General features: G+C 37.6%; 4 protein-coding genes across 4 annotated transcripts; all 4 read left to right on the forward strand.

Moving 5' to 3' along the window:
* Positions 1-39,807: 39,807 nt before the first annotated feature.
* On the forward strand, positions 39,808-41,136 carry LOC139145992 (uncharacterized). Its single transcript, XM_070717440.1, has one exon. It carries the CDS (start codon positions 39,808-39,810, stop codon positions 41,134-41,136), a length of 1,329 nt encoding a protein of 442 aa, XP_070573541.1.
* Positions 41,137-52,758: 11,622 nt separating this feature from the next.
* LOC139145993 (uncharacterized) lies at positions 52,759-76,475 on the forward strand. Its single transcript, XM_070717441.1, has 17 exons — positions 52,759-53,727; positions 54,032-54,187; positions 56,865-57,095; positions 57,670-57,847; positions 58,121-58,340; positions 58,836-58,959; positions 59,712-59,877; positions 60,657-60,834; positions 61,431-61,608; positions 62,306-62,467; positions 62,995-63,110; positions 67,767-68,019; positions 68,751-69,048; positions 70,052-70,282; positions 73,062-73,245; positions 75,426-75,576; positions 76,349-76,475. The coding sequence occupies exons 3-17, from the start codon at positions 56,913-56,915 to the stop codon at positions 76,361-76,363; spliced, it is 2,637 nt and encodes an 878-aa protein (XP_070573542.1). The 5' UTR covers positions 52,759-53,727; positions 54,032-54,187; positions 56,865-56,912; the 3' UTR covers positions 76,364-76,475.
* Positions 76,425-86,390, forward strand: LOC139144699 (uncharacterized). Its single transcript, XM_070715424.1, has 9 exons — positions 76,425-76,581; positions 77,124-77,269; positions 77,879-78,059; positions 78,885-79,046; positions 79,596-79,759; positions 80,654-80,893; positions 81,552-81,704; positions 82,074-82,274; positions 83,410-86,390. The coding sequence occupies exons 2-9, from the start codon at positions 77,207-77,209 to the stop codon at positions 83,446-83,448; spliced, it is 1,203 nt and encodes a 400-aa protein (XP_070571525.1). The 5' UTR covers positions 76,425-76,581; positions 77,124-77,206; the 3' UTR covers positions 83,449-86,390.
* Positions 86,391-112,085: 25,695 nt separating this feature from the next.
* LOC139145994 (CD209 antigen-like protein D) lies at positions 112,086-115,267 on the forward strand. Its single transcript, XM_070717442.1, has 2 exons — positions 112,086-112,506; positions 114,975-115,267. The coding sequence occupies exons 1-2, from the start codon at positions 112,086-112,088 to the stop codon at positions 115,265-115,267; spliced, it is 714 nt and encodes a 237-aa protein (XP_070573543.1).
* Positions 115,268-144,179: the final 28,912 nt, after the last annotated feature.

The following is a 144,179-nucleotide window of genomic DNA, read 5'->3' on the forward strand; positions in this document are numbered from 1 at the left end:
ACTGTCCTGCGTCTTCTAAGGTTGTGTTTGTGATCATCAAGGACACATCAATAGAATGTGATAAACTGCTTTCTACGTCTATGACGTTGTAACGACCGGAAGGTATCGACCCTTTGCAAGAGCAAGAAAAATGATGAAATTCCATTATGATAACGTCCACTATTCCTGCACATGTACACACTGAGCCTCCAGTCGACTCTGACCATCTCATATCTATGTATGTGAGCGCACCCGATTCCCGTAAACCATCGTACTCAATCATACAGGGAAGTACGGCTTTTTCACCTTCCAACACTGTCACAGCCCGCGTAACATCTGAAACAATCAATATATGTGTGGTGTTCACTAACAGTACAAGGAGACACCTAAAATGCTGTGCCATGACGAGGAAGTAGAAATCCCTGAGGATGTATTGAGTACCAATGAGTCTGCATACAGTGCTTTGGCCTATAAGCTACTTGTCAGCGGTGCTCCTGAGCGTTCTCCTGAGCTATGTACCTCGGGCATGCGCATATCCGCGCCTGTCCACTACGCAAAGGAAAAGGAAAGTGAGAAAAAACTTCTGCTGGTGGATGTAGACTATCAATGTCTCGGTTCAAATTTTGAGGTGTAATATAATACTATGAAAACTTTTTGCGCATAAATATCATTCACTACATCATTATTATTATAATTATGTAGCCAATATGAGAAACGGAAAAAACTAGTATCGTTATAATCCTCGGTATCATACAATTTTTAACAATCTCGACAAGAACCATCCAAGACTGAAACCATCCAATTGCATCTCCCGTGCAAAAGGTTTGACAGCGGAACTAAACTGGAATAACACGGTGTTATGGGTAGAGGTAGGAGAGGATTTTCTGCCATTTAATATGAAAAAACTGCTCACATTGGCAGGTTTTGCATTTTCAATATAAGTTTATTGCAAGAAATGTCACACAGCATCAACTCCATTAATAAGTTGCCAGCATTTCACCATATAGCGACATTGTCTCGCGAGATCGGCCTGATGTTGTCAGAGAGATATCGCGTCGTTTCTCTCTTATTACTATGCGGTGTCTCCCTTCTTTGTTTTTTCTGCTGCCTCGTTCGTTATATCTGTCCTGACGTTTCGTTTTCCCGTGACGCGATTCAAGTGTTTTCCACCGTTTCCCAGCCCGCATCAGATACTTGACAACAATGACTGACAAACAGAAGAAAGTCCAGAATACACCTCCAAAAGACGCACCTGCAACAGCGCCACCACACTGCAGGATCCAGAAGCCTGGGCTGGCAATGGCAGAGGCAATGGGGTCAAGTAAGCTGACATTTCTGGACTTTGATCAAGACTTCACTTGGACCACTATCATTTGTGGTGGCTCCTCATCTAATCCCCAAATTCCTGTCACTGGTCGCCATGGATGATTGGTCCATCGTGAGAATATTGACGTGTGAGACATGTAGACAGCTCCGAAAATTCCTGAATCGGAACTTTTTATGTTAGTTTCGTTAATGTACCGAGCAAATTGAGTTTCATGGGTTTGTTCGTTACTGTAACAAATAAATAAGAGGGTGCCAGACTTTTTGAGTTCCATGGATGTGTGCTCGATCAATATCGTTGTCGGTCCTGAACGGAATACAGCGGTCTCAATGCCGCCCTTGAATCACGTGACAAGTGAACACTTTACCTGCGTCTTCGAGTTTGACATGAACTCGATTTTTTTCGTTTTCAAGTCCATTTCTCAAAGTGACATCCGCACGGAGTCGGAGACTAGTTTCAACGTCACAGAATGGCGCCCTCCCTCACTTTTGCAGTGAACTGCAGTCTTCATACTGTTTTCAGTCATGTCGATGGACTGGACTGACCCACTCAGAGTTGACCAAACAGACGGGGTAGCCAACATCCGGGGAATCACGTCTATTAGTTGGCTCGAAATTGTTGTCGTTGAATTTACAACATCGTTGTCATTAACTTTGATGTTCCATTCATACTGTCTTTCGTTCCTGGTGGTTGTATTCGTAATATGCAAGTCGAAATCCACGAGCTCAAATATGACGTTTCTGTAAATACCATATTGACCAACTGTACGTATCATTGCCTTGACAATTGATGTATCCGATCTCGATATACGAAGGATAGTAAAACTGCAGGTGACCCGAATATCATTCAAATATTGTTGACATCGGTAAGTATCGCCAAATACTAACGCCAATAATAAATAATAAAATTTCCCGATGATAGTATTACGCAAGTAACGTTAACGCCACACGGAAGTGTAGCGTTTTCACCTTCTAACACTGTCACAGTATCACCTGTTGTGAAGCTGACACCCATGGTCAACATTACCAGGAAAGTCGTCACTGACAGGCATGTCAGGTACAAAAGCATGAACATGGCGGAGGACGCTAACTTTTATGGTGTGAACCTGATGTTGGAAACACGATCGTTCGTTACCAGTTCAGTATAGCTGAACAAAGAACTTGCAAACGTCGATGACTACTGTACGATAGCTTTCATTTTCTTGATCCGGAGACTTCGTCCTGTCACCCATGAGGTCAAACTTTGCTGGCCTACAATTCAAACACAAAGCCAGCACACAATAGCTCCATATACCTCTTACACGTCGAACAATAACATGCAGATATTCTGGTGGCCCCGTTTCACATATTCGACATATAAAGCTCACAAAAGAGGACAAAACTATTGTTTTAAAATTTGGAACAAAAACTGATGAAATTTTTCTTTGCACTTTCCACCAAATATATTTTTATCTCATAGGCCTTCAGGTGTAAATACAAAATAAAACAAACAAACAAAAAACAAAAAAAAACCGTTGAAGTTTTAAAAATGGAATCATGCTTCTAATATTTTGACGTACTGAATTTTATCGTTTTCAACATGCACTAACAAAAGACTAAGTTCCTTTGAGGATGACCTCGACAGAGGCAAGCTTGATTCGCCAAAGCTAATAAATCGTGTGTGCTTCACTCGATTCACCTTTATTGAGTGACGCACAACAATATCTAATGCTCAGGTAAATATCGCTATAATTACTCAACACCAAAATCCCGGGAAACTAGCTGACCGTGGCAAGGAAAGTGTTCATTCAATAGTTTTAACAAGTCCAGTTTTTCCACTTTCCGTCTGATAAGAATTCTGTTTCCCTTCGACATCATTGTTTGTTCCGGGTGCCAAATACAGTTTTTATTAGAAATTAAAATAAAAATAAAAATTCTTGCGCATCAGCCACATCTTATTACGTTTGTCTCTTGTTATTGCCATATTGCAAAAAAAATCTCGGTTACATTATTTGCATTATGAATTCCCTTGTCAAAACAGGAATTGGTAAAGTAGATTACAGTGACGTGAATATACCTTGCATGAAATGCGAGAGATGCCCCCATAGAGATTCAGTTTTATACTAATAGGTTTATACTATAAAATCCACTCTTTTGTGTATGATCCAAAGTCAGAAGCAAGTCCACAGTCCATATCAACTTGCAAAACACTGCAATATTAACAACTGTCACATGTGGCGTAAGTGAGTCTGAGACTCAGTCTGCACCCAATAGGAGAGTCACATGACATGCGCTGTCATTGTTACAGAGGTCCAGGAAAGTTGTTCAAAAATAGTGCTTGCATAAGTGCCTGCTTGAGTAATGTGGATGGAATACAGAGATGACGCTAATTCATATGTAACCTAACGATTCGTCTCTTTTCGTAATCCCGAGACATGTACAAACTCTGTCTCCTCGAGTTTCAGAGGCCGAGAAAACACATAGCGGTGAATTCTGACATTACAACTCTACAGTTAGTTTTTTGCGCTTCAGTACGTCAGTCTGCTTTCTTTTATTAATCTCTGCTCTTCTGAAACAGAGAAAACACTGTTTTGATTTGTTTACAATCAGTGACATGTTGTACACCTGTTAAATGATGAATTAGGAAAGTGACAATCGTTGTACCTTCACGGTCTATTGAGTCCCATAATACCGATCGACACATTTTATGAGTTCCTAATGATGCTTACTAAATCACATGCAGGGAAATACAAACTAGATTGACGTTCACAGTGATGATGGAACTCGTTGAATTGAAAAAGTACATGGGTGTACAGAGTGTCGACTTCATTGAAACATTCAGGTTCTCATGTACATTCTATATAGGTTGGGCTTTCGGACACGATAAAGAGACCTTTCACCAATAAACCTTTTGTCAAAGCTACTCCACCCATAACTCCATTCAGTGTTGTAATGACTTCCACTTCTGATCAAATAATTATCATAGGAACACTTCCTTGTTCCGGGTTCATCGGCCTAAGGCTATATTTATAATGTACATAGTTTTAACGGCTTCTTCAGAGGTTGGCCCAGCCACTCATGTCTCTCTTTGATGGAGCTGTGACCCAAGCTTGACGATGTGTCACATAAAATTCGACGATTTATGCCCTGGGGATTTATGCAAACGCAAACAGTGGTGGGTTCCTAGACTGTCGATGGTCCAATAGGCAATCATTCATATCATATTATATCACAAAGGCCCATCGTCTAACTAGAGTCACATACACACGTGAAGGGCCACATTATTATTATTATACTTTATTGTCCTAAAAAGGATAATCACCTTACAGCTCAGAGGATAGAAAAAACAAACAGATGTTGCCATCGACAATTATCTTCCTCGGGGATCGCCATGCGAGAGGATATCGGGATACAGAAACAGCGTAGAGACTCCAAGTCTTCAAAGATAACACCGTTTATTTCTTATAAATGGATGCTACATATTGCCAGATAGTTCCTTCTCTCAAGATGTTGTCCCTTCGTCTGAGCTGGTGTTCGTAAAGACACCGTGTATATACAATTCAATGCATACAATCCTTATCTACATACAAATAAAATGCAATCTTTCCCTGACGTATTTGGTGCCAAGGTACCTACATGTATCAATCGCCAAGACCATAAACACGAGAACAGTATGTACTTGTTAGATTTCTCACCTAAGGTATAATCATCGCACATAATTAACAAAGTCTGAACCTGTCTGAACCTGATAATTAACCTTTATGCAGAATTGACGTCAGAGTCAATGAACTCTGTAACACAGACAGACATAAAAACACAGACTATGTGAGCAAACACACGAAAAAATAAACTTCAGAGACTGAGTCTCTTGATGGCTATTGGAACAAAGCTCTTGCTGTACCTTAATTTGTAACACTTCAAGCAGCGAAATCTCCTTCCTGAAGGCAATAATTCAAAAGAGGAATACAAAAGATGCTTTGCGTCAGCAGTGATTGCTCGTGCTTTGCGCAGTATTGCATTATCAGTGAGCACTGAAAGGGACGGAGTGGGTCTACCAATTATCTTAGCAGCTGTTTGCGAGATTTTCAACAACTTATTGCGATTTACGGTAGAGAGCAACGAAAAGTAGAAGACATTGCAGTAAGTCATAAGTGGTTCAATAATACACCAATGTAGTAAGAGTAACACTGGTAACAGATGTGAATCCACATCAAAGGAACACAGCCTTCTAAGCACGTGCAACCTCTGCTGACATTTCTTTTGAAGGGCTGTTGTGTGATGACGAAATGAAAGTTTATCGTCGAGAATTACGCCAAGATACTTGAATAAGGTCACCTGTTCAACGGGTTCTCCATCAATACAAATTGGGTCATTTTGATCAGGAACCTGACGAAAATCGATCGTAAACTCTTTCGTCTTTGATACATTTAGCTCTAGAAAACTCGAGCTACACCAATCAGAAAAATATTTAACCGAATTTATGTAATCAATTTTCGAGTTTAAGTCACTAAGGAGAGCAAGTACAGCTGCATCATCTGAAAACTTGAAAAATGGGCTAGTTGGAGAACTACTTTGGCAATCATTTGTATACAAAATAAACAAGAACGGACTTAAAACACATCCTTGTGGGGCACCAGTGTTTGTGGAAATCATCGTGGATTTGGACTGTCCAACCCTTACACATTGTGGTCTGTCAGTTAGGAAATTATAAACCAAGTGAATGATTGAAGATGGAACATTGAACTTCATTAATTTATCTATCATAATATGTCGCTGGATAGTGTTAAAAGCAGAACTGAAATCAATGAATAAAATCTTGGCATAGTTACCAGCTTTATCAAGATGTTCTAACAATTTATGGAGAAGGCAAGCGACTGCGTCATCTGTACCTCTTTTGCGTTGATATGCAAACTGATTTGGGTCCAGTTTTGATTGAACGTGGGGGAGGAGATTTGACAGGATCAACCTTTCAAAACATTTTATAATGAGAGATGTGAGGGCTACTGGTCTATTGTGATTTAATTCAGAAGGTGATGAAATTTTGGGAACGGGTACAATTGTCGACGTTTTCCAAATTTTAGGGATAGTGCCAGTTTCAATGGAACGCTGAAATAAATTCTGAAACACAGGACCAAGTTCAGCGGCGCTCGCCCTCAGCACACGACTAGTAACACCATCATGTAAATGTAAATGGCGATGCACTAAAATCTAACGGACTGTAACATAATTTTGTTGTTTTTGCAAACCAAATTACTTCAAACATATTGCATCTAAACACAGATAAAATGAGAAATTTATACTGACAAATATTAAAGTCTGTCAGTAATTTTTAACAGTAGAAGACTGAATATTCGCTAAATAAAATAATCTATCAATACTCTTCTCGATAACGGGACACCAATTAACAATTGTCCTAGGTAAAGGGCCAAGCTAACAAGGTTTCCAGAGTAATAAAACACATAGAAATCTGCATACAATTCATTGAATCCTGAATCGTATAATTCATTTTCTATATTTTTGTCTTGATCTTTCTCTATTTCAAACTGATGAAAGCTAAAAACTCTACTGTACGTGCATACCCAGTACAATTTTAGCTAAGACCAATTTGTGGTATTTCATCCCTTTACAGTCATGACTGTGTTTATTTATTTCACTTATTTATTTCACTTTAAAGGATTACCCATTTACATGCTCAAATCGAGTTAAAATTACCCAATAAGGCTGTAATCTCCCATGGGGTCCTAATTAAACACACAGAATTAAAATCCAATAAGTGTTAAAAAAAACAATGAAGTCAAATAGCAGACAAAATAAAAATATAAATAGAATATTTAAAAAATCAACAAAGCAAAGAGAATTAAAAACAAAAGTTCTATTTATCAATATTATCCCTAATAAAACATTTCAGCCAAGCTTTAAAAATTTCAACATGACTGCACCGAATATCATCAGGAAGTGAGTTCCAGAAACTTGAGGCACCCATAGAGAACGTCCTCTGGTCTGTTTGTGTACGGAATTGAGGGAGAAGCAATTTATGAGTTGCAGCAGAACGTGTCTGGTAACCATGAACATCATTTAAAGGCAACAATTTCTCAGAGAGATACGTTGGTGCAGTATTCAGAAGACAATTATAGGTTAAAACACATGTAAAATAAAAGATGCGTTGTTTAACGGAAAAAAACATTGGCTGCTTCAAAGAGTGAATCGGTTGAGGTATTATAATCAACATTAAGAAGAACTCTCAGTGCTCTTTTCTGTAACTTATACACTTTCTCGATATTTTCAAAGTTGTATTTCCCCAAACTACACAACAGTAATCAATAACTGACTGAATTAAACCATAATACAGAACTTTTCTAAGATGACATGGAATGAATTTGAATAATCTTCAAAGTAAACCGATTCTCTTACTCAGAGCATGGAGATAGCTACCTCCATGCTCAGAGTGAGACATAAATCGTCAATATGTTTGTCCCAAGTAAGAACATTGTCCAATGTAACACCTAAAATCTTCTCAAATGAAACACAAGAGATATTACACACATTAATGGTAATATAAAGTCTATCACCCATTGTATCTGCAACATTTTATTTTTTGGCGAGATCCAACCAACATGGCTTTCGATTTTGCCTTCATTAATGACCATGCCATTGTTAATTTCCCAATCGTTCACTGAAATGGCGTCGTTTTGAAGCGACTGATTAACATCGGCAACTGAAATGCCAGATGTAATGAGAGTCTGGTCGTCGGCATACATGTCTAGGTTAGAATTACACAAAGTCAGTGGCAAATCATTAATGAAAATGGTAAAAAGCAGTGGACCTAATATTGATCCCTGAGGCACACCAACAGTAACTTTTTCAACGTCAGATATCTTACTCATGTGACAAACAACTTGAGAACGATCTGAGAGGAAAGAATCAAACCATTTTAACACATTTCCATGCAATCCATAAAGAGACAATTTCTTAAGTAGTACATCGTGGTTAACAAGATCGAATGCTTTAGAGAGGTCCAAAAACAAAACACCTGAAAGCCGACCACCATCAATGTTTTCAAGTAACTCATCACAAATACGTATCAATGCAGTTTGACAAGAGTGGTTCTTTCGAAAACCAGACTGAGTATCGTGAAGGACACCTTTATCAGATAAAAATTTATACAAAATACTGTGAACATGACTTTCAATTACTTTAGAAATAGCTGGTAAAATAGAAATAGGTCTGTAATTGGACATTTCTGTTAAACTACCATTGCCTTTGTAAATAGGAACAACGCGTGCATTTTTTAAATAAGTCTGGAAAAACTGCGTTGTCGATACCAATATTAAGTACTTTCGTAAGAGACTCAGAGATTACAGATGCACCAGCACGCAGCAACTTTGCATGGACATCATCAGTCCCTGTCGACTTCGAACTAAGTAAAGCTTTTTTGACAAAATCAACAGAGAGATGTGGAATCTTAATGTTTACATCATAGTGTGTTGTAAACTCTTGTGGCACGGGTTTTTCTTCACAATTATATTTCATGTTAAAATCTCATGTTTTGCATTCGACGAGCAGGAATGATGACAAGATCTTAGTTGTACCACACGAAATACATGTCAATAGCCAATAGTGTTTTGTGAATCTTGCGAACTTGGTCAGAGAGATGTTCATAGCAATCGAACAAACACTAAGTAAAAAAAATTGTATATCAGACAGTTTCATACAGGTCTTCTGACGAGTCTTAGTTTCCTTGACGTAAGCTTTCGTAGGAGGATTTCGATTCTTCCTTCGTCAAATCTGTATAAGCTTAAGATGGATTTCCTCTATCGCAATTACCATCACATTTCCGTACTTCCTCATTGGCGGCTGTATCCTTTCTACTTAATAAATTGAAAAAAAAACTTCAGCTTTCCAATCCTCACATGTTGTATAGTGACGATTGCTGTAAGACAGAGCAATGCAGAAAACACTCCTCCTATAAAGGCTCCTGTAATAGCGGCATCGTTTGGTGTTGCTTCCAGATCCTCAAACTGCGACTTCAATGCTTCTCCTGTACGAAGAGATCCTGTGATCTCTGTTGGCTCGAACGTTGTCGTGAATGCCTCACTTCTGTTCACTGTGACCTGCGCTGTTAATGTTGCTATGGTATTTTCCTCGGTGACTTCGCACACAACAATCAAGTCGTTGTGACAGATAACCATGGAAACTAAATGAATCATCAAGGTATGGACATACGGCAGAATATCGGACAAGTCACGAAATAAATTGTCTATTTTGTTGTCATTGATATACCATGTTACATGTCCGATTGTTGGTGTTTTGTATGGCTAAGACAAATGCATAGGATGTTATCTAACGTTTTAAGTTCTTCAAATGCGTACAAGGTCATACTGCTACCAGACCCGTCCTGCACGATGCGGTCTCGTTTTCACCTTGAACAGCGTGACATGTGAATGTTGTACCTGCCTCTGCTATCCCGGAGGTAAACCCGTATGTCACCACAGTTGTTTCATTTGTATTTCCGCTTTCGGTTTTTACAACCTTACCTGAATTCGAGAGTATAGTCTCAGTGTCACAGACGGGTAGCCTCCGACGCTTCAACAGCCAACAAAGGTCATGGTCAAGTCACTGGCAGTAGACTGGCAAATTGAGCTGACCAAACCATCGATATCAATCATCGGAGGAACCACAACAACCAAATGTCAGTCAAACGTTAACGTCGTATTTTCTCGTGAAGTGACGAAGCACATGTAATGTCCTGCATCTTCTAAAGATGTGTGCAGAGGCAATCAAGGAAATATCGATTTACCGTAAAATGCTGCTGTCTATATCTCAGATAGGGTACCGACTGGGAGATGTTGACCCGATGCATAAGGAAGAAAAATGGCAGGAATAAGACAAACTGACCTTATGACAAACAGCGAAATACACTGCCTGTGTCTGATTCTGACGTCGACCGGACCATTGAATACAACAAATTAGTGAGCCTTCATTATGATGGGGTGGGCCGGAGAAATCGGGATGGGGGTGGGGGTCACATTTTACAAACTTAGGGACCGTTCAGTTTTTACGGCCGGGGGGGGGGGTTTGGCAAAATCCAAGGGGGGGGTCATCATAATTTTGGAATCCGCAAAGGGGGGTCATCACTTTTCACTGGTAGGAAAGGGGGGGGTCACCACATTTTCAAAAACATAATACCTACAATAAAGTTCACTTTATGCCATGGCCATGATCGACCCTCTTTACCGGCGGGCCGCCTTCGGCGGCCCACTACAATAAATATACTTTATGTATTACCCATGACCCTCTTAACGGGCAGACGCCTTTGCGGCCCACTCCAATTTAGGGTTACTTCATGCCATGGCCATGATCGACCCTCTTTACCGGTGGGCCGCCTTCGGCGGCCCACTACAATAAATATACTTTATGTATTACCCATGACCCTCTTAACGGGCAGACGCCTTTTGCGGCCCACTCCAATTAGGTTTACTTCATGCCATGGCCATGATCGACCCTCTTTACCGGCGGGCCGCCGTCGGCGGCCCACTACAATAAATATACTTTATGTATTACCCATGACCCTCTTAACGGGCAGACGCCTTTTGCGGCCCACTCCAATTAGGGTTACTTCATGCAATGGCCATGATCGACCCTCTTTACCGGCGGGCCGCCTGCGGCGGCCCACTACAATAAATTTAATTTATTGTAATACCCCATGACCATCTTAACGGCCGGACGCCTTCAGCGGCCCTGTTCAGTAAAGTTTACTTCGTGCAATGGCCATGATCGACCCTCTTTTTACCAGCGGGCCACCTTTGGTTGCCCACTAGAATAAAGTTGACTTTACGTAATGGCCCATGACCCTCTTAACCGGAGGGCTGCCTTTGGCGAACCACTCCAATAAAGTTTTCTTATACAATGTCCATGGACATAAGTTGTCTATGGAAATGAAGTTCAAAATTGCCTTACAGTCGTCCTAATTAACAGACGTTTGCATGGATGTGGCTGAGAAGTTTGTGCACTGGCATCTCTGCTACACGAATAAAGTGCGCCGCATACCGGAGTTCAAATCCAAACCGTGCGGGTAAATTTGACATATGGTTTTGGTTATTTTTCAGTGGGGGGGGGGGGGGGGTCATCAAAATTTTTCGTCTGACAAAGGGCGGGGGTCATCATTTTTTTCGCGAAAAATGCAGGGGGGTCTATATTTTTTTGAACACCGGCGACAAGATTTAGCCGCCCCCCCCCCAGGCCGTAAAAACTGAACGGTCCCTTAGCTTGGGGAGGGTCACATTTTACATCGCTACGTTTATGATGGATGCAAAGTTTGAATGAGTTGTGTAAAGAAACTTCCGAACAATACTGCCATGTATACTTGATCAACTTGAACATTATCGATGAAATCCAATCTTTAGGCAAATATTAGAAGCAAAATCTGGCTCGATCAAATAGTGCTACGTCCATACCTGATCGGTTTTGGAAAAGTGACCCTTTTAAAATGCTCGCTGGTCATTCAGCCGAACAGCGTAGATGGTTAAATCGATAAGTAGCGCTGGAAAAAATTATACTGAAAGAGAGTAGTTGAGTTTTAGAAGCAAACTAATTTTCTTGCACAGTGTTGACAAACATTTCTCAAAGAAACATCATAAATCTGCGTGTATAACACCTTGTAAAAATCCAAATGATTATACAGGATTTCCCCTGACACAATTTCGGAGTAAGTAATTTGGAGTAAGAAAATTATTAATATATAGAGCTTGCCATTTTGAGATAAATCATACACAAAGACAATGGATGCCACTATCAATTCTGTAAAAATAAACGATTATAATAATGATATCCTGATAACTAAGCTGTGTTATATCGGAATTAAACTCGTAGAGCCTAAATATGTTGATTTAGCCAATACAATATGCCAAGATGTTTTTATTTTATCAGTTTCCAAATGTTTTGCTTTCCGTTTAATACTTATATAATATACAATATTGTCACTGGCAAATTTTCAGTATTGAAGACTGCTGACTATAAACTCTGGCAGGTGACGTGTTTTTACCGACGTAGTCCTGAATATCATCGCCAAGCTGTGTAACTTTGATATGTTCCAAATACATTATGATTTCATTCAATTTTCTGTATTGTTAATCTTGTATACATGCATTGTGATAGAAATTTACTTCCACTTTCAAGCTTTCAACTTCACATCTACTATAGATATATTTATTTATTTGTCATCTTCACACCCTCTTCTTTGTCTTGATTGGCTATTAATGGTGACGGCTCAAGTTTCTATTTTTCAGCAAAGTAGACAGTCTCGAAACACCTTCGTTATTTTTTGCTTTCTTCATCTCTGACCTAATTCTTATCTCCTAATTCCTATCTAAGTCCCTTAAAAGATACTTTATCAGTTGGATTAATACAGTTTTCTTCCTCTTTGAGAGATTGCAATGTTCTTGGTGACGGCTCAATTTTCCATTTTTAGCAAATCAGACAGTCTCGTAAACGTCTTCGCTATTCTTAGAGCTATCTGCGATTCCGTGATGTAATTTTTCATAAACAGATACCGGCGCTTGTTGTGTTAGATCTGTGTAATGCTCGGAAGCGTCAGTTTTTTTAACAATCGCATCCATGGCAACGTTTTCATAGGCTTCTGCGTCTGTGTCAACTTGGGTAAGCGTTTTTCCTTTCTCAAAGTAATCGTTTTCTCGTCTCTGCCTTTTGGTGATTTCATTAACGTTTTCGTTGTTATTTTCTGCATTTCTGCACCATACTAATCGGAAAATCTTCCTCAATTTGCCGGTACGCCAGTGATATACGATAACAATGACAGTCAGACATAATACAGCAGACAGGACTCCTCCAATAAACGCTCCTGCAATTGAGACACCATTAGACTGGTTCCTGATAGACTGCGACTGCTGATGTTGCAGAGAACTTGGACTTGTAATGTCCATGAGAAATTTCGACTCGGTTGTCTCTCTGGACAAGGTCGTTACAGTTTCGTCAGTTCTGTTCAATGTGAGTTGTGCTGATGCTGTGCCGTTTTCATTGGTCGCTTCGCACACAACAATTAAGTGGTTGTTGTTGATAACTGCAGACACTGTGTGGACTATCAGAATATAGCTGTTTGTGGGAATTTCAAATAAGCCAGGGGTGTCATTTATTCTGACGTCATTGATGTACCAAGTAAAAAGGGTCATCGATGCTTTGTTGTGACCAGCGCAAGTAAATAACAACGCGTCTGACAGTTTCGGTTCCTCAAATGCATACACCTCAAGTATTGTTGTCGGTAGTGTGCTACATGAAGCTGTCACAATATTACCTTGAATCACGTGACACGTATATATTTTACCTGCATCTTCTTTACTTGAAATAAACTCATACATAGCTACAATTGTTTCATTTCCAAATCCACTCTCCATCCCGACAACTGGACCAGTCTCGGAGACTAGTTTCAATGTCACAAAAGGATTCCCTCCCTTACTTTCGCAGCGTACCAATGTCTCCATGGTGTTTTCAGTCAGGTCGATGGACTGACTCATAGATTTGACCGAACACATTGGGAACCCGTCATTTGGTGGAATTACAACATCCAGCGTCAAAGAATATGTGAACTCACGATGGTAGTAATACATGTCGACAGAACAAGTATATTGTCCTGCGTCTGCAATTGTTATGTTTGTGATTAGAAGGGGGATGTCCGCAAACTGAGGGTAAGTACCAGTGCACATGTTTCGTGCCTTGGATGTGCTGTAACGACTGTCAGATGATGAACTGGGACAACTGCAACGAAGATCTTGATCTGATCTAAAAAACCAATAACATGAACATTCTAGTACGCCTCCAAGTGGTCCAGACCAATGAATATACATATCTATATCAGGATAAGGTCGGTATTCAAAGTAACGGAGAAAATCCCCCAAACCAATTGTGCAAGACAGTACAGCATCTTTACCTTCAGACACCGTTACGCTTTCTCCATCCACATTGATAATATGTGTTACTACCATCAGGAGCGGCGTGATTTTCAAAATTCTAAGAAGACGCATCGCATTGCTTACTTTTTTGACCATAGCTCGTCCGAATAGCTTTTACTTTTGTACCGTTGAGTCGAACACTGTTGACTCGGAACATTTCCTCGTTCCGAGTGCTGCGGCCTTTGGTTATTGTATTTATTCAAATATCGACCAAACCACCCTCTCTTTGTCGGGACGGTGACCAAGGCTTGAAGGTGTGCCGATTACTAATAGCTATCACATTTTATGCTAGACTGGAAGATCCGTCGCTCGAGGGCGCTCTCTAAGAGGAGGAGAGCGTAGGGAGCGTCCTCGAGCGTCGGATCTTTCAGTCTAATTTTATGCTAACACAGAAAGTAGGAGGTTCCAGGACTGCCCATTTTCAATTAAGGATATCATGCATATCGTGTGTTCATAAGCTGTGCAACGACCAGTAACTTACGTAAGTAAACTGGTAAACATAGGGTCACACATTTAAGAGGGTCTTCGGAACTATGCTGCAAGGCAGTATGGGACCCTTACAACCGACGTAAACACTGTTTAAAAAGGTACACTCAGCGATTTGGTGAAAGTTAAAACATGTTTGTCATAAAACGTAAATTTAAATGTTGAAGCTATATATGTCGACGTGATTCATCGAGATACCGCACACAAAATACATTGTTTGTAAACAAGAAAGTCTTACAGGCGTAGGTCCGACGTTCTCTGCTTTTGAGCAGACAAGTAGTGTGAAAATTATGACAGATATGAGTAACTTGAAAGTTTGTTCGAAATAATGAGGAGATAATGCCACGTCATCTTTTAGCATAAGGTGAAGAGCTGTGAGTGGCTAAAATTACCTGTTGGAGAGAACATTTTTCAGGTGTATGAGCAGGATTCCATGTTCTGAGGCATTTGAACTTGGGAAAATCATCGTGAAATTATGGCTCCAATATACTGAGTTGTGTCAATAGTTTGGCATTGCGTTGGATGGCAATGGTTTGGTATTGCATCGGATTACTTCTTGGTAAGTATAGTCTACTGTATCTGCCATAGCATAATAGTCATGATACCAGCTATTTAGACCTGCTCCAAGTCTGTGGGGATATAAATATCAAAAATGAATAAATTGAAGGAATGAACTTCAGCACACTGAAAGGCTATGTGCAAGGCTGGTGCTCAGATCGTGGAGTGAACACCTTGGCCGGACAGTAACTGCTCTGAGGAGACAAGCCAAGCGACTGGGGGCCAGTTTACTAACTATTGTACATTACTAATTGCAATGCCAGGCTCATTTGGCTACCAGAATGAAAATAAAATAAAATAAAATAAAATAAAATAAAATAAAATGAAATGAAAAAGTCTCCATAAAAGTGAGTAGCATGCTATTTACATCAGATATCATGTATATCGTTATGGAATGCACAAAAACTACTCAGGCTACCGCTTTTTGATCCAAGTGTAGTGTATTTTGTTCACCCTAAACCATCAATATAATTGTATCCCACAGCGTGTTTGATAGTTAGTTAATGAAGAAGCGTGATTTTGAAAAAAACTACCAAAACTGAAATAAAGTTGTATTCATACGGATGGGTCTCTCTTTCTCTCTCTCTCTCTCTCTCTCTCTCTCTCTCTCTCTCTCTCTCTCTCTCTCTCTCCTCTCTCTCTGTAATTCGGTTGGAACAAACGGTCATTTCTGTAAGGTAGCTCGATTTTGCCTGGATATATTCAAAAGAAATGGTTCGTCATCTCCGGTCACACGGAGGGTATTCACCATGGTGCTTGTTTTAGGTTTTGCGTATACAATAAAGATTACTTCGTCCCTTGGGAAATCGCATTTTCACCGTTGTAACATAAATAAGTATGCTAGCATTCACCACATGTTTGTAACCCTGAATACAAAGTTCGCTTTGAAACTGTAAAACTGGCATGTCCACGCCTTTCATATTTTGTTCATACAGCAGGTTTTCTATTTCAACTGCGGCGATTGAATTATAAGCTTTGACCGAACTGCTGAGTGATCAAAACATATTTGCGATCCTTGTACAGCTCAAAGCACATTGATGGGTCTTGAGTGAACGCACAGAATACTGGATGGGTCTTCTGGTATACAATATTGCTCATGAAAAGATACGATGCGTGTCTGAAAGCACGCTGCATATTCAAGTCATACTGAGAAAGAAATAGAACTTTTTCCTGGAGACAGAAGTAGTCTTTTTTGTACTGTTGTGCAATGAGATCCTTTCCAAAACTGTACAATTTTCATTTGTACACAACCACAGGGCCAATATGTCCTTCAGCAAAAGCTTTTTATTTTAGTACATCAATGCTCGGACTATTATGAATGTCTTTGAATTTTGAAGATACTGCCCATGCACATGTTCAGAATCGACCCCGACCACGTTCTTGTATATCAGCAGAGTCGGTCGTACTTTCTACCTAAATTGCCGACAGTTTGTCAAAGTTAGCAAAGAGGGCTCATGATAACAATAACAAATAGTTCTTAAAATAAAAAAGCAAACAAATAAGAAAAGTGCTGAAATAATTACAATATCGAGAAAATCACTAAATTACTACATGGCAAAAGTGAAACCTGTTACTGATTGATCAAATGTTGTCTGAAAGTTTGTTTAAAGTTATGTGAATAGTTTGTGGACTTTATATGAACAGTTATGTCATTCCAAACTCTTGCTCCAGAAAAAGAAACAGCAAAATGGCTTGAATTTGTCATTGCATGGTATGTATGTATGTATGTATGTATGTATGTATGTATGTAGGTTATGAAGTTGACAATTTCTTGTATTATAGTCATGACAATTATTAACTGACAGTGAAGTAATCTGATAATGTATGTGGTGAATGCCTGTGAATCAAGCTGTAAACGAAGGTACCTAGGAGGAATTTATGGAGTTTACAAACATCAAGAATATTAAGTTGAGTGAAACAAGGAGGTGAGTGGTCTGTGGTTGATTTGAACATCATCGTGCGAACAATCATTTTCTGGGCTGCTAAGATACAGTTTAAGCGTGTAGAGTACGTACTTCCCCAGACTTCTAGGCCGTAGCTGATGTGGGGAAGTATAAATGCATTGTACAAAAGTAACAAAATGTGTAAAGGTAAAATGGATCTGAGTCTGTACGAAATTCCACATTTCTTCCGAATAATCTTATTTATCTTATCAATATATTCAGACCAAGCGCTTATCCAACAAAAATACCAACAAAAGGGGCAACATCAGCTTCTCTGATTTGCTCGTCACGGATGCAAACTGAACGTGAGACATTCAATTTCTGACGACGGTCTCCAAATATACATGTAATAAATTTGTCTTACTCCTATTTATTGTCAGTTTGTTGGAATCACACCACAATTGTATATCGATTAAGTAAGATTAATACAATCTGAACTAGAGTAAGTATCGAAAAGATTAGAATCATCAGCGAATAAACAGAAATCAAAAAAGGACAAGAATTTTGGAGATCATTAATATATATTAAAAATAAAGTCGGACCCAACACTGATCCTTGGGGAACACCGTAATGAATGCTAGATTTCTCTGACCAATTGACTGAACAAATTGAGAACAGTCTGATAACTAAATAACTTGGTATCCAGTGCAGGCAGGGGCCCCTGAACCCATAATGCTCAAGTTTTGACGACAAAATCTCATGGTTTATAGTGTCGAAAGCTTTACTAAAGTCGATAAATACCCCTAAAGTAGAATTTCCTCTGTCAAATTCATGTAGCAGATAATTTACTAAGTTAATAAAAGATAACTTTGCGCTGTGCTTCTTTCTCAGACCATACTGATGTTTGTACAGTATGTTAAACACATTATAACACATAGTTATTTGACTTTTTGTTACTTTTAGCTCGGAGAGGATTATTGTTTTGTTCTTTTTCCATAAGGAAAGAGGTATCAGCCACGATCTGATTTCCGAAAAGAAGGTAATCCATCTCCCCAAGGCCGAAGAAACTGATCTATACCTTTCGATGTGATGTTGCCAATATACAACAGTTTAAAAAAATTAAACGACGAGCTCAGAGCCACAATGTCCGAATTCTAGCATGCCGCAGTCCTCCTTCGCGTGTATGAATGTGATTTCATTTTATATATACTATTGAGAACTCTGAAGAGATGTTCCGATTTCAAAGTAACAAGTTTAATGATTTCGTACTTTCTACTTGGAGACGATTCTGCTTCCTACAATATGCAACAGCGTGGAGTAGCCCAGTGCCGCAGCACAGACAGGGACGAAAACAGTCTGGTACAGTGTTTGGAATTGTATTGTTTGTGGCTGCAGGTAGCTCCCACACTGGCCAACGTTCGCGATAGTTACTGCAGTCGTTTTGATTTACAGACCAGCCTTTACGAGCACATTTTTACTGAAATTCGATGCCAGATTTACTGTAGTGACACCAGAGACGCTCCAAGCGTTCCTCAGCGAACTATAGCCATCACTGGGTTGTCAGCAGACCTAACTTTATACTGATCCGAAACTGGACGGAATCACAAACTGTATGATAATTGCGTAAATTTATGATATTGTACCTCGCTTTGTATGATTACATAACACGTAAATAGCGATTTGCTCGTATGCTTATGTTCATTGCAGTGAAACTGAAATAAAAAAGTAAGTGACAGGCAGCAGGCAACATGAGAAAACTATTAGACTTTATGATGTTGGCATAGGGATAGTTAAACAGTTTTAAATCGCAAACACGAAGTTCGCCCTCTGCAACTATTATTGGGCAAATGAAACCGATCACCTGGCGTCAAGTAGAGAACATTCTTTTTTATTATTATTAATCATCCGACAAGCGAACACAATCACAGATGTGATACCCATATTCCAATGGAGCATTGAGGAGTAAAGTACCTTACTCAGGGGCACAACACCGTGCGAGAGCCTCGAACTCACATCCTCTGACAGCGAGTCCGTTACTCTGGACCATTCTCTCCATTCCACATTCTTTCTTGAACTTATTATTTCCGTTAAGATCTTCGTACGACATTAATACGGTCAGTGTCGGGAGTTTCATATAAGCCATAAGGGACGAAGTGAAAAACTAAGGACCCAGAAAAGTAACATGACTTTAATCAATAACACAATTCAAATGGGAAAGGCGCACGTCATACAGATTGTGTTGTCGAGCAATGGACGAATGCGACGATTTATCATTTACATTACTAGTACTACACAGATAGGGCCAGACACTATGAATATTCATACAATCTCTATTGTTAATGGAAACGTTAATTGATATATCAATTAACGTTTGGTGTAAGAAAACTTTTCACCTATTTAGTTTTTCGAAATTCAAGAATTTCATTTTTTTCTCCATAGAGTTAACACAGGGATGACAGCCTTTTTCAATTTCTAATATCGGTAAATCTTTGGCTGTTTGTTTCCCTAGTACCAAAATTTGCAAGGTGACCCCCGATTTTTATTCTTGATTTTGAAAGAGAATGGTTTAAAGATTCTTCAAGGAAAGTGTTTACTTTCGGGGCGCGAACTACCTTAAGTGCAAATGCAATGATAAAAGTATTGTCGTTTACACGTAGGAAGGCAACGAAAAATATTTGTTCATAGTACGGAGCACGGTGTTGTACAGTATGCTCTCGGTTGTGGGTCAATTACGGTATATTTCCAGATATTTTAGTGTCGGAAGTAGTTTTCTTCTTTAAGTGATAAAAAAGAATTTACAATACTTTCATCATTTGAAATTTATTCGTCTCTGATTAAGGACACATTGCACAACTATGCTTGAATAAAAACCTTTTCAAAGTAGTTTGCCTTTGAAGTTAATTCTTTATCATTGCAAAGTTAGCAAAGTTATCATCAGTAAGTTTCATTCTGCTTCGCAAGTCTTGTGTAGACTCTTTAATTCTTGACAAAAGCATTTCTTTTATTCTAACAGGTATTCTTATATTCATCCCCAGTGGGACACTCATCTTTAAGCAGGCTTGCACTAGTTTTCAAAACCCATTTTCCTTCTCAGTTGTTGTAAACTGAGCTAAATCGAGATGTCGTTGTGATCTGATTTGACAGCAGGTTTCCTATCAATTGATTGGATATGTGACAACAATGAGAAGAAAGAATTCAATCTTTGTGGCATTTCCTCTACAGACAGATTCCCAGGTGTAGTATTGACGTTTTAAATGCAACTCTCTCCTTTATCGATGCAAAACCTATTTTATATTCTTCTGAATGAACTTTTAAAGTTCCTTCTAACATGTCCAAAACATGATCTATAGTGCAATGAAATTCTCTCCATATAACAACATTTCTCTCATTTCTCTCATTCACCGTGTATTTTTCAACCAAGTATAGTTTTACAGGTGGTAAGAAAACATGTTCCTCGTAAACGCTTTCGATATATGTGAAGAAACTTCGAGATTCACCTCCAATATCTAAAGTGAGATAATATTCTACTATTCAAGTTTTCTACCGTTCTTATCACGTGACTAGGCCTACTAATTGTGTTATCTCCCAGGCTATATGAGATTATCTAGAGAATTCCATCATGGACTTGGAATATTATATTATCCCGGGCTGAATCCATGAGCGATGGTACTTCCCATTATTATGAAAAAATACAGGATTTGTATTATGCACTATATAAATCTGCCATGATCTTAGAAAGGTATAAATCTGAGTTGAACAGTGATCATTTGATTCCTTCTATAGTTATTGTGTTTTATCGCAGACAAAGTTAGAACTTAAGAAAAAAACATTCATAAGAACATTCCAATTTTATATATTTATAAAAGTAGTTTATTGCATTCCAAGGCGTACGGCCCGTGAGTGATATTTGCGAAGGAGCTACACGTCAAAAATGTTACATAATTATTATAAGAAAGAAAATACAGAAATGTTGGCATTTAATACAAAGACAATTTCTTTTCGAATATGGCAAGCAAGCCTTGAAAAGAAAGGTACCCAAATCATGTACAGTATTTTCTTCAGAACGGAAAACTGCTGAACTTTACAAAGATTAGATGATATATATATATATATATATATATATATATATATATATATATATATATATATATATATATATATATATATATATATATATATATATACAGGGATACTACAGTGCTCCATGCAAAAATTACAATTATTATTACTCTGAAGTAATATATTTGAAGTCTCACTAAACTAGACGGCCTCGTAAACTTCTTCACCGTCTTTTGATTTACCCATGATCCCTTGCTGTAATTTTTCATAAGAGGATTCTCCCTTGTCTTTTGTTAAATCAGTGTAATATCCTGATGCGTCAGTCTCCTGAACAACCGTATCCATGACAATATTTTCGTAAGGTTTTGAGTTTGTTTCAGGATTTGTACGCATGTTCCTTTTTCACAGAAATTATCTTCTTCTCTTTCCGTTTTGGTGAAGTCAATGTTTTCATTACCATTTCCCACATTCCTGCAACATGGGAATGGGGATATCTCCCCCTGTTTACCGGTACGCAGGCGATGTATAATGACAATGACTGTGAGACACAATGAGCAGACATGACTCCTCCGATAAACGCACCTGCAATGATGCCATTAGACTGCGATGTCGATTCCATTTGCAGATGTGGACGAGAACTTGGGCTTGTACTCCCTGTGTGAAATCTGTGACGTAACTGTCTCAGTGGGAATAGTCGATGTAGATTCATTGGTTCTTATCACTGTAACTTGTGCAGATGCTGTGCCATTTCCATTGGTCGCTTCGCACATGACACTGAAGTTATTGACGTTAATTGACGTCGACACTGTGTGGACCAGAAGATAGTAGCTGTGTGTTGGGATTTCGAAAGAGCCGGGTATGTCACTTGTTCTGACGTCATTGATGTACCAAGTGAAGTGGGTCCCTTTGGCTTTGTTATGACCAGCAGCAATGAATAACAAGGTATCTGACAGTTTCGGTTTCTTTAAGTGCATAGATGTCCAGTATTGCTGTCGCTTCTGTGTCACATGAAGCGGTAACAATATTACCTTGAATCACGTGACACGTAAATATTTTACCCGCATCTTCTGTACTTGAAATAAACTCATACGTAACTACAATTGTTTCATTTCCAAACCCACTCTTCTTGCCGACAACGAATCCAGTTTCGGAGACTAATCTTACCGTTACAGAAGGATAACCACCTCTGTTTTCACAACGTACAGTCGTCTTCGTCTTAGTTTCAGTCATGTCGATGGACACTCCAACTGACTTTACTGAACACACTGGGTATCCAGAATCCGGTAGAATCATGACATCCAGTGTCACATTATGAGTGAATTCGTGAGTGAATTCATTGTGGTCGATACGAGCATTACAAGTATACTGCGCGGCATCTGCAAAGACTGTATCTCTAATTGTCAAGGGAAAGTCTAATAATCCTGAGATGCTGTCTGTTTCTGTCGACATGCTGTAACGACCACATGAATCACAGTCAATTTTACTGAAGTACCCTCTAAAGAGTCCAGAGCACGAACACACTCCACGTCCTAATGATACAGGCCATTGCACATCTATGGAAACACGTGGTCGATATCTATAATCACTTAAGAAATCGAGATCAACCGTACACGGCAATACAGCGTCTTCACCTCTTCGCACAGTGACGTTCTCGCCATCCACAGCGACGAGAATTTCGACTTCGACAAAGATCAATGTAAACAGCAAGAATCCACAGGAACGTACGAAATTGTGAGAATGCGTACCCATGACGTAAACTATCAGCCGTCTCGTAATCTCCGTTTACCTGTGTGTAACGATGAATTTTTCGATGTTAACTAATGTCACTTCAAGTTGAAATTACAGCCTTTCTACTCTGTGTAAGAACGTTTCCTAATTCTTGTTGGTACCTCCGCTTTCTATTATTGTATTTCTTCTAAAAGCGTCAATAAAAGATGACCAAGCCCTCTTCTTTTCAATAGGACTGTGACCTAGGTATGGCAAAATTGCCACGATAAGCTGCAACCTTCAATGCAATCACACACCATAGGAAGTTCCGGGACTGCTCTCTGTTGTGTTGATACTTAAGGATGTTATAATGAACTTTGTGTACAGGCTGTGGTGATGAAAGGTGGCTCACATAGGTTCACAGGTAGCTGAGGGGCCATGACATGTTTTGTTTATTGATTTTCATTTCCAATTATAACGTTCACTGATATTATCCAATTAAGTTTCAATGCCTTTAGATTGTTTTTGCACGTGTCAAGCACGAGACTGTCTCAGTTTTACCTTATACCACATGACGTGAATGTTTTACCTCCATATTATATACACCAGCGAATATTAATGTTCTTACAGTAACTCAACAATTCTTTCCATGAAAAGTTTGTTATACCGATTGTACGCTTAATGTTCCTTTTCATCAATCAGAGGTTGTTAATAATGCACTGTTATTTTATTGACTAAATAAATATGATTGAAAGTGCGGTCTCTTATATAAAAGTGTAAAATTTTATTATCGAAGTGCAACAATCCAAGATATTTTCAGTTGTGCAATTCAATGTGTGTCTGTTCAACTAGATACAACATAGCACCGAGTTTCGGACCTCTGAGACATGCCAAAAGTGTTAGGAAACGTATTTAATCACAGTTTGAATAACTGTTTGTTGTTCAAGATTTTTCCCAATGGCTAGTAGTAGAAAAGCTTTACAAATAATCCATTGTGTAATGCTCGCGGGTAATGTCTATCATTACAGAGTGCTGACAATAGTCGTATTGTCCTTGTCACGGATCTGCATCAGGTATTTACTCTGATTGACCAGGATGTCCTTCTCAGATAAAATTATCCTTAGCGCTGACTACAAATGACGTCATTTTCCTGTTATTAATATGTAAAAATAAATATTTTTCCGCATTTCAGCAGATCGATGAAAGTAAAACCTGTTTGTGTTACAATAGATACAAAGGATCACACTAAGTTATGGCTCAGACTACAAGCTATAACAACAACCGTGCATGCAACAACAATATTTGTTCAAATTTCAAACAGTAGTGTCCGATGTCGCGTGCGTGCAGCTATGTTTAATGAGAAACCTGAAATCGCGATCAGCGGTATTCATTGGTCGGTTTCGGGAAGCCTTGAAGACTCCAAGAGTTGTGACAGAGTCAAGCATAGCTCGTGTTATACAAATTGTGTCGGACATGCGCAGACACACTACGATTCGTGAATTCCATGGAATGACAGAGGGAAACAAAAATGTGATGACAACTCATGATAATATCATAACATGTGACAGAAGAGCGGGTATGTTTAAGGGTAGACTCAGGCAAGTTGGTCAATCATGTAGGGTGTTTAGATAGTAGAATAGCTAGAAACTCGTTTGAAGGAGGACCTGTGCACTATCCAGATATGTTTCAATCTATCTCTATGATCTTTTGAACAGTTTAAAGAGGATTACAGTAACCGACAGTTTGCTTTATGTTTGTACATCTCCATTATTCCATAATGCCACATGTCAAAAAGAGTTCATGATAAATAGCGGAAATTCTAAGAGATCTTGCATGACGCGATAACGATGTAACGTGACCTACACAACTTTTCTTCTGCACCCGGAACCATGAACTATGAAGCTGTGGGTGAAATGGGACATGTGACGTCAGGGTCCGTCAGGACACAAATTTCAATAACAAAGACGCTTCTTGTCACAGTAATGCCTTTGCCTTCAGTTCCAACTACGATATTTGTATCAAACAATTACAAAATTTACCAGCATCAACCAGATGAGTGATCACATAAATCGTATTCGAATGAATAAGTGGAAAAGACATAATGTATATGGTGATACAATCGACAACGTGGTGTGTGTTAACTTTATAGTTACCTCAAGATTGGGAAAGCTGACATAGTGAATCAGAGGCTGCTTCGTCTGCCGACAATCGTCAAGGGAATAAGTACAGAAACTCAATGTAGTCTTGGATTTTACCATCGGCCAAGTTGATTACTACAAATCGATGTTAAACATCTGAAATTATGGGGAAGGGGCGAGGAAGGCATTACACATACACCGTAGAAAGCGAAATTTATTTCATACAGAGAACTGAAACCAAACCATTTTAACCGGTTTTGGCAGACGTTTATCCGTCAAGACTTTAACGGAAAACGGATGTTAGATTTTGATATCAAGTTTCATCATCCTACTCTTAGCTGGCCGGTTTTCCTTCACCAGAAAGGTATATTTATTTACAAATACATCACACATTATGGTTAGGGTGATAAGGGTGGCCCATTTGATTTGGGGTAGCTAGAGGCTATTGAAAACAAAATGCTGGCCATTTGTAGGAAAAAATTGTCTGCATGCCCAGTGGGCAGGGAGAGAAATTGCTTCAGGGAAGGCTATTGCCGTGTATCTGAAGATAATAGACTGTGTCTTCAGTGGTCTCTGGAACTGCTGTGTACGGCAGTTAATTATGACCAAGCTTTGGGAAGACCCACTTGATGCACCCACATGCTACAGATGCTATAGAAGCCAGTCCTGGTCATTTCAAAATTATGTAGGTGATGCTACACCATACGAAGATATCCCATGATTCATAATGATTTGAATCCTTCGAGATTCCTCGGGGAAGTCTGCAAAGTCTCCCATGTGTAGACGAATTCATAGACTAGTTTTAAAAATTCTGCAATTTTTTTCTACCTCACCATTCTTCTCTATAACCTTTTAAATTTATTTGGTAAAGAATGCTTGATTGAGAGAGGAGATAGTATTTTTTGTAAAAAAAAAATCACAGATTGTGCCCAGAGCAATACAGAATAATGTAACGGAAAGTAAGGAAGCCAGTTGTACCTGTTTTATGAAACAAAAGGATATTGATTTGTCCAATAGAAATGACAAACAGATATTTGCATGCTGACTATTCTGAGAATGATACGTTCACTTTGTCATACCTTGCTTCAGAAAGACACCTGCAGAATACGTGACTTTAATGATAATGTAATGATTATTTTGAAATTTTCACTGAAATATCTAAACGCACTTTAACTAAATATTATTAAACAATTTTACATGTTTCCATTACTACTTATATACAGACCAGTATAAGGAAAGCAATATTCATTGGTACAGATCAAACAGATATATATCTATATTACTAACAATATCAACGCAGGACACAGATATATATATATATATATATATATATATATATATATATATATATATATATATATATATATATATATATATATATATATATATATATATATATGTCCTAATGGGAAATTACAGTGCTTGATGCGGAAAGCAGAGCGTTATAGATAATAACACAAACTACACAAAGTTCTTCTGTCTGAAGATTTGCAAGATGCATGAAACTTAATAACAGATATTATTACTTTGTACTCGAAGTAATTTGTATTAATATATATATATATATATATATATATATATATATATATATATATATATATATATATATATATATATATATATATATATATGTGTGTGTGTGTGTGTGTGTGTGTGTAATTTTGAAATACCAAATGTCCAGCTTGTCAATTTGTTATGTTGCACTGTTATTGTTGTAACCCAAAATTGTACGCTGAGTCTGTACCTCGATTTGATTACTAACACTATCAACGCAGGACACAGATGTACGTATACTGTCAAGCTAGCTGAGTACTGGGTATTTCAATACGCTGTGAGAAATACATCTAGAAACTATTGATGACACATGCAACAAAACCTAAAACAACAACAACAAAAACAATTTCCAAAAGTTACAGTTACTATATTTTTGATCACATATGTGTTGTAATGATGATGGAGAATTATCCGTGGCTGATAAAATAACCCGCTCGCGAACACCATTTTACTCGAACAGCTTTGATGGCCGTGCACGCAAGTAAGTTCTTGAATAATGGGATTTTATCCCTCATCGGATATAAATGTAAGCGCTCAGACTATTTTTTTACAATTCTGTCTCTACTGACATTGATCACAGAGAATAACGAGGACTTTGAATGCAGTGAACATTCACATTTCAGGGCATTTGCTTGGTCAGAATAATTACACCAATGATCTGCATATTCTAGATTATGAAATTTTTGAGAATATTTGTAATGGTGTGATTTCTTTGAAAAGCGTGGGCAATGAAGTTTAATACTTTCATTTTAAGTGCGTATTAAACCAGTGTAGGACGTGCACGTGTAAACAATACATATGTGACTTGTGGATGAGAAACATTTAGCTTGTGTCCTCGATAAGTCTGTCACATATATCAAAGTCATTATCAGTTGATCGCTTACATTCAATATATTTTCATGTAAGGATTATTAATGTGTCTATCTTGAGTAAAGATAATTGAGGAAACAAACTGGAAAACAATGTTACATAAAATCAGCTTTGTTTCCGTGAAAACAAAGCAGACACGGCGATCAAAATATTCCAAAGGAATGACAGACAAATATTGGTGTTTTGACACTTCACTATGAATCAACGAAACACACTGTAACACATCTACGAATTTAGTGGGTAGCTTATCTCTGAACCACAGTCGCCTGATCGATACACAATGGCCGTTGTGTGGTAAGTCTATTTTTCTGATGCATACCACACAGCGGCCGTCGTGCATCGATTTACAAACAACTGTGGTTTGAGCAATATACTGCGAGCAGTTTATGGTACAGTATCAGTAAGTACCCTCGGCATATAAAGATCAGTATGAAAATCGCGAAGCAACTTTGATTCTTAAGGCCAGCTCTCACTATCAATTCAATACCCAATCATGATTACCTATATAGTCCTATCGTATTTTGGATATTAACCAAATTCACTTCATCTGTTCCTCATTGTATATTTTTCAATCTGAAACTTTCACTTTGTAAAATCGTGATGTCCAAATGAACTTAGTTTACAGTTACTATCTTCATTGAAATTCGTCGGCAGAAATTATATTCGGTCCTTTAAAATGTAGATATGAGCACACTGCATAAGGTCCTACACTCGAATAAAAGTAAAATGCATAGTCATCGTATCCGACGTGAAGCAGTTACCATTGCTAGAATTCAAATTGTTTTGAAGTAATGTACGTTGCACACTTGGTGTTGTGATTGGTGATTTCAATAGAACCTACACAGCTTCGTAAACATCATCACTTACGACGACATCACCTTGGCTCAATCCTTCATATTGTGATGCGGACTGTTCTGCCGTCAAGTCTGCGTAGTCTCCAGCTTCGGGTTGTGCCTTGATCTTCATGAAACCTTTCTCGATGACAACATTTTGGTAGGTTTCTGAGCTTGGATCGATGTACAGGGGCATGTTCTTGTTCTGCACTTCATCAAAGTGCTTTTCGCCTTTTTCTTTCATAGAGCTCATTCTCATGGATTTGGATGCTTTCTTGTTTTGTATTCCTTCATCCGTGTACTCGTTGTCCTTTGCTTTCGTTCGAACCCGGATGTTGCCTGGAAGGGACCGCTGATCTCGCATCCTTGACCGCAGTGACTCCAGACCCGATCTAAGGTTACCAGTGCGCAGTAGATAGACCATACAAACCGTCATCAGGCAAAACAGCGTGAAGAAGACACCTCCAAAAAACGCCCCTGCGATATCACCGCCTTGATACACTTTCCAATCCTCGGGGCTTGAGCCCTCACAATCCGCAACTGACGTGGGCAGACTCAATAGAACAGTAGTAATATTCAAAACCAGCTCTGCAAATCCTTTGCCTATCTCGTTCCGTGCCTCACATCCAATGCGTTGGCCATCGGCGTTGCTTGAGACATTGTACATGATGAAAATATTCCCTTGCACAGAAATTTCAAGGCCTCCTGCCACACCAGGTCTCGTTGGATCTTGGATTTGCAGTCCATCAAAGTACCACTTAAAGGAGGTTGCAGATGCTTTCGTGCTAATAGAACACATACATATCAAAGATATCTCCCGAGATGCATCAATGAATGTCTCAACATTGAGCACTGTCAATGGATCCGTTTTGCATTCTTTCAATACTCTGTCACCTTGCGTGACACGACAGGTATAGATCTTTCCTGCATCTTCATCGGTTTGCTCGTACTCGAAACTTGCAATGCTGGCACCATTGCTCTGTCCAGAGCTCAAACCCACAACATGACCAACGTCAGAAAACAGCCCCACGACATTGCGAGGCCTTCCAACACTTTCGCAACTAACGGACGCCTTTGCGACGATACGGCGAGACTCCATCGAGTAACGTGAATTGATTGAACAGACGGGAGCAGTGAAAACGGATAGTTTGGTCGAACGTGTCAGGGGACTTCCATCATCCCCAGATACGCCACTGATTTCACACTTGTAATCCCCTGCATCCTCAAAAGTGATGCTGTCGATCGACAGAGAAAAGTTGAAAAGCTCTTGATGTCGGCCAGCCGTAAAGACAAGGTCCACATTACCGTCGCATTTCGGACATGTACAATCTGCTGTGCGGACAATATCTGTAGTTCGATTCACCTTGAGAACATAATAACACTGCCTTCCTGAATTTGGAGTTGTCCAGGTGATATCGATCGAATTATGACTTGAATTCTGCACATAGAATTGATCGAAAGAACAGTCAAGAGTAGCGGGATCACCGAGAATCACTGTCATAACGTTGTCGTCGCCATTAGCCATCATAATTTCAACTGTATTCATCAAAATTGTCAACAGCAGAAAAATACGATTGCCGTGCGGGAACATGACTGATATCTCCCAGGCAGTGTCGTAGAGGTGCGAGGCTACGTCCCAGGAATCATGAACCAATCTGACCTGAACTGTTGTACATCCTGGAAATTTCCTTGATCCGGGTCTTCTTTTACTTAGCAGGTCTTGTGCTTCCCCTTCCCGGTTCGAGTAATAAATATCCATCCTCTTGTCCAATCGAAAGTGTCAGAATACCCGCTGACATTCCTTGTTTTATATTAAGGGGAGAACCATTTGATTTCCGGGGGGGCTGGAGGAAATGGGTATGGCAGCAAATCCCCTCTCCGCCCCGCCCCTGTGGCAGCAATTTTTGTATATTGTCTGTCCTGCATCAGTTTTATTCCACATGGTGAAGCAATGCAAATTGTTTTCGTGATTACCAGTTTTTTAATCCGTGTTTCTTGAGTCGATTACATGTCACTGGTTAACAACTGCATATCTAGCAATAATGAGTTGTATTCTATGTCAGCACAGGACAGATGATATTAAATTAGAGGACAGAGATTGTGCTAAACAAAGGATTGTCTCTAATGAATTCTTTATTGAAATTAAAGAGTAAAAAAATTGGTAAAAAAACCAAACCAGAGCATCTTGTGGAGATAAATCTAATGTCCCACGTGATGTAGAAACGAGCCATACTTCACAATCCATAAGTCTGTTATTTTAAATTCATTTACAAGAGATAACAGGTAAAACCCATGAGCAGCTGAATGGTTGGTTGAGTGTTGTACTCCAGACCCCTCTTGGTTCCTTTCCTTCAAGCCATCATAGTAGAACCAGGAACACGAAGAAAATATCGTGAAAATATGAGATATGTATGTCAGGATGTAGCATACAACAAAGCATTTTTTGGAACGAGTTTCCTCCAACATTTGTGTGTTTTCATCACGAATACTGGCAAAAAAGAAATTGGACTTCCTTCAATTGTATTTTAAAATGTTAGCGCCGACGAAGAGAGTCAGATATCCCAAATTTTGTGAATTTTTTTGGTCTGCTTTGATCAGTTTTTCTCAGTACATTACTGAATCAATTTTTCGCTTCTTCTTCACCTGCCGACACATTTTCCCCCAAATCCCCACCCCCAAACCAAATGGTTCTACCCTGAAATTAGACTGAAAGATTCAGTTGTGTGCGGGGCGCTCCGGCGACCTAGGACTCTTACGTAGTAAAGAGTCGTAGGTCGCAGTGCGCGGAGCGCTCGCACACGACTGAATCTTTCAGTCTACCCTGAAATCCATTGGCTTGCTTCTGTAGAATGTGAAATGAAGTGTGCAGAGCGCGCGGAGAGTGGACTGAACTCTTATGTTGTTACCAAAAAAAATCCACAAAATTTGAGATATAGGCTTATCGATGATAAGTTTATGTTGAAACTGAACTAGTTTCACTCATTCGTACATATTGACGCACGTATCCCTGAGGAGGAACTCTTTATACTTCCTCTCTTCCGACAATGTATGATTGACAGAGTTTATGTATAAACTACGGTGGCCCCTACACGCCACGGAACTCTATTACTTTTGAATATAAACTCTAATTTTTCTTGACAATATCTCTAATATTTGTAAGAGATTTTATTTCTCCACTGCAAACTTTTAATTTTGTACGGGCACTTTTGGGCAACTTTATCTTAACTTTATCTTAACTTTAACTTCTCGAAAGTAGTTTTAGTTTTAACACATAAAGAAAATATGTTTCTCAAGAGTATTTTTATTTTGTAAAACAAACGTAAAATTTTTTCAAGATAACAGACTCCCCTACACGTCATGGAAATTTATTACTTTTGAACATAAACTCATATTTCTTGGCAATATATTTAATATTTGTAAGAAATTTATTTCTTAACAGCATACTTTTATTTCTGAACGTGGAAACTTTATTTTTTGGGTAAACTGTTTTTAAAAACTTTTAACAAAAACACTTTAACTTTTAAAAAATAACTTTAACTTTGAACAAAATATTTGTTTCTCCAAACGTTTTTTATTCGAAAAGAAGTAAAAATTGTTCACAGCAAGAGTTTAAGATTTTTGCTGAGCGCGAACTGAGTTACTTAAATGACATATCCTTATGTTTTTAGAGCAGGAAACTTAAAATTCTTAAAGAAAAGTTTTATTTTTCCAAGAGTAAAATTAATTTCTTTATGGAAATAAAGATTTTCTCAGAGCAGCAAATTGAAATACAGTGAATAAATTTTTTTTCTCAATGGAGAGAAATTATTTTCTGAAGACAACAAAACTAATTCCTTCAAGATATATTTTCTACATATGAGTGTGGTTTAAGAATTTGGTAAACTGAACTGAGAAAGAACGAAAAAGGGATGAAAAAGTCAAACTTACTTTTCTTCAGAGCGAAATTTATTTCCGAGAGGAGAAATATTTCATGTGAGGGCGCAATTACCTATAATGCATAGCAAACTCTTTCTAGCGAGAGTAAACATATTTTTGGGAAGAGTAAAACATTTTTCCGACGAGCAAAACTATTTTAACGGCGGCGGAAGTTAAAGTATCCCACCATGCAACACCCAAGTTTGATGACCCAGAGTCTCCGAGTTGGTAGCCGGTATCAGACAGTTCGTGTTCGTGTCGGCTACATGGACGATCTGCTTTCCGAGACAACCATGATGATGACTGACTTCATCGGCGATACGGACACGCCAGCCCGGCCCTACCCTGCCTGCGTACGATGCAGGCTGTGTGTTGGGGTCCTATAACGCTGGGAACTCACAACATCGTACACAGGGCTACGGGCATGCCGGCACGGGGGTCAGTTGCCACTTGTCTGAGTCCCCGAAGAACGGTTTTATGTTTGAGTGATGCGTCCTGACGGCAGACGGTGTGTGACGGGACCGCATTGGGGTTCTTCATAAGCTCTGCATGGCATAGTCCTGCCTACAGGTCTGTGTGTTCCCGGCGTCATTCGCTGGGAACACACAGTCCTGTACGCAGGGCTATGCATGGCACCGGCGTTAAACAGTCTCCCACCACATAACACCGGTAACACACAGCCAATATGTGTGATATTCATCTTTTCTAATAGGAGGCAGATTCATAATTTATAGAAACTGAAACTGAACCGAGCCCGCCAGATTTGACCACAGTCGCGGACTGGTTTTGACTTTCTACTTGTGGTTTGCGGGGTCAAAAACGTGAAAGTCAACAGCCCGTAAAGGCATATCCCGTCCGAAAACACCACAGCTGTGAACCCACAACTACTGTATTGAACCACGCTCAACTGTGGTCAAATCTGGCGGGCCAGGTTCAGTTTCAGTCGAAGACTCCATCAATTACGAATCTGGCTTAGAGAAAAGATGACTATCACACAACATAACATTAACAACACAGCAACTGATGAAGGAATAGCTCTGCATGGCAGGGGTGTCTGTTACCGGCGTTATGTGGTGAGAGGCCGTATAACGCCGGTAACACACAGCCCATGCAGAGCTAATGAAGGAACCCAATGCAGTCCATCCCGTCGCACAACGTCTGCAGTCAGGACGAATCACTCAAACACAAAACCGTTCTTCGGGGACTTGACAAGTGGCAACTGTTGAACCACAGTCCCTCGTGGGCTATTCAGCTCTGGGACTATTCGCCCAATAGATGAGTGTACATAAGCGAGATGGGTTGTTTCTCGCTTCTGTACACTCATCTATGGGGCGAATAGTCCCAGAGCTGAATAGCCCACCAAAGGACTGTGCCTCGAGGTACTGTACTGCAGCTAGGGCGGGCTAGCGTGCCTGTATCGCCGATGAAGTCAGTCATGGTTGTCTCGGAGACTCTGGGTCATCAAACTTGGGTGTTGCCTGGTGGGATATTTTAACTTCCGCCGCCGTTAAAATAAAGTTTTGCTCATCTGAAAAATATTTTACTCTTCCCCAAATATATGTTTACTCTCGCTAGAAAGAGTTTGCTATGCATTATAGGTAATTGCGCCCTCACATGAAATATTTCTCCTCTCGGAAATAAATTTGCTCTGAAGAAAAGTAAGTTTGACTTTTTAATCCTTCCTTTTCGTTCTTTCTCAGTTCAGTTTTACCAAATTCTTAAACCACACTCAAATGTAGAAAATACATCTTTAAGGAATTAGTTTTGTTGACTTTAGAAAATAATTTCTCTCCATTGAGAAAAAAGTTTTATTCTCTGTATTTCAATTTGCTGCTCTGAGAAAATCTTTTTTCCATAAAGAAATTAATTTTACTCTTGGAAAAATAAAACTTTTCTTTAAGAATTTAAGTTTTCTGCTCTAAAGACATAAGGTTATGTCATTTAAGTAACTCAGTTCGCGATTAGCAAAAATCTTAAACTCTGGCTGTGAACAATTTTTACTTCTTTTCGAATAAAAAACGCTTGTGAGAAACAAATATTTTGTTCAAAGTTAAAGTTATTTTTTAAAAGCTAAAGTGTTTTTTGTTAAAAGTTTTTTAAAAACAGTTTACCCCAAAAATAAAGTTTCCCCGTTCAGAAATAAAAGTTTGCTGTGAAGAAATAAAATTTCTTACAAATATTAAATATATTGTCAAGAAATATGAGTTTATGTTCAAAAGTAATAAATTTCCATGACGTGTAGGGGAGTTTGTTATCTTGAAAAATATTTACTTTTGTTTTACAAAATAAAAATACTTTTGAGAAACATTTTGTTTATGGTTAAAACTAAAACTACTTTCGAGAAGGTTAAAGTTAGATAATGTTAAGATAAAGTTGCCCGTACAAAATTAAAAGTTTGCGGTGGAGAAATAAAATCTCTTACAAATATTAAAGATATTGTCAAGAAAAATTAGAGTTTATATTCAAAGTAATAGAGTTCCGTGGCGTGTAGGGGCCACCGTAATAAACAGTAATTCAAAACGAAACTAAAATCTTTGGTGAAAATAAGATAAGCTGTAACGAGCAGCCCACAGAGTAGAGGGGATGATCATGAGTAGGGGCGATGTACAGTTTGAATATATGTCAAATTTGATAAATTGTATACTATTAAACCTCATCCACGATTGCAAACAAATCGTCAGCAGACAAACTCAATCGAGTGAGGGTGCTCCAGGCTCTGCAACCTACGACCCCTTTTCAAGTTTTTACATTTATTTATGAAATAAAACCTTGACAGTAGATATGTCAACCATCAGGTGCAAGGCAATGTCCATCTGTAAATAAGTAACGTGAAGCCAAGACAAGCAAACTTACTGACACATAGTATCTCAAAGCGATTCATTGTTGACCAAATTTTCTCTATTTTCCCATCGTTTTCCGATCTTGGATATAGTGGAGTTCAGGACGCCTGCATTTGACCAAAAAGAAATTCGCTTTAGGGACCGTTCAGTTTTACGGCCTGGGGGGGGGGGCGGCAAAATCTTGTCGCCGGTGTTCAATAAATATAGACCCCCCCGCATTTTTCGGGAACAAATGATGACCCCCCCCTTTGTCAGACGGAAAAAATTGATGACCCCCCCCCCCCCCCCCGCTGAAAAAATAACCAAAACCCATATGTCAAATTTACCCGCACCGTTTGGATTTGAGTTCCGGTACGCGGCGCACTCTATTCGTGTTGCAGAGATGCCAGTGCACAAACTTCTCAGCCACATCGATGCAAACTTCTGTTAATTAGGACGACTGTAAGGCAATTTTTAACTTTATTTCCATAGACAACTTATGTCCATGGACATTGTAAAAAGTAAACTTTATTGGAGTGAGTTCGCCAAAGGCAGCCCTCCAGTTAAGAGGGTCATGGGCCATTACGTAAAGTCAACTTTATTCTAGTGGGCAACCAAAGGTGGCCCGCTGGTAAAAAGAGGGTCGATCATGGCCATTGCATGAAGTAAACTTTACTGAACATGGCCGCTGAAGGCGTCCGGCCGTTAAGATGGTCATGGGGTATTACAATAAAGTCAATTTATTTCAGTGGGCCGCCGCAGGCGGCCCGCCGGTAAAGAGGGTCGATCATGGCCATTGCATGAAGTAAACCTAATTGGAGTGGGCCGCCAAAGGCGTCTGCCCGTTAAGAGGGTCATGGGTAATACATAAAGTATATTTATTGTAGTGGGCCGCCGAAGGCGGCCCGCCGGTAAAGAGGGTCGATCATGGCCATGGCATAAAGTGAACTTTATTGTAGGTATTATGTTTTTGAAAATGTGGTGACCCCCCCTTTCCTACCAGTGAAAAAGTGATGACCCCCCCTTCGCGGATTCCAAAATTATGATGACCCCCCCTGGATTTTGCCGGCCCCCCCCGGCCGTAAAAACTGAACGGTCCCTTATACCACGCCACATATTCATTCTCGGCTGCGATTCGCCAAAAGAAGCCACGTTTCGAGAAAATAACACCTGGTAAGCATATCGAATGGGGTAAATGTAATAAAGTAGCCCTCATGAATATCTGATAGGTGTTATATAAACAATCCAATCTCAGACCTCATACTTAAGGTACTTTGAGATATGTAATTCTATTTTAGATATTCAGGGTCAGCTAAAACATTTTGACAAGATATTCTTCAAATACATAATGTCTAATTCCGATGATTCTTTTGTGCATTTCACAGCAAAGTTCTTCAATGATCTGATGAAAGTTTAGTCGATATTTTGCCAATATAAAACAAAATTAACAATATCTGTGCATTTATAGACATTTAATAATTGATATACACTTTGCCATCTATCCCACATGTTTTTGTCCTTTGTATATTAGTAATTAAATGACATCTGTTACAGTACTGTTCCTGCAAACTGTGATAATCTTGTCAGACAGTATATGTCTTAGCATGCATGTATATATTGGGGAGGGCATGGAACAAATCCAGAAAATATGAGGGGGTCATAGATTTTCTCCTTTTACCGGGGGGGGGGGCATGGAAAAAAATATCAGGAAAATAAAAAAATCATCCATGGCCCCTCTGGAAGTAAACTGTGTGAACACTCGATAACATCGACTAGTATCAGGAATTATTTTGAAAATTTCTCACATAATTAGTTTTGACTGAGCACCATTTCTACCAAGAGACAAACAGACAACTGCCCTTGAACTGAAGTAAAATAAAGAAATAGTTATTTTCAGAATAATGATTTGAACACTCGTAGGCAGGCTGTTAGTGCTCGTTAGTGCTCGTCACTGGTCGTTATTGCTATTACTGGATTTACACCCGCGTCTGCAAATCACTTTTTTGAACCCGTTAACTTTATAATGGGGCATGCTGAGTGCACGTGGTACGTACGTCTCTTTGGATTGGATAAATGTCATGACCTTAGACGGGGTCTATAAACGTGTCTGAGTGAAAAAATACTTTTGAGAAAAAAATCTTGTTCATTGGATTTTTGGACCAATGTTCAGGAGCGGCGAGCGAAAATTGTTTTTGATTTTTTGGGGGCCAAAGGCAACCGCGGTCTCTCTGACTTTTTTCGCCGGGATGCAGACAACGCAAAATAATCTTAGTTTTAGGCTAACCAGAAATATCTCAGACAAGATACACTGATAATGGTTCTTGAATTCAACACTGTATTTCTCAACAATAACATAGGGAAGTACATATACAGTCGGTGTTTGCACAACATCACAAGGGGTATGTCTATCCACCATATTCCTGAATCGTAGGGAACCAGGAGCCCCAAATATAAATTACGTCATTCTTCGACCAATATCGAGGACGGGGCAAAAGAAGAAACGAGATCAAAATCGTGCAAGTCGGAAAGATTTTAGTGTGAAGGTTTTCGGACGATCTCAGGTTTCGGACATTTAATGACATGCTGTTGGTTGTACTCACTTCGCTCCGTATTGATAGCGATTTACAAATCATGTTACGTTCCGTTTTGGATAGTTTTTTTAGGTAATAGCTATTTCGGGCGCTACAAACTTGTACGACTAGACCCCAGACCGTACGATACGAGGTGCAGAAAGCAACACACAGAGACAGCTCATGTATAATGTACGATAGGTAAGCGCCACACGCGTCGAAATATTGTTGAGTCGTCCATGGAATAAACGGAACTAATTACAGTTTTCTAAAACACATCGAAATTGAAAATCGGGGTTTTGAAGTTTCAAATTATCAATATTTAGCCCCTTATCACATTCCAAATACGACGTCCGATTACTGCGATAGCAGTTCGATTACTACGCACTCAACAGTGGGTCAAAACATTGGCAACTTTGACCCCTTAATACCACTCCCATCGTGTTAACAGTTGAGAAAATATGACAATAAAGTTTCGAAAGGTATGGTAATAAGATTTCGTAGTGCTCGTCATTTATGAGATGGCTTTGGGCGAAATCGAAATTCACTACCCTCGTAACCCTGTCCGAAAACTGTCACACTGAGTGTAATTATCTTTTATAGCAGAATTAAGCCAAACTATCGGCACGTTCAGTGTTTCGTTTCGCCTGCATTATTCGAAATGCATGTTTGAATTTTGTATGAGCGGACCTGGTAATATTGTAAATTGGCCCATATCTGGGAATTCCCTAGGCTAGTTCATAATTTACATGTATCCCAAGCATGATCATGAGCTTCTTTCATGTATGAACTCTATCCAGGAATCCCAGGAATCGAAGGAGATGAGATCGCTTTCCATATTTTAGAGTTGATTTTAGAGGCATTACACAGAGCTTGAATGGTATCATGATAGAATTTCTCAATACATTGCCTATGGTGGCTTGAATCACAAAATGTATCGCCACATAGTAATGCTATAATGATAGAATGTTGATATGTTTAAGATACTTGTCGGAAAAAGTATGGTAACTTTTGAAGTATTACGCAAAAGTCAGCTGGTGAAAACTTATGATTGGGGCGTGAGTCAGCCACTTTCAACATTGATTCGTTATTACTGGAATCAGTTCATATCAACGGCTCTAGGCATCTCTTTCTGTTATGGCGTTTAGTCACAGTTGTAAAATTTCCATCTTCACTCATAGCTGATTTGAGAGGTCGTCTTAACTGTATACCTTGACTAATACCAGCCATGCACTTGTGAATGATATAACAAAACATTAATTTCAGAGTTACAATTAAGTGACCATAAAAAGTTTGTTTGCTCTGTATATCATGAAATGAGAAAGAAATTTTTACCGTCCTTTTATTGTGATTTACCGACAATAGCAGAATTTACATTACTCATGCATTTACACAATCATGATACTCTGTTAAGTCTGTCAAAACTCCTGTTTTATAGCTTTAAAAAGAGAAAATTCGTTACAAAATATGCAATGAATGTCCCTTTTGTGTATTTCAGATGTACTGTAAATAGCCTGCAAGAATTCTTCCTTTCCCAAACGTTGTCTGTTATCACTTTTTATTTTCATGAATTGTATAGAGCTGGTGGCCTATATATATATATATATATATTATATATATATATATATATATATATAAGAAACTGTAGGAATTCAGGTGATCCCCAGTGGAGCGTGGAGTGGGGTGAAGATAGAAGAAACTTGGGTTGAAACACACTACCACACCTGGTTGTTAGGTTCCAAACGTATTTATTATACCTCAAACACAACGTTTCGCTCTAAATTTAGAGCTTCTTCAGGTGTTTTCTACAATAAAAAGTACGAACATGAAAATTACAATGGTTGAATTGTGTAGGAAAACGAGCAATGTAGAGTTTTAAGTCTGTAAAAATCTGGAAATGTACATGAATGACAGGAGAGACTAAAAATTACAATGGTTGAATTTTATAGAAAAACGAGCAATGTGGAGTTACAAGTATCTGAAAATCTGTAAATGTACATAAATGAAAGGAGAGAGACTAACCTCGAGGTTGTGACTACGGTCAAAACTGTCTGGACCTACGCCGAGAGCTGGAAATTGGCGCGCTGAAGTCCAGGGGGGGGGGGGGGTCCCTTAAATACTCAAAAGCTGGTATGTGGGGGCGCTGTTAAATGCTATGTAAATTTTGGGCGAATGTTTAGGCCAGCTGGAGACAGTGTGTCAAGTTGCTCGCCCAATACGACAACCACGCAACGCAACCCCTCTACCATTGTCAACTTAACCCAAACCCAACTGACAGATGATGAAAAGAGTTTGCTAGAGAAAGGCTTGTCCTTCTCTCCAACCCCTACAAAAATAAACAAGACTTTACTGGAAACTGATATGAACACTTTTCATCGTCGCCTCCGTCTGGCAGAGTTTTTCCATAGCGACGGAGATGATGAAACACCTACCTACGATGATAATCCATTTCACAAAAAAAGCTCTTTCATGCCACCACCTAATCGTGACCAGTTTCTGGAAATGTTTATCACCACTACAAACGAAGCAATCTCGGATCACTCTAACTACAAACCCAAAGTGAAGGACAATCTCACCAAATCTGAACGAACAGCCCTCAAATCCATCACAAGCAGGAATGACTGGGTAATAAAACCGGCCGACAAGGGTTCAGCCATAGTGATCATGGATAAAGAGCATTACATCACAGAAGCCAATAAGATTCTGGACAATAAAGAACACTACAAGAGACTCAAATCGGACCCAACAAATAAGATCAACACTGCTATCAAAGCTGCTATAAATGACGAGTATCAACAAGGTAATATCAACAAACAGACTCGTGATTTCCTCATTTGTAGTGACCCTCGCCCAGGAAAATTTTATATGCTACCTAAAATTCATAAAAAGGGTATTCCATTTCGACCGATTATTTCTACAATAAGCCATCCTACACAGGGTATTTCTGAGTACATCGATTACCATCTGCAACCATTAGCTGCTAATTTACCATCATATGTCAAAGATACTACCCATTTTTTACAGTTACTTCAAAATTTGGAACAAATCCCTCCTGGTAGTACCATGGTTACTTTCGATGTTGTATCGCTGTACCCAAACATACCTATCGAGGAAGGCATTGCGGCATGTCAAAGAGCACTAGATCAAAGAGAAAACAAAACTCCACCAACTTCCACTATAATACGCTTTTTGAAACTTGTTCTATATAACAACAACTTTGTGTTCAACAGTCAACATTATTTGCAGATTCACGGCACAGCCATGGGCCAGAAAATGGCCCCCAGTTATGCAATCATTTTCATGGGTGACCTGGAGAGCAAACTACTTAAGGAGGCATCCAGTACAGTGTCACCCTGGTTTTGGCATAGATTTATTGATGATATCTACAGTTTGTTTACGGCAAATCTGAACTTCATCATAGAATTCTTTAATTACATCAATTCATTCTCTACAACAATAAAATTCACCATGGAGTACTCTCAAACTTCCATTCCATTTTAGATGTTAGAGTCCACACCGATGACAATGGCAAAATCATGACAGACTTGTACGAAAAACCAACTGATACCCATCAATATTTACATTTTCAGTCAGCACACCCCAGACATATGAAACTAGGTGTCCCCCACGGCCTGGCAATACGCATTTGTCGCATTTGTTCGGAGCCAGAATGGCGTGATGCGCGCCTCAACATTCTACAACAATCGCTGATTGAACGGGATTACCCTCACAACCTCGTCAAAGAACAAATAAATAGAGCGAAATCAATCCCCAGGCCGGCTCTCCTTCAGTACAAAAACAAACAGGGAGACTGTCGAATCCCACTAGTCTCGACTTATAATCCCCGTTACCCTAACTTGAAATTCATCATGTCCTCGAACCTCCCAACACTCCATAAGTCATCAAGATGTAAAGAAGCCATCCCTAACATGCCAATTATATCATATCGACGCAATGTCAACCTCAAAGACCTCCTTGTCCGCTCGAATATTAACAACGCCGGTGAATCCAGCCCCGGTTTCACCAAATGTCAATCTACGAGGGGTTGCAACATTTGCAAATATACCCTTAATACATCACAGTTCCAAAGCACAGTCAACAAGAAAACATACACAATCAGAAATGCCATCAGCTGCAACAGCAAAAACGTCGTATACCTTCTCACATGCCAACGCTGCCATAAACAATATGTCGGGGAAACTAAAACATCTCTCAGACTTCGTTTCAATAACCACTTCTCCTCGGTGCGTCATAAAAAAGATACCCCGGTCGCCATACATTTTAATTGTGATCAACACAGTATCAGTGATATTTCAATAATTGACATCATACAAGTCAATAAACAGGATGACAAACTACGCAAACATTTAGAATCACAATGGATAAAAAAACTTGACACACTGTCTCCAGCTGGCCTAAACATTCGCCCAAAATTTACATAGCATTTAACAGCGCCCCCACATACCAGCTTTTGAGTATTTAAAGGGACCCCCCACCCCCCCCCCCCCCCCCCCCCCCCCTGGACTTCAGCGCGCCAATTTCCAGCTCTCGGCGTAGGTCCAGACAGTTTTGACCGTAGTCACAACCTCGAGGTTAGTCTCTCTCCTTTCATTTATGTACATTTACAGATTTTCAGATACTTGTAACTCCACATTGCTCGTTTTTCTATAAAATTCAACCATTGTAATTTTTAGTCTCTCCTGTCATTCATGTACATTTCCAGATTTTTACAGACTTAAAACTCTACATTGCTCGTTTTCCTACACAATTCAACCATTTAGTCCAGTCAATCTACGCCAAAAAAGGGTCAACCTAGGACTAATTGCAACAGAAATTATTTCTTCACCATGCATTTTGGAAAGGTCCTAGAATTAACATACTAAAAGTATAATAAAATCTAAGGGGTGCAACAGTGCCTAATTTGCATAAATGTAAAGGGGGCTCATGGGTATAAAATTGTCGCTGATAGATGGTTTCTACTTAAATATGTGGCTAAACATGATTTGATACAGGTTTTTTGGCTTATTTGCCTCCTTTTGGTCTAGGCAATGTTGTTGAAAATATTTTGTCGTCATAGAAATATTCCTCATTTGCATAAATCCAATATGGCCGCCACAACACTTCACTTTTCTTAGTTTTTCTCGGACTAATAACTATTTTTAAGCTACTACTGACAGCAATAGAATAATTTTTTCACATTGTATTTTAGACAAGTCCTAGAATAACATACTAAAAGCCGAGTACAATCTAGAATTGTAAACAGTGCCTAATTTGCATAGATGTAAAAAGATTATGGGTAAAAAACTTAGTGCTGATAGAATGTTTCTTCTAAAAATAATTGGCTAAACATGATATGTTATGCAGGTTTTTGGCTTATTTGCCTTGTTTTTGGTGTAGGTAATGTTGATGGAAATATCTACTCTAGTCGTCAAAGAAATATTCTTAATTTGCATAAATCCAATATGGCCGCCACAACCTTCACTTTTCTTTGTATTTTTCCCAATTAACAACTATTTTTAAGCTAAGTATGACAGCAATAGAATTATTTATACACTGTGTATTCAGAGAAGTCCTACAATGACATACTAAAAGCCTCGTACAATCTAGAAATGTAAACAATGCCTAATTTGCATATATGTAAAAAGATTATGGTTATTAACTAGGTGCTGATAGAATGTTGCTACTAAAAATATTCGGCTAAACATGATATATGCGGATTTTGGGCTTATTTGCCTTGTGTTTGATTCAGGCAAATGTTGATTAAGATATTTTGTCGTCATAGAAATATTCTTCATTTGCATAAATCCAATATGGCCGCCACAACACTTCGCTTTTCTTTGTATGTCCCTTATTAGTAACTATATAAGCTATTTCTGACAGCAATAGAATTTAATTTTTCTTTGTGTAGTTTAGAGAGGTCTAGAATGACATACTAAAAGTCCAATACAATCTAAGAGGTATAACATTACCTAATATGTATAGATATAAACGGATAATGGGAGCAATACATTCACTGATAAAAGAAATATGCATATTGAATTGAGAAAAATGCGACATTATGTTCAAGTAATGTATGCATTTATCTTAATTTTTGTCCAGGCAATATTTTTGAATACATTTTATCGCCTGAGAAATATTCCTAATTTGCCTAAATCAAGTATAGCTGCCACTGCATTTCACTTAAAAATTATATTTAATCTACACAACAAGTAGTTTTTGTTTCCACTCTGTATTGAATGTGGAGAATGACAAACAAAATGACTATTAAGAGGGGAGACAGTGCATAATTTGAATAAATATAAAACTTAGAAAAGGAACAAAATCGTTGCTGTTAATATATTTCTTAAAAATATATTCAACAAATTGATATTTAATTCAAACAATTTGATATTTAATGTACTTTTGTGTTTGTAGGCAATGCATAAAATCATTTAAGACTCCTCATTTACATAACTGCAATGTGCCCCTCCTACCACTTTACTTTTCCCTGTTTTGACCTATAGTATAAATGACAATATATAATGTTAAAAAACAACGGAGATCATTAGAACTAAATTTTAGTAGGGTCATGGAAGTTACATATCGCAAGTTTAAAGGCCTGTGTTGGCACCAGATTTTCTCATCAGAAAATTTACCCACCAGATTACAATTTCAATGGAAAACAAAAGGTTATTACACCTCAATCATTCTCTTACAGACTAGAACAAAGGCGATCCCAGGGATCGCGAAAAGTGCATTTAATGAAGTTGTGCATAAGACAGCTAATTTACCCAAATGCTAAATGGGTCATAGATGCTATACAAACCTGGTGCTGATAATCTATTTACAAAAGTGATTTAAGAGATAAGCTGACATTGTAATGACTATGTAACATCATTTTTTGTTTTTAGTTCAGGGAATGTTTTCAAATATATCTTACAGCGATAAAAAAATTATTATTTGCATTTGTCCAATAAGTCAACCATGTCACTTCCTTTTTCTAATTGGAATATGAATTATTTCTTCACCTTAAATACTTAAAGGTCCAAGAAAGATATATTCAAAGTCTAATACAATCTACATTGTACAAAGGGCTAATTTTAAAAGATTTTATAGGAAATGCCTACACTGTATTAAATGTAATAATTGAAACTTGAAATGTTTTACAATATCGTAAAGAGAGATTGGAAGTTTTTACTAACATTGCCAAATATATTTTACCTAATTTTGAGCGATTCCTCATGTGCATAAATCCTATATGATGACCATTAAAATAATTTTCTTTAATTTTTCAAATTGACGTCAACTTATTTTAATTAATTATGTTATCAGTAAAATTAGAAGTTACATTAAGAGACACTACTTGTTTAAGTTATTTAATACTTTAAATTCTTCCTATCGAAAGATGTCCATTGTATAACTTGAATGAACATTTTGCTCAGTACAAAGAAATTGACGTGGTTATTTATTTTCTGTGTATTTTAACTCATTGTAATGATTATATACAAATAGGGCCTACAGAATGAAAAGCCCTGTAAAAATAAACAATGATTGATTCGTATAGTTCATGTCAATTATCTAGAGAATTTGCATAATGTCAATAACATTGCAACTTACTGGAAGATTTGGATTTTCTTAATGCATACCAAAATGCTTGGCCAAATAACCAACACTTTGTACAAAGCGAGGCTGAAGAAAATTTGTGTTTCAGCTCTATTTTCTTTTATTTTCACCCTTACCCCGTATTACTAATATAGATTAAGTGTTGGTAAAATGTAATTAAAGACCAGGTTGTGTGGTCAGATATACTTTTGACTGTGTGCAACTTGCCTGTTCATGCCACATACAGAAATTTATGATAATAATGATAAATAAATTATAATGATCATGATGATGTAGAGGTACAATTGTTATACTATATTGCCAATTATCATGAAATATGGATAAGGAAACTGTTCCTTTATCAGCTAAAAGACATTACAATAATCAAAGGACACTGCATTTCTCAAAATTTTGAAATTTCTTGAAGACAACAATTGAAAATTAATTTAAAGTCATATGATGGACTGAAGAGAGAGATTTCCTGTTTAATCTTACTGTACACAGCCATAGCATTTAAGGAAAAACTGAAAACAATCTGTTGACTGAATCATGATAATCTAAATCACTGGTAAAAGCAAATCTTGATACTTTTTATAATGTTACATGGTCTAGCTGCTCTTTCAAATTTTCATGACCGTGAAACAAGAAAACCAAAATGTGAAGGAATTTGCATCACAGAAGCTGCCGTTAACGAGTTTATCAATTAGGATATCAAATTTTGACATCAAATTATCATAAAATTGGTTATCCTGTATTTTGAGCCTTATGGAAGTCTCACCTCAGATTGGCCAGACTCTCAATTCCTTAAGTGATCGATCTTATTGGTGATAATACAAAAGTCTAATAATCTGCAAATGGGAAGTCCATTATATAAGAGTCCCATGAGTGATACTTGCACATCTAAGATCTGATATGATATGCAGTACAATTATATCATCCTATGCTTCACATCTTTTCATTGAGTTGCCCTTCCCCATACTTATGGGTTCTACCATGAACTGCAGCAGCATGAATAACCCAGAAGAAAGCAAAAACTAGACTTTCTGTTGTCAACGAAAGGATTCTGGCTGTAAACAAATGAACCACCTAGAGGAAGATGTAAACAGAGAGGAAGAGGAAGAAATTTGATATGATAATGACCATCATAATAATTGTCATCACCACTACCATCATGGTGATTCAAATGATGTACGTATTTATACTAATGATAGTTAATAATGAGAAAGATGATTCACAGGCACAACTGTTAAGTGTGGGGAATGAATATTTCCATCGTCATTGAAGATAGTGACCAAAAGCATAAAATATTCCTTCAAAAATTTTACTGCAATCGAACATGTTGTAGGATAAAATGACTGAAAATGACAATTGATGTCAAATTACTGAACACGTCCAATGATTTTTATGAATAACCTTATCATCGTAAAAGAAAGAAGAATATCCAAAGAAAGAATTCTGATTCCCTTTATTTAAATAGTAATGCTCTGAAACTCTTCTCTTTATTCATTGCATTTCTGAATATTCAGAAAATGTCAATGGAAGCTATTGTAGTCTTATTGTATTCAAAAGACCGTTTGTGTCAATTATGCAAATTAGGCCTTTTGTATTAAAATAATTAGCATGCAAATTAGGTCAACCTCATTTGTTTTAGGTAATTCTTGCAAAACCTTAACAATTTCATTGAGAAAAAAATTGTTTAAATATGAGCTTAAACATTGATTTTGTCTGAAATAGTGGAAAAACTGCGAATATATGCAAATTACTTAATTTGCATAATCTGCATAATCTTTATTGTTCAAGACATTTAGAAAATAGCTTGTTGAACCTTACTAAATTGTGTTGCAATGAAAAAAGTCACTTGAATTCAGTTTACATGTCCAAAATGTCAGTATAGCAGTCATTTTAAAGGCGATATATAGCTAATTTGAATATATGCAAATTTAACCAATTTGCACCCCTTATATTTTCCTATACTTTTAATATGTCATTAGTGAGACCTTTCCAAAGGTCATGGTGAAGAAATAATTTCTGTTGCAATTAGTCCTAGGTTAAACCCTAAATGACTGGACTAATTGTAATTTTCATGTTCGTACTTTTTATTGTAGAAAAACCCTGAAGAAGCTCTAAATTTAGAGCGAAACGTTGTGTTTGAGGTATAATAAATACGTTTGGAACCTAACAACCAGGTGTGGTAGTGTGTTTCAACCCAAGTTTCTTCTATATATATATATATTATATATATATATATATATATATATATATATATATATATATATATATATATATATATATATATATATTATATTTGTTTTTTATTTCTAATTTGGTTGCCATAAAATAAAGTGGCTGCCACTGAGACAATCCTCAGTTAAACAGAACACCTTATCCATAACATGAATTCACATATATGTTAAATTTCTGCTAGTTCCATTCACAATGTCAAGAAAGTTCACATTTTGTTACCAATACATTTTTTCAAAGTTAACAAAGCATGCATATTTCACATTTTTTACAAACTTTACTCATGTGCGTGATGCGCATATTTTCAGATTGCAGGAAACAAAACATGTTAATTTGTTTTTTGCCTTTTCTGCCAGCCGTCACTGAGAAATCCTTGATCTTAGAAATCAGAACGAATGGAATTCTAAAGTACTAGTATCATTACACAGTGTGTCAGCCTACCCACAATTCTCCTTGATTCATACACTGAGATCACTTCTTGACTTCAGCAAATTTCTTGTCTTGGGTACACAGGATGCTACGGTCAATATTTTAACAATCTGGCACCATAGTGTTGATGCACATGATCTTCTGGATACACATACAGAATTATTGGAAAATCAACCCTTTTTACACATAGGAGCTAGCATATTTGTAAAGTTTTCACCAGATATTTTTGACAGCCATGCATTATGTTATATATCAGCAATTCTGGGCAAATAATCAGTTGATGTGTTTTTTCCTTGCCCACTTAAAGAATGTTGTATTTTGGTCGCCCCCCCCCCAATTTTTGTCGGGGAAAATGGGTGGCTTCCCCAGAAATTCCTCCAGGCCCCCCTGGAAGTGAATTCTGAACACCCCCTAGTGTAATCAAGTACATTAATATGAATAATCGAGCGTACATAGATACACAGATTTACCTATTTTTGTAGTTTTGTTATAGACTACCATGTATAGTGAATCAACATTTCAGTGACATTCACAAATCCATTTCAAACTTCAAACAAAGTACATTTACATATATTATCAAAACATATATAAATGTACAGATGTAGTTTGTTGTGTGGGGGAAAATTGTCAATAGTTTGCCTAATAGACTCTCATGTATTATGATATATTTTTTGTGACATGCTATATCAGCCAAATCTTGCCGCCTTAGTTGCGCAAAATATGGTGACTCTCCCAATGCTTGACCCCTTCAAAAATGCCTGCGTGATAAATTGCAACCCTACCTCTCAAAACGCCATCCCTCCCCTTGTACATAACAATTAAACTAATTGTTATGTAAATTAGCTGATACTGTTTTTAGTTATTCTTGGGGAGAATACTGCAGTGATCTGGGGGAGGGTCGTTATACACAAGGATAGGGGAGGGTCGCATTTTACAGTACAGGTGTGCACGGAATTCCCCCGGCCAACCCACTTTGTAATTACTGAAGGCTCACTAAAAGAATGAATCGAGGCAAACTCTGAAACCCGGGAAGGGGAGATACTCTTGCTATTTTCATATGGGGGTGTGCCGCCCGAGTTGAATACATCTACCCATGTATATTCTTAAAAAATGACCCATTGTTAGGGATTTCTTTGACAAATTTTGGGAATTTTCACCTACAATAGATGTGAAAAACAACCTATGTTTAAGCATAGACTCTCGAGGGTCTATGGTTTAAGGAATTTTTTTAGTTTTTTTCGTGAAAAGTTACCCGTTCGGGCGGCAAACACCCGTACACCTTTTCTATGGGAGTACCCCACCGCCGCTATGACAACAGCCGCATCCGAGAATATTGTATCACAGGCGTAGGGCCTACTACTAGCGAAATGAGATATCATACAGTAAGAAATAAAATAAGGAAATTGAGCGACTGACTTAATAAATTTTATTTGTTGAAGTGTATACATGCTCCAAATCAACATAAATCAATGAGTAAGTCGCTTAATCTCTTATTTATTTCTCCACTTTCTGAGTGGGGCCGGCCAGCTGTCTGACTAAAAAAGTTGGCTCGGCGAAAGTAGAGCGCCACCTACGCACGACCAAAGAGAACCCCATACTAGTATATCTACGTTGCGCATTCGTACACCTTTTAGGAATATAATCTTTGATAAGAAGTATTATATAGTTAAAAATAAAATATAATAATTGTAAATTGTAATAAACATATAATTTCTAATACTTATTATACTTTTTATGAATAGGTGAATATTTTCGAATTCGCAAGCTGCGATTACCATACATGACAAAGCTTTGACCTCAAATATTTTGTTGATGGGATGTTTCCAACGCGGGCGTTACGAAAACGCTGGGTTTTAACAGTTATTTTTCTGCTTTCGTTCGTTTATTTCGTAACAAATATCTTTAATCAGGTAACTTGTTATATCTTGATTGTTTCCTTTGCTTACTTATCCCATTTAACCTTGAAGTAGTGAGCTTTGATTGGATATGGTACGTACGTGTGTGAATTTATGTCCGAATAATGTTTGTGTATATAATATGCTGTTATACAGTCAGATCCCTTTATCTTGCAAGAAGACTCCATACAGCCTGAAGTGAAGCGGACATTCAGATGGAAATCTCACCACGAAACTAAGAATTCAACAGTCTTGACAACTTGCCGCAATTCCGTCCAGGGTAGAGTCCATATCGCTGATGAAAAAGGTATGTTCACAATGTGTAATACTAATGTGATATGCTCGGGGATCGTGACAGCGGGCTGCATGGTGTAGTCATCCAGAGTTGACACATCCATTGCCACAAATATTGCGTAGTAACGGCAGAAGACGCCTGGTCAGTTTAAACACACATACTGTACTGAGAGCCTGACAAAACTCGGAGGCATTCTCCCTATCGACCCATGTATCACAGTACAGCCGGTGTATTTGTATTACCAGGTATGAGTCATGCTTTACTCAGCTCTCCATGAATAAATCAAACGTAAATGTTAAGGTAACCTCCACAGTCTGCGTATTTCAAATGTTACCTGCAAATACCCTTGCTGTTTGTAGTATTATTTAGATCCTTCAGCCACTGATTTCAACAAATTCATGTTTATGTTGAACGAGCCATTAAAGGACAAGTCTACTCTTGACACTGGGAGCAAGTCAATGCAAATTCGGTGTCTTTGTCAAGCATGGAGGCGGAAGCAACATGATAAGTGATATTTCTATGCAAAATCATTAGGACTATCCTAAAAGTAAGCTGTAAAGCGGATGCCAAAGTGTCAGTCAATTCCACTTGTGCTGGTTGTACCCTTGTGTTTTTGTATAATACTGTTTCATTGGAATACCCATACATACAATTTTGCAGTGTAACATTCACTTTTATCTGTTTTTTGCAAAGGGCATTGAACTATCAGGTTGATAACAGGACTCAATTTTGTTGCAGGCTATTTATGTGAGAGAGCTGATGTGCTAGCCAATGGTTGTTGTGACAGCACTGCAGAGAAAACTGTATTGTACTGTTGTGACAGCTGTCTGGACAACGGATGTTGCAGCTTGTATGAGCATTGTGTCTCATGCTGTTTACAACCGCAAAAGGTATTTCCCAAGAACAAGTAAAATGCGTGCGTCATATTGAACATTGGATTAGATTAGGTTTAAACGTAGACCCTAAAAACAGATGGTTTAAACAACAAGCAAGGTTATTCAGTAGCAGATATCAGACCTAGGATATCGGACTTCTTTCAATTAGCATATTTGGAAGGAAATAATTATGGAGAGGAGCAACTTGTCACATTGCAAAGCCAGCCAAATGCTAAAGATTGTAAATTTTAAAATTTTAGTTTATTATTCATTGTCCAGGGCCCAAATCTTCTGGAGAGTTCAGATACTGTGGTCTTATCCAATCAGATCATTGGAGTCAGCAAGGCGATATTACATTATTATTATTTATGCGTGAAATGAACATGCATAACTTGTTGTAAACATGAAGTCTGCAGAGTACTGTCAACAAAATAACAAAATCACAGGTGTGACATCAAAATGAACAGGGATTGTTTTTATTACAGCAACAACTCCTCCAAGCTGTTCTAGGGAGAGCCAGCAAAGCATTCCAAATTTTGTTCTCATCGGTGACTGATCATTTTGAGTTGTGTCTTGCCAAGTGTCGAACTTCATCTGAGGTAAGCATGCAATTTACTGCAGCTTGTATGAGTATGCTGTCTCAAAATATCACTCTGTGAAGAATTCAAGTATGTAAATTGTTAAACTCCACATACAAGACTATTGTTTCATCTAGAGAGGGGGATTAGGGGATTCCCCCTCTGTTGACATGTTGGCACCCCCCAGTAATTTGTCAAGGGGGGGGGGGACCAGCCCCCTATGAAATGGTGTTAGTCACACCTTAGAGATACAAGTAGAACACATGAACTGGTGAAATCCCCCTAAATTTTCTTGTAAAGGGGGAAATTTTAGTACCCCCTAGTAATCTGTCAAGGGGGGACCAGCCCCTAATGAAATGGTGCCAGTCACACCTTAGAGATACAAGTAGAACCCATGAACTGGTGAAACCCCCTTTAATTTTCTTGTAAAGGGGAAATCCCCCTTGTTGATGCCTCCTGGATGAAACACTGGGATACTTTTAAGTTAACTCTTTTAATCCTATTTTACAGTCTATAGGGATTGTTGTGAATTCTCAGCGTCAGTCAATCAAGAATTTAGCATAGATAATACTGCCAGTTTCAAGCCCTTCTTCACTGTATGTAACGGTATACACAACCATGCATTGAAAACAAAAGGGAATTTCAGTGAATTTTTGATTGGATTAAAACCCACGACATAAGTAGGTATTCACCTTGTGAAGACATCTGTGGTCGTAACAGCTCAGTGAAATCCCCACACTTCAAAGATGTGGTGGTAGGATACATCACTGTGTTTGAGACAGATGCATTTTATGTACGATGTAAACAATTAACATTTCAAAGCCATCAAGACATTGATTGGTTACAGTAAACCAGCATGGTGCAACTCTGTCTGAACAAATACATTGTAGCTGAACAGTTCATTGCACTTGATCTACAATGTAGCTGTTTTTTAGTTACAATTAAAGCTGAAAGTTAGAAGATGTTTTCTCAACTGCAACTGTCTCACACACTGTAGTTGTGGCACCGAATTGAAACCCACTGTAGGATAGCCTTCAAACTCTGTTTATCCTACGGCAGAACTCTTTGGTTTGATCATGCAGCTTACCTCCATGGTTTGATAATAAGGTCACTGGTACTTGTATAAATGTATGCTGCCATGATGTTTCCCACTTTTACTTCACAGAGTGTTCAACACGAAAATACATACCGAGATCCGGAGGCAAAGTATTGCTACGGTGACAATCCTCCTGAGTTGCAGCCACCAAACTAAAACAATCCTCTGATAGAATTGCTGAACCACCCTTGTGAATCAGGCTATAGACTATCAAGATTAGAACCCCCAAACTGAAACCAAGCACTAAGTTTTGGATGAATTACAGAGACACTGGTGTAGTCAGCTACTTCATAGCACAAAGTTTATGATTTTAAAACAATATCCAAAACAAATACAGTCTTATGAAAATTAAGTTTTTCATTTGTTACCGTTTTGATAAATTGCCAAAAGAAAAAAGGATATAAAAGTATTCTTCTGAAGCAGGACAATTTTTATCTCATTACTTTTATTACTGGTAATATCACTCATTTCCAGTGCAATTATAAATTCCAAATGCCAAATGCATATACAAAGTCAGAATTTCTGTTCAGAAGAAGGAAAATATCTGAACTCAGAAACATAGCAGGCAATACTTAAGTATGTGACTAAAAAGTTGTACAAATTTTTAAGTGTTTTGTAAATATTGTACAGATATCTGTTTTGGGAGTTGCATAGATTTTGTTTCTGTTGATTTCCAGAGTTTTCAGTATATATCTTGGAAATCAATAATCAAAGAATTTAACTTTTAAAGAGAAATATAAGAATCTTGTCACATTTCGCAAACTGGAATATCCCTTTGTTATATATAGAAGGAACTGATTGGAAAGTACTTCATTCTAACTTGTTTTTGTCACAGGTACAAACCAAGAGTTTTAGAGAAAAGTAGCATTAACTTTGTAAAGTATTACTTCCAGAAAGATTTGAAGTATAACATTTAGGATTTTATTTTACTGATATTTTAAAAGTCATACTGTTTTAAAAAATAATGGCCCGAGTAGCAGAGCCACAGTACAGGGTGAAGCCCTCAAAGAATGATGACATCAGCACATACCGGCCGTTTGGTCCTCAGTGGATGGATTCTGCTGTACAGGAGACGTTACTACCTGACTCACCCTGGCAAAAGGTAAATTTACGATCTATCTACAGAGATAGTTTACTTCAAATGGGATTCAGTGGTTGTTTAAAAGTTTTTGTTTGCCATACTGATTTTATGACAAGTTGAAATTCATGGTAAACAAAGTTTTCAAACTTAAAAAGAATATCTTTGTTCTTTAGCGACAATCTTTGGTGATAGATCGCACTGTTTTAATTCCTTTTTTCACAAAAAGCATTGCAAGAAATGACTGTTGCATCTGTAACCAAAACAATGTTCCATCTGTATACAAGAAATTGTGACAATTATAAACATGCATGGTATCTGCAAACAGGTTCATGAAAAAATCATGAAGCCCTTGCCAAGAGAATAGAGGCTGAAATCTACAAGGGGAACAGTGGTGAGAAACGTGAGGCTTTGTACAGAGTACTTGGACCAGAGTTCATCAAGACATATCTTGGTAGTTTATCCACGTGACCCTCAGCTCCTGGTATGATATGCTGTTCATTTGAACTGTACAGTGCAATATTGGTGAATATTTGAGATGTCTGTGTGTGTCCATTCCCTGAGACTGGATTATATCGATGTAGTTGAGAGTTACGTGTACTTCATACAGGGAAAGACACTAAGGGTTGTCCGATTGCCCGGGGCAAGTGAAAGTCGCGTTCGGGCAAGTGAACCTCCGATGCCACTTGCCCGACGGGACAAGTGAAAAAAATAATACCTAGAAATCGAATTCACAAGAGCGATTTTCTGGTGAGGGAACACGGACTTAAACAACAAAAAATTTTCATGTTATGTCATTGTGAACATTTCCATAAGATTTTTCATAAAATTGCATGAAGAGTTGATGAAAAGAATCATGTAATCGCTTTCAATAAAATGCAGTTCAAACAATACCACCGGTTAAATACCGTACGCTGATTTTGCATATGAAAAAGCTGTTCAGCTGGTGGAGCGTACGTTCACCAAAGTTCATTGCATTGACTGTGAGGTTACGGTGTCTCACAATATGTTGATACGGTAAAAAAAAGAAACACACAGCGGTTTTTGTGCTTTGTATGAACGTTTATAATGATGTAAAAATAAAGTCCAGTGGTGAAAAATCACCACAAAAAAGGGAGTTTTACTAAAACGTACTCTTCAATGTTAACTTGTTAAGTGACAGTGAGTGGCATCGTGGCAAGACCGCATGCAATGAAAGTCATGAGCAAGCTTTGGTGTCAACGGGTCCAGTCTTTGAATTTTCAATGAACACTGACTTAATTTCAGGTCAATAAGCTAAAAGTTACTTGTCCGTGGCGACCAACCTCTCTGTTTGAGAATTTTCCCATTCTAAAATGACTGTCAAGAAGCAATTGGAGCGAGTTTGACATCGAGAAATTCATCTTGCAAGACACATAGAAAACCACCGACGCCTTAGGTTGTTGGTTTAAATTCTATTTAGTCTGCGCATGAGCATTAAAAGACCACCTAGGTTATTAGAAAAACATAGGATACTGGTATAGTGCAATGGTAATCCAAACTTCATAGGGCTTATGTATGATGTCAGCGCAGTAAAAACATGAAAAAGAAGTACATTATTTTTCAGAAGCTTCAAAACATTCCTTTATAGCTACAGATTTTTTTCTTTCTGTATATATAAGTTAAAACTTTTAACTGCAAAAATACTTTAAAGGTACAATTAAAATGGCTGTTATTATTTGTACATTAAGACCTAGGAAAGTAAACATACAAACACATGAACTGTTAGAATTTTTTCTATGAATATGGAAAGCCCCACTAGCTGTAAATCTTGAAATTTGTTGACCTAAAAAGGCTTCCTATTTTTTCTGGTTTTCTTTAAATTCTACCCATTAATAGGATATAGTCTTTTGCAGCTTTACAAAACATTCTTTAGTGAAAAATTGGACAAGTAAATTTACATTTTAACCATTATTTTGATTTCCCACCATACTACAAAGAAAACAAAACATTTTTGTCCTAGTTGAAAACATTCAACACTATGCATTACATTGGACTACTCTGTTGTTTCCGTGAATATTCAAATGCATATATGCACGGTGTACACTGTTTTTGCTATATTTGCATTGGGTGCCATTTTACGTTTGGGCACACATTATTTTTCTTGTTCAAAATTGCACATGCAGTCTCACTGGGCAGTTAAAAATACTTGTATTCCAACCCCTCAAAGAGCACATTCCCAAAATCTTGTTTTAGTTCAGAAGTAAAATCACATAAAGAATGCTATATGATACTGCTAGTGGGGCTTTGATAATTATTTAATATAAATGAGCCATCCAGCACCTTAGAAGTGTGAGGAGAACCCTATGAAAATGTCTGACATTTTCTCATGATAACATGATAATTTTCAAAATAAAGTGTGTGAAATGAAAAAACCAATGTTTTAGCTTTTTTCAAACACGTAAATTATACTGGGCAAGTGGTTTTCCAATTCGGGCAAGTGAACCGAACCCCCACTTGCCCGAAGGGCAAGTGGATAAAAAAATAAGTGTCTTCCCTGTTCATATGATGTGAATCATAGTCTTACAATGTAGGGATAGTCTGCAGGCATATAAATATCAAAACAGTAAATTGAAGCAATATACCATAAGTCATTAGTTAAATGCGATTTCCAACAGCCAGTAACAACTACTTATGCCAAATAAAATCCAAGTGGCTAGGGCCAGTCTATGGTATGGATTCTTTGAATGCTGCTTTGCTATGTCACCTCAATTTCTGTTTTAATCCATATACTTTGTGAATAGTATAATCAGTGGATGCTGTAATCATGAATGTTTGTATTGGCTGAGAACGCAAAATTGTACTGTTGTTTCTACCAGATGATGTTACATACATGTAGGGCTACACCCAACTGATAGCTATTGCAGAATTGGTCAGGATAGGTAGTGGCTTTGACAAGTATTCCTGTGGTACAGAAACTGTAGTGATGTATAACATGTTTGTGTGTGAGAGATTACTGTGTGTATATACATGTACGTTTTGGTGTGTACATTTGTACTGTGCATATGGCTATTGTGTGTTTACTGGTGTCATTACATGGTAACTACAATAGTACATAATTACTGTATAGGTATACATGTACACAATATTGAAATGCAACTTGAGTCATTTTGTATTCATACCAGCTATTGTCATCCCCATAGAGTCCACCAAATGTACCACTGCAGCAGAGAAGGCTGTATGAACAAGAGATGCAGAACTGGGTCAGAGAACAGATTGAGGAAGCATCTAAAGAAGTTGGATGTGAGAGGCACCCTGATGGAGACTACAGTCAGAGTTCTCCAGAAATGAAGGCATTTGTTGATCACACTTACAAAGTTTTCAATACTGGACTTGATAGACATCTTTTTCTTCAAGAGAAGAAAGAAGAACTGGTGAGTATACTCATCTACCCAATAGTTACTCTTCAAATCTTCATATCAGCTTTCAGTTTTGTACAAAGATGACAGTGCGCCCTCCAACTTTCCTGAATTTGTGAACTCTTTTGATCATTTGGGAAATTTCTTGAAGTTTTGAGTCAGTGCTTATACTGATACTGGTACATATGAAATGTGTGATCAGTCTTAAGTTAGCTGTATATCAAACATATCCTCTCCCCTGTCTCATGGAGTACCAATCCTTGACACAGGATTAGACATTATAAACAAATAAATGACAAAAAAATACAGTGATGGTGTGAAGGTACACTGTTATAGTTTGCTCATGGTTTGCTCACGCAGGTTGATTTGTATTGCATTTCTCATTCAGTTGAAATTACAAAGACATTGCCACAGTAAGATTTTGATTTATGATAAAACTTTCCATTGTAAAGAGACTGGGTAAATGATGTGTATTGATAGCAACTTGGTATCTTCACACTGAATTAAACTCTGTGTAAGAACTGTAACTTAAATTGTTGATACCCTAAGTCCAAGATAATATGTTAACATTTCACCGATTGTTTTGCAGCAATCAAGAGTTAACACAGCTGAGAAAGAAGTTGGACAAATGTTGAACAACCTAGGGGGCTCTCCTATGGTTTTACCAGGGAGTAGACCACCTTTGTTGCCAATTGAAGACAAAGATGAGAAGAGCACAGCTACACCTGGCACTGTCCAGATGTTGACCAGGGCTTCCAAAAGACGAGGTATAAAATACTAATCCCATTAAGTTTCCTATCATTTGTAATATTTCATTGTCATATAGCAGGGTACTTTTGAAGGTGAAGATCACATTTTGCATTACAAGTTGGTGTTTAACAGTAAAGCTTGCCCATAGACCCTAACTTTAACCTTGAGATTTGATGATGCTAGGTGGGCATAGTGGCAAAATATAAGCATACATACAGCACTTGAAGATGGTTTTGCATGTTCATGTACATGTCTACCCATAAAACACTGACATGTTTTCTTTCACCCAGATCGGCATGTTCTGAGTCGCAATGACATGCCACCAAACTGCTGGAGTCCAGTCAGTGAGACCCTTGGAAGGGCTATATCATCATTGTTGCGGAGGAATCCTAATCGTCTTCATGAAGTGTGTGAAAAGCTGGCCGGCAAGCAGCTGCCCGGTGGTTTAAGACAGTACATATGGACTGAAGTACTCTTCAAAAGTGACAAAAGTCTGCTGAGCAAAGAGGGGTAAGTCTTCAACCAATTATCTTATCAAACTGAAACAACAGTAAGTATACTATTTGGTTTATGTCCAACTTTTCTGGCAGAATTTCCCATTGTTTGTGATAATTTGTTGCAGAAACGCCTTGACTTTTACGTTGTGACAAAATACTTCCTTACAGCAGTTACATCATAACAATTGAACAGTGTGGTGAAAGAAAACTGTCTTCAGTAGAAGCATATAGCTACAGGAAAGAGCAAGTTGTATAAGAAACATCGAATAATGGCATATTGAATTCATGTTAAATTTACTATGTGTTTTTTTTACCCACTTACTGCAAAGCTTTCAGAATTTGGAGTGGACTCAAAGAATTCACTGACTTTGGCTTATGACAATAGTATGATGAATTTGTAAAGAAATAAATTAAAAACTTATCCACAAAGAAGATGTTTGTTACCAGTCATACTTTGCTTTATTCTTGACCTGTAATCAGACTGGGTGTCTGTGTTTGTTTCTAACAGAAATATTGAGAAGTTGCTGAGAAACAGATTTGCCAAGAAAGTGTCAATGGGTAAAATAGATCTGAAGTTGAAGAAAGCTACTTACACACCAATCCATGGCTTGATATGGAATGCCATTGTTGAGGTAACATGTGAAATTTTGTACATCATCTTATTTCTTAGACAACACATGTTGTTTTGAATGACTACGAAGCATATATTTTTATTTTTTCAGTGAAATTCTGTTTCCCCGGTTTTATTCACATTATAAAGAGGGTTTGAATACTGCATCTTATAGCAGCTGTGAAGTTGGTATGACGCAATAACTTTCAGTAAAATAATCAACAATAGTTGCCTGAAAGATGAAATAGATAACTTTTACTCATACTTTTTGCAAGGAAACTATCTTTTCCAAATCAAATTGTAAATTAGACCTCTTTAGACATAAAATGGTGTACAACAGGCTATTTTTTCTTCTTTATAATATAAACAGAATCAGAAGTCACCCTGTAAAATTGTTATTACAGAAACTACATGTGTGTCAAATTCTCCAATATTTGAACTTGTAATGACAGAATTCTACAGGAATAAATTAAACTCAGTTTGCAGAAAAAGGGTGAGAAGGTAGTTTTCTCTACAGGGTTAAAAAACCAGAGATGTACTAGAATATTTTAGAATCGCAAAATGTCTCATTTGGATACATTTACCTTGATATATTCATCCATGTTTGTATAGTGTGTTCTGTCTTATGCCACCATAGCCTGTAGCATGGTTGACAAAAACCTTCAAATACACCAAGCAAGAAGTTTGATATGAAGAAACGAAGTCATGAAATTTGAAAGCAGTTCATAAAACACTCAACTCTCAGAGCTGGTTGTATTTGTATTGTTCTTACAGATGTTTGACAGCACACCAAGTATGCAGGCTTATCAAAAACGTGAACACATGAAAGAGAACGCCAATGTTCTGAATGTATTGTACACCTACAATAGAAGTTATGAACCCTACCTGATTCAATGGCTTTTCCCTGTTCAGCTGACTTTTATGGATAGAAAAGCAGAAGGTATGACATTTCTCTGTTTCTCTGCATTCTCTGTGTTATCACGTCTCTTTGTTCCAACTTCATCTTACAAATGTCCCTTTCATAAGGTGGGAAATCTATTTGTAATGCTGAATATATAAGCAATAAAGCACACCCAGCGATGGTATACCACGAGATTTTGACCAGTTCACGACATATATGCACGAGCGATAGCGAGTGTATATAATAAGTGAACTGGTGAAAATCGAGTGGTTTACCGTCGCTGGGTGTGATTTATTGCTATTATATAATACCAGTATATTGATGGTGCAAATGCAGTGATCAGATTGGTCAAGACGTGAAAAGAACTGTGGTATGTTCGCGATATAGCACAGTTGGCACACGTGTGAGCTCTCAGCAAGACCATAAATCCTTTTTGACATTCCATGCCAGAATTTCAATACACTTTTGTGATATAATAGCAATAAATCACACCCAGTGACGGTATACCACCCGGTTTGACCAGTTCACTTCATATATATGCACTCGCTATCGCTTTTGCATATATGTCGTGAACTAGTCAAAATCTTGTAGGATACTGTCGCTGAGTGTGCCTTATTGCTTAAACAATAAAGCAATATTGACTGTTATATTTATTTCCATTGACTGAGATGCAATTGCAGTTTGTTTATACATTTTACTGAAAGTAACACTAATCCTGCTGAACACACTGCAGGAACATTTACATTTAACTGCTAAAAATTGCTAAACCAGTGAAAAACTGTGGTATCATTGAGTTATGTTCTGTGCTTTTATTGCAGAAGAGAAACCTTATGAATTGGCAATGTACTTAGATTTACTGATGACCAACTTATTCCCCAAGTGGCCAGAAGTGTTTGCTACGGCTGAGAAAACCATGAGTAGATTGAAGATACAAGACCCAGATCTGCAGGATCACCTTGAAGAGTGTGCCTTGAAGAATGTAGATCTGATCCTAAGGTATCAGTGAATGTAATATGATTCTGAGGGATTTGCTGGAGAGTGGAAAGGATTAGGAATGGGAAAGATGACCATGGCGTGAGCAAATGATGTGGATCTTGCTGCTGGTATTGACAGCTCTGACCTACCCTCCATGTATTTAGAACCGTCTGACCTCAGGCATGCATTGCACATTTTAAATGATGCATTATTTTGCCAGTTTTGCTGTGCTTTTATTTATCTCACCCTATTAGAAATGATCAGTAAAAGAAACCTCGCAACTTACCTACTGTATTGCTTTATGGCATGGTTACGGGACAACCATATCTCCAGGAGTTGCAGCCTATTTATCATCTGTATCATCCATTGTTATGAGGTCATTTGTGTTACAAATCATGTAAAATGTATCATGACCCTTCTAATTTATCATGATGTACTTAGTGTATCCCATATACTGTATTTTAACAGAATGCTCTGACACTTATGAAAACTCTTAAAGAATACACAAATATGGTGCTTTACAGACTGACTGATTGTAAGTGTCAAGGTGACTCTTGATTTCTTAGCTGATTCAGAATTGCTTCATCTGCAATGGGAGCATGTCACAATGTCACAAGGCTTAGCAAAATTTGTTTCTTTGTGTCATTTCAGCAATTTCTGGTGCAACTGATTCACATTGAAAAAGACAAGGCCTTGGCTTTGGGAAGAGCATCGCCTGGCTCCGAGACATCTCTCAAGCTTTCCAAAGAACTTCTGGCAGATCCTGTCATATTTGTCAGGAAATGGATGGGAGAGGTTGGTAGTTCTTTGAGGTACAATGTGCCTCAGGGACAGATTTCTGACTCTAAAATTTTTACAATTCTTTTCTGATCTACCTCTTGTGAGGCTCATTTTAAAGCTCTTGGAAAAAAATATTTCACTGTCTTAGTTCTTCCAAAATTGAACATTTTATTTTTTGCCAAAGAGTGAATACAGGGATGGTGGCCAGTTCGAATTTAAAAAATGGGTAAATGTTAGGTTATTTGTTTCTCCAGTTTCAAACTTTGCATGGTGACTCCTGATTTTTTTTTGTACGAGAATGGTTGAAAGTTTAATTGAAGACAAAAGTTTTAAGTCTTTCACTTTTACGGCACTTACTACCTTAAATCTTGTAATACTAGTACAAGAGCGTTCAAACAGCTTCATGTTCACTACTTGCTAAGGTAAGGTGGATACACAGAGGGATGGCTCACTGTATGTATACAGTATTCATAACTTTACAGATCATAGACACTATCTGCTTTGTCAGCTACATAGTGAAATGTATGAAACTTTTAAAATATTTGATTTTAATATTGAAGAAAAGTAAACTTGTAACCACTAGATCAAAAGTAAGAGTAGAAGAAATACTTGGTTTTAAACTGAATGTCCTGATGTGATTGTGATGTGATGGTTCATGAGATACAGTACAGAGTTTTTCAGGTGATACGAAACTGTATGTCACACTTTGCAGGGTTTTGTTGGCATTTTGGATGGACAAGCAGTCTTGTATGTTTGGGATCAACTCTTTATGAATGGATGGAAGCATGACATACTTGAAGACTTCTGTTTTGCTTTGCTATTGCTCTTGAAGGATGCATTTCACCAAGCTAATGACTACCATCAGATGAAACAGGTAAAAAACACATAATTCACACTCAAATGACAAAACTGCCATAATGTGTCTGTGTACGTAGAATAATTTCTGTTAGAGTACATCCATGAGAGGATGTCCATCAGATCCAGTCTTCAAAGAACCTGGGGGCTAAGATTATTTCAAGAACATTTTCGTAAAACCAAGAAAATAGACACAAACTTGAGTGCCAGGCTTTTCACTCACTGTGGTCTGCAGCATTAGCTGGCAAATGTATCATTAAAAAAACAGAAGACTTTGGACGGTTATGAGGAAGTCTTTGTCTTTTTAGCATTCAATAGCTTGTGAGATATTTGTACTGAAAACTCATGAACCGAAAGAAAATCAGAGATTGTCTTTAAAATACTAGTATTTATGGAACAAAATATCTCATGCATCAAAGATATCTTTGATATATGGCACACTTTCAGTGTCCATCATTGTACAGTCCAACCATTCCATTGGAACCAATGATAGTATCATTATGAAGGTTTTACCCTTGATATGTACCTATATTGTACATTCAACAGGTGTTCCTACAGCAGCCAGCAAGGTTGTACACGGCAGACATCCAGAGAGCCTACCTTCATCTACGTCAAGGCGGTTCACCGAGTGATATACCAGGATTCAACAGATACAGACCACAGTAAGTGTAAAGCCTAGCGCAGCATGAAAGAAAATGTATAATTGAATCAAAATCTGAAGGAGGGTGCTTTGTTTAAAATTCAAGTGTAAGAGAAGACAGCTTCATTAGTTTTTTAGACCATATCACTGCCTTTGGGCCTTGTCACACCATGACGATTTAGCTAGCATATGCCGACATATCAAAATTTCCCTAAAACACTGGCTTGCTAAATTAAACAATGTATTTTTCAACTTTGGGTGTATACATAGTGTATTCATAACGTAATCATAGATTAAAGATATGTTTTTGGTACGCTAGACAATTATCTCAACGTATTTCGACTTCTGAGTAACTTACAAGCAGTGTTGCCGCCAGGACGCGCCCTTGCGACAATGTCCCCAAAACGGAACCCGTTGTCCCGCATTCTTGCGTACTGCAGGTCACCTCGGGTGCACTCGTGTGTCGACTGTGTTGGATGTAGTCTACAAGTAATATCTGTTACTAAACGATGACCTTAGTTTTGCATAATTATTTCCAGGCTTGCACTTTAAATACGTACTTTCGGAGCTAGCCATGGTTAAAAGTAATTAAAACGTTGCACTTGATATCATAATTTGCTTGACCGTAGTCCGTCTGAGTTCTGATTTGCGACAGATACGGAGATACGGTAGACTGCTACAATCGCCTGAAATTCAAGCATAGTGACGCGGTCCTAGTAGCTTGAAATTTGCTAAGTGAAACATATTTGTTGTAAAATAATACAATATTTGATTGATAACTGACGCTTGTTGTCCCCAAAATGTGCAGAATGTCCCCAAAAATAAACTGTAGTCGGACACAGTGTCCCCCGACTTAAAATTCCTGGCTGCAACACTGTACAAGGAGTTTGTGTGAACATGTGTCAACAAGCGCATAAGGCCGAACAAAAAAAGTTGTGCTGTTCCGATAACCCGTCCTACCCTATTTTTTACCTGCTAACCCTAAACTTTTTAGAGCTACGTAAACATGGAAGTAAAAAAAGAAAGAAAAAAAAACGTAAAATCAGGCGTTCGTTACCTTGCATTTGATTTTTGCTTGAACGATGATGTTTTTTTTTTTTTTTTTCCTTTTAATGTATGATCCATTTTCTGAAATGTTGTGGCCAGTGTTTGACTGCCCTGAACCCCTGAAAAATGCATATTTAAAAATAAAAATATTTTGGAAAAAAAAAATTCCTGCCGACCTACCTACCCTATTTTTGAAAACCATGTTATTGGAACAGCATATTGTATTTTTTTTGGCCTAACCTACCTACAACTTATGGCCCGCATGTGCGGGACGTATGAGCCATGTTCACCAAAATGATTTGTGCATGCACAAAAGTTTTCAATGACCTTGCTGTACTACGACTTAGACCAGCGTGCTTCAGCGTGCTCTTAACCTATACAAACTTTACCCATAATGTATTCAACATACGCCCAGCGTATTTGCCAAATTTTTCACACGTTGGCATACGCTGACTGAATCATAAAGGTGTGACAGGGCCATTTGGAAGACATGACACAACAGAGTGATGAGTGCACCATGTCAAAGGTGCAAGCCGTCTGATCTTCTATTTGAGGAAATAGTTTGTGAAAAATTACAAGTATGGAAACTTTCCAAAACTGCATTCTGCACAGAAACATTAAGTGGTCATAAAGTCCTGTCAAAGAGCAATATTTTGAGACTACTGTTTGAGTGTTGTCCTACCTCTCTGTGAAATTAAATTGGTTTCAAAGTTATCTTGATTTTCCTAGTTGCCTGTGAGAATCATGACATTGATTATTTAAATAGTTACTTCTCCTGTTTCTTTTCATGGAAGAGTTTCCCAGGCATCTCACTTTTCTGAGTTTTAATAATTAGTGCGCACTATAGATGTTATGATGTCTGCATGTCACTGTACTTCATACATATCAGTCTTGAATCTATACTTCCATATTTTGCCTTCAAGAGTTCATGCATAGCTCTGCATGCTGTATACATGTACATTCACTGTTCTGTCAATATGTCTGTTTCCTGCCATAGTTACACATTTTCAACTGTATCAATGGTCACATTGAATCAACTGTATCAGTGGTCACATTGAATTCAACTGTATCAATGGTCACATTGAATTCAACTGTATCAATGGTCACATTGAATTCAACTGTATCAGTGGTCACATTGAATTCAACTGTATCAATGGTCACATTGAATTCAACTGTATCAATGGTCACATTGAATTCAACTGTATCAATGGTCACATTGAATTCAACTGTATCAATGGTCACATTAAATTCAACTGTATCAATGGTCACATTGAATTCAACTGTATCAATGGTTACATTGAATTCAACTGTATCAATGGTCACATTGAATTCAACTGTATCAATGGTCACATTGAATTCAACTCTTGCATTAACTGTATCCTTCAGGCTTCAACTTTGCTTTCAACTTAAATTTTTTGTGCAAATTACTTTTAACACTCTGTACTTAATATTGAGCATACGTCATTAACATCTACCGGTAGTGTATTTTGCAACTTATATATAGTCTCTTATATTGTGAACCAATCATTTACAGTATCTTAAGTACCCAATGTACCTTTTTCAAAAGAAAGTTTTCAAAATTTCTGGTTGACAAAGTCTTGCTGTGACATTCTTTAAGACAACACAATGGCAACGTCAAAGTATGATTGAAGATCATGTTTCTGTTCCTGCAAGGGATTGTAGCGTACCAACAAACAAGTAAAGTTGGTTTATGTAGTAATGTTTTATAAGAACTCAACAAATTGACTCAATAACATTGGCTGTGGGGGATTTTGACTGAAATGAACTTTATCAGGAGTTTATCAGACACTCTGAGGAAAAGGAAAGTATTTTCAATTTCCAATTTCCTGTTAGTACATCATATGGTCTTGTACATGCATTTATGCACTTTTGAATTGGTACATAGCATTATTTATTATTTACACTTGTGATATTTAACTCTGACAGTATTTTTGAAATTTTAGCATTTTGCAGCTTCATTAACAGCTTGACTCTCTCCTAGGCAGACTCAATGCATTCATCTTTACATAAACTGTACTTTTGCTCATGTAAAAGCTGCATTCTTTTTCTGATATTTGAATAATAAAAGCAAAGCTGCCTTCTCTAATTTGCATGTATCGCAGTCATTCATTTGCTTGCCGCCTCACTTTCCATTCTCCACCCTGTCATGCCCTTATCACTGAGTGTGGACTCTGCTGTTCCTTTGAAAACAATTAGGTTGACCATTTGAAAGGTAAGTTAGGGAGATTTTGCACTAAAAGCTGAATTTCTTCTCATAATATTGCATGATAACTTTATTTTCTATAAATATCTTCCTTTAATTGACCTAGGAATATTTTTTAGTGTAAAGATGTGAATCATGTCAAATTATTTTTGATATGTCTTCTGATGAAGTACAAGTGTCTTCAGAGCATTGTACAGTAAACATTGGTCAGTGAACTGTTATTGCAAATGTTATAGCATTGAAGTTTTCTCATGAATGTGAGAAATGGTCAGATTTTGCTTTAAGAATCAGTCGAGTATTAAGCTACTGATAAGAAACCCTTACTCAGTGGTTTGAGAGGATCAAGATCAATGAAGTGGTAAAACTGTCAAGGGTTTCCAAGGCAATCAAGTAGAATTCTCTCATGGCTTGTAACTTTGCCGCTATTTAGCTAAGGCTGTCTGGCAGACCGAGAAAAAATTTAGGGTGATATCTCCGATATTTCGCGCGTCTAATTATTGTTCTAAACTTGATAAATTTGCCGCTATTTAGCTCGGGCAAGTTTGTTTCAGAATAATTTAAGTATTCATCTCCATCCATATGTGCTGTGTCTGTGAATTTCATGATTGCTCTGTCTTAACTGATAGTTGATGGTGACAGACAATGTGTTTGTATAAGTTATGAGAGACAGAGACAAAGACAGAGACAGAAGGCAAGAGATACTGTGAACACTTTGATGATTAATATCGTTAAGTCGGCATTGACAGTCCAAATCTTAGAGCTTACAGTGGTTAGCATTGAATTGTTGGCAATACTGGAAATCGACAGTCTGTCTACATTGAGGAGTTGCTGACACTGTCAGAAGTAGTTTTCGTCTAGGTAGTAATGTCAGTGGATCACAAAGAAATCAACTCTGAGAAAGTTGAAACATTGTCTGGAAGGAAGTCAGAAGTCGTCAAACAAGATACGCATAAACAAGGCTTGCAAATGATGGGTTCTGAACAGCTAGGTGGATGTGCAGTGTTGTTTTGACTTTTCGTGACTTCTTGACAATGTTTTAAATTTCACAGTGTTGATTTCTTTGTTGTTAATTGATATTACTGTCTAGGTGATAACGACACCTGACAGTGTTGGCAACTCCTTAATTTTAGACTGTATGTCCAGTTCCTGTATTGCCAATGGTTCAACGCAAAGCACTGTAGTTTGTGTGTCCTCATAGTGAAGGGAAGACTTTCATATGTTAACCATACATTAACAAAGTGATATTATCATCATTATAATGATTATGGATTACTGCCAGAAGAACAGTGTTTCACACAAGCTGCTTGACTTGTCAGTCTTAAGAGGTGCTTACTAGAACCCCCCCAAACCCCCCCCCCCCCCCACCTATGTTGGGTGTCTTACTCTGTGACATGTCTCACATTACAGGGGTACTTTATTCACCCCTGGGAGGAGCAGAGAAGGCAGCAAGCAAGCCTCACCTTTGCCCCCAACTTCCAAATCAAAACATCCAAGTAGAGATGAGGCTAGAGGTCAGCTGTCACCAGGAGCCCTCACTGACATTGACCCTGGGGAACTCAAGCCAGTTGGATTAAAACACTTGAAGATGACTTTAGTGTTACGACATGAAAATGTACAAGAAACCAGTGACAGACTGAGCACGGCTGATAAATGGAAAAGGGTATGTCTCTCCTACATGTATGAATACTAACCTTAGAAGCTTTGGTGAAAAGTTTTATTAAAGGATGAGGAACAAATAACAGTATTTGCAAGAACAGAACATTGAAGTTCAAGTCTGTTTCCGTAATTTGGTATTAGGCTGAAATGCATGGAAGGTTATGTTTGAACTGTTATCATAAATTCCAAAGTCCTTCCTTGCTGTTGTTTTATTGCAAATTAAGGCTAAGAACATGTGTGATGTTTGAATAGGGCAGATTACACTTGTAGCTATGGCAAAGATGTCTATATGATTCTTTTTATTCAGTATGATACCAAAGTTTCAAAATATTTGGAGGTGTGGAGGCAGGGTAGGGCAGTGGTTAGGGTAGCAGTCTCAATATCGGTGGATGGTGAGTTGGAGTCCGTGCAAGGATTATAATGGACTCACTGTCAGAGGTTGGTTAGTTCAAGACTCTAATGGTGTTGTACCCTTCAGCAAGGCACTTTACTCCTCATTGCTTCACTGGGTACGTAATGTGTCGTGAGTACCTCATCCTGTAATTGGATGATGGACTGAATAAAAACCTAAAATCCCCCAAAAAGCTTATTACTTTGACTATGGATGATGTGCTGAAACTTCAGTGCAGTAAAGAATACGAGAGAATGTGTACAGTATGTAACAATGGCAATATCTCAGACAGGAAATGCTTCTATAAATCTCTAATCAGATGATTTGCTGTCCTTGACTCACAGGATCAGATGGTAGCACTGTCTAAGTTTGATGCAGACAATGTGAAGATTGCAGTGTCTGTGTTCTATGGCCTTGTCAAGTTGAGGACCATACAGACACAAACCAAAGCAAAGACATACACTCCTAACCAAGATGATGTGAAAGCGCCTAAGAACAACACCAGGGTGTTTTATCTAGAGATACCAGATGAAGAACTACTCTTTTACAATCTGGATCCATCGGGTTTCCATGGTGCACGTGGTAAACACAGCCATCCATTTGCCCTGATAAAGATACTGTACCAAATTCCATCAGGCAGCAGTGAGTATCAATTGTGACTTTGCTGAAGCCTTACAAACTACTAATTTCTCATCCTTACTTGCATGAGACCAAAATCAGGTGATGAAAGAATTCAAAACAGAGAGGATGAAAAAGTATCAGGAAGAGAGAAAAATTAGACTTTTGCAGTTGTGTAGCTCAGCTGCATTGAATGATGAAGTATAATCATGAACAAGGGGTATACAAGGGTACAATATGAACTGTAATGTCACAGAATGGCAATAGAATCCTGGTGTATTCCCGGTACCATGCAATGAAAAGAAATCAACATGAAATCCAGAGTCCAAACATCATTGTCACAGCCATGCAATTACACACTCAGAAATTTCATACACAAACAAATGACAAATTACAAAACACAGAATGACAAAGTGAAAGCAAGATGTTGAAAACTTCACTTATTCCATAGGCTTCAATACGTATTGTAAAAATTTTAGAGTTCAAATATCTGTCCCTTGAAGGTATACAGTCACCTGTAATCTAAATATGCCCATATATGGTCAAAGGGGCATTTCTTGGTATTCAAAATGCATATGTGAGGGCGCTGTTTTTAAAAAGCGGCCACCCGCTTAAAATCTGTGATTGGTTAGATTTTCTCTTTCCATGTTAACTGTGGTAAAATTGGAACAGGTGACAGTATACCTCTAAGCACATCCTGCCCAAGTATGTGGCAGCTGTTGTATATCAAGCTGTATTGAAGTCCATAGTAGAAGCCACTTTCTGAAGTCACATGTAAAATTAATGCTATAGAAGAAAGGAATGAAACCCATTAACACAGTTAACTAGGTTTTATAAAATGTTCATTCAGTATCTACTACAGCCTACCATGTTGTGATTGATGGATATGTTTTTGCATTCTGTACTGTAAATCTGTATTTGAAAAGTACTTCATAGCAAAAATTATCAGTGCTGTGACAGGGCATTCGTGAATTTCACTCATAACATTGTCTCTAATTTTTGTCTAAAATTGATGTTTGTGATTCAGAGGGTAGCTTGCAGACCATTTCACTTGGCTGGGTCAAGCTGCCACTCTATGAACTCAAGCCAGGTGCTGAGAGTGGCAGACAATCCAAGGTATCACTGAAAAGCAGTGTCAGTCAAAATATCAAGTCTCCATGGTCCATACTAGCTGATGATTACAAGGAAGCCATCTTGCCAGGACCTGCTCCAGAAAATATCACTGCAATTGACCAGCAGAAAACATACACTGGTCAAGGTAAGCACTTTAATAGACCATCATACCCTGTGCGATATGAAGACCTGTGACACAGTAAGCTCTCGGAAAAAGTCATAGATACATATGCAAATAGTAATATTTTGTTTTCTGTGAACACCCTAAGGTGATGCTGTATTTATATAATCAATAATGTTAGCCCTTCACGGCTCATAATAGACGGATGCAAACTTTGCACAACATACGGTACATGTAAATGTACGAGGCAAAGCCAAGTTCATTATGGTGTGCAAAAGTTTTGCTTGAGTCTATAATGGGCTTGGAGGGGATTCATTATTAGTCCCCACGGACACCGTCCGGGGGGACTTATAGGTTTGGTCATGTCCGTGCGTGTGTGCGTCCGTGCGTGCGTGTGTGCGTGCGTGCGTCCGTCCGTCCGTTCACGCAGATATCTCAGAGATGCAAGGAGCGATTTCATTCAAACTTGGTACAAGAATTACTTCATATGTCATACAGATGCACGTCAATTTGTTTTGTGATACGATCCAATATGGCCGCCAGGCAGCCATTTTATTACGATTTTTTCATGTACAGAGCCATAACTCAGACACGTTCAACCGATTTTATTCAAAGTTGGTACAAGGACATTGACCAATGTCATAGATATGCACGTCAATTTGTTTTGTGATACGATCCAATATGGCCGCCAGGCGGCCATTTTCTAACGATTTTTTCATGTACAGAGCCATAACTCAGACATGTTTCAACCGATTTTATTCAAAGTTGGTACAAGGACATTGACCAATGTCATAGATATGCACGTCAATTTGTTTTGTGATACGATCCAATATGGCCGCCAGGCGGCCATTTTGTAACGATTTTTTCATGTACAGAGCCATAACTCAGACACGTTTCAACCGATTTTATTCAAAGTTAGTACAAGGACATTGACCAATGTCATAGATATGCACGTCAATTTGTTTTGTGATACGATCCAATATGGCCGCCAGGCGGCATTTTCTAATGATTTTTTCATGTACAGAGCCATAACTCAGACATGTTTCAACCAATTTTATTCAAAGTTGGTACAAGGACATTGACCAATGTCATAGATGTGCATGTCAATTTGTTTTGTGATACGATCCAATATGGCCGCCAGGCGGCCATTTTGTAACGATTTTTTCATGTACAGAGCCATAAGTCAGGCATATCTCAACCGATTTTATTCAAAGTTGGTACAAGGACATTGACTTATGTCATACATATGTACGTCAATTTGTTTCATGATATGATCCAATATGGCTGCATGGCAGCAATTTCGTTATGGTTGTTTCATGTTGAGAGCCATAACTCTGGCAAGTCTCAACTGATCTTATTCAAAGTTGGTACATGTACATTGACTTATGTCGTACATATACTTGTGATTTTTTAAACAGTAAGATCAAATATCGCTGCATGGCGGTGAATTTGTTACAATTTCTTATGTACAGAGCCATAACTCAGACATATTGCAACCAGTATCATTCAAAGTTGGTACAAGGACATTGACCTATTTCATACATATGCTCCTCAATTTGTTTCACGTCATGTAGCAGTAACATGTCAATTATTGAAGTTTCGTAAATAGGCTGATATGTCAAGAAATACTGCATAATTCATAAAACTTTGTACAGATGTTAAGCTCACATTGCTTTAACATTGAAAAAGACATTTATCAGTGTCATTTTAATTAATTTGTAATTGCATAGGTAATGAACTTTCCTAATTAGGGTGATATAGCCACAAATTAATACAACGTCAAATGTGATGAAACTTGATACAGATGTTGATCTCATAGTGTTGTAAATACTGCATCAAACTTTATGAAATACGGTACAAGTGATAATCTGTTAAGTGTTAGGATTGTATGCAAAAATGTTTGCAACATCCTGTTGATTAATTCCTAGTAGACTCATTTTATGAACTTTAGGATGGTGGCCTACTTCGGTTTTATGTTTTCATCACCATGGAACTCATTCTTGGCCATTGAGTGCCATCTGTATCAAAGTATTTTATCACAGACCTAATAATGAAGAGGACTCTATCCTCTCTGAGGACATGTAATCAAAGTACCCATTAACAAGTGGGGACTGTGTCATCAACGATGACTTGTTGCTATTACTTTATAGTTTTGGCAATGCCAGGGGATTTGTAGATGTAGAAAACATCCGGGCCACATTGCTGGATAAGTGGATACATTATCAGTAACAATCTGGGTTATGACATCACGAAATTCACTGGTATTGACAAAGCTATAATATACCGGTAATTCTATTTTAGCCTTAATGCTTGTTAGATGTTTGGCATAGTGTGAGGCATTACTGTTAATGTTCATATTAAGTAATATCGTGCAGAAAAGTACAATTGCTTCAGTGTCAGGCAACACATTTATTATGGAGTATAAAGCTGGTGCCAGGTCAGTGAGGAATTGATCCTTGGCACAATTGTTGTTCAGAGTCTGAACAAGACTTTACAAGACCTGGTGCAGTTTTGATTTTCAACAGTACATTTACATGATACAGGAGAAACAACATCATCAGCTTGGTTTCAGACTATGCAAAAGCCACTGATTCCACACCATTTAATCCTTTCACACCCCCATTCCCTGTGTAGAGATCCAACTTTGCCATAGAAAACAATTGGACTAGCCCAACATTTGGTGATGAAAGGGTTATGTATACAGATGTCATACTGTAACAGTGTAATCACTGACTTGTTTAATCTGCAAAGTGTACATCTTGTCACATATTCAGCTGTTTGTAATTGTGATCTTCCTGCACAGATTTTCTTCAAGAGGGTTCACAGCTTGGAATTCGAGTGTTTGATCTTCAGGTTGAGCCACCAACATTACGTGAACCTTCACCAGTTGAAGAGCCAGCCAGGGCACCACCACCAGTGCCACAAACCCAACCACAACCCCAACCAGAACAGTCCCCACCACCAAGAGCAGTCAGCCCCTCACCAAGGTGAGTTCATTGCCCTTTTTGAACTCATATTGGTATACATTGTATGCTACATCACCAAGTCAAAGCAAAGAGCCTCACTGTCTTTGACTCAACACCTTTGATCCTCACAATCTATCCAAATCATGGAAGATAAATGTACATTAATGTAGCAAACTGCATGTATAACTCCCGTTGTGTGGTTCTGAAAGTATGGTCAAGACAGCATGCTAGAAAGTGATTTACAACTCATATGGGTTTAGGTCTCAAACCAGAAAATTATTGCTCAAGACAGCAGACGATAAATTCTGAAAGACGGCCATCTGATCTACCTTGAATTGAAGATAGTTTTAGACACTTCCAAATGTTATTCAGATTTGTTTGTGTCTTAGTAGCTCATGTGTGGAGAGCTCAAATCATCATCCATTTAACTTGTTTTAGTAAACTTGTTTTCTTGACCACATTGTCATTTTTGAGGAGAATGTCTGTATCTCAGTGTAAGGTGTCTGAACCACTACAGTGGAAATAACCCTGTGAAATAATGTCTGTATCTCAGTGTAAGGTGTCTGAACCACTACAGTGGAAATAACCCTGTGAAATAATGTCTATACTCAGTGTAATGTGTCTGACCTACTACAGTGGATATAACCCTGTGAAATAATGTCTGTATCTCAGTGTAAGGTGTCTGAACCACTACAGTGGATATAACCCTGTGAAATAATGTCTGTATCTCAGTGTAAGGTGTCTGAACCACTACAGTGGATATAACCCTGTGAAATAATGTCTGTATCTCAGTGTAAGGTGCCTGACCCACTACAGTGGATACAACCCTGTGAAATAATGTCTGTATCTCAGTGTTAATGTCCCCACTTGTTAATGGGTACTTTGATTACAAGTCCTCAGAGAGGATAGAGTCCTCTTCATTAATTAGGTCTGTGATAAAAATACTTTGATACAGATGGCGCTCAATGGCCAAGAATGAGTTCCATGGTGATGAAAACGTAAAACCAATGTAGGCCACCATCCTAAAGGTCATTAAATGAGTCAACTAGGAATTAATCAACAGGATGTTGCAAAACATTTTTGCATCCTATCATAACACTGATAGATTATCACCTGTACCATATTTCATAAAGTTTGATGCAGTGCTTCTGGACATTCACCCTAAAAACAAAAGTTCATCATGTAAATGCAAATTGGCAATTAATTTAATTTATTGGATCGTATCACAAAACAAATCGACGTGCATATGTATGACATAGGGCAATGTCCTTGTACCAACTTTGAATAAAATCGGTTAAGATATGCCTGAGTTATGGCTCTGTACATGAAAAAATCGTAACAAAATGGCCGCACAGCAGCCATATTGGATCGTATCACAAAACAAATTGACGTGCATATCTATGACATTGGTCAATGTCCTTGTACCAACTTTGAATAAAATCAGTTGAAACATGTTTGAGTTAGGTGTCGTAATAAAATGGCTGCCTGGCGGCCATATTGGATCGTATCACAAAACAAATCAAAGTGCATATGTATGACATATGAAGTAATCCTTGTACCAAGTTTGAATGAAATCACTCCAGGCATCTCTGAGATATCTGCGTGAACGGACGGACGCACGGACAGACAGACGCAGGCACGCATGCACGGACATGACCAAACCTATAAGTCGTCCGGGGGGACTAATAACCCTGTGCAATATGGTGTCCAGAGAACATCTTTTGTTTAACATTCAAATTCTATTCAACATTCAAATTTTTTTTCAAAATATGTTGAATACCAAACAATAAATCTTGAGGTTGAATGTGGCTTTGTGACAAACTTTTCTGATCTACCACTGGTGTGGGCTCGTTTTGGAACTCTTGAAGCAAATAAAGTTTTTATCATTGTAATTTGTCAGAACTGAAAATTTGCTTTTTGCCCCATAGTGTGTGCATGCAGGTATGGCTGCCATTTTGAATTGTAAATGTCGGTAAATATTTGTAATTTTTTTGTCTGGTATGAAAATTTGCATGTGGACTAGATTGGTTAAAAGTTTCCTTTTGGAAAGTCAAAAGTTTAAATCTTTCAGTTTCAAGGCACAATACTACCTTAAGAGAAAGGTTAGTGATAAATATATGATCAATAAAACTCTCAGATCACAGTGTTTAATTTTGACTGATGTAACATTAATGAAGACAAAATATCTGTTTTATTTTTAGTGAGGATTTCCGTCCAAGACTGGAAGGTGATCCATGGATTCAACAGAAACCCAGTGCCGCTGTGTTGCCGGCAGCTACGGAACCTCAGGATGGCTTTGATCTGTACATTGATGGTGTACAATACATTCCAGACAATTCCACTATCATCAAGGTCAGTTATTAGACGTAGAAGTGTTTGCTAAGTCATTCTATACTCAATAAATAATGTTCATGTTCAGACAACCATGACTTTATAGTATGCAAACACGTCATCTGTACTTGCCTACATTGTACATGTAGGTACACTGTGCAAGGTAATGCTAAACATACATCTACACAGTGCAAGGTAATGCTAAACATACATCTACACAGTGCAAGGTAATGCTAAACATACATCTACCAAGGTAATGCTAAACATACATCTACACAGTGCAAGGTAATGCTAAACATACATCTACACAGTGCAAGGTAATGCTAAACATACATCTACACAGTGCAAGGTAATGCTAAACATACATCTACACAGTGCAAGGTAATGCTAAACATACATCTACACAGTGCAAGGTAATGCTAAACATACATCTACACAGTGCAAGGTAATGCTAAACATACATCTACACAGTGCAAGGTAATGCTAAACATACATCTACACAGTGCAAGGTGATGCTAAACATACATCTACACTCATGCATACAATATATAATAACCAAGTAAAATATCAAACTTTAGATGTTTTTTATATTTTTGTATTTTATTAAAGTGCAGTTTATTGTTGCACTCCCCAAAACATGTTGAGATACACAATATTCAGAATGCCAACTCAGTCTGTTCGTGCATAGACTGAATTTTTATCACTGAAATTAAGGTACCAAATTAAGGAAATTAAGGAAACAAGGTACCCATGATTCTCAAGCTTACAAAGATGCTGTCGCTTCATCTTGCAGGTGACAGGGCGTTGATTAACTCTGGACTGAAAGGACTTGAAGACATTGCAGCGTACTGCATCACCAGTTCATCAGCTCGTTGTCCGCGTTTCAAGTACAAATACCCTATGTCACAGCAAGTGTCGGGTGACTGCATAGCTATACTGCGAATCTACACGGTGGACAAGGACACCAAGGAACTTGTTGTTATTGGATCAACCATGCTACAGATATTTGAGAAAAAAGATGGACAGGTAAGAATTATTGTGTTTGAATTTCATCTCTGACATCTTGTTATTAGTTGATAATAGTATTTGAGTGTGTAAACCTAACCCTTGAAGAGTTGTCAGGACGTGTAAGACTACCGTAGTTGTACTGAAATTTTACGCACTGCGAATAAATGAGCATGACTCATCTTGGTTGCAGACAACACTAGCAACTTCTGTAGTGTTCTAAAATGTGTGCATGCATAAACAGTGCTTTCAAATTGCCCAGTCAACAGTTGTTGTGAACGGATTGATGATCAACAGTTTGGAAACAGTTAACTGGTAACTGGCTGTACGTATGTACAAGTGCCAAAATGATACTTACATGTACCATGTGACCATATTTGACCAATCATGACAAGGAGTTTGTAAGAGATTTGCCACAATAATATAATTTTATATCAGTCAATGATAGTATGTGCATTATCACAACAGTCAAAGCTTGTTCGTTTTGTTGAAAGAGTTCAGCTTTATCTGTGTGAGTCCTTCATGTATTTCTCAATACCACTCTCTGTCCACTTTCCCTGCAGACCAAATTAGCTGTTGGAGGAATTCAGCTCAGAGTCAAATCCGGACTTCCAGACACCAGTAATTACCACTGACTACCCAGGCTATGGATCCCCTACCAAATGTCCCAGGGTGCTCCATGCTTGTCAGGTTGCTTCCTAAGAACCAGGTAGGTCATTGTACTGGGGCCAAATTGTCACTTTACACTTTCAATGTACACTTTGTAGACCCTTGCATTTTACATCAAATGTATAGTGTTGTCAAAAGAAGCTTCTTGGAAACAAGTGTATATAAGCTATTTCATTTTGAACTGCATACCATTGTAATAAATAGTGATATCACATAATATATTTTCTTTGATTAACTTTCTACAACTGAAATGTGAAAATAATCCTTCTTCAGAATATCCATGTTTGATGAAACATTTATTCAAAACAGACTATTTACATTTGTAAAGTTGTTATTGACTGTATCTTTCTATGTGATTCAATTTTTTAATTGTCAAAACCTTTATTTTTCATGTTTATGTTTAATAAATGGCCGAAAATCCAATTCTATGAAAACTTTGAATACCAAATATGGATATAAACATGTCCATCAGTGCAAATGACTAGATACAAGCTTTGCGCCTAGATTTTACTTTCAACTCTCTCTCTCTCTCTCTCTCTCTCTCTCTCTCTCTCTCTCTCTCTCTCTCTCTTTGAAATGCATAAACTTTTCTTTATTTTGATAATGTGCTTGGCCATCCTCACAATTTTCTTTGCTGTTATGATCACAGGATTTCATTGATGCTCCAGACTATAAGAGTGGATATTACAACAGCATTCCAAGTCAGCCATACGCCTCAGAGGCACGTATTCTGGAACACTATGTGAAAGACCAGAAATTTCCTCTCTCAGTTACAGAGGCAATCCATAGACTACAAATTGATGAAGGAAAGGCAACCGCTCAAAATTTAGGTAAGCTTTCACACTTTGACACTTTCTGTGCAATGTAACAGGGAGATAATATCATGATAACCTACATGTAACTCTTAATTCTTTCTTGATATTATGCAATTAAGCATCCGGCTTTACACTCAGCCAATAGCTGTGAATTTGGCAAGACATTCATTATTTTGTTTTGTCATAAACTTCATGTACCTGTACTTTCTTGATCTTGTACCCTAAAGTACAATTAAACACCCGGTATTGCACACAGCAAATAGCTGTATATTTCCAACATTGTATAATCAACCACAATTTCATTCACATCAAGATGTAAGTTCAGTTTTTTACCATTAAAACACACACTCACAAAATTATGTCTGTTCAAGTAGTGAGCCCAATTTTTGTATTATGTCCATTTGTTATTTTTTTCTCAAACTCAACAAACAAACAGAGATTTATGACCATAATGTTTCTCAGCTACCTGCCATATAAAACCCGCCATCATGTAAGGGTTTCATTGAATCATTTTGTCATGTTAGTTGAATCTGTACAATGTCTTTTTTGTTTGTCTACCATATGTATGGGACATCCAAGATGAAAACAATCTGACGATTCTCTTTGTGATTTGATGTTACATTCAAACACAAATATCTGTATTAAGACTTCATCAATATTGAACCGATTATACATCACATGAATTGGTGGAAGATAGCAAGATTTGCAGTGTCATTGAAAATTGAACATAGTTTTAAACAACTTCAGTCTTTAAATTGTCAACTGCAATCACCTATGAGAAGTAGGATTGATAATAAAATGGCATCAATTGATGACTGTTCCTTTTGATTTCACTGACAGAGCAAAATGGAAGTCGTCTTCTAGAATGGTCAAAGGACCGTCTTGACAAGAAAAATTTACCTGCTAAGGCACCTCCAAAGGATTTAGACTTGACAAGATTGGTTTTATATGACATCTCACGAGGTGTTGATGTCCAAGTACAGTCTGCATTTGGAATGGATGGTAGGTTACTTACAGTGCCAATGTCATGTTTAATTCGGATTTCCAATGTATCATCCCAGGAATTGAACTTATAGCTGTTTCTTTGGTCAGAGACAATGTACACTTTGAAAACTTAGTAATTCATTCGTTCATATAAGTTTATAAGATCAACTGTTCAACATCAGTGAAATTGCAATCTGAGCTTTGGCGTTCTGAAATGTTTCTCAAAATAGTAGTAACAAATATTTTTAGTGTGTCTGCTCAAATTGGGAAAGAGTCATGAAATTTCAGGTTCTTGGTATCATGCTCGGAAAAACATTTTTTCGTGGTTTTCCCTCTTTTTGGTAAAATTACAGGTTCAAATATGTTGACTATTGGCATCAAGTAAGATGTTCAGATATGTTATCCTATGACAATGTGTCTTTGGAGAAGATTGACTATTTTGTTTAAACTGATTTTGTTTAACATCGCATGCTTTGCAATAATTGTGAATATATTTCATTTGAAGGCCAGAAAGCTCCCCTTTGCTTGCACATAACATATCTTAATATAATACCGCTCTTATTCCAGTTGAGGGTTTGTACTGCAATGCATTTGTAAGAGTTGCTCCTGGCAACGAAGCCTTTGATCAAGATAAGACTCCAGAAGGCTATGGTGGAGAAGAGAAATTCCTAACAAGTAAACATGACTACTCAAGCCTGCAGAAGTCACCCCGATGGCTTGACTATCCAACAGTATGTATATGCTTGATTTATTCAGCACACAGTATCGTGCCTTTTCAGTCATATGACATAGATGTTTTCAAGTTTTACTTGAAATTGTCCTAATTGTCAGTGACTTCAATCAGAGATGCAGAGAATAGCAGTCAACCATATTAAAACACTTGTCCATTGCAGAGTTCAAATTCATCTTTCACTCACACTCACAGATCAGAGACTTAGAGCTTCAGATAATGTAGTAATACTTTTATTTGCCATGTGTATGAAAAGCATACATTAGGATTTCATATTCCTGCATTCAAAAGTACAGTTAAACATGGTAGGAATCGCTGATGTTCAGATGTTACTAGTATCTGACTTGTTTAGCCAGGTTGCATACAATTTTTAATCACCAATTTTCTGGCAATTTATATTTTTATTTTTCATTCATATTTATAATTAGCGAAATATACTGTAGATGAGTATACGTGTATGAACAAGCTTGGTAACATAGTGGAATATGTAAGGTATGCATGTGAAATGGTGCACTGTTGATTGTACATTTGATTTGATGTTTTAAATCAGGGAGTGAGAGTGCATGCAATGATAGCACTAATATAAGGGAATGGTTTTGTTTGACAGAATGTTGATCTCATCTGAACATGATTACGCCAATGATGTTGTAATTTGAAGTAAACTGAAAAAGTCTTTGTTGTTTAAATGGTGAGGTGAAGTGATATCCATTGAATGCAACTCCAAGGTTAATTTCCATAGCACATTGCACAGATAACATATTCCACTGTTGATTTAACCTGTTCATCCCCAATTCTAAGTAAACAAGTCCACACCCACTATTGACAATGATGGGTTTGGGTGAAACCATGGCAGTAAATGGGTTAAGTAAATCTGCTGTGAATTTGATTTTTCCAGATTATGCACCCACGTCATGATGTCAATTCCATCATACTGGTGCAAATATTTGGTCTGGAGGCTGTGTACACACCATCAGAGGATGGTTCAGAGCCTGGCACAGTGACGGGACCTGATGGTGATGAACCCAAACTTGACCTTGAGAGTCAGATTGGCTGGACAGCTTTACCAATATTCAATGGTCCATATGTAATGCAAGGAGTACACTCCCTGCCGCTCTTTGAAGGAACTCCCTCTAGAGTGAGTATATTATGCAATTCCTGTCTTTAGGATGCTTTAAACTGCACACTGATACAAAAATAGTATGTCCTCTTTTCAACGTTCACATTGAATGTAGTACATGTAGCTTTGATGCCTCAATTGTGCAAGCCCCTATCTCTTTGATACTGCTCACAGCTACACATCATTCCAACTGATCCATTTGTGTAGTAGTCCATCCTTAACAAATCTCATCAATTTCTTCCCTCATAACATGTACAAGATCATTGTGTAAAATCCACCACACAAACTGACTGGAATCCCTGCTAGATAATTAAGTTAATAATTCTCTTCATCCATGGGGACTTGTAGATTGGGCATATCGGTCTGATAATCGAGTTAATTAGTGTTGGCATGTCTACCTAATAATGAAGTTAATTAATGTAGATATTTTATACTTGATATTTCTGTCTGAGAGTAGGTACATAGATTCCCATTGAAGTGTTAAGGAGTAACTTTATGACACAAGGTGACTGACCCTGCTTACATCAGAGTAGTTTGCTCTGTGTTCAATCCTTTATTTGTATTTTAAGTTGGCTTCTAATTCTCAATGACGTTAGAAATGGAGTAGTTCATGGTGCTGATTGCCAGCATTTTGGAACCAAATGAGAAATAATATTCTTTTATGTGCTCTATCAAGGAGTTTGTACAAATGGCCTTGACAACTCCACTCTTAGAAACCTTGAAGACTTGTGTTAAGGACAAGAGTATTGTGCTTGATAGAAATCATGCGTCATTGATTGTTTCAACATGGGATGGACATTATGATAAGGATGAAGTTGTACCTCTCCCGGTAGGTATCACTTTTTTAACAGCATGGCATTTCTTGAATTTTGAAAAAATATTCTTTCAACAAAGTGTAAAAAATGTTCCTATTCAAGACAGCCTTTACAATTTCACTTTTCTATTTGGCCAGTATATTTCACATACCCCTTTGAGGCTTACATTTACTTGTTTACAAATCAAAGGCATTTATTTGAAAAAAATTAGAGAAGATTGTACCAGTTGTAGAGCCGTCAGGCATGTGGTGATCGTAGTAGGACAAATGCATAGTGAGCCAGGGCATAGATACAAAGTCATAGAATGAACGTAAAAGTGCTTTCTCAATAGCCTTGCACATGGCAAAGGTTTACATGTGATCACATTGTTTCTGTTGCTGTAGAAAATTGATGAGTATTTCAGTGTGGACAAAGCAGAGAAATTCACCAAGACCATTAACAATAAGAAGGGCAAGTTGATGTCAGAGATGGTGCTTTCAACAATGAGTGAAGACGCACAGAAACAAGGTCCTAACAGCCCAGCCTACAAGAAAGAGGAGGAGTTTTATACTGAAGCTATGTCCAAGACTTTCTATGATTTAATGGTATGTTTTATCTCTGTTTCACTAAAGTATGGATCCTCAGATCTGCAATTTATTTCATTTTCCATTGCCCAGTCAAGCAATGTATTGTATTCATTGCTTTGATAAAGTCTGTGAGCAATGCGTGATGGCAAGAGTGTGTGTGTGTGTGCATGGGTACTGCTGGTGCAGCGTGTGGAGAGGTCATAGTCAGAAAAATTGTAACAACTATAGCTCAATTATTGAACCACTCTTTTGAAGGGTGGGGATATGGCCGAGCTGTTTTGATTGTGATGTCTTCACAAGGTGACTGGGTATGTTTTGAGTTTTAATGCCACTGAGAATTTACTGAATTGCATAATGGTAGAGACAGGAATACTGCGTTATTAGCATCACATCAGAGGCCTATGTGTGTTTCCTGCTTTTGGACAGACTTTCCTGTATATTGCTGTTTTGAAGTGGTAGTTTCTGTGTTGTGACATTTTAATATTTTCTCTGATTTCATTTGAAATAATGCAGATTTGGTCTGCAGGTTAGTTAGCAAATGAAGCAATTCACAGGCCACACTTTCTCAAGCTGATAAAAAATTAAGACAAATTTTCTCTTCTTATAACTGTCTTTATTACTTCAGCTTATGATCAGATTTCTTGACATGTAATTTCAGTAGCTTTTGTCAAAACATAAGCACTAACAACGTATTACTTTTACCATTCTTTGAGTGCTATCTGAAAATATCATGAAAATTTTCAAACAAATATTTATTTTTGCATATTAATCATGGCACAGTGACGTCATCATGAATCATGGGTATCTTTCACATAAACAGCCAAATGACCTGACAAATGTTCAAACAGTCAAGCTGTTCCATTGTGTTTGTAAGCTCGTCATTTGCAGAGACTTTGGTGTTGTCAATTAGCTATCAGAGAGAAAACGGAAAAGAAAAACCTGTGATAAGCTTTATGTTATTTCAACTCTTTCATCATCATGGTTTGACCCAAAACCATTGTAATCAGTGGTGATTGTGGACCTGTTCACAGGGAATTAGGGGTGAACAGGTTAAGTGTAACTTTTATCTTAAAAATTTGCTCTGAAGGAAAGGCTGGTGTTTAATGCTGTGTGTATCTTTGTAAAATGTTTTATTTACTTTCTTTTAATACAGGAAAGTGCATTAATGAATGCTGGTTATGGACCACTTTGAGAGGAGAGATAGAAGTGCAATCGGAATAAGACCAACATGCCGTGATAGCCTTTTTCCATGAGTAGATGGGTGTAAAAAGAGACTGATTGATTTTACCATCATGAATTGACCACCCCTGTGTTATCAGCTGCAGCACTGTCTCAGATGATCAGCGTGACTCGCTAGACAAAATGCCATGGGCGATGAGAGTATCACATCATTTGAATCAATGCTGAGTGAATGAAGATCTGTACGTTGAAAGACGTTGGAACATTTTAACCATGCCTAGGAAATGAATGCTCACTATACAGGATGAAATCCATCATGTGGAATTAATGATATCCCTATACATCTAGATATTTCTTAGTAATTATATCAGTCATCTGAAATCTTGGTGGATTTGCAGCTGGACTTCAAATCATCAAGTAACCCTGCAACAAGTGTCAAAGTTAATGAAATATTAATAGTTTCAATACCTTGGAGGTAGTACCTAGACAACTCTGTACAGGAAAGGATAGAAAAACCTAAGATCCGTGTTTCTGTAATTGTGGAATATTATTATATCAGTGTTTTTAACACCATTTGTTTGTTTTTTGCACATGGGGCACAACTCATTTTGAGATATGCTTTTAATCTTTGAAGATGAATTAATGATCAATTGCATTTCCAGAAGTTTCAGGAAGATTTTATCATAACACTTATAGTTGTACATTGCTAGTGCTCTAGAGCAACTAACATGTGTCATAAAATGAAAATTTCTAAACCTCATAAAGAAATCAATAGATTCAGTGAGCAGAGATGATGTGATACAAAATCCATCAACAAGAGGTTAATCATTAATATTTCAATTTCTTCCTGAACATCATAGACATAAATCTGCTCTGAGTTTTTGCTTTTAATCCTTTTCTACCCATTTTGTATGTTATATTACAAACAGGTATTATCAGGGCTGTTGTTGATAAAAGTGAAAATTCTTTGAAGTATACGGAGTAGTTATCATGCAGAAACACACATCATGAATTGTATCTGATTGGCCTCCGCTATTTTTCACCTGAAATATTATAATAAAATTAAATCCATGCAAACTGTGTATATATAATCTCCAAAGATGCATCTTGCCATGTTGAATGACATACATGTAAGTGTAATATTCTCACGTATGTGTAATATTCTCAATTGTTGCATAGGTTCATCTCTGAATGCCATTTTGTTGTCATATTTCATCCCAAGCCACTCTTCAGTAAGGTAGTATGCGCCTTGAAAGACCTGATCTTCTGCTCTACTTTCCAAAATGAAACTTTAAAATAATCTCTTAGCAAATCAAGAATACAAATCTGGGGTCACCATGCAAAGTTTGGCACTAGATAGACAAATCACATACATTTACCAATGTTTGAAATTCAAAATGGCTGCCATAGCGAAAGAAATTAAATTTTCAATTTTCAAAAAAAAGTAAGCCTGAAAAGTTTTCTTACTCAAAGAGCTATAAAATAAGACACCCCCAAAGAAGATCAGAAAAGCATTGTAAAAATCGGAGAGTCTGTACATCTGTCCTTTGGGAACATTCTACCTTACTACCATAAGAGACTTTAATCTTTGTAGTGTACACTGAGACATCTTATATCAATGGTTTGAACAAAGTAATATGTGCAACAGTTCTGATTAAACTGTAAATTTAAATTTAGAGACCTGTATAAGAAGTTGTTGTGTCTAATTCAGTTCTTCCTAAAAGAATCATATATAGTGTTTAAAGATGTCATGATGGAAGAAATGTGAATTGCAGTTTGCTTACTTCAATGGCAACTAGTCTTTTGGAGCAAAATCATACAATAATCATGCTGATTAATTTTTTGATATGAATATGTGCACAACATGAGATATGATGTCAGACTATTTTTTTTTGACATTATGGGTTACAAAATCAAAGAATGCAGCTATTTACAACAACAGGTAATTGTACCCACTAGTCATTATTCACTATGAAGGTAAATCTTAAACATCTACTCTGTGTACTCAGAAGATCAATCTTTATTGTGCCCCTTAGTTTGCTGATTCTTCAGTAAAATGCCCCCACCTTCTATGAAAAAGTGATCCCTTTGAGCTATTGAATTGTTGTTCCTTTCATGAGCTAAGTGGCACAGAAATTGTACAAAGCACACTTATCTCAGTATTTCTTTGAAATCTTCCCAACATTTGTCATGTACATGTAACAAGGTTACTTCATATATGTATAGTTTTTATAGTTTTATGTAGCACTCAACACAGTATTATGTAAGCTTAAGGCCAAACAAAAAAATATATGCGTTTCCCTTAACCTGACTGACCGTAAGAAAACTCGCCTATCCTAGACAATATATTGCATTTTCAAAAAATTAGAGTAAATTCTGTAAATTTGTTAATTCTTTATGGTCTCAGACAACACAATTACAAATAAAAAGAGATTTTCCTCTTATATGCCTATCCTAATTTGAGGCATGTCACCGAAAACATTGTTTTTTGTTTGGCCTGACTGATTTACAGACACTGCATGGAATAATCAAAATAAAAAAATGGCATAAAATATGTCTTTTTTCATCTTAGTTGTTTTATCTTTATCATTTTTATCATTATGTATTTTGAAAAAAGCCTATTAAAATACTTAAACAACTTTCAAGCGTAAGTAATTCTTTGTTTTGCATTCTTATCTGTATTGGTAGTCGAAGGTTTTCATGAATAATGAAATTAGTGTATCAGAGTAGGACTTCAGTATGTAGCTTTCCTGTCCAAAAATCTTTATCTCACCACATTTTGTAAAATGCACCTATGAAATGCCTGCTGGCTTACAGAATGTCACATTGTAATGTAAACCTTGGAATTGATGAAGAAATGTTTGCTTTGATTCTTGAATTGGCACTCATTATAACATATCCTGAATGTCTTTAAAAATTCTGAGTTGACACAGAATAAAGAAATTAATTAATCTATATAGCCTCAACCGAACAGAATAACATAACACAAAACATCAAGTTATCTGCAATTAGTGAAGATAGTATTGATGATGTCATCTTATATAATTTATTACATTGAAAATTTAGTTTCTGTTCTGTAATCACACCTGTGGGTGTGGGTTACATTGGTTACATTATTGGACAGAGAACAGCTATTCCCATACCGTCCAATATTAGCCTGCAGCTATACACAAGTCAGTAGTCAGAGAAGCAGCAAGCCAATCAGTCGTTCAGTTTACCAACCATTCGATCATTTGATCAAATAGTCAAGCTGAACAAGTACCATTAAAGTTGCCCGACAGATATCTTGTATATACTTACACTTACGCAATAATGTACCCCCTCCAAGCCCATAATGAACCAAAGCAAACTTTGCAGAAACCTAAGTACATTGTGGAGTGCAAAGTTGACCACAGAAATTCAACACAATTATGAGCGTCTAAACCTCATTCTCGCAAGCCAGAGCATTTTTTCCATTTTTTCTGCTCTCGCAAAAAAAATTGGCGTTGGGTGATAAGACTCGCCGAAGAGGGCGTGGTGTACGACGATGGTGGCGGACTGCTTGGGCCTCCAATCGCAGGTTAGCTCTACGTCTTTGCCATGTTTATTCCAAGTGATGTTTTTTAGCATTTATACACCACTTTGCCAACAACTCTCTAGTAACCAGTGTGTCTTGCGAGTCGAACATGTACAGGTGTTTCACTACGGCCCAAAGGCGCCCCGTTTTGTACGGTAATAGCGTCCCGAATTTTCGCCACACATAGGTGGAGTGCGCGTTCAGAGAGTCAATTTCACCTCCCGCGTCATGTTGAAAATTTCGCCGTATTTCCTTGCTGCACATCTAAATATTAATGAAAGAGCAACAGGTCCTATTTCCCGTATATGCTGCCCTAACAATTACAATATTTTGGGAAGAATTTCACGAGGGAATTCCAAAAATACGTAAGCGATAACAGACATATGCAAAATCAAGTAAAAACACAGTCAACAGCAAAACGATCTTCAACTCGTCATTTCATAAAAATAAGAGGGAAACTCAAAAAATAAAACCGTAGAGTTTTAGTTACCCATCATGATGTGTGTCATACCAAATATTATAAAAAATAACAGCAAAATGAAAAAGTTAAACCAACGGTTTTTTTAAAATGTATTTTTCATTTTACGATGTGTCTAATCTGCTCGCTTTCCCATAGAAAACAATGGCGTTTAATGTACTGAACAGACCGTACAACTCTCGCTCGTTCAAATTTCTCAATTCTGAACCAATTATAGTGAAAAGTGGCACGGTGTTTCCTTGATATATATACAAAATTGCTGTCGTTTTAGTTTTTTGAATTTCTCGACGAAACTTGTTTTAGTTGCATTTTATTTTTCCGATCGCTGAATTTTTGCTCTTGCCCTCAATAAAATGGCGATCTTACGGCGTTTGCATATGCAGAATCAGGGTCTAATATTGACCCATTTTAATCGGTTAGCGTCTCTTGAATTGTACAGACCGAATACCAGTCAGGTTGTTGTAATTTATACCAAATTTTGGCGAATATAAACTATGAAAATCCCAGTAAACTGCAGAAATAACACAGAACAGAGGCAAACGGGCGTAGAGTCTCCACTGTAATCGTGCAGTGAACGTTATCGATCGATATCCTTTTGTCCGAAATTGATACATTGTTGTCTCGCTCACTCGCGTGTAGTCCCCCCCCCCCCCTTCACAATGGCGCCAAACTACGCCGAGGTGCGCCAAAATGTGCTGAAACGTACGTAAAAGTATCACCAAAACTGAAAAAAGTGTTGTATATTTGTTGTATATACGGAAGTAATTAAGATGCTACACTTCCTAATTGACAACATATATGTCTCATTTGCCGGTATGACATTCAGGCAAACTATAGGCATTCCTATGGGTACAAACTGTGCACCACTTCTTGCTGATTTATTTTTGTATTCATATGAAGCTGAGTTCATGCAGACTCTTCATAGTTCAGGATCTAAAAGAGTTGCAAAGTGCTTTAAAGGGCCATTATTTGTAACTTTTGACCATTTTTACCCCGGAAAATTCCATGTTGGAGGCTCATATTTGTTGCAAAATGTTGTTTTACGAAGAAACAAACATGATTTGTGATGTTATAGCCACATAAAACTGCTAATTTTTGTCCAAACGTGTTGCCCTTCCGAGCTCGTTTGTTGACGTCTGGCATGCTCAGCGTGCTGGGGAGAACGTAGATATGGTGACGCCGCGATCACGCGAGATGTACAAGTTCACCTTTATTGCGGGATCAAAACAACATTGCGTCGTGGATTGCCAGACATCTGGCTACGCAACGTGTTCGGACAATGGACTACGACGTAAGTACCGGGCATAAGTAATGAATATTTATTTTTAAATTGCTGTAAATGGCTCGCGCGGGTGCAGAAGAATGCCTACGTTGGAATCCGCGTGTCAACAGAGTTTGTATTTCTGTCCGGACAAAAATTGAAATTTTCGTTGTAAAATCACATGTTATTTAGTTGTAGGGCACGTAATGTTTCCGAATAATATGCAATTCTCTGTTATTTGATAGACTCTCCAACATGAGCCAGTGATCATTTTAATCAAAACTAACGGAAAAATCGCCAGAAGATACAGCTAATGGAACTTTAATCATACACTATAGATATATTGATGATCTCATCAGTTTGAACAATCCTGGAATTTCTAATTACCTCCATCACATATATCCAGATGAATTAGAAATTAAAGAAACAACGGAGAGCATGAACTCAGCATCGTATCTTGATCTATTTATTGAAATTAGACACAATGCAATACACACCAAGTTGTATGTATAAAAGGGATGATTTTAATTTGAAATCATTAACTTTCCCTACTTGACCAGTAATATCCGTCCGTCGAGTCCAGCTTATGGTGTGTACATTTCACAACTACTGAGATACTGTAGAGCTTGTGATTCATATGGAGATTTTCAAGAGAGACACAGCTTATTAGTCTTAAGCTGGTGAGACAAGGATTTTCACAAAGTAGGTTGGTTAGATCTTTTAAGAAGTTCTATGGTAGATATGGAGATCTTATATCTAAATATGGCAAATCTGTCACTCAGATGATGAAAGACAGTATTCCCGACTTGACTCAGAACAGTAATTTAGCAGATAGCTGAATTACCGTACAATAACTTTGTCACACTAGTTCAATCTTGACGGGTGTAGCATGCTAGCAGGGTACGCTTACCCATTCCGGACACCTGGTACCACCACTTATATAGTGGTTCAAGATTGTACTACCGATTTTGTCAGTGATCTTATGTTTCTTTGTGTGTTTGTTTTACTGTTTATTGGACCTGGTAATTTATTTGCCTTGAATGATAATGATTGCTGGAATCGAATTGATGTCATATTACTGTCAGTACAGGAAATCAAGGGATACCTTGATGTTAAAGTGTATAAGTCAATATATGGGTTATTGCGGAAATTTTTATGACGTGACCTCAACACACGAGCGCCCCGGCACAAGCGGCGCCCAAACAGATTTTCGATCGATAATCTATTGAAAATAAATTGATACAATGTTCGCCGTTGTCAATAGCGACCGGCTGAGAGCGCTGTTCGATAGAAATTATGCTTCGCGGAATACCGTACACTGAGGCATACTTTTGGGCCGTAGTGTTTTGCGTTACCGCTTCTCGTGTCTCTATTGTTTTATTGTAAAGTTGACTTTTCAGATTCTCAGACTCAGATCATTATGTGGTTCAGATCTCAGATCTCAGCTTCAGATCTCAGAAATTCGAAACGCTTCACATTAAAAATTATAATCAGGGAACTATCCTGAGCAAGAATAAGTTACATAAAATCAAAAGTGAAGCATATTTGATACAGAAAGGCACTGAGTACATTCAATGTCAATTCAAAATTAAACAAGTGATCTTTTCCATCCGTCAATCCAGCCACAAACATCGACCACGGTTCCATTTATGGAGGGACCGTGCTTCGACCCTAGGACTTCACAGTTCACTCAAAATCACGCGGAACAAAAAGAAGTGCTTGTGCTGGCTGCACCAGCTCACTGAGCTGGACTCCGACAAGAGCCAAAGTGTGTGGGAAGCTAGGGACTGTGAAATGCCAGAGGAGAATATATGTACAGTACGCCCTCTATAGATCGTACATGATCAGGATATCTGGATATGCCGGCGATCGCTCGATCGAAACTGCGACAATTCTAACATGTAAATCTGTCGAACTTAAAACGGTCTTATTACATATTTCGCAGTACACAACTTGTATAGATTTGATGTTACTAATCGAGCTTAGATCTTAGATCTGATGTAAAGATCTGAATCTGAGACCGAGTCTGAGAATGCTAAAAGTAACATTGTGCTCTGAACTCTTTTGCCAATCACGAATAGCTACGGTTACCCATCCGTCACACATCAACACCTATTATTTCGAAGTTCAAGTTTCATTCCGCCGCTTGTTTCGCCTTGTGTAACGCTGCGTTCACAAATAACGATTAGGGAGGGGGGGGGGGGCTGGAGGAATCGCGATTGAAATCTTTTTTTTCAGATGCCCCCTCAATACCCTAAAAAATTTTCAAATGCCCCCCTCTATATGATCAAAATTTTTCAAGTCCCCCACCAACTATCACAGGCCCGCATATTTGTAAAGGATGTGCGCTCAGAAATAATAAACACGTATTGCGCCGTTCTGCTCACAGGTGTTCAACACTACCTGTTATTAGCACTTTCTATAGTCATATTCCCAAGGCAAGTTCTTTAAACGCATCAGTGAACTTTTTGGATTTATTGGTCCAAGCCAACTTTAGTTAATCCAACTCTGGCCAGGTCAATTGCTCCTGCCGAAGAGCACCCAAAATGACGATCATGAGAGAGTAGGCAAATTGTGAATTCTGGCTAATTGCCATATTGTAAAAAACTGAGCACAGTGACCTACCAAAAATTTGTTTCAAAAGTACAAGACATTAATTAGATGCTACTCAAAATTGACAATACTGGAAGGTTAAAATATTCCATCAAATAAATGTTTTCATCTCTGAAATTTTGGGTGTAATAATTGCAAATTTGGTTAAAAAATAAATAATTCCATTTAGTCATATATTTTTTCATTTCGTCTTTACTGTTCAAAGTTTTACTTTTGTATTATTTTATGACAAGAATGTGAAAATATAGAAAATCAAGCATGGTAACCCCATCTTATTTCTTTAATGTTTGATTATTCTCATATGCCAGAATTCAAAATTTCCATGTGTTCTTCCATGTGTTGCTCTCTGGCCTGATCTTGTTTTGTAATGTTTCACTGTTATGAGCGTCATTTGACAGAAATTCTTCTTCAACTACCATGTACATCAGAGTCAGAGCTATCTCTATCGCTCTTCGGGTATGCAGTGACAGTGACACTGCAGTAGCAGGGCAGTAAATGATAGTGACACTACCCGTACGTAGGCAGTAGCTCTATTAACTTTGTGACAATATTTTTGTTCAGTTTTATACAACTGCGTTCTTGTTCTACTCCCTACAGCATGTTGAACTGTCCAGCATTCAGCTTGCTATCACAGCCTGTGTATGTGTACCATGCATTTGTATCACTGACAACTGACTATCAGTCTGGACTCTAAACTATCATCTAATACATATCTATATAAACAGGCTTTGTCGACAAACTGAACATTGTAGGGAGACAGCAAGAAACTGTAGTTGTTATATTGCATAGAAATATTGCAAAAATCATCAACAGTTGCAGCTTCTGCCCTGTTACTAGGCTCGCTTGGATTTTTATGACAAATCACACTTTTGATTTGTTCGAGATAAAAGTCATGGAAATGTGACAAAATGGTTCTAGATTTTGTTAAATCATTACTAACGTTACAACATTTGGATGACATAAAAATGGTATTCATTTTTCATTAAATTACCTACAAAAACTTGGAATTGGAAAATGTAAAACATAAAGGGGAACCAAAAAATTTTCAAGTCCCCCCTACAGGTACAGCAAAATTTCCAAGTCCTCCATTCTACTATCCCCAAAATTTTCGAATCCCCCCTGAATTCCTCCACCCCCAAACCGGTTTTTTGTGAACGCAGCCTAATGCTGTTCAAATTGTCAGTATGAAAGTTTATTTTTCATAATTAGCTATGATTTAAAAGGATACTTTTGGAGAAATATCCCCGTGTCAAGGCCAGTCATTATGCAGAAACTACGGTCTTCAACACATCAATATATTCTTCTATATTGTACAATCCCATTTTTCAGGTAGGATCTTCGACGTCACTGAGGACTACAACAACTGTTACTTCTACGCGGGAACAATGCTATGCATCGGTGGCCTACTGCTGACACTGGTTCCGTGCATCAGGAAAAAATAGGCAGCACGCCAAGCACTAAAGCCGCTAATGGAAGCGATGGTCAACTCATCGTGTGTATTGGTCGTGAACGACTAAAAGATATACCAGGGGCAATACTTATTGAGCTCGACACTCCTGAAATAAGTATAATTTTAATAAAAAAGGTTGCGCAAAATAACGATAATTTTGTATTACTCAAATATATAGTAATTAGCCCAGAGTGTCCTGTGTCAGTGGACTTGAACAGTAAGGGTAACCTTGATTCTTATTTTCCAAAACAAATTGTGCGCATCTCACGAGAAGTGATACACTTGAGTAGAGTTTGACACTGTTATCGTGATCGGAGGGGTTTTTTCATCGATTGCTACGTCGTCCCAGGGTGCAAATGAGTTCGTCGTCTCCGATCGCAAACTAAAAGTTTGGTACTAGAGAAACAAATAGCCCGACATTTTAGTACCGGCATGCAAAACTCACGATCAGCCACCATCACTGTGTTTAGTCTATGCGTAAAAACCCAGAAATTTGTTTTTCAAAACTTTAAAGATGGTGAAAATTTTACTTGCCTTAGGAGCTTTAAAGTGAGCTCTCACAAGTGGTAGACCATAAAAGAATTGTTAACGTTTGAGAGTCTGAAAATCTGTCATCACTGAGGCGAATTCGTGCATTAGAATATCGAACTAGATAATGTGATCTTATAATACAGTTTCTTCTTTCCAAAGTGCGAGCTGACGCATTTGTATATGTCTTTAGAAAGAGGGGCCCTCCGCACTGAGCTAGCTGTCTCGAACTAAGGTTGTCCGCGATAGGCAAATTTTAATGACAGATTTCATTGTTGGACTTATCAGCGACTTTAACAGGTGCGCAATGAATCTTACAACAACTGATATAGAGTCTTCCGACGAGCGGCTGGTCAATGATAGTAGACTTTCCTCAATATATGTCATAAATTTATCCAAATGTTTTATTACTCTCAGCTGCATATCTGTGCTCGGTTTTGTTAATATTTTTCCCCCGCATTTTTTTCGAGGAAAATGCAGCTTCGACGCAGAGACAGGGGAGGCGGGGAAAGGATTCTGATTTTTAAGCAACCTTTTTTAGGAGGTTCAGATAGATATGTGGGCGATGCGTCTCTATCTCTGCTTTCTATCGGCAATTATTCGGGCGAAGCGAATCTACAAATGAGCCCTTATGTAAGTAGCACATATCTGTTTTTAACCAGATTTTCACTCCGATTCCCCATTTTCTGTGGTCCATACCTGCCATAGAAAATATCGGCTGTACCGAATATTAGTAGTGAATTAGGGATGAAGGATATCCTAAGCAAAAGTGAATGTAATATCAACGGGAAATACCTTGCTATATACCTGTACCTATACAACTCTTTCGATAATTGGAACCCTGATGCAAGAAATATCTCATCTGGTACCGCAAGAAACAATTGGCCCTAGTGAACAAATAGTTCATTTATATTAACGATGTATTTCGCCTGTTCATCGGTCGACACTAAATGGCGTTTTCTATGACATTGCTCCTTTGAAGAGGAAGGCAGGACAGCAAACGTTAATTTTGGTTTCTTCGGCACAAGCTAGGAATATTACACAATTTAAATTTCTCAACTCACAAGACTTCATGTTGTTTAAGTAAAAAATGTTTTTAGAGGTCAGCCTGTTTTAAATGGCGTGGGTTTGACAAATTGAATCACGTCACTTGGTCGTTGTTCGTATATTGTAGGTTTTCCTTTATTTCTGTGTGTAACAGTATTTTACAGTATGTATATGTCATTTTGAGCGTGGAGACATGTGACCACGAGAGTAATTTCATTACTTCCAACTTATGTTATACAAATCTGTCATTTTTATGTGTCAATACGTGTTTTCATTGCATTGTCTACTTATTTTTGTTTGCTGTTCACTTCGTATACTCCTTGGGCATACATTGTATGCATGTATGCAATTAACTCTAGTTTAACTAGTAATACATAAAAAGGCAGCGTCTTCAAAAGACTAAGACGTAGATGGTTACATCTTCGGAGTGTGGAGATACCACCAAACCCGGGGCCAAGGAGTAAAGCCACGTGTGAACAAATTAGCCATAATGCCAGCGCTGTACGATTGCCGGGGGACTGGGAGCGGAGGGGGAGTGGAGTGAGTTAAAGTTCATCGAACCTACCGTTTGTTAATTTTAGCAGTACAATTTGCTCTTTGTCGAATTTATTCCTCTTTTTTTCAGTTTTTTTATTTCGCTATCTCGTCGTTTCACCATTTCGCTGATTGGCATAGTTCATGTACACTGTAGGTCAGGTGATGTAGTAAAGTCAAAATCAACTCTACAGCACAGAGATGGATAAACTCAATGTGTTCATCATTGGTACAACACCACAAATATTTTGGTTCCCTTTTTACAATTTTTTACACTTTCCCAAGTTTTGGTAGGAAATTCAATGGAAAATGAATAACATCTTAACGTCATCCAATTGCTCTAGTGTTAGTAACAATTAAACAATATCTAGATCCATTTTCTCGCATTTTATGACCTTTATCTTGAAACATTCTCAAAATGTATGAATGCCATTGAATTTTCGTAATAAAACAAGCATATATGCCTCGTAAAGGGGCAGAAGCTGCAACTGTTGAATTTTTTTTTCAAAATTTCTATGCAGTATATCAAATACAGTAGCTTGCTGTCTCCCTACAGCATGCTGAAACACACAATATTCTGTTTGTCGACAAAACCTGTATACATAAATATTGGTGATAAATGAATTCGAGTCCAGACTGGAAGTCACTTGTTAATAATATAAATGCACGAAGACAGAGTTTATTTTGACCATTTGATTACCATCTAGCCATGATACAACTTGAAGGCAAAACGAGTTTGATTGGCTGATTCCTGCTGAAAGCGAGATATATCCTCCACTCCATTGAAGAAAAAATGATATTCATCGACGGGGTACCATGAATTTCGATAAAGTTTTTTTACCTTGTGTTGTAAGAAATTAGGTGTAAAATGTTGAAATATTCGATGTAACGATTTGTCAGTTGATGTTATATGGGTTAGTATCGACAGATGGAAAACTAATATTGAGTAATATTTGTACTCTGTCACTTATTCTTCGTATGAAGGTTCTCTAAACTTTATTACTGTATTTGTAATCGATCGTTGTTCGATGAGTTATTGTTGGTTATGTCAGCAGAATGTTTCGTGTCGGAAGATCCTGGATAATATAAGCTAACAGCAAAACAACATGACGTACTTCCAGATTATTATAAGATTTATGAAGGGGTTCTCTTTGTGCGAGAGAAGATTAGAGAAGGATGGTAAAGGAGCGGCTGATCATATAACCGTTGAGTGAGTGTCATGCTGGCTGTTCATACGATAATCGCTGTCATCGTGACTCTGGCTATTACCGCGGTCAGTGTACCACCTGTACGAGGTAGGTTTGATTTTTTATAGTGTCTTTTCAAAAGGGCTTAGCTGTCCTTATGATGGCATTAATAGTTGGTATCAAGCGTCAATTGATACCCAGAGAACGCAGTTGCCCCTCCGAGTTGGATCTTCAAAACAAGATTGATAGAATGAAACTTCAGCATTTCAAAATATGCAATAAGTTGTAAAAATTGACTTATTTCACTGTGTACGGGATAAAGCTTCTAGCGCAAATTTTGTGATGCCTTGCTAAGATAACCAAGCTACAGGGACAAAAACGTAACGGTCTTGCATGTATATCTGTAAGTAGATTGGTCAAATGTGTCTCTTTGCTTCTTTAAAAAGCGCTAATAGTGCCAATAATTGATTGAAAGCAAAAGATATGGAATTAATTATCACATAACAACAACAGCAACGACAACAACAAAGAAGTAATTTTAAATATGCAACGGATAAAACAGCCGTGGAAAAATATCAAAATACGATTATCTTGAAGCAAACACCGAACTCAAGGATAACAGTCACCTATTTACGTTGAACACATGTATTGGTCTTAATAGTGTGCTTAAAAAGTCAACACACGAACTGAAAGCATTCCATGCGTAGAGAGTTCAAAATGAACCATCATAACAAAGTGCAGATTGTCTACCATGCGTTCCATGAGCGTCCTTGATTTCCGACATGCAATATACAGGACTACATCCCAACCATGGTTGGTAGAGGGTGATGATCATTACGGTTGCAATGGGTATAGGAAACCTAAAGTCTCACAGATTTGTTTGTTGTTATGTTATTTCGCATTGCGAGCTGGTGTCGACTGAATGCTCGTCTTTTTCCTTAGGAAAGTGTTACATAAGCTCACCTTCGTATGGGGACGCATTATGATTCACTGTTGTGGACTTTTGAATTTCGTCATGTGATAAGTAAATTAGCTGGTCATCGGATGGATAGCGAAATAAAATTTATCTGTTAACAAGTGGCAAGAGTGACTCTATCGTATGAATGATTTAACTGGCGCCCCCCCTCCCCGTGCGACGTGGTGATTATACGAAAAGGTTTGCTCTCGTGCTCAGACCGTATCTATGTTGACGAGTGAACTATCTTATTTCCAAGACAGAGTTTATTTTGCCCATTTGATAACATCTGGCCCTGAAATAAAGGAAACGATTTAAGTATTCTGATTTCTACTGAAAGCAAGGAATTTCCTCCCACTTTCATTAAAGATATACAGTCACCTGTAATCTAAATATGCCCATATATGACAGGTGCATGATAATATGCTACTTTAATAATTCATCTATTAATTACACGATCATTGTTTTGTCATTTTAAAGAAAAACTCCCATTTTTTGGGAGAACAGCTTCCACCTTTACGTAATTGAGTAGACAACCTTTCGCGTCGACGGCTTTATTTACTCCACCTTCACTTTCTATCTTGTCGCTCATCTTTGTCGTTTGATTGCTGTCTTTGTGGTCAGATGTCTTTGGTATTTTCGGTGCATTTCCCTGGAGCACCTTGCTCACTTCGAACTGCTGCTCAATACTGGTACGCTGTAATGGTACAGAGAATATCGCCATATTAACGTTAAGCTTATATTACTTGGGATTTCGATTCTGTGCAGTGATACTGTATACATTTAATTTTTTTAATTGTTTGACATACAATCTGACATTTAGCAGTAGGTTGTTCGGTACTGTCATTATTCACCTAGCTATGTTACTTGTTCTTGCACAGTACCGGCTTTACAGGCTACTTGGCTCAATGTTTGGTTGCATTCAATTTTGTGTGATTAACAGTTTACCTTGTAGGATCTGATGGCACAGCTTCGGTGACCTGTTTTTTCGGCAATAAGCTGCTCATCTATTCCATCACTATATAGACGTGTGGCGGCAGCTGCCATCAAACTGTGGTTTGTATGTAAAAACCTGATATTCCAGCGTTCTCGCATAGTCTCCCTACTGTTTTCGCAAGTGTATTTTTTCCAATAGGCGTAGTCGAATGTATACCAACAATCTGTATCTTCCTGGCTGGCTGCAGATATGTGTCTGGGGGCGATCTGGGGGACTACACAAGATAGTTATTATTCATTCACTACATGGCGAAATCAGAAGTTAAAAAACCCCACAGGTTTATAATATTAATGACATTGGACAAGAACTTACCAAAGTTTGTTGTATAGATCGTACAAACGGACGATGCATCTTTATTTGTCGTTGTTTTCAAATGCCGTGGTAATCTTTCGCTGCACTTTCCTACATGCTAAGCCGCCAATGTTTGTTTTCGACACATCCTCTCTGTACTCGAGATAGTTTTTACCAACAGATTTGCAAAACTTTTTTTTATTATTTGCCCGGGACGTAAATTTCTGTGCTCTTGACCCCCTCGCGAGGCAAAAGGTATAACAAGACTACCTGGGCGTCAACTAAAGTTTGCGGTGTATGGTCCCCTATCAATTTCTGCTCCCATGCAGAGTTTGTCCTCGTCGGCCAGTGTCAAAACTTCGGCTTGGCGTTTTTGTATGCCAATACCCATGCTATACTTCTAGTTTTCATGACAGAGTCTTAACTATCCTGCAGCTGTTTAAAGGCTGAATCATTTAAAAAGCGCTAGCATTTACCTGGAACAGATAAGTGATTTTGTAAAACTCATGACTAATTCAAAAATTGTTTGGCCAGGATATTCACTGCCATCCTTCTTCCTCATTTCGCAAACAAAACGCGATAACGCTTAATTCAACTCATCTTTGGTCATCTTTGCCAGACAAACTTGACAACTGTGGAATGAATAAAATGTTTGTACGATTGTGAAGTCATATTTGTCCCAGAGATCTCAGGTAGTGAAAATAATTGGTATACTACGGCTTATTTTAATTGTCTTTTGATGCCGTAACATCTCTTTCACTCCCTCCCTATTTATCTATCTCACTACATATGATATAATACGATATGATCTTTTATGATATGATATGATATGATATTGATATGATATGATATGATATGATATGATATGATATTCGGCGAGAAGTTGTGCGGCTCCGCGAAAAAACACGAGTGTACGATGACGTCAAACAGAGAAAAATACCACGGGATTATATATTTATCACATGAACAGTCTTCCTATTTTTCTTTTGACGTAGAGGAATCAAAATTATTGTAACAAACTGCATGAATTTCGTCGCGATTTGTCTTTTATTTACGCGGATCACTTTCATTTCACGGGTAAAGCGGTCCGTTACCCAGCAGATACTTTCATTCATAAATCCCATTAAGTTCAAATTTTGATACATGAAACGGTTTTTCTACCAATGAGACATACGGATTCGGTCACGTGAACGTGTCAATCATTGTCTCGCGCTGTCGATACCAGGCAAGAAGTCTATCGGCGGACATGGCTTTCACCGCGCTAGCGACGGATAGCCATAGTATTTAGAATATTTACGAATAGATTTATGAAGTAAAATGCAACGACACGATCGAAACAGTATTTCTCATTCTTAGAGATGCTGTGGCTTTTGAAAAAATCACACAAGTTTTCGACTTTGGCGAGCGCGAAAGATTCAATTCGATGACACAAATAGTATGCCACATCGCATGTTTGTTTGTGTGTGGCCACAACGCTGCCGTCACCGGTCTCCGCCGGTGTCAAATCGGATCCCGATCTCGGTCGTCAATGTTTTCGTCTGACGGACTTTGATGTTTGCAGTGACACATATCTCGCCCGTAGATACATCCTAATTTTATTACTTGACGGAAATTCCGTTCTGATGTGTGTGGTGTCTGAGTCAACTCTCGAAATACATCGGATTCTATGGGGGCCCGTTCTGGTCAAAATTATGTTTTATAAATTTTAGTATGTTAGAATCAATTTTATGTAGACTGGAATTAATTTACTAGCACCGCGAATTAATTGTATCTTTCTTTTAATTAATTTTTACATGCTTTAATTAATTTGTGTAGTCATACCGAATTAATTTTATGTGTTCCAATTAATTATTTTTGCTTATCTTTGCTGTAATTAATTTTATGTAGTCTAGAATTAATTTTGCTAACATTTCAAATTATTTATATGTTTTTATGTGCCGGAATTAATTTTATGTAGTCTAGATTTAATATAATAATTCCTTCAATTAATTTGGGTTCAAAATGTTTTCACGTGCTGCAATTAATTGAATGTGAGCTAGAATTGATTTCTACTAGTGTCTTGAATTAATTTTGTGTTCGGTCGAAATAATTATGTGTTCGCTCGAATTAATTATGTCTTTGAGCAAATTAATTTTATGTGTTCGCTCGAATTAATTTTATGTGTTTGCTCGAATTAATTATATGTGTTTGCTCGAATTATTTCGGCCGATCCCACAGTCCTTTGCGCACGCTTTCTCAAATCAATATGGCGGCTCCCGACCGGAGTGGTCTATTCAGGCGTTCAAACCGTGATCTGTGAAAATGGAAATCAATACAATAAAGTGATCACAAAAAATTTTGTAGTGTCTCCTGTCTGAGGGATCGTGTATGTGATTGCCCATAGAGCGAAGCCTGACCAATTTTGTGTTTACGTCAGACGTGAACGTTCACCCTTTCTATCGGGCTTTGCCAATCATCGTGTAAGCCTACTGAAGTGTAGTGCAGTGTACCGTAAGCGTACGCAGCAATCGAAAATGAAATCTGCCGAACAGATATCTACGAATATGAAAACCAATAAAGAACTTATAATAACAATGACCACCAGGAAATGTCTCCAAGCTTGATTACTGTCAAATGTCCCTAATTACAAATATAGCATTCGGCAGTTTCACCTCTATCTGTATATGTAATACAGATAGACACAGGCGCTTAAAACTGTCGCTACGCGAAGCCGGCCTGTATACCGGAGAAGAAAACAGGCCGGCTTCGCGTATAGCGACAGTTTCTCTGTGTCTATCTGTATATATATACACAGATAGAGGTGAAACTGCCGAATGCTATATTTTAATAAGGGACATTTCACAGTAATCAAGCTTGGAGACATTTCCTGGGGTCATTGTTAAGTTTTTTATTGGTTTTCATATTCGTAGATATCTGTTCAGCAGATTTCATTTTCGCCTTGAATGCCGCGTACGCTTACAGTACAATGCACTACACTACAGTACACGATGATTGGCAAAGCCCGATAGAAAGGGTGAAAACACAAAATTGGTTGGGCTTGGCTCTATGGGCAATCACATACAAGATCCCTCAGACAGGAGACACCACAAAAGTTTTTGTGATCAGTTTATTGATATCCATTTTTACAGATCACGGTTCGAGCGCGCGCCTGAATAATACCACTCCGGGTCGGGAGCCGCCATATTGATTTAGGAAAGTGTGCGCAAAGGACTGTGGGATCGGCCGAAAATAATTCGAGCAAACACATATAATTAATTCGAGCAAACACATAAAATTAATTCGAGCGAACGCATATAATTAATTCGCACAAACACACAATTAATTCGAGCGTACACACACATAATTACTTAGACCGAACACAAAATTAATTCAAGACACTGGTAGAAATTAATTCTAGCAAACATTCAACTTGCAGCACGTGAAAACATTTTGAACCCAAAATTAATTGAAGGAATTAATATATTAAATCTAGACTACATAAAATTAATTCCGGCACATAAAATAAATAATTTGAAATGTTAGCAAAATTAATTCTAGACTACATAAAATTAATTACTGCAAAGATAAGCAGAAATAATTAATTGGAACACATAAAATTAATTCGGTATGACTACACAATATTAATTAAAGCATATAAAAATTAATTAAAAGAAAGATACAATTAATTAATTCCAATCTACATAAAATTAATTCTAACATACTAAAATTAATAAAACATAATTTTGACCAGAACGGGCCCTCATAGGATTCCACGGCGCTGCACTGAAGAGTTATAATACAGCTGGACAGCTTATGTCTTCGCTACAGCCTTACGCTATGGGTTTGATTCCGAGCTACATTACGGAATTTTTTGTGTGATGAAGGACATTTATCGTTGTTAGTCGAATGACTTTATGCTTTTGCCTCCTATGTCGCTTTCCCGAAGATTATACTGCACTCATTTATTCAGTTGAACTTAGGTTGCAGTGTAGATTTCAGGTTTATCGCCAACTGGGATCGCCAGGTACTATACAGGTACGACTTCCACATTGAGCCTTGCCTTTACGACTCGACTGGAGCCTAGCCGCGACGCGACGTTACTAGAGAGGTTAAGATTTCATACGGGAACGGAACGGGAACGGATACGTCATCACTTTCTGCGCGCTCTCATCATGTTCTGATGATGTCACGCGTTCTCTTGTCGTTTGGCAGTCGTTTTCTACGTGAAACGGCCACTTTTCTCGTACACCTTTTCCGAGAGCGATTTTCACGCTCGCTTCGCCATAGACTGATAATCAAAACTAACATTGCTTTCTGAAATTCGTTATGTATTGTTGTTCTTGGTTTTATCAATCGCCGTCTGATTTTGAGATATTTTAGGTAACAAAAAGGAAAAATTACCTCCTGCAGTGCACTCGCAGACGACGGCACACGCGCGGCGGCAGACGTCGCATACACTGCACTGCCGATAACATTCAGTGACTGAAATTAACATTGTTGTTTGTTTTACTTCCGTGGCTTTGACACAGTTTTTCTAACACAAAGTAAAATTTCAGTATTTTCAATTTTTTTTCTCTGTGTTCTATTAACCTGATATCAGAGCAAAATCCTTAAGACGATGCGACTGTGAGTCGGCACGCACACGTCTTACAAGAAATCTAGACTTGCTTCAAATCTATGGGCATATAAAAAGAAAAACAGCGAATTGAATGTGTAAACTTCAGTAGACTGTCGCATTAGTGATAGGCTGTTATGAAGATCGTTAGGTGAACACAGACATGTGAACCTTGCTCGGCTACCCACTTACTGCTGCCGTTGAAAGCAAAGCGACGGGGCCGGTCAAGTCTTAATCCGAATCTGTGCAGAACGTTACGCGTACGAAACGCGTAGCCACTCTACGTTACGTTCTCGCTATTAGGGTGAAATCTTAACCTCTCTACTGAGCCATTAAAAAACGATCAACGGTATCCCCATTCGATTCTCGGTAATAGCTATAGTTTTTGCGGCTCGAAAGTTTGTTGGACATGCTGTCTATGTTTCCATGTGCGGATTTGTCGGGTCACCTTTTTGTAAAATTGTCATGAGAGCACGGCATCGATCACGACAAATCGGTCTGTGTTCGTCGCGTCTCGACGTGCAGGTATGAAAGGTACCATGCAGGAAAAAAGTTCCGGTTGATGACGTACAACAACAGGGGTAATATGGATTTCTTATCTGTGCTGGTGTACGTCACACAGGTGGAGATACGGGCCAGTTCATGAGATATGATATGATATGATATGATATGATATGATATGATATGATATGATATGACGATACATGATATTCATCCCGCTTTATAACGATAAATCTGACATACATAACTTTAATATTATCTCTTCCAGGGTGTGAATCAAATCAGTATGCATGCCATGGTAATTGTTACAAAGTTTACAAAGCAAACGAAGATTATGAATCACGCTCGTCGTTCGTATCAATGTGTCAATCAGGGCACGGAATGCTGGCAATTGTCAGGAATGTACACGATCAGAGTTGCCTTGAAACGGCCTTGCAGGGCAGATACGGAAAGTACTGCATCGGACTGTACCTCTCTGGCACTGTTTACAAATGGGACGATGGGACAAATGTTACCTATACAAATTGGCAGGACGGCGAACCAGGTTACATGGAAAATTGTGTCGTGTTAGGGACAAGTTCAAGTTTTAAATGGCAGTCACATGCATGTGACGACGAAGGTGAAATTGGATTTATCTGCAAATATGAAGGTATAGAACTATTATCAATAAAATAATATCCCTGAGTAAATCTTTCTATGTGTTAGTAGTATTGGTCGTAAGATTGGTCAAATGAAGTTCGTTATCGAAAGCATATCTCCATTGTGATTGTAAAACATTGTGCCTAAGAACTAAAAAAGTAACTTATCATTTGCGTGTTGGAAAGGTTGTGATGCTGGTAAAGGCCAGGTATGAAGGCAGCTGTACATGGGTCATGAGGATGCTGTATGCCAGCATTATTCTAACGATTTACGATGGATGTAATTTAATGGTACGAGTGATGATCATGGTGGTGATTGTGGTAGTAGTGGTTTTGGTAATGATGATGATGGTCACAATTCATCTCTATCCATATAGGCCCTCCATCTTCATCAACTACATTATCAACGACTACAATTCCGTCCTCAACTGAATCAGTAGTCACTACAACATTGCAGACAACTGGTGAGTCACGAAAAAAAATTATATTTTAAGAATTTTGTCAAACTTTTTATAGCAGAAACAATATAGAGGAAAAAATCATGGCTGTCCTTTTAGAGGGCGTATACAGATTTTCATATATATGCATTTTACGAACGGGATTTTGGAAGTGACCATGATCAATAATCAATCAAACTAAACACTTGCAAAGCGCCAGCATCCACAAACAAACAGCGTGCAATGGCTTTGTGGATTCTCATTTGTAGTAGGCTTTTTTTCTGAAAGGATGCAATCTTAGTTGTTTTGAAGCTATTTCACGTTGCTGACTTTCGTCGTTTCACTGCAGAGGGAGAGCATTCCGAAGGCGCGGCACAGCTCGCATACATGAGAAAGCGCACAGGGTGAACTGTGGAATATGCAATGAATTCTGATAAGATGAGCCAAGTTGACCAGATGTCGATTTCAGATTGATAAGATTGGATGTGTCTGTAATGTGACTAGTCATTCAGTGCTTTTTAGGTGTTCAGTAAGATCTCGTGCTTGATTCTTAGCATTTTTTGAATAATTTGTGTTATGTAATCCACTTTTCAGTTCGCACGTGCTTTTCTGCACTGTGTTGTGGACATGTTGTATTGGTTTTGTAGTATTCCAAAGTGCAATTGAAGACATCTTTCTTCAAGATTTGACGTGTACTAAGTCTTTTACAATAATAAATTTAAGGGGGAATAAAGTCTATATCGTGACTTAATGATTTGAGGTTTCTACCGCATTTCTGCAGTATCTTGTTTACAGACATCAATGGAGGTCTATACTAAATACACTAAACATATTGTGGTTCTTCATGGACATCATCCGAAGCCGCCAATGGAAAACGAAAATGCCGTAAAATTTCTTTTCGAGAGACTCTGTTTTCTGGATCATAGATTGGTTTATATCGCACTACACTATTGATCTAGACTTCCTCTACCTCTGTTATGATCCCGTACACGTTTTATTTCTTTATTTTGAAAGCGTGCTGCTATGGTTTCATTTCTTACATGTATTTGTAGAATTTTTCTGAAAATATCAATATCAAATAAGGCCAGTTACTAAAAATTGGGTGACACAATATTGCAAAGACCATGTGTTTATTTTTAATTTATATAGGTCCCCAATCCACAAGGACGTTGTTATCGACTTCAAACCACACTAGGAGTGAATTAGAACCAACAACTGCCGTGACCAGCAGTGAGTATACGAAACTATTTTTAAAGTATTTCTGTCAGTTCCATTTTCGTCTCCTTAGCTATATCTTTACGTTAGCCTCACTCGCCCTATTTTAAACCTTCAAACATTTCCATGCATGGTTGTACGCATATACGCCGAGTTCTGCGAAATGAGAGGAATTTCCTAAAAGTGTCGTTTTCCGTTAAATGGTGGAACTCAAAAATATTACACTTTGCAACACTCAGCATAAGGCTGCATGTACAAACACCTCTATTGGAGGGGTAGTTGAAGAATTGACGGGGGTATTTGAAAATGTCAAGGATATGTTGGGGGAATTTGAAAGGATTGGGGGACTTAAAGGGGGATTCGAAACAAAACTGTCTCTGATTGATATTAAACATGTTTTTTGTTATGAATTTTAAGCTATAACGCTTGGCTAATTTTTGGTAGTTTTGTTTTGTTTATCCACTGCAGTTTCTCGTTCTACTCCCTAGGGCGTGATGAAAATTACAGCACGGCCATATGTGTACAAGTCAGCATCGTTATTTCTTAAAATTGAATTCATATCCGGACTAGAATTCATTTGTTATCAATATCAATCATTATAGTCTTTACATGTGCATGTACAGAGTATTTGCCAAACAGAATTTTGTTATTCTAGCTTGATGTGGACAGTAGAATAAGAAACTGCAGTTGATAACAAACAACAAAACATACTTAATTTGCCAAAAGGTACGTACACCTAATTTCCCTTTTATACAAATAAGCTTATGTTAATTGTGTCCAGATTTCCTGACAGGTGAGGGAAGTCATCCTGTTTCCAAACATTTGCAGCATGAAGCAGCGAGATCTTGATAGTTATAGTGTTTGTAGGTCATTGTATTGTTAGGCAAAACAGAAATGAGTTCTAGCTCTTCACGAGCAGAAATCGTCTAAACATGAGCGCTTATGTCAAAACTAGTATTAACACGATTGGAACTAATTTGGGATAATTGGATTTTCATATTTTTCAAATTTCTCAAAAGTGTTAGGTGACCTATAGCTGAATGTTGCAATATTGCAAATGACTTATAAAAAAGAAAGCAGAAGAGATTACATTTATAGATTAAATCGACATAACTTCACCATCCAATTATCCCAAATTAGTTCCAATCGTGTTTATTAAACTCCATGTACCGAGATCTGTTTATGATAGATTCACAAAGCGATCACTATGATATATTTCAAGTCGGCGTTGATGATTTATTTCTCCTTCAGGTTCAATCCCATCAGGCGTGTCCATGACAAGTTCATCTGCACTCCGCGCATCAGATACCGTGCTATATCCATCTCCAGGAACACAGAGTGAAATATCACCAACAAGGGAAAGTGAGGAATATCACAAGAAAGGATCACTATTCGGGAGAGAATTACACCGGGAGCTACCGTCCCTCACCTTTGCTTGCGTACTAATGGCTATGCTGAGCGTGGTGATAGTCATTGATCTATATGTCTCTCTACGGTCACACCGGTAGAAGATACTACATCCGGGAAATGGAGGAAGTCGCTTGGATGATACATTTATCTAGTAACACGATTGAAACTAATTTGGGATAATTGGATGGTGAAGTAATGTCGGATTAATCTGTAAATGTAAACTTACCTGCTTTTCTTTTAAGTTATGCACTTGTTTATACGAGTAATTTGTAACATTACAACATTCAACTCTAGGGCAGCTAACACTTTTGAGAAATTTGAGAAATATGAAGATCCAATTATCTCAAGTTAGTTCCAATCGTCTTTTGTTCCTTTAAAGCTCGAGCCGTATTTAAAGTTAAAAAGTAGAAAAAGAAACAGCAAAAATATGGACGACGCATTCACATAGCAAGACGTTCATTTTCTGCAATATGTGTTTGTTTACCATTTTGTTAGGGACATCAATGCACTTGTGAAGTCATGTAATGTTTACATTCTCCGCCATGTACAAGCTTCATCGAAGACTGCAGGGTCAGTGCCTGAAACATAAATCGACCCACCTCCATTTGATTTAATTCAGTACAGGAACTGTAAAAGTTAGTCAAGAAAGACAGTGCCACCTAAAAACATCGCTCTAATGTCAAGCTTAAGAGTGTGGACCCATAGGCGATTACAATGCGAAGTGGCGGGACTGCTTGTCACTTTTCACATTTGATCAACTGGAAGAACATTGTCAATGATACTTGCGCACTTGGATTATTTTAACGGACCCAAGATAACTTTCGCAAAAGTCTGGCAAAGGTAAAGTAAATATCTAGAAATGCCATACCGATACTGAATATGAAATTATTCATTTCATATTATTGTCCGATCGTATATTTACTCAATTATTTTATCCACCAACTAATCCGTGCATCGGTTAACGAACGTTTGGTAATTTTTATTTCGTTGTTTAGCAATGCCAAGGAGGATACAATGATTGAAGTGTTCATGTATATACCGTCGTTGCTAAAATGTGTTGGACTCCCTTTAAGTTGTCATCGGTCCTCTAACGTTTTCAAAAAGCCCTTACGCTACCTCTCCACATTTCTCTAAAAACTAAAAAGAATCCATATCCTTGCAAGTAAACTTCAATGTAGAATCTTTCAGTGTTTTGCTGTGTGAATTCTTTGTCAAAAATACTTTCGCGATCTTGCAAAATTTGATTTTTTGAAATTGAAAGGCGTTCTGAAATACTGAGTGATTTTGTTACGTATTTTTTCTCCGTTTAAAATACATCTGCTCTGCTCTTTTGAAGTTTTGGTCTTGGGTCTTTTTCATTATACTTTGTGATCAGTAATGGGATACTTTGTGATCAGTCATGGCATACTTTGAGGCCGATGGCGCATAGTATCTTGATTAATTACTACTACTACTACAAAATAAAATACTTTCTATGACAATAGATTCATCTTAACTTTAAATGAGCATGTTTCTCGGAGCACAGCATGTCAGGATTTACGTGCAACCTATTAGAACATGAAATGCTAAAGTGTAAAGAATATGCTTCGTGTTAACAACGCGCCCTCTCTAATCTACAACGAATTTTTTAAGGAATGCTCTTCTTTTTATGTTCAACTCATTCACTGAACCATCGAAAATAACACGCAGGCTGCCAATACAAGATGTTGCCGGAAAAGATAGCTGCGAAGGACTGAAATAAAATAACAAGAAAGTTAAATCCACCAGACGAGGCTATCGTCTGTATTACTATGGCTTTATGAAAACATAAGTTTAATATCATCAATTTTCACTGACTCATAGCAAAGAACTTATATCCATCACCCGTGTGACGTCGTATCTTATTCTGCACATAAAACGAGGAATTCAAGGACAATTTAAGGTACATACCTGGGGTGCGATTCTAGCCTTACTTTAATTTGTTAAAGCATGGACCAGTGACCTCCTTCTCCTTTTACATAACCATACGCTTCTATTACAGTCCATACACAGCAGAAAAAAGGCTCATACTTTAGAAACTTTAAAGAGAGACAACACGAAAGCATCCATTGTACAGAACTTTTGTATTAAAAGTATCAAATTACGGATTTATTCATTATAAAATGTACTTCCTAAGGCGAAAATTCTACTCAACATATGTGCATACTGTCACAGACACAGACACACACATACTGACACACACATATACAGACACACACATATACAGACAGATACAGACACACATACAGAACACACATATACAGACACACACATACAGTTACATGAATATACAGATACACACATACAGATACACACATACAGATACATACATATACACATATACAGATACACACATATACAGATACATACAGATACACATATACAGATACATACAGATACACACATATACAGATACACACATATACATATATTAGGCTCATACTTTAGATTTCAACATACCTTAAAGAAGAGAAAATATATGATTGTTTTCAACAAAATTATAGTAACATTTACTTTCTTTCTTTCTTTCTTACATCTTTCTTTCTGAACCAACGGGCTTCCGCTCAAAATGCATATCAACAAAAGTTAAAGCTGTATATGTACATATATACACTATATATTTATAATCAGTGACTCTCTTGAATATATCTGTTAAAATATCTGTTTTAAATTGTATGAATTATTGTAGTTAAAAAAAGTATGATTAAATATCGAGAGAAAGATACGAGAAATTACAAAAGTAACATTACACTATAAACAAAAGATTCCACTACTTTGAAATTTTCGTGCATTGATAGGGGTGGTACAGATTGTTTTTGAGGGGACAATTTTCGTGTTCATAAACAATTAACAGAGGAATTATTTTACAAACCAAGATTCCTTCCGTTTGGAATTAATTAGCCCAGAACACTTTACGTTTGACCTTTTTAACTATATTGGTATCATTGTATTATTATTAAGTAATCTATTTTTTTTCAAATTTCGAAAAAACTTAACGTAATTTGCGAATGGCGACTTGAAAATGGATGATATGAAACAGCTCAGCGATTTGCTTGGTGTTAAAGGTATACTGTCACCTGTTCCAATTTTGCCATAGTTACCACGGAAAGAGCCTGAAATCTAACCAATCACAGATTTTAAGCGGGTGGCCGCTTTTTAAAAACAGCGCCCTCACATGAGCATTTTGAATACCAAGGAACGCCCCTTTGACCATATATGGGCATATTTAGATTACAGGTGACTGAATACCTTTAATATACACGGCTGAGGAAATATCGCTCTTGATTCTGTCATTTTTCCTCTTTTTGATCAAAACGCAAAAACCTTGCTACAAGACTTTCATAGCTGTCATTCATGCAAAATGTCTTCACCGCTTGGTAAATGTTGATTAGTGGTTGCCGTGCATACGTTTGCTTCTCTGCAAGGAAAAGCCAACACTAATTGTTCTCAATGGTAGAAAAATCAATAGCGACGATCAATATTTCTATCGTTAAATTACTGTACATGTCGTGACTGTGACTCGAACGGATACGAAATTCTTAACACACAGCTGATGCCAACTTATACATTGAAAACTCTGCTTCCAATGACAGCATTATTAACCTCGAGTTTAAAGGCGCTATGGTTCGATATTGAGAATAATACAGTTTGTTAACATTAACAGTTATGGCAAAATGCACGGTCAAGTCATCCGTGATTCAAGTCTTTCATTTGAGCTTTTCCATGCCGATCGATTTAGTCGTGTGGTACTCCGTCGCAATGGTAACACACATTTAAAAAGATATTCTCTAAAGAATACCGTCGATAAGTCTGTTTTGGCGAAAATAAGAGACACATGTGTAAATAACTACTGTGTAAGCATTTTTGATAGAAATTTTGGATCCCGCACTGGTTGTTGCACCATTGCGATACTAGCTGAAAGGGTACATATTTCTATATAGTTTATCCGCCGCTACGGTCTTGTTTATGTACTTCGGTTGTTTTGAAAGTCGAGATGACATTGTCCCACATAACGAGAGTATTTAAACTTCTGGTAGTAATTTTCCATCTGCAAGTCCCAACTCTCCAAGGTAAGGATTCGAATTTCTGCTAATTTCATCTTTCGTTGTGCTCATCTGACAAGTTCCTGAAAGCGAACGTAACATTGCCGTTTTAACCATCTATCTTTTATGATTCATATTAACAACATTGATAAAGACGTATCCACAATTTGTATCTCAAATCATGCAATGACAGCGCAACATGACTTCGTATATACGTCAATTTATTATTCAGTTACAATTATAAACTGTGACTGAATGTTACAATTCGTGGCTGACATGATGTATTTTATTCAAATATAAGATACGGTCTGATTTCCAAAACACAATGACCCCCATTTGGCATTAATTTTACAAAACGTGTTGACCTCCCACATCACAAAATCAAAAGCAGGCTGACTCCCGTTTATCCATCGCTCCAAAAGGCTGAAGTAACTGACCAGCATTTCATAAAGCTTGCATTTATGCATTAAACCTCATACACACTTTACTATTGGACACTCGTGCCACTACTACGATAGTTGACTATAGTGTGCCACTTAAAAAAAATGCAGTACGATTGAAAGACCTAAACTTTAGCTCAAACTTACCCCTAGCAAAATTTCAACTATTCTGTTTCAAAAAAAGATCAAGGATGACCGTGCAAATGTTGGCACAGGATAAAGATATTGCCTTAAATTTGGCGATATTTGACTCAAAATGACCGCCATCCGCGTGGTAACCTACGAGGAAAATTTATTTTTATTTCATGAAGGCAGAAAGGTTAAAATTCTATTCATTCCAAAGGCTTTAAAATGACACAATTAGTAGATCAGTAGAGTACAGAACCAAAGGCTTTAAAATGACACAAGTGGTAGATCAGTAGAGTACAGAAAAATGACAGTCCGAATGCCTATCTCCATGACGCATCCTACCTCAGCAAACATTGTCATCTATCACGATTTTTTTGTTGTTGACGCAGAACAATACCTTTATCAGAATGGGTTGTATGAGGTCTTCACGGACAGTGGTTACAATTATGAAGACGCCAGAGCACTGTGTCAAGCTGACGGGGGTGATTTGCCAATGTTGAAAACACAAGAAGACAAGGACTTTCTGATAACCATAGTGGACATGACGAAGGATTATTGGCTCGGGCTTAACGATTTATCCAGCGATGGCGTGTACCGATGGGTCGACGGAACGTATTTGACTTCTGCAGGATTTATCGATTGGTCAACGGACCCTGTCAACCCGTGCGTCCTTCTGAAGATGGGGACAGGCTATCAATGGATCACAGTACCATGTGACGTAATGACTTACCATATCTGTAGATATCCAGGTAACAATCGCGAATCTTAACATACTTCTGCTTGCTTACATATAGATTTGCATAAATGATAGTTTTTGGTGTGTAATATGATCAGTATCGAAATGTATACTCGCGTGGCATAATTCTAATTTGTTAGTTTATATTCACCCTTTGGCATAACATATTACTTTTTTTTGGAATAATAAACACTATCATCACTTTTGAGTTTGATGTATATATGGTACAAAATTTACTACAGTAACGATGAGGAAGGTGAACTGCGTCCCTGAATAAAAGAAGAATTAATTGGCTTTTATTGGAACGACTGTCGGTTTTTATGAAATATTCGAAAAAAAATCAACATACGATGTTATTACACTAACTGACTAAAGACGACGAGGTACATGATAATTTAAAACCGTAACGGCTTATGTCTACATCAGAGATTGTCTGCTCTTCGCTAGATTATTGTGAAATGTGATTTTAAAAAGTTCTGGTCAACAAAATTTAAACACCCCGATATATTAATTTTGACGATCGTAAGGCGTCGAAGAAGGCAAAAGCAAACTAAGCAGTTTTCGTGTTGTTTTGAGGCATAAACGATTTTACCTATCATTGGTGATTTGATTGCCGATATCATTATGATAAATCTTATCGAAATTTATTGGTAACAAAATGTGTACTTCAATCGAACTTTTAATTTTTTTTCTGATGAAAAAATCTGAAGGAAAAACATAATTGAAGCTGCGAAGTAGGCCATCAATAAGTAAGAATTAAACACGAATGAAGCAATAGAAATTAGAAGAATGTTTATTGGCTTTGTTTGAATGTCATTTGATGATACAAACAGTAAAGGAAAAAAATTAACAATCCTACTTTATTGCTGTGACGGTACGAGATAACAATCCTACTTTATTGCTGTGACGGTACGAGATAACAATCCTACTTTATTGCTGTGACGGTACGAGATAACAATCCTACTTTATTGCTGTGACGATACGAGATATTCAAGTGTCATTGTATTTTCCTGCTCTGCATCTTTGCTATTTTCTTATTGACACCTTTACTTCCTAGGTTGTTATGGTTTCCAACAATTCAGTATTATTTCGGAATTTTCATACGCTGTTGCTGCACGATTCTTTGCGATCAACACTAATACTTATCGATTTGAGAAATGCGTGCGCCCTTTCGTGCTCAATAGATTCATTTTTGTTAACCGTACAGTTGAGGCACATCTTGAAAGCCCTTAAGGGTCTAATTATATTAATTCATTCATGGTAAAATTTCATTTCGATACTTAGGCATATAAATTATGAAAATCTCTAAAATGAAACCTAACTTTTTATTTGTTTTGTCTTTATATTTCGAAGTGTTGTGAGTTGTATCGGAACTGCATGACTAAAATTACAGGAACTACAAAGAACTCATTAAGAATTCCATTAACGCCTTTGTGTAAAAAGTTGGTGCTTAAAACAATGACCAAAACAATTATAAAGAAGATAGCATACTACAAATATTTTCACTCTATATCCATAATTGGACCAACGAAGGGTAAACCATTGTTCTAATGGCACCCATACACTGTAAATGGCACCATAAATATATATCCATGTCTTCACATTTTACACTAAAAGTCTGATCGATTGAAGCTCGATCTCTCACTAATGTATTCCTGCCTGGGGAAATGTTGTACTGAAAATTTCTAACAAGCGACAAACTTTAAAGAATTCGTCCTTGCGAAAAAGAGCATTGGCCGAGTTTGTAAACAGCACTGTGCTGTAAGTTGTAGGAATCTAAGGGTTGATTGAATAGTCATTAAGGTAGCATGCACGTCGGGACTGATATCCGGGCTCTCAATTTTACAATGGTTTTTTAGTGTACCGCACATGGGTGCTCATTTTGAAGCTCTTAGATTGAATAAAGTTTTACCGCCCTAGTTTGGTGAAAATCAAAATTGTTTATTTTTTCCTCCAGCGTAAACACAAGGATGACCGCCATTTTGAATTTCAAGTATCGTTACATATTGGGTAATTTGTTTATTGAATAGTACCAACATTTTTACGGTGATCCTTGGTTTATTCTTGCTTTATTGAGAATGATTCGTTGGGGTAAGTTTGATCAACAGTTCAAGTCTCTCAATTTTTGAGGCGAATTCTAACTTAATGGTCTTAAATGTCGCAGAAATTAAAATGATTTGGGATTCCTACACCATTTTTACCTCTTCGAAATCGGCAAGGATACATTAGCTAGCTGTGCTAATAAAACTGTCGAGCATACGTCAGAAATTTTGTATTGACGCCTTTAGAATAAAACTTTGTGACATTATAAGAAAACGGTTTGGGTTCATGCTTTTGTTTAGGCTTGGCGACAAATGCTTTGCACTAGTTTTTAAATCATGCTCTGCGGATTTGATCTTACGAATTTATAAAACGAAGACCTGGTTACTATTTTGCCAGAATACCTCTAACTATTGTTATTTTCCTTGTTTGCTTCGTCAGCTCCAACGACGACAACAACGCCAACAACGACGCCGCCACTCACCACAACAGTCGAAGTAACAACCGTGACGACAGCGCCAACAACATCAGTCTCCACGCAAGCAGTAACATCAGTACCTACCGATAAAAATGAAGAAGATGAATCGAGCTCTAACGATTCATTCAAGCGAAATCTACCTTTTTCATTGATGACAACCGTTCTGCTTGTGTCTGTGGTCGTTGTGGTGATACTGGACATTCTTGTGCTCCTCAAACAAAAGAAATTTAGCAAAATCAAACCTGGAAACAAGTGAAATATACGTTGATGCAGACAGCGCTGTGCAATTTTCAAGGCTACAACACGCAACACAGCTCAAATAATATTCGACAGATATCGACGTAAAACTAAATCTCTAAAAAAAGAGAAACATCATAATTTTCTTACAGCATGTTAGATAAACACAGATAATCAGAGTGGATGCATCTGCAAAGTGATGTTTTACTGTCAAGATATGTCAGTTTCTCTTATGGAAACAACCAGATCTTCGAAATGATGGACATCGGCATACGCATCGGGACACTCATTTTTTATATTTCATTTTTCAATGTCAGTAGTACTTTGTCCACTGACCTATTATTTTTCTGTGTATCTGGTCGTGACGAAGAAGAGGCTTTAAGTTTCCCAAACAAAAAATGTGAGCAAAAGTTTAAAACGTTTCGTTTCGAGGCGCGTTTTAACTGAAACGCAAAATATTGTATAGCAACTGGCAAACGCTTTTGAGAATCCTTCACATAGAACATGTACATAGTGTCCCAGAATGCTACTCGTTGTCCGGTCCAAGTATTCACATAACAGAGGAAAATTGGCGATTGGAAGATCGCCATAATCTATGGTCTATTAGGAGTTTACATGACAACACCAACTGTGCTAGTTAGTCGCGCTGTTCATTTTAGATTGTCGAACTTTAGAAGGCAACAATATTTGACGTTTACCGAACTTATAGAATAAGTCTGCGCATACAATACAGAAAAACGTCTTTTTCTAATAAATTAGACATCCAGGGAGTAGAATTGTAGACATAACCATTTCAACTGAGTATACAATGACGTTTTTCAGTTTTGTACTCTTGAAAGATTACTGCTTCTGATTGGTCAATGATCTTCGTCACTATGATTATATAGTATTTGGCTGGCGTGATATTAACTATGTGGTGTGTTGTCATTTGATAGTGTTATGTGTACTTGTATTGTTCAGGATGTCCGACTCGACGTTTTCCTTTAATGCGGACTATATAAGGGACATGAAATCCGCAATATAAATAGCGTAAGAACAGCATCATTTGTTTGTTAGCGTGTGCCACAATCATTAGACTCTAAGAGTAGTTGCCAGGACATCTCTGTACTGCCGTCACGCACAAGATCACTGCCGACCACTGTGACAGTATTCCCCGATATCTGCTATTTATCTAGGAAAAATTGACATTTTGAATCCATGCCGGTTAACCCTGATGCCGTTGCAATGACAGGCAATAAAGCTCTGGCTATCAACTACAGCTACAGCTCATTCATACACAAACCATTCCTGGTTAAATATCAGCGGTCAAAACGTTGGTGCGAGAGCAAGGCACTATGTATTACTGTGCATGGACTATCAAGTCTTTATTTACAAGAAACTAACATTTCTATAATTTCACATTACTGTATCATTTTATTGTTGCTTGTAATGTAATTACTATCCGTCATAAACCACTTCAGATATATCGTTTGTCTATGACTGTTTCTTATTTTAATTCGATATTCAACGTTCAGAAAATGTCTGATAGATGTCGGAATAATTAGGTGAGACCACTTTTCGACAGATAGAATCAAAGTGATTCCAAGCTAAGAATCAAAATATGGACAACATGTTGGTGACTCAATGTGAACGGCATATATTTGTACCACAGAAACGTCCGATGTCGCTGTAATCGCCAAACGATTTGCTATTGACCAGTGGTAATATGATCAAGTGCACATTTCCTGACCCAAAATGCTGACCTACTTTCAAATTTTTATCATAGTTTTCAGACTGCAAGTGTGTCATGTCCTGCCTCTCATGGTATTTCTGACTAGCTATGTGTTCTTCTCATCGCAACCATTAATTTCTCACTTTGATATCGCGCTGTCGTTCTGGCTTATAAGGTTATTTGCAACCTAATCTGCTTATGTTGTTTTTGTGAAGCAAAGTTCAAGTAAGCGGCAATGCAGGTAAAATTTAATAAAAACTAAAAGTTTTAACCGTTGAGAAATAAAAGATCTCGTTGACTAGAACACAAGAGAAGGCCAAGGTCGATCACAATGACCATTAATTCGCAGTGGCAATATCTCCTCAATTGTCTTCTCTGTGGAACGCGTTTCACCATCACTCCGTAGTCACAGCGAAGTCGCGATACTGACAGTTTTGGCCTCATTGGCCATCTTTTTAACTTCTTGAAATACACATAACAAAATAGACATGTTTTGACTGCGATCGATGTCAGGAAATATTCTTAGGCACTCAATATATATATATATATATAATATATATATATATATATATATATATATATATATATATATATATATATAAAATATATACATATATATATGTATATATATATATATATATATATATATATATATATATATATATATATATATATATATATATATATATATATATATATATATATATATATATATGCACAAAATGTATACAATGTGCCCTCCCGGTTATCACCATAATGGCTTTATGGCAACATCTGAACTTGGGCACAGAGAGTACGGTTATATATTTATCACATGAACTGGCCCGAATTCCCACCTGTGTGACGTAGAACAGGACGGATAAGAAATCCGAATTACCCCTGTTGTACGTCATCAACCGGAACTTTTTTCTTGCATGGTACCGTTCATACATGCGGGTCGCGACGTGACATAGACCGATTTGTCGTGATCGATGCCGTGCTCTCATGACATTTTTACAAAAAGGTGACCCGATAAATCCATACATGGAAACATAGAAGGCATGTCCAGCGAAATTTCGAGTCGCTAAAACTATAGCTGTTCCCGAGAATCGAATGGGGATACCGCCGATCGTTTATTTTAATGGCTTAGCTTAGTAACGTCGCAGCGCCAGTCGAGTCGCGTCGTAAGGCTCAATGTGGACGTCGTACCTGGCGATCCCGGTTGGCGATAAACCTGAAATCTACACCTCAACGGAAGTTCAACTGAATAAATGAGTACAGTATAATCTTCGGGAAAGCGACATAGGAGGCACAAGCATAAAGTCATTTGACTAACAACGATAAATTTCCTTCATCATACAAAAAACATTGACGACCTAGATCGGGATTAACGAGTTGACATCGGCATGGCAGAGACCGGTGACGGCAGCGTTGTGGGCGTAAACATGCAATGAGGTACACTCTGTGTGTCATCGAACGGAATCTTTCGCGCTCGCCACGGTCGTAAACTTGTGTGATATTTTGAAAAGCCACGGAATCTCTGAGAATGAGAATTACTGTTTCGATCGTGTCGTTGCATTTACTTCATAACCGATTTGTAAATATTCTAAATAACTTTGAATACTTGGCTATCCGTCGCTAGCACGATGAAAGTTATGTCCACCGATAGCCGACTTGCCTTGGCATCGGTACAGCGCGAGACAATGATTGACACGTTCACATGACCGAATCCGTACGTTTGGTTGGTGGAGATATCATTCGATGTATCCAATTTCAGCTTGATGGGATTTATGAATGAAAGTATCTCCTGGGTTACGGACCGCTTTACTCTTTAAATGAAAGTAATCCGCGTAAGTAAAACACAAATCGCGACGAAATTCATGCAATTTGTTACGATAATTGATCCATCTACATCAAAAGAAAAATAAGAAGACTGTTCATGTGATAAATATATAATCCCATGGTATTTTTCTCTGTTTGACGTCATCGTATACTCGTGTTTTTCGCGGAGCCGCACAACTTCTCGCCTTCGGCTCGAAGTTGTACGGCTCCGCGAAAAACACTCGTATACGATGACGTCAAACAGAGAAAAATACACACACACACACACACACACACACACACATATATATATATATAATATATATATATATATATATATATATGGGTTATTAGATGTTTTATACGGCGTCGTTTAGTGCTGCAATAGTTCAAATAGCTTAAGAATTATAAACCCTCTTCACCAATCGGTTGAAGGGAACATAAATAAACTCATCTCACACGAGTGTCGTTGAGAAGGTTCAACATTTTGAACAAATTCGATGAAGTGAACGCTATGACCAAAACTCAAACATTGAAAATCACGCTCATATTTTCACATCTTCAAGAAATTGACACACGAAGGAGATAGGTGACACTGCCAATAAAGCGAAGCCACATCGGAGACTGAAGCGCAAGGTCAAAGAACTCATAGAGGTCAGAACCCCTTATCTTATAATTAAATAATCACAAGTAAAGGCTCATCGCCATTTAAGAAGTCTAGATGAGTACGGCAGGTGGCGCACTTTAACATGTCGTTTGTAGTGATCGCCAAATCCAGGATTAGTTTTGGAGGTGAATTAGCAGTTAGATCCAGGTTTGAAATGGTCTGTCGAATCAAGATTGAGTACCGTTTTTGCCACCGCCCAATATTTAATGATTTATTCAACAAAAATGTCAACTATCAGGCCTTATAAATGACCAACTATTAGCTGACTTCGGATCTCGCTTTGCAGTTATAAGACGTAACCGATCGTACTTCCTACTCATGTATTCGGGTAGTTTACATTTTGAGTCAGCATTTTGGCGCAAATAGCGCGAAAAGATTCATTGCCGTCTTTAAATGTGTCTCAAAGTTGAAAGCACCAAGTCGGCTCAGTCAAAAGTGGCAAGCCATACCAGATTATGCAATGTGGAAGTCTTCAGTACCAACCTGCAAATCCTACTGCATACTCCAAATCTACCTGTTAAATGCGTTTACCCCTTGAGCTAGCGCACACTCAGGGACAGATATTATGACTATCAAACTTTTAACATATTTTTATTGATCTACCTCTCGTGGGTGCCTTGTTTGAAGCTCATGGAGTAGTAAGCATTCACCATCTTAGTTTATAGAAAAATGAAAAATCTTATATAAAAATGAAAAATCAATAGTGAAAACACTGGGATGGCGGCCTTATTGAATTTCAAGCGTCGGTAAATATTGAGTAATTTGTTTCTGTAGCACCATATTTTGCACATTGCCCCCTAATTTCCATTCTTACTGCGTTCAGCGAATGGTTGAAAGTATCGTTGAGGAAAGTTCCACCGAAATTTAAGTCTACATTAAACATGACCTGAATGCTGTAGTTACCTACGGTAGGTTGTTAACACAATACTGGATATCAAGCCATCAAGTACTATTGTAAACTGAAGTAATTGTTTGAAGGCCGATCAGCTGTAACTTTCGACGATGATCAATACAACAAGCGTTATAATTTCGCATTCTTATTCCTACGGTAGAATGCTCTTCGAGGACAGGTATGCAGACTCAAAAAGCTTTACAGTTCTTTTCTGATCCACATGTACCACTTATGGGGGCTCATTTTGAAGCCACTGGTGTAAGAGGACTGTTTGCCATCTTACTTTTGCAAAAATTGAAATTTTTATTTTTATCGATGGAGTCAGCATAAGATTGGTAGCCAAATATCGGTAAAAGTTGGGATATTTATTTCTCTAGTACCAAAATTTGCAATAATGACATCGGATTTTTGCTGATTTTGAAATACTATGGTTGACATATTTCTTGAGGAAACTTTGAGAAATAGTTAAGTCTTTCATTTTCCAGGCACATACGACCTGAAGTAGATAGAAATACATTGTGTACAACATACAATGTTAGTGAATTCAAGTCCGGACCAGAAGTGTTATCAATAATATTAATGGACATTTCACACACAGTCCGAGTTTCGAACATGATTTTAGCGGCAGAAAACGAAGCTGTCTCTTTCAGAATGAAGGAAAATCGTAGGAGATAGATACGGATATTTGAGCATTAAAAGGTTAGCCATGTCTCATTTAACACCAGTTATAATATAAAATATACAGGTGTGCTTGCAGAAAATGTGTGTTCTGGTTGTAATGTGCTGTAAATATTTAAACATCATCTTTTCCTTCTTGCATTGTCTTGAGCTTATTTTCTTTTATTTTTTATTGGTTTTTTGTAATCCAGAGCCATGATACAAAAATATGTACGTATATCTCTGCAACGTGTACAGAAATAAAACATTACGGCCTGCATACGTGCAGTTCGTTCTTTTGAAGGCTCTGACGTCACATATCCAACTCTAACCTTATTATGAAATCTTGCATGCTTTCATGATACATTATACCCACCGACTGAAACGGTTTGACTATGATCTGTAACATGGATAGCATTTCTCGTCTGCGTCGCGGCGTTGCCAACATGGCTTCCATGTCAAAAGACTAAATAGAATGGAAATCTCCTCAAAATGTGTGACAGTAAAGTAAACGCTATACGGAGCAAAATGACATCAATTACACCAGTAAGATTCTAAAAGTTTATATTTGGAGGAGCTGTTGATCACAACGTCGTGATAATGTCGTGACAATCGTTCAAAATATCAAAGTAATTATATATCCACATGATTACAAACTGTTTTGACTGATAGGGCCTGGTATTCCCTTCCGCATAATTTGCAAACTTTTCATTAAAGTCGTTTCACGTAAGAAATAACATTGATTTTGGACAGTGAAATTATTCGTCCAGTATGTACTGTTGTTTATTTTTTCAGATCTGACTGGTAGCATTTAATCTGTCAAGGCTCATAAAGAGGAGCTCTTGCAGACATTCCGCTGTTCCCTACACCATGCATCCGGAGATACCCATCAGCGATGGACATCAAAACATCGTGCCTCGGCGCTACACCCTCAGCTCTCCATTTGCCTTGTGAACGTGCAGATTTCGCCTTGTTTACTTGGTCCCTGGTAATCCTAGCAGCCTTGGTCTGTCCCTGAGATCGAGAGTTTACATTGGTAGTCATTCTATGCTTTGGCTTAATCCTTCTCACGAAAAACAGTAAGTCAAGAATCACTATGGTGATTCCGAGTAAAGCGAGAAGCCCAGGAAATCCGTAACAGGACAACAGCCGCAATATTTCCTTTGCGGATACGGAGTGGTCGTCACTTCCCTGTTCTGTGGATGTCGTCGTAAGACTTGCTTCTGTTGGCGAATCAGATAAGTTGGACATACCTGGAGAACCTGAAGTTAATTGCGTTGATGTGTTGTCGACAGTTCCCGTGTTTAAAATCATTGCTGTGGAGTGTGAATCTCCACTTGAAGTCACTGGAATGCTCGTAACTGACGTAGACACTGATGGTGGACTTACTGTGCTGGACCCTGTCGTTTGCGGTGATGATGTTTCCATGGACGTGGTCGGTGACACGGTCACAGTTACCATACCCGTTGAGACATGTACAGGTACTGCTTCGGACGAGTAGTGAGCAGACGTAGTAGGATGAGTTGAAGGTGAGTTTGAAGGATTTCTTGCAGTTGATGATGACCTCAACATAGATATCCTGGAAGATGTCAGATGTTCAATCTTCGATGTCGATGTTTGGCGTTGTGATGGTTGTTCACTTGAGAAAGTAGCTGAGGTTGACTGTATGGTTGACGTAGATGGCGCTACCGAGGAAGATGAAGTCACCGTACTTGATTGATCAGTCGTCGATGTCGATGTTTGGCGTTGTGATGTGTGAGGTTGTTCACTTGAGAAAGTAGCTGAGGTTGACTGTATGGTTGATGTAGATGGCGCTACCGAGGAAGACGAAGTCACCGTACTTGATTGATCCGTTGGCGAATTTGATGATGTCGTCGTTGTCGGTGCAGTTGTAAACTGTTCTGTGGTTGACGGTGGTGTTTCAGCCATTCCCAATAGAGTTTGTGCATTTTCAGTTGAGACGGTTAATGATGTCGATTGCACTGATGAACTGTGAATTGTATCTCTACCTGGTGAAGTAGCGAATCCCGGAATACCGGTCCGAGTCGCTTGTTGGGACTGAGTTTGTAACAATGTCTGCCTGGATGTTGTAGTACTAGGCGTCGTCGATGATGAAGACGTTTGTTGCTGTGAGGTCGATATCTGTGACGTCTGTGATGATCGTTGGTTTGGTGGTGTCTGATGGGTCGTTTCGAATCCTGGTTGTCCACCTAGTGTTGTTGAGTAATGATCTGTTGGGCGTTGGACAGTCGAAGGCCGAGACGTTGGTTGAACAGGTCTGTTGGTGAAGGTCCGCCCGTTGTTTGATGTAATCAGAGGGGCCATTGTTGGACCATCTTGCGAAGAAGCTGTTGTAGGACCTGAAATCACATCGCAGAACATTAACAGTATGCTCACAAAGTTAAATGTCTTCAGTGATTACTCAAAAAAGACATTGTGCGATTGCATGGATATCTTGTAACATTTGAGATGAAGGATTTTCAAAGTGCTAATAACATTTCCTTTTTTTTCAAAAGAATACATTGACATGTGCGTACTTTTACAGGAAATAAACTGTAAATTGTTGTAAATATTCTGCTCCTGTATATCAACTTTCGTGCCTGATCCTAACCCATTTGTCATGCTGAAATTTCGAGTGTTCTTTTTGTCAAAACAGCTTGTATGTGTGTAGTGATCATTGTTTATTGTTTACAAATGAATTCTAGTCCGGACTTGAATACAATTTTCAACAATAACAATGGAGATTATACTCATATAGGTTGTGTTGATATGCTAAATACTTGGCATTAAATTACAATTTGGGGATTCAATACACAAAGTGAAGGGAAACCAAAAAACAAATATTCGAAGCCATAAAAAGATAGATAAATAAATAAATACATAGATAAACAGATAAATACATAAACAAACAAACATGTAGATAGATAGATGGATAAATAGATAGATAGATAGATAGATAGATTGGTAGATAGATAGATAGATAGATAGATAGATAGATAGATAGATAGATAGATAGATAGATAGATAGATAGATAGATAGATAGATAGATAGATAGATAGATAGATAGATAGATAGATAGATAGATAGATAGATAGAGAGAGAGAGAGAGAGATAGATAGATAGATAGATAGATAGATAGATAGAGAAATAAATAATACAAAGGCTTGGAAGGCTTGTAACATCTGAATGAAGGTGTTTCAAGGCACAAATAACTTTTTCATTGATCATTGATCACAATAATTAGAAGAGACAAATAAATAAATAAATAAATAAATAAATAAATAAATAAATAAATAAATAAATAAATGTTCAGTAGTAATTTGTGACAAGGTATATTTATACATAGATAATGACTTACCGACTGCATGTCTGCATATAGCATAATTTGCTTCGGAGCATTTAGATGTGACCCATTGAAAGTTCAACTCCAGCTCTATGACAACACACGGATACAACAGAGGTTCCTCCGGTTGACCGTCAGTCCAACCTTGGAAACCAGTGTGGGATAAAGAACGACCATCGACCCATGTAAAATCAGTCGCTGACTGTGCTTGTAAACCGAGCCAGTACGAACCTATAAATCCAACGCCTTGGATCATGGACAAGTGGAAATCGTTATCAACGGAATCTTCAATCACCAAGAGGTCACCCCCGTGTGAAAGGCACGTGGTTCGGGCGTCGTCAAATGTCATCTTCGGGTAAACGAAAGCATGACAAAATCCCTGATAGTAGTACAATCCTTCAGGACACCCTATGAATGGGACAGATGTGAAAGAAATGTGCGAATGAGTGCTGGCTGTTACTTTTTCTTTTACAACGACAAAAGATGGATGGCCAAGTATCTATCGCTCAAAAATCGGGGAGGGGATAAATTACTGACAACAAAATACATTCACTTGTAAAGAACAGTACATTCGTGTTGTTTAGATGTAATGACACACGAAAGGGATTTAATGGATTGTTATCGCGTGTAAATGGATTCGATTGTGTTTGATATAGTTTGTTACGGAGCATGATTGGATGTACTATATGTGTGATTGAATATGGCAGGGTATGACAGGTTGTGAGAGGTGTGCCTGATAGGATGTGGCAATGTATGACGGGTAATAGGTGTGATGGGTTTAATAACGCTTGTAAGGTGTAACGGGTGTTATGATAAGACATGACGGGGTAAATTACAACAATGCCCGACAAAGCAAAGCAAAGCAAAGCAAACAACAAACAAGCAAACATACAAACAAACAAACAAATGAATGAATGAATGAATGCACTAAGGGACTGGACATAAATTACAGGGAGGGGGGGTGGGCCGGTGTTTTTCGAAACACCGCTGCGTCAAAAATAATGACCCTTCAAAAGTTCATGCACAAAAATTAGTGACCCTCCCCCTTATCCGTGCATGAAAATAAGTGACCCTCCCCTGTTACTCAATACCCCCCAAACAAACCCGCAATGCGTTCAAGACCTCCTTCTGACTTGCTATACTTTTGAAGTCCCCTCTCAAAAGGAAAGCAAAATGCAGCCGATATAACGCTTTGTCCAAAAAATATCAAATCATATGTGTGTGTGATAATTCATGTAAATGTACTTTGCTTGAAGTGGCAGATAAAAAGCGCATGCATATGTACAAAATATGTAATTTTTAGATTTCATTGATAATGTCGATTCACTATGCATGGCAGGCCTATGATGAAACTATGAATATTTTTTCCCAATACAAAACTAGGTAAATCTGTGAATTTATGTACACCTAATTATTAGTATTAATGTTCATGACTAGACTACAGTGGTTTCAAGTCTATGGTTGTGCAAGAAATTTGTTTTTGGAATTTCACTGAAATGTCCATTCACTGTGCATGGCAGCCTATGATGAACTATGAATATTTTTATTCCAATACAAAACTAGTTAAATCTGTGCATTTATGTACACCTAATTATTAGTATCAATGTTCATGATTAGACTACAGTGGTTTCAAGTCTATGGTTGTGCAAGAAATTTGATTTTGGAATTTCACTGAAATGTCCATTCACTATGCATGGCAGCCTATGATAAAACTCTTAATATTTTTTTTCCAATACAAAACTAGTTAAATCTGTGCATTTATGTACACCTTATTATTAGTATTAATGTTCATGACTAGACTACAGTGGTTTAAAGTCTATGGTTGTGCAAGAAATTTGATTTTGGAATTTCACTGAAATGTCCATTCATTTTTGCATGGCAACCTATGACGAAACTATGAATATTTTTTTCCAATGCAAAACTAGTAAATCTGTGCATTTATGTACACCTAATTATTAGTATTAATGTTCATGATTAGACTAGAGTGGTTTCAAATCCATGGTTGTGCAAGAAATTTGATTTTGGAATTTCACCGAAATGTTGATTCACTATACATTGTAGGCTAAGAGGAAACTACAAATAACTCATAGGTTATCTGATCCTAAATAGTTATTCAAAAGTTGTTCGACCTGAAGCTTCCAGGTGTTATTGATGACATTTTGCACTATTCTGAATAGTTTGTATTCTGTCAATGTCCTCAAAAAATGAAAAATATACATACAGCTTCATGAACATTTGACACCGACCTATACCCAATGTATTGTCAATGGGAGAATGATATCAAATAAGTGATCTCCCAAATTGTTATTTAAAGCGTCATTATAGGGGACAGTTTATATGTACAATAGAGGAGTTGGATAAGTAGAAATCATGACAACTTAAATCAATGTGGCTGCTTGGATCATCAATACATTGCTTATTATACCCTTAAACTTGCGCCCGAAGGGCGCGCCGAAAATGGAAATGACAGAAAATGAAAGTGCCAGGAGGTATGTTTTCTTTTTTCAGTATTCCATATTCTTTAATACGTGCACATGCAATTTCAGCTTTGATGCATAAAAAGGTGACCCTCCCCATAGGCTTGCACAAAATTTTATGACCCTTCAAAAATGCTTGCGCGAAAAATGGCGACCCACCCCCAAAAAACACCGGCCCACCCCCCCTGTAATTTGTGTCCAGTCCCTAAGCAAGTAAAGTAATGTGTGAATTCATTTGTAGATACAATATATAAAATGACTTCTTTCTGTCTATCTAGTTTTGTCTCACAACATGTCCTTTTTGACGTTCAATCAATTCACTATGTCATCCTGCACGTCTGTTTCGTCTGTTTAAAAGGACTAAAGTGCGTTGTACCGACGACCGTGCTAGGACTATTGTACTGAGAGAAGTGGGCGCCCTCAGTGTTTCTGTATCAAGCCCTGTTTTTGTTACCCACTGACGGATCAAGGAGTCCTATTCCGGATCGACTTGTAGTTTTTTGTTGTTTTTTTGTTATGCTTTGTTTTTAGCCAAGAGTCTACATATAAAGAAGTTTAAAGTTAGCGTTGTTCAAAAGTTGTCCGCGAGTTTCTTGATGTTTTTTTTTTGTCTGGGCTGCAAATGTGAGTGTTAGAGAGACCAGAACGCCATTCGGTTGTGATGACGTAAGCGGTGCGGTGTCGACCCATGCCATCGGTGGGCACCAAACTCCGAATTCCACTCACGACAGTTTGAACTACAAACTTAAGCGAAAAACTGTACAATTTTCCGATCAATCAGGCTTCAAAACTCTTCATTTTCCGAAAATTTATTGTCAATATGTTACTTGAAGCAAGAAATGGGTCAAAAGACTACGATTTATCATGGCGGAAGAAGCGAGTGCCGCTTCTATACTTCCACAGCTTTATCAACAATTCCTGCGTAAAAGTCCACATGAGATCTAACATGTTGGGTTCAACACCTTTGTACGCCATTCTTATGGCAGTATATAGGCCTACTACCCAGTGCGTTGTAGTTGCGAATGAATTGACTGAAGCTTAATGCAAACAAATGACGTCACAGACGTATTAATTGGCGAGGGGATGTGGCTTCAATTAGTATTTTAAAGAAAGGAAAAGATAGTAATGTCAGAATACGAAATGGGTAAAAGATAACTTTTTACATATTCTGACATTTCGTAAGGTAAATGGTACAACATACATGACCCAGAGATTAAAATGTTGGGATGCTCGTTCGTGATAAGGTATAGTGCTTCCCCCATACTACCTCTGATACCTCTGAAAATGCTGGACGTATTACCATAGAAGCAACTGTTAACCCAATCCTTTTTCGTCCTATTATGATGTTTGAGTAAATTTCTGACATGCTACTAGCATGCTACACTGCTACTAACATTGCTAGGGATATGTGTGATATGTGTGAACTGTTACAGTGAATACAAAAACGATCATTCGAAAATGAAAATGAATAGTAAGTAGGCCTACATTATTTCATTTCAATGCTATCGAGACAACGTAAACACTGTTCTACTGATGTCAAGAAAGTGTTGTTTCCTGCCTAATTTGGGATAATTGGATTTTCATATTTTTCAAATTTCTCAAAAATGTTAGGTGCCCTATAGCTAAATGTTGTGACATTACAAATTACTCACAAAAACAAATGTGTAACTTAAAAAGAAAAGCAGATGAGCTTACATTTGCAGATCAAATAGACATTACTTCACCATCCAATTATCCCAAATTAGTTTCAATCGTGTTATTTATTGCTGTCATTTATGGTTAAACTACAAATCAAAGGTTTTGAATATACTGAAATTTCTGTATAATAATGTTTGGAGGAGGTTTCTACAAGTGTATCTGCTGTTAGCAATGCTTCAAATATGTTTGTGTCTAACGATATTATCTCTCTGTCTTTCTGTCTGTTTGTCTGTCTGTCTCTCTCTCTCTCTCTTTAATGTCTGTAAATGCAGAATTGATAGATCTTCAAACGCACTGATTTCTGTCATATGTAATTCAGACTGGAATTGCCACAGTAAGATTTTCCGTTTCTGGGGGAAGCTTGCAGTTGTACGCAATTAATCTCTTTAATAAAAAATAAGTTGAGAGGTACTGTCTTTGTGCCAACATTGAATGAAATCAGTCAGGATGTGTGTAAAGTATAGCTCTTTGCACAAAATGGCCTCTTGGTGCCAATATCGGATCAGATGACACAATAAGTCGACATCCGTATGAATGCCATAGTGCGTTGTCCCTAGCAGTTTGAGACAAACCTGTCTGGTCATGTCTTAGAAACGGTTTCGACAGTCAGACATATGCAACCCTATGCATCAGTCCCTAAATTCTTTTCTATCAAATGATGTCATATCCGGTCATGTGCGTATTAAAATTGCCAGCTGATGGGCAACGTGCGGGTACCATGTGCACTGCAATGTGCACACGACGACATTGCTTTGCCCGTCACTTGGTAACGATAATGTCCGGGAGCACGTCCAGATCACGTGATTGATATTGAAGAATAACAGAACTCAATTAAATATACTAAAGTAACAGCAGAGGTTTGGTCAAAATCAGTTCATTCAGTATTATTATATGGTTTGGCTACAGAAATTCATTAAATGTGCAAACAATCGTAGTGTTGTGCTTATAAAATAACAGTATTTGTTGGGCTCAATATGATCAATGAATGGCAGAGACATGGTCTAAAGCAATGCCTTCAATATTTATATACAGCCCACGCACACAAATTCATTATATATGTGTAAATGAGTTTGTCATCCAAGTGTCATGCTTATCAAACTAGTATGAATAATAAATAGCAAAGATTTGGTCAAAATCAGTGCCCTCAGTATTGATACATGGATTAAAAGATTCAAATGAACAAATAATCAGTCACACTTATAAAACTTATAACTTCATTCAGCGCATAGTTTTTGATTTATGGCTAATTACATTTCATTGAATATGCAAATGAGCTCATACTGTACTTTGCAACGCCGACCAAAGATTAAGCGTAGTGTTATGATCTCAATCTGACGTTTGATAGGGGCTGTGGGTATATCAAAATTCAAAACAAATTAATTGATATTCTAAGACTAATTGTTTAAAATTAGTGTTCGTTCAATTATTTGAATTAGTAACATTGTGAGTTGAGCAGTATGCATATATTTGGCTTGAATTTTGATATACCCACAGCCCCTATCAAACGTCAGATTGATATCATAACAGTAGTAAGACCATATAAGTTTTTTTGAGTGCCTGCACAGTATAGCCAATCGCAAATTCGTTAATTATGCAAAACATCATTAAAGATGCAAAATCGAATCAGATAGATCTTTCCATGATGTTGCTGTGTACCAATTCGCATGAGATTCTGACAAACGGTTTTCAAGATATAAGTGGTGTAAATCGCACAGAAATATGACCGGATGACAAAATAAATCGACGAGCATGCCATAGTTTCTTGTCCCGCTACAAAGTTTGAGACAAATGGGTAAAGCGCAAATCTGAAGAACGGCTCCGGAGGACGGAGGACGGAACCCAATTCCGATCCAAAGTCCCCGTTCCGAATTTAGTCCAGAGAGGACTAACAACGTTCATGGACGATGTTGCCAAGATCTTGCAATTTTGTCACCACTAACACGATTGGAACTATTTTGGGATAATTGGATGATGAAGTAATGTCGATTTCATCTACAAATGTAATCTCATCTGCTTTTCTTTTTACGTTGCACACTTCTTTTTATGAGTAATTTGCAATATTACAACATTTAGCCATACAGCACACAATACTTTTGAGAATCCATTATCCCCAAATAGTTCCAATCGTGTTCACTTTACAGTCTGGCAAAGGTTAACGTTCTGAGTGGTACTTCGTAATAACTGATAGATATTGAATATAAAATGTCTGCTGTATATTCTTCAATAACTATTGGCCAAATATTGTGCAATATAAAGAAATACGTGGAACTCGTAGGCCGATTAGTGTGATATTCTTGGCAGTGAGAGAAGAAAATATGAAAAATATCTGTTTAGCGGAAGAATGACGAAAGTTAAATTCACCACAGAAGTTATTTGCCTGATAACGCAGCAATAGATTCGCTCGACATAACACACATTGTGCGTCAAACCATTGGCATGGTTGTGCATCGAGACTGAAGATTCGTACGCTGTTAGGAGTACTTCAAATGCTTTTGTTCAGAGTAAAAGTGGCGGTGATGAGCTTAGGTATCGAGTAGATCTTAGTAACCGATGAAAAGAGCGAAAACTTCAGGACAGGCCCTATGAATTAACAATCAACTATACCTACCTTCCACACAAGTTACCAGTAGTACACATAGAAACGCACATCTCTCCATAATTGGTAGTGTATTTGATTTTGCCAAAATCAGTGACAGTGATAGCAGAATGTAGCTGTAATACCAAGGCCAACCACAAACCTTGCGGACTGACTGACTAAACAAGTTTACTGTTTTTCGATATCCCCGCTAGCGAATTGCAATACTTCACTTCAAATATTTGGAGAAACAAAAATTTTAGTTACACATATCATTGTCCAATATCGATTTATTTATTATGTTGAAAGACACTTTGTACATTTCGTTTTAAATGCTTTAAAAAAGTAGTACGTGAGAATTGACATCCGGCTGCCATTCGAAGTATATAGTAATCTTATAGAAACACCGAGCGGTGCCGGTCAATGAAAATCCTGTCAAATCGATATTCAAACGCAAGTCTAATTCGGGCTTTGTGAAATTAAGATGAAAATAATTTTTTGTAAAAGGAGGCTATTGGCTTTCTGTTCTTACAATAGTCACATATTGGTTACACAGTCATTTCTTTTGATCGGTAGTCGCACACTTCTAAAATGACATGATCTACTTACATTGAGATAGATTGTAAGTAGAACACTAATCATGTTTCAGTAGGACAACAGACAAAGCTAGAATCTGATATGAGACATTGCGAACAAATGTTTTCACCTTGTAAATAATGAATGATCAATTGATGATATAGAATTCTCATTAAAACTTGTGAAATGCACTTCAAGGAAATGGTACGGGGTCAGGTTTTCAGCAAAAAAGAAAGAAAAGAAAAATAAGTAAGAAAAGTAATTCAAGAAAAAACTTGCTGAAAGGTGACAACACTGCTGGGATCACTCCAGCTCAGGCCGGCACCTTTGTCTGCAATGGTTGCGATTCATTGAACTTGCCAACGTGTAATGTTATCAGCCATGATTGGATTGCTGAATTTAAAATATTAAACAATGAACTCATGATTTAAGTGCACTCACAAAATTGAATGAAGTTCGTTTTTAGCTCTTTCTTTGCCCCGTTCGTTTCTTACCACCGCAGTCGATATTTCCCAAAGCCAAAATGATCTTTACAAGCAATCAAGCTGACTCTATATAAGTTCACCGGCACCTGCAAACCCCGAATTCCAACTTCCCGAGTCTTTCATTCTCGTCGAGTAAGACAGCAAATGGATAAAACGTAACCCATACATTTACACGAAGACATCGTAGAAGGAAGCAAAACTGTTTTTTTTTCATTTTATAATTTGCAAACGCGACACAGTTGCTCAGTACTTATGACCAATAATGATCCTTTATTATTCATTTTTTGAACACGAATCCCCTTCGTCGTGCAAGTTCTCATAGAATGTGAGGTTCTCATCGTTAATTGCACATCCAAAGTGTAAAGCTATCAGAACGAAGCTAAGTTTTATTCCGACTTAAATTTTTAATTTTAAACAAGTCAAATTAGGAATGTCCAGTTTTTCATACTGATTTTACGTTTGGTTGTTTGATGTACTATGCTATGTTTTGGTTTTAAATAGAACGTGTGTGTGTTTGGTGTTTAGAACCACATGTAAATTTCTCTATAGGAAAGTTTCCTGAATCTGAACTTGTATTCTGAATATCTGAATTGTACCCGGTATTTTCTCCTTCCGTTTTTATGTACGGATATTCCTAAAATGTGTCAAAATCGATGTGAAATCACTTTAACGTTATTGACAGATTTTTTAAAAGGCAGCCCCAATAACTAAAGATATTATTATATAATTAACAATCAATAAATTTAGAAATCATGTGTTCATTTACTATTAAAAAATTTATACATCTATGTGTTCAGTCTGAATGTCTTCACGATACAATAAATTCATTGAAAGAACGTTAAAGTCATTGAACACCGTCACCTTCATCAACAAGCTTTGACAATGGTAATGCAGTGCTGGAAGTGTGTACTGCAAACATCCAAAGGACACAAATGTTGCACTTACCTTACACCTGGCAGCAACAGGGCGTACTTAACAACACTTTTGTTCTGACGGAAGGAAACAGAGTACTTTTCTATGGGAACTTTCTCATTGAGTCAATGAATGTGTGATACTGTTTGTAAACCAAAACTAGGGCAATCATTCAAAAGTCAACAGCAAATCAATATCTATATTCAGTGACTAATAGCCCATGAGGAGTCATGTGATTCAAATACAAGGGAATCGTGCAGGTGTTCGAGTTCTACGTAATTCGACCGATGTGTTTACAATCTAAGGCCAAAGTAATTAAATTCTTTGTTTTGCATCCCCACCCGCTTAGGTTTTTAAGGTTCTCATGAAAAACACACAGTGGTTTTGAATAGGAAATTTTAGAACAGAACTGCTTAGCTTTTCTGAACTAAAATTTTGTTACATCTTTTTATTTGCTGCAATCAAATTATATTGTGTTTATTTTCTTGTGTGTGTTTTTCAGATGCTCAGACGCGTACCTTTTCCCATTTAGAGTGGACGCAAAACAAAGAATTTAATTACTTTGGCCTAATTTACAGGCCCGAAACTGCATAGGACAAATTCATATGAACTAGTCTACAGTTTCTAATAGTATTAAAATTGTTTTTATGACGTGGTAACATTTTGCCAGAAACTGTAAATTTAATTTTCAATTGAGACTTCATAAATGTTTCGTTCTTTAAATTGCTGTGCGTGTTTGTCTCTCTGTCTGTGAAGGACAGGGTGAGTGCGTATGTGTGATTGTGTGATTTCAACATACAGGAAGTTAATATTAAGTGTGTCAGATTGAATCAATGCACACTGGCCATTTTGTACCTTTGGAGTACATAAGTACATTAGATATTCGTAACCATAGTATCTTTGCGTTTATTTCATCCGTTTCGGAATGTGGATGTTTTTGTACCTGCTTACATTGGCCAATAAAAAACGTGGATGGATCAGAAGGTTCCCTTCACAACAGTGCACCACGAAAAGGGAATATAAAACATTTTGTGGTGTTCTTTTCTGTCACATTCAATTTTACTATTATTTTCCTCTCTGTATTGCATGCTTACATTTCTTTCTTGTATTTAACACTTCAATTACAAATTTATGCAAGTCGGAGTGTACACATCATGACTTCTTGAGCTCCCCCAAATATTGGATATTTCAAGTGCAGTTTCGACTTTCCTAGTGAGCTAGCTGGACTAATGACGTTATGAATACTCTGTGCAAATTAGCCAAAGAAATGGGAGTTGATTTGGACAACTATAGAGCAAGTATTGGGCTCTTTAGTCTGATCCTTGTCAGCAGAAAGAGAGGCATCAAGACAGGTCAAGGGGCTAGTACCAAGGATGCAGGTGTGATTTTGTTCTTGCTATGCAGCACCCAAATTATGTTTTTTTCAATGATATCACAACCACTACAGAGTTATGAGATGCAGAATTCAGATTGGTTTACAAATTCAACAGTTGGACAAGCCCCAACAGTGTCCACGCAACACCTGGAAAATGAGAATTCTAGCCCATTGTTCGGATTGTCAACAGTACCAGGTGTGAAGGATTTCCAAGATACTGGCCTATTGAATTTGACTGTTGTGCAACTCTCATTGTTATCCAATGCTGATGCTCATAAATACGGCAATACAAATGATGATAACCAATCGGGACTTGCAAGGAAACTTCCATGTGGTTTAAAGATCTGCCATTGGAATGTGCAAGGCTTGCAAGAGGGAAAGCTTGACCGATTAAAACATGCGTATCTGGACAACCCTGAGAGAGACGTTGATATCATGTGTATATCAGAATCCCGGTTGAACGATTCATTTAGTAATGCCAGCTTATTGATTCCAGGATATAATCCTCCTTTGCGGAAAGATCGGCAAATAGATAAACAGCGTGCATGGTGGGGTGGCTGCCTACATTAAGACAACAATACCTCATAAGATTAGAGACGACTTTCATGAACCGAATTATTAGAGACTTTATGGATAGAAGTAACATATCCCAATTCACCGGGAATTATCATTGGGGTGGTGTATAGGCCACAGTTCCAAATATTGTCATGGTGGATCCCCAAATTTGAGATTTTACTAGAAAAAGTTTATGCCGAAAATAAAGAATTGATCATTCTTGGGGATTTTAATGTTAACCTACTGGAAGAGGGTCAACACTGTGATTTTCGTGAACTTATGTCATCTTTTCAGTTGGATCAACTTATTACCAAACCAACCAGAGTAACTGATCATTCAGCATCACTGTTAGATCATATTTATGTAAGTAATGCTGAGTATGTTCGTTGCGTCAACATACCCACTTTAGGAATGAGCGATCATTATCCTACCATCATAGTCAGGAAAAGAAATGTAGCCCGAAAAGATGCTTCAATCAAAATTAAATATCGGTGCTACAAAAATTTTGACGGAGCAAATTTTATCAGGGAGCTTGATGAGCTCTCATGGTCAGTTTTGGAAGTGTTCGACGACCCAAATGATTATTTAGAAAGTTGGTATGAAATGTATATTGGTGTGTTGGATAAATGCTCCATGGCGAGAAAAACGTGTCAAGAAACCAGTGCAAACAGAATGGTTGTCTGATGATATTTTGAATGCCATTCACACTAGAGATAGATTTAAGGCATTAAAAAATCATACTGATTATAAAATCTTGAGACAGAAAGTTAATAAAATGGTTAAAAAGGCTAAAATTGATTACTACCGATCGCTCCTAGAGGAAAACAATACAAATACTAAAGAGCTATGGAAGTACATGTATCTGGTGCCAAAAAAGTCAAACACTTGCTCCGCTTCATTGAAAGTAGAGGGATCAGATATTACAGATCCAATGGAAAAAGCAAATTCTTTCAATAAGGTTTTCACAGATATAGTGAATCAGTTTACTACAGAGTTTACAGATTCAGAAACAGATTTTACAAAACTTAGAAATCATGTTCATGACACTTTGGGTCCAGATGTGAGTTTTAAAATCCCTCCAGTTAGCGAGGAATTTGTGTTAAAAGAATTATCAAGTTAAATACAGCTAAGCTACTGGACTTGATCAGATAAGTCCTAAGATTCTTAAATTATTATCGAACGCTATAGCTAGATCTTTATGCTACATCTATAATTTAAGCTTAAAAACAGGTGTGTTTCCAGATGTGTGGAAGGGAGCAAAGGTTACCCCTTTGCACAAGTCTGGATCCTTACAAGATCGTGGAAACTACAGGCCTGTTTCAGTACTCCCGGTCCTTTCAAAGATATTTGAGAAACATGTTCATAGTCATTTATAGGGTTCTTAAAACCTATGGTTAATGACTCACAGTCAGGTTTTCGAAAAGGTTTCTCATGTGAGACAGTTTTATGTAAAATGGTTCAAACCTAGTCTAAGGCTATGGATAATGGTGATCTAAATGGTGTAATTTTTATAGATTTATGCAAAGCTTTTGACCTGGTGAACCATGATGTGCTTCTTAAAAAGCTTGAAATCTATAATTGTGATATAAAATCCATAAACTGGTTTCATTCATATCTCTCAAATAGGAAACAAGTTGTGTGTTTTCAAGATCAAATTTCTGATGCTTTACCGATATCTACTGGGGTTCCTCAAGGTAGCATACTTGGACCCCTTTTTTCATATTGTTTATTAATGATTTACCTTTAGCTGTCAACAACACCATTGAAATGTATGCCGATGATTCTACAATCATGGCAAAAGAAAGAACCTGGCAGAAATTGAAAAAACACTCAATGATGATCTTGAATCAGTAAGACATTGGTGTATGCAAAATAAAATGGTTATAAATACAAGTAAAACAAAGACCATGCTTATGACCACACATCAGAGATTGTCACGTCTACCAAGAAATGTTCTTCATTGTAAACTTGGTCAGAATATTTTAGATCTGTAAATGAAGAAAGAATTCTGGGAATAGTGGTAGATCAACACTTGAACTGGAAGTCAAATACTGATCCAATTTATAACCAGATATGAACTGAAAATGCTCACGTGTTTCATACAGTTATGTGTAAATTTGAACCTTTGCCACATGTTTGCAACTTCATTGAAAGTATTATGATCAACATAATGAACAATAATCACCGCTGATTAATTCTCAAAGGTCATGAAGTATACAAATATGTAATTAGCTGAAATAAAAATATTAAAGTTCTTTGACTGCTGTCATTGTATCACCATTTTATATAGCAAGTGTAATTACCATTGGCCAAGTCCTTAAAGCCATATATGCCGAGCTGTGAAAGCTCATTAGATATGCAAATTGTAAATTAGCTGACATGAAATGTGAAATGACTTTCGATATTGTTTTAACCAGGTATAATCATCAATGTTGTCATGTTTTGCCAACTTTGATCAAGTAAATCCCAGTATATATCCCTAATAAGCAAAGTTCATTAAATATGTAAATTAGGAATTGACTTAAGTAAAAATGCTTAATGATTGTCAATAATGTTGTATCATGGTATCTGCAATATATGTAGCAAGTTTTGTCAACTTTGGTCAAGTCAATTCAGATATATATCTCTAATTAGGAAAGTTCATTAAACATGCAAATTAGGAATTTGCTGAAGAGAAAATGATTAATGACTTTCAATAATATTGTATTACAGTGTCTGAAATGTACATAGCAAGTTACATCAATTTTGATCAAGTCAATTTAGATGAATATCCCTAAGTATGAAAATTCATTTAATATGCAAATTAGGAATTGGCTGAAGTAAAAATGTCTTTTGACTTTCAATAATGTTATATCACAGTATCTTTGATGTATATAGCAAGTTTCAATGACTAAAATCAAGTTAAATTGTGTTGCTAAGTTATCCCTATATACCAAAAATCAGACCTCTAGCTCTATTGGCTGGCTCAGAATTAGATATGCGCATAATTAATGAGGTACAGGATGTGGTGTCATAAGGTCTCCCATCATACCAAATATGAAGGGTGTAGCACTAGTGGTTACTTAGTTATGGCCATATATGTATATTTGAGGTCAAAGGTCATCAAGGTCACATGACATTTTGTCAAAAAAATGGTATTGCTAAGTTATCCCTATATACCAAAAATCAGACCTCTAGCTCTATTGGCTGGCTCAGAATTAGATATGCGCATAATTAATGAGGTACAGGATGTGATGTCATAAGGTCTCCCATCATACCAAATATGAAGGGTGTAGCACTTGTGGTTACTGAGTTATGGACATATACTCATATTTAAGGTCAAAGGTCATCAAGATCACATGACATTTTGTCAAAAAATTTGTATTGCTAAGTTATCCCTATATACTTATTTTCACTTTGTTTAGTGTGATTAGATATTATTTTAGCTGAAAAAAGGGTCCAGGGAAAGTAAGGAAAATCCAGTATTCCACAGTGTAACAATTGGCTGAAAATATAAAATTTCTTTCAGTCTCTAGAATCCGAAACCGAATCCGAAACTGAATCCGAAACCGAATCCGAAACCGAGTCTAATTTCAGCATCGTCTAGCCAGAGTGTAACGTGGGGATAGCGCCCTCAAACCACAGATACCGGCTTCCCATAGACTACCATGTATCAGAAAAATTAAAACTGTGATAACTTCATTAATATGCAAGCCACGCCCACCAAAACCTTTTCAGTTCTAGCCATTTGAATTCTGAAGATGTCTACCAAATTTGACTGAAATACGTTCAGCCGTTTTTGAGATAATGGGGATACAGACACACGGACACACAGACACACACACACACACAGACATTGCTAAACCATATGCTCACGTGTGTGAACACGTGAGCAAAAAAGGTCAATTCACGTATAGCTCAAATTAGACGTATAATACGGTATTTACCGTTTAGTACTAGACGAACATATTCTAATGTATATATACTTCCCCATTTGGACTATTGTTGTAGTGCATGGGAACTAGTGTGCGTGTTATGATCATAGGGGATTCAATCTCCGATGATGACGATGATGATGATTAAATATTTAAAAATGAAGATAAATAAACATATATTTGGACTCAGTAAATTTGTTGTTATTGTTGTTGTTGTTATTGTTGTTGTCGTTGTTGATACTATTTGCAGAAAAGAACAAAGTATGCGCTGCAAATTTCAACACAGCCTAACTATACATGTGCGTCGCAAATTCAATACAGCCTAACTATACATGTGCGTTGCAAATTCAATACAGCCTAACTATACATGTGCGTTGCTGCCTAACTATACATGTGCGTTGCAAATTCAATACAGCCTAACATTACCCAAGGGGTGTCACTTCATTGCCACACACTTTTTTTCGATCGCCAAAAATGCACCTAGCATGCATCGAAATCGGTAAAATTCGACGTAGGGTCAAAGCACATTAGTCCTTCTCAATAATACTCCAACATTTTTACCTCTTACCGATGAAAAGTCGAGAAATCAGCAAGTTTTTCAGCGTATCTGGACGTCTCTTACATTTCAGATTTAAAAGGCGCGGCGGTGTATTGAGTCACGTGGGCGCTTTTCAAATCGAACCAATAGCAGAGCTCGCCAAAATGCACCCAGCAAGCATCGAGAGCGGTAAAATTCGATGTAGGATCAGAGCCCGTACTGAACGAATGGGCCCAGCCAGTAACGTAAGTTTCTCACGTCTTTGGAAGACTATGGGTGACACTGTCTGCGTGCGTCTGCATACGAAATTCTGGTAACTTTAACAGTTCCAGTTCACCCGCAGCAAGAGATCGTTCTTTCCAAAGATGTGAGAAACTTACATTGCCTCCGGGTTTTCACGCTGGTCCATTCAGCTCTGCTATTGGTTCGATTTGAAAAGCGCCCACGTGACTCAATACACCGCCGCGCCTTTTAAATCTGAAATGTAAGAGACGTCCAGATACGCTGAAAAACTTGCTGATTTCTCGACTTTTCATCGGTAAGAGGTAAAAATGTTGGAGTATTATTGAGAAGGACTAATGTGCTTTGACCCTACGTCGAATTTTACCGATTTCGATGCATGCTAGGTGCATTTTTGGCGATTGAAAAAAAGTGTGTGGCAATGAAGTGACACCCCTTGGGTAATGTTAGGCTGTATTGAATTTGCAACGCACATGTATAGTTAGGCAGCAACGCACATGTATAGTTAGGCTGTATTGAATTTGCAACGCACATGTATAGTTAGGCTGTATTGAATTTGCGACGCACATGTATAGTTAGGCTGTGTTGAAATTTGCAGCGCATACTTTGTTCTTTTCTGCAAATAGTATCAACAACGATAACAACAATAACAACAACAATAACAACAAATTTACTGAGTCCAAATATATGTTTATTTATCTTCATTTTTAAATATTTAATCATCATCATCGTCATCATCGGAGATTGAATCCCCTATGTTATGATGGGCACTAAGTATAATTATCCGACCAATGGACTTTTTAGATCATTACATATTATGCCTTTACCTGATAGAATTTTATACAAAAATATGTGTTTAGTTTTTAAATCCTTGAAAGGGATAGCCCCCATTGTATATGACGGAAATGTTTCAATATGTCAATCAGTGTCATAGCCGTGTGACCAGAGCTAGCTCCCAAAATAAACTTGATATCCCTAGAGCCAAACTGAATGTTTTTAAAAACACATGGTCAGTACAGGGAGCTATGGAATTGAATAAGTTGAAAACAGAAGTCAAATCTTCTGAGACACTTGTCTCTTTTAAAAGCAATTATTTAAAACAATATTGGGCAGAATCTTAATTTTTTCTTGTTTTTCCTGTTAAATGTGGCAGTTGTTATATGTGGTTATTTGTATTTTCACTTTTGAAAATTGTTTTTGTGGTTTTGTATATATTTGTTGTAATGTCGAGGGCCCTGGGGGAGATAAACTCTCTCTAGAGTTTACTAGGCTACCCTCATTAAATAAAGCCAAATAAAATAAAATCTTGTCGACGAGAGGTTCGGATATCGTCAAAATATTGCCCTGTTACAACCGATAACGTAGTAATTTTGCCTAAGCGATAACGTATCAACAAATTTACTGATAACGTATCAAATCAACCGACAACGTATCAAAGAACCGATAAGGAATCAAGCAACTGATGACGTAGCAAAGTCAACCAACGCCGTATCAAAATAACCAATAACGCATCAATTAACTGATAACGTATCTGATCAAGCGATTCACGGGGAGCAATACATCGATCAATCTATATTTAGATAGACCAGCTACAAAACGAAAGTCCCTTTTCCTTCGGAACTGTTTTGGCTCTAACAGACCAATGGCAATGCAGAATTCACCGACAGCCAACATAGCCTGTTTCCCATATCGCCAGAGTGGGTATTTTGCTGGTTGCGGGCTAAACTTTTCATAAATTATGGGCAATATTGCATTATAAAGCGATTGTTTAACAATAAGAAATCCCTTTGTGAAGATGAGTTTTTAGAAATATAGCATAGGCCAGTTAAATCAAAACGAGAATCCAGATGCTCAGGCTGCACTGACATCACAGAAAGCCATGCAGAATGTCCTTTACGAGGAGAAAGTGAGCAAATCTGATTGGCTAATTCCAGAACAAGCAAACAATTCATTGGAACATAAAATCCTCAATGTAAAAGAAATAGCAACGACGGTGTCTTTCCTGCGAGCTGTTGAATGGAAAAACGCCATTTTACTCATAATTGGAACTCTGTATGCCACCAGCGGCGACCTCCTAAATCTTTTGTTTTTTATAATCTACAGTGGCTGTGTTGTGTTGGTCACGATTTTGGCATATCGGCTATATTACGGAGCTACTATATGAAACTGTCTTGTAACTTGAGGCGACTGATGGAGAAAGTCTGGCGGAACTTCCGAAACATAGCGGTAAAGGATCATAGCGTTGTACATTGTCTCTCAACTCCGGAGTACTGACTGCAGTGACACGCAGATTATAGCTGTCTCGCCGTGCCTGAATATCACGAAAATAGTATGCTCAATGAAGGTGTAACTGATTGATTATGAAAGAAACGAATGCTACAACCATAGGGGTCTTGATCTCCGATGATGATGATGATGATGATGATGATGATGATGATGGGGATGATGATGATGATGATTGAATATTTAAAAAATGAAGAAAAATAAAGATATATTTGGACTCAATACATTTGTTGTTGTTGTTGCTATTACTGGTGTTGTTGTTGATAGTATTTGCAGAAAAGAAAAAAGTATGCGCTGCAAATTCAATACAGCGTAACTATACACATGCGTTGCAAAATTCAATACAGCCTAACTATACACAGCACATGTGTATAGTTACGCTGTATTGAATTTGCAGCGCATACTTTGTTCTTTTCTGCAAATACTATCAACAACAACTGTAACAACAGTAACAACAACAACACCAACACATTTACTGAGTCCAAATATGTTTTTATCTTTATTCATTTTTTAAATATTTCATCATCATCATCATCATCATCATCATCATCATCATCATCATCATCATCATCGGAGATCAAGGCCCCCATGATACAACACTCACTTATATTCAGTTTCCATTGATTAATACTGTACTGATTGATTGACACTTTATTGGTTGACTAGCTGCATTATCAGTTGATTTTAATCTTCATTCCTTGGCTTGGCTATGTTATTGGGTTTTTTGGTTGATTTGATACGTTATTCTTCACTTGGCTACATCATGGGTTGATTTGATAGGCTATCTATCTATCTATCTATCTATCGATCGATCGGTCTATCAATCGACCTATTTTGATCACTAGATTGAGCGACTGATAGATTATACATCGATCTATCGATCGATCAATGAAATTCCTCGAGCGATCGAGGATAGCTTTATCCCCATGAATCACTTGATCCAATACGTTATCAGTTGATTTGATGCGTTATCGGTGAATTTGTTAATACATTATCGGTTAGGAAAATTAATACGTGATCGGTAAATTTTTACTTCGATATCAGATAGGGACTGGTCAGTTTCTTCGGCCGGAGAGTCACCCAGTTTTGGACTTTGGTTATGGGGAGGGGGGTTCAGCATGCTTTTGAAATGCCCAATGGGGGATGGGGGTCAGTGTGTTTTTGAATTTCGACACAGGCTCATACTTGCCTAATCATTCAGTCATTTTTCGGCACGCCCTTCGTGACTTTAATAATCAGACATTTTTCAGCGTGCCCTTTGGGCGCATGACTTTAATGTATCACATATACATATAAAAGTGATATCTGTGTTAAACATTTTTCAGCACACCCTTCAGGAACATTACTGTAATATCTCAGACACAAATATCACAGATATCTGGATGGTTAATGATTTTCAGCGCGCTCTTCGGGCGAGAGATATATGTCAGAGATATCTTGACGTTTGCAAAGTGAAAGTCTGTTTAGAACAGTGTACCAATATGAAATCTGCAGCTCATATCGAAAGCATGACAAATTCCTGATACTTTTGTTTTCTCTATGATAATTCAGTATAAGAAAGCAACATGCACTAATATTTAACATTATATTTTATTAATAACAAGTCCATCGTTACATTGCTTCAACATTAACTAGTAATTGTGTAATGAAGAAATTTATCATATGGCTTGTCATTAATGTATTAATGGCAATATTCACATGAATTGTGAACATTACCATTTTTTATCAATTCGTTATGAGTTTACATAAAAATATTGTCAGTGCTAATTTCAGTCATGAGATATTGATGCTATTGTATCAACCTAGCAATGATAATTATCAGACAGGTCTAGGGCCAGTCAGGACTTCACTGGTACCGTCACATAAGTCACATAACCTTTGCCTGAGAGGATCACACCATAAAATTTACTAATCACTAGAGCACATACAATTTACAAGTAATTACTGATAAATAAAGCCAAATTGAAAAGTTCCTTAATGAGGTACTCAGTACAACAGTTATGGCTTTATCTCATGCTTCACTCCATCTCTCACAGGAACTGTAGGTACAAGGTTTGTCAGTGCAGCGCTGGCTATTAACACTTACCAAAGGAGCTAACTTTATTATGTGAATACAAACACTCACTTACACCACAATGAAGAAAACATCATTTTCGTCAAGGCTGCCATAAAATGAATGAAAATATAAGTAGTAATTGTTTCCTATAGTGACTTACAACTACATGTAGATTC

The sequence above is a fragment of the Ptychodera flava genome, chromosome 12 (genome assembly GCF_041260155.1).
Source record: "Ptychodera flava strain L36383 chromosome 12, AS_Pfla_20210202, whole genome shotgun sequence".
Classification (NCBI taxonomy): Eukaryota; Metazoa; Hemichordata; class Enteropneusta; family Ptychoderidae; genus Ptychodera; species Ptychodera flava.

Excerpts from the sequence above, each read along its gene's own strand:
- LOC139145994 (XM_070717442.1), top strand. The coding sequence starts at position 112,086 with ATGACGCATCCTACCTCAGCAAACATTGTCATCTATCACGATTTTTTT. Across the intron at positions 112,507-114,974 it reads CCATATCTGTAGATATCCAG|CTCCAACGACGACAACAACG; the intron begins GTAACAATCGCG and ends TTGCTTCGTCAG.
- LOC139145992 (XM_070717440.1), top strand. The coding sequence starts at position 39,808 with ATGTTTAGGCCAGCTGGAGACAGTGTGTCAAGTTGCTCGCCCAATACG.
- LOC139144699 (XM_070715424.1), top strand. The coding sequence starts at position 77,207 with ATGGATCCCCTACCAAATGTCCCAGGGTGCTCCATGCTTGTCAGGTTG. Across the intron at positions 78,060-78,884 it reads GGCAACCGCTCAAAATTTAG|AGCAAAATGGAAGTCGTCTT; the intron begins GTAAGCTTTCAC and ends TTTCACTGACAG. Across the intron at positions 81,705-82,073 it reads ATGAAGTTGTACCTCTCCCG|AAAATTGATGAGTATTTCAG; the intron begins GTAGGTATCACT and ends CTGTTGCTGTAG.
- LOC139145993 (XM_070717441.1), top strand. The coding sequence starts at position 56,913 with ATGCAGAACTGGGTCAGAGAACAGATTGAGGAAGCATCTAAAGAAGTT. Across the intron at positions 60,835-61,430 it reads AATGTAGATCTGATCCTAAG|GCTTAGCAAAATTTGTTTCT; the intron begins GTATCAGTGAAT and ends CAATGTCACAAG. Across the intron at positions 68,020-68,750 it reads CGGCTGATAAATGGAAAAGG|GATCAGATGGTAGCACTGTC; the intron begins GTATGTCTCTCC and ends CTTGACTCACAG.